At 43.5% G+C, this 144,179-nt stretch overlaps 1 protein-coding gene across 2 annotated transcripts; it reads right to left on the reverse strand.

The window, feature by feature from the left end:
• Positions 1-5,967: 5,967 nt before the first annotated feature.
• Positions 5,968-88,064, reverse strand: MAMLD1 (mastermind like domain containing 1). 2 transcript variants are annotated; one of them, XM_018914300.3, is made up of 5 exons: positions 86,730-88,064; positions 38,470-40,176; positions 9,853-9,999; positions 8,481-8,562; positions 5,968-8,190 (listed from the first exon to the last, which is right to left on the reverse strand). In XM_018914300.3, the coding sequence occupies exons 1-5, from the start codon at positions 86,781-86,783 to the stop codon at positions 7,172-7,174; spliced, it is 3,009 nt and encodes a 1,002-aa protein (XP_018769845.1). In that variant the 5' UTR covers positions 86,784-88,064; the 3' UTR covers positions 5,968-7,171. The 2 variants fall into 2 exon arrangements, with proteins under 2 accessions (XP_018769845.1, XP_050830330.1); XM_050974373.1 differs by lacking the exon at positions 86,730-88,064 and adding an exon at positions 74,544-74,877.
• Between the last annotated feature and the right edge of the window lie 56,115 nt (positions 88,065-144,179).

Here is a 144,179-nt window from a genome sequence, read left to right on the forward strand (position 1 = left end):
TCTTTTCATTTATTTTTTAATGCAATTTATTATACAACAGTGACCCTCATTCAGGGTTCAGAAGATCAGAGCACTTAGAGTAATCTTCACAGCACTTTTTATCTCCAGCTACAGCTTACATTCACAGCATGAAAAGAATAAGAAGTTAATGTACCAAATCAGGAGGTCTCTGTGTAGCAGTGTTAATCTCGGTGTTGAGCTATTATTTATTAGTACTTATGGTGGCATATGGAGACTAGGGCCTCATTGTTTGGGCACTGCATAAAATACACAAAAATACATAAAAGAATATATTTGCTCTCTAGGATAGCTCAGACTTTAAGTTTGAGGATAATTTCAGGAGGTGGACAAGAGGTACTACAACTATAAATACTGCCACAGCCAGAGGCAAAACTTCTCATGCTTATTTTGGATGCTGACAAGAGGAATAAAATTATCAATTGACAGACAGTTAAAATGGAAACATTATTCTGGAATCAGACTTCAGGTGCAAGAAGATGAAAAGAGTCTCCCTGCCTGATTTGATGCCAGGACAAGCATGGATGCAGGTGGTGTCTCACTACATCTTGGGTACACTAACGATCCATTAGAAGCTCGGGAGGTGTCAGGTTTGAGTTGCAGGTTTGAAGCAGGAGTAGGACTCCACCTGCCTTCAAGATGCAAAGGTGGCACTTTTGAAAGGTTTGTTGGCAGGAATATTGGCCAAGAAGAGTGAGCTGCTCATGTTTTCTGTGTGAGCCCAAGCCCTATGGCAGGGCCAGGTGTGCCACATCACAGAGGTGAGAACAAGGTATTGAGTAAAGCAAAGAAGTTGCAGAGAAGAGAGGTGGAATCCATGGCTCATCCTCCACTGCCTACCTGCCAGGCTGCATGCTATCCCTGCCAGAATTAGCCAACTGACTCTTATGGTTGGAAAATTAAGACACCAAGGGGCCTGACTCACAGCCCCTTTTTACCCACAACAAGCCTTACAGAAACAACCAGCTCATCCTGGATCTGCAGGTAACACACTACTGCTGGTAACACACAACGCTCTGCCCATGAGATGTGGCTGCTAGTCCTGCTTAACTACACTTGAAAAATCCTACTGGTGTCTGCCTGCCTCATTAGGCACCTAAATATCTTTGGGAATTGACTCTTGAGCCTTTTGTGCCTCATGGTCCCCCACTGCTAATGGACATCATCAACTATCCTGAAAGAGCACAGGAAAACATATATATTTATTAAGGATTGTAAGGCTCAAACAGGGGGTTAGTGAGAACTGCTTAGGCAAATAGTGCAGTCAGCCAATAGGTGAAAGAATAGTAATTTATGGGCTGAGAAGAGGAAAGGAACAAGGGGCTGGCAGGTAACTCTCTTTCCCTGGCTGCCTTACAAAGCCAGCAGTGTTGACAAAGGGCAGTCTGTAAACTTGAAACAAAGCACATTTCTGCAGTTTGATAGCCAAGCACAGCTCTATATCAGCAAAACAAAAAAGAGATTTCACAACTTTATAGCTTTGGGCTGGCTTCCCCTCAGCCAGTCTCACCACCCCTGCTACTGCCCCAGGTCTTGTCTGTCCCAGTCATCCATCAAACACAGCACAGCCTCAGGACAGGGAACCCAGCAGGGTCAGCACATGTGTCTTTTCACTCCTTGAAAAGGGATTAGGGCAACACCAGAACAATTAAAATGTCCTTTTTAAATACAAATCCAACTTTAAGCTTAAAAGGGCATTTCTTTTTTCTTCTCCAGACAAGTTGATTAAAGACATTAAACTGCAGCATCAGAAACCTTGATAAAGACAAAAACAATGTGATGCACAAACCTCAGAAGCTTCTCAGTGGTCTTTGGCTTTGGCACACGTTGAGACTGGCAGCAGGGTTCAGCCACGGGCCCTTTGGCCTGTGAGGACAAATCACTGCTGTGGCAGGGTGTTGTTTTCATCAGCATGTAGCTGTTGTGAGAAATGATACTCACTTTCAAAAAATTTAGAAGGCTTATTATACCCTTATCAAAAAATGCAACAAAAGACTGAATAGAAAAGATAGGCACAGGAGCAAAGGATTCTACCATCATGTGCTCATCCACACAATGGATATTCTGCCCCTTAAACCTTTAGCCCCTCCCAAAGTCTTGTCAATCGACTCCTTCTTCACTGTGCAGTGGAGGAGATCACTTTCTTACATCTTACACCTGGTTGGAGGCCAGGTGCTGCCACAGTAACAAGCTGACCCTCCCAAATGCCTGACTAGCCAGGCCATCTGTGATGACAATGCAAGGGGGGGGAGGAACATAACTAGACATCTACAAAACTTCTCTTAACATTACATAATATTTTCCCTTTAATTGTGAGAGTCAACTATTGCATTACTCACCTATAACACAGCCATAGCTGTGATTAACTACAGCTCCAGTGGTTTTAGCATGACTGCTTTAATAACCTGCCTGTCCCTGGTTTCATGCAGGACTGTACACAGGAGGCCTCTTGCCCAGGCAGAGTCTTAAGTTCTCAGGAACTCCTGCATCTGCCAGCCAGTACTTCTGTTTTACCTTGCCCAGGAGAGACTCTAATTGGTATTTAAAACATCTAAACATCTCACTTTTTTCTAGTTTTGTTTGTTTGTTTGTTTATTTTTATTTTCTTTTTATATCTATCTATCTATCTATCTATCTATCTATCTATCTATCTATCTATCTATCTATCTATCTATCTATCTATCTAATCTATCTATCTCTACACCTGTATCTATATATCTATCTATATCAGGGAGTAGAAGGAAACAGGCATTAATTTGGAGTTTAGCACCAAAACCTGAGCTCAGCCTGAATAACTGTCTGGGCAGATGTGCCAGGGCCAGTGTCCCCCCAGGAGCATGTGCCACCTGCCTGTCAGTGCAGATGGCATCAGCAGAGAGGCAGAGCTGGTGCAGTGTTCCTTTGCCTCATTCCTCCCTGTGTCCTTGCTGCCCTGCAGCACCAGCACCAAGTTCTCCCTTGGGGCCACCCTGCACATCTGTGGCACCTCTCCCACCATAAGGGCCATCCAGGCAGGACCATGAGACAAGTGCCAGCTTCTTGCCAGGTGCTTGCTCTGCTCCCAGAGCGGTGTAAATCAGGGGTCACCCTGCAGCAGGCAGTGGAATAGCTCCTGATTTACAACATCCTACACAAGAGGAGAGCTTGACCTTACACTTCAACATCAGTGCAGCTTCCTTTGTTGAAAGCTTCTTAAGACAGACATGTAATCAATCCTGGAGAGCCGCTGAGCAGCAGGGCTCAAGTTCTGCATAAGTCAGGGCTATGCTTCCCAGGGAAATTGTCTGATCCAGGCTCCCATGACATCTATTCCTACTGTCTAATAGGAAAGAGTGTGTTTTTCTGTTTTTCCTTTGTTATAAATGGGCTGCTTTAGATTAATACAATCCACAAAGAGAATTTTTCCATAGTAAGTCTGCCTTACCTATGCTACTAACCTTCAGTGAGAAAGGCTTTCAGTGAGCTCAGGTCTTTGGAAATTCTGGACTTTATAGGCATTTGATGTTATTTTAGAATCCAAGAGGAAAAGCTTACTGCCTTGCCTCTGTTTTTTCCTGGCCATAATTATGAGGGCAGTCTGGTGACGTAACTTGTATGGAAAATAAATGATGGCATTCAACAGTGAGTGCTGTCAGACACTTCGTTCCTTGTAACTGTTTTAGAAATCCAAATTCAGTTTGCACTTCCAGAGCACCACATGCTGCTCTTACTTATGTTTGTATAAATCCCATACTGTACCACTGCCTTCAGGAGATCTATTGTGTGTTTACTCTGCATGGTGGCAGAATTTGGCTCACAGTGTAAGTCCATGAACATCTTGTGGGGTGATCTCCTGGTCCAGTAAATACAGCAGGAGAACTGTGCAGATATGTTTAGTCCTACAATTCACTAGCCCTTACTAGCTGTAACTATTTGCCTTAATGACACAGACTGTCAGAGTGAAGGCAGGATTACACTTCGAGCATTTTCACACTTTAAACAGAGAGAAGAAAAGGCAAAGTACAGACAAAGGTAGGGGTTTTTTTAAGAAAAACCAGGCAATTAATTGTCATGAACTGTTACAGCCTGACACCAACAAGGACTGCAGTGCTGGTACTCCAGCTGCTGGAATATTTGCCTGTGGTCATCATGCCTTTGCCCTGCACTTCCCTATGCCTGTGCTCTAGCCCAAGTTGACCCAGGGAGAGGCAGCAGCCTTGTGCTTGGGCTGCAACCCAAGCAGGGCATTGGTCATTGTGGTTATGTGCCACCTCCCCAAAAGACATGTTTAGTAAAGAGTACTTACAAATACAACCAGCAAAATAATAATAATTATACTTAGTCTGGTTCTTCTTCTAACAACACCTCTGTGGCAAGGAAGGATCATCATTCCCTCCTGAGGCGTGAGGAATGGGATACAGAGGGGTGAAAAGCTCTAGCAGCTGAAAAGGTAGACAAAAAAACCAGAGTTAAAAACAAGTGTGTATATAACAGAGGTGCAAGATAAACTGTTTTACAAAAATTCTGTTGGAAACAGTTGGCTTTTGAAGACATCCTCCCCACAGTGTTTGTAACCCAAATCATGCAGAACTGCAAAGATGAAATATGTACTGACACAAACAAAATGAAGAATGAAAAGGGGACATTTTTGCTGTTTTTATTAATATCCCAAAGAGGACCATGCAGGCAGTAGTCTCTGCCGTCAGTGGCTGCTGTGATGCCGGCCTGGAGGGCTTGAGTGCCTCTGGATCTCAGACCTGGGTCAGACCTGCCTCTCCCTGAAGCTCCCTGTGCCCTGGCAGAAAGAAAAGCTGCTGAAATTGTGCCAGTTTTCACAGCCAAACAAACTCACCTTTGTCCTCACCATGGACTCACTCATGGGCATTTCTCCCCCTCTCTGCTGTCCAGAGGCAAGTCAGCATTTCTGCCTTACTCAGACACTTGCTGAGTTCCACAACATATTTTTGGCAATTGTTTGGTTTCCTTTGCTGGAAAAAAGTGTCTTTTTTTGTCCTCACCCTGGTTTCATACAAGTACATGTCAAACTCGAGATGAAGCTGGTTAGGGATCATTCCCCTCAAAACCTCTGGCTCTGTGGGATCTGCCTTTGCCATCAGGAAGCCACAAGGATCCCTGACAAGTCTGGAGTGGCTGTACCCAGGGAGGTCTGCTGTACACCAGCAGCAGAGCATGTGCCTGGCTGCTTTAAACCCTGACTGTCCCCTCTCATTTTTGACTTCAGGAGCTCTTTTCTGCTGTTCAGCTCTGGAGAACAGGCTCCTGGAAGGACCCACTCCAGGACAGGAACGTCCTTGCCAAGCCCCTCCCTCCAGCAAGGAATCCCCCCAGGAGATTTCCTCAGGCTTTTAGTGCCCACCATGTGCCTCAGACAAAGGGCAGCAACAACACATCTGCACTAAGAAGCTGGGGCTGTGTCTGGCTCAGTTAGATGGAGGCATTTTAGCTCCAGATTCTATTTGTGCATTTATTTAACACTGCTAAAGTTTTCCTGTTCTTTCCTACCCCTCCTCTCAGCCTGTCCTCTCCCAGGACAGGCACCAGCTCTCCCATAAGACAATTTCTGTGTCAGAGTAACATTCTGTACCTACCACTGCCCTTGCAGGTCTCACAGAATGAGCAAGGTCCCCTTCTCACTGCCTCACACTTGGCATTTACACACAAGAACTGTCACTTAAATAAACATGGTGCTATGGAAAAAAAACCCAACAGAGAATAATTTCACATTCACCTGTAATTATACTTGAAAAGGACAGTGGGCCTCAGCAATCCCACCTTAAAATAAAATTAAAGCCTGCTTAAACTCTCTGTCTGTCCCACTGCTCCTACCAACAGCACACATGCATTTGTACATGTTATTAGATTGACGTTGTAGCATCCTGGACAAATCAAATTAATTCAAATATCTGCGGGTACAAAACACTGTAGCTGAAAAATGAGCACATAAAGATATGCAATTTTCCCCTGGCAGTTTATTATGGTATGAAGAAAAAAACATTCTGTGCTTGAAGCTGACATTATATTACAAATGTATTGCGAAGTATGACGTGACTATTAAAATATGATTACACAAAGTATGAACATTTTAAGAAGTTTACAGTACAGCGAATCTTTTATAAACAGACTCTTAAATATAGAGGACAATAGTAGCAGACAGAAAAACATCAAAAATTAACTATTAATGTTTGTAGACTTTTCCCCTGAAAAAAGTCTTACATTAAAACAGAAATTATGAAAAGCCTTAAAACCAGGAACAAATCACCTGTACACTACAAATATACATGGTAGAGGTGCACAAACCAGAGCTACCTTTTTGCTGAAGGGTTCAGTGGCTGGAAGCTGGGCAGTGCCTGCCCAGCACCTCCTGTCCAGTGTGGCCACCATGGGCCACACCACGCCGAGCCTGAGACCCCAGGCACACACTGTCAGCACTGAAGGACACCAGCACACACTCCCTGCAGGACAGCACTGCCACAGCCACCTACTGGAGTGTGTCCAGCTGAGAACATGCCCAGGATCTGGCAAATGGATCTCTGCAAGCAGATCCCTGAATGCACTGGGTGCCTGGATGAGACCTGTGTACCAGGTTTGGTCTGCAAGACTAAGTGATGAGGGAATCAGCAGCTCCTTTTAGTTTTTTTTTGTTTGTTTGTTTGTTTTGTTTTTTTGGTTTTTTTTTTTAATGCAACTTTTCAATCTTTCCTCTTGATATGGGAGAATAAATGCCACATTTGATTTCTGCTCAGTCTGGTTGCAATGACACCCCTAGATCATGTGTTAAGTTATGTCAAAAACATAAGTATTTTATGCTGTAATACACAGTATTACTGAAACTAACAATATTATTTGCATTATTTATAACAAGGTATAATGAAATCCCTATAATAAAACCAAAAGTTATGCTATAGATTTATTTACAAAGAGTCCAGCAAAGAAGTATAAATACTTCTACATTTAAGGTTTAGGAAAACATAATTTACAAAATATTCAAATATATACAGTCATCTGAAAAACTGCCAATATTAAACTTTGATGCAGGCAAAGAATTGGCTGAGTCTGTTCCCTCTGTATTGAACGAGGCAGTGGCTTTCACGGGTTGTCTGTTCTGTTCAAAGCCATACGTGTGTTATTTACAACGAGGCTGCTTCTCTCCGAGCTAAACGTGTCCAGAGCTTTGAGCATGCTGTCCCAAAATGTCATCTATCATTGTCAGATTGTTCAACCACTCTTCATCGTTGCTGCTGCTGCTGTTCTTCATGAGGGAGTCGAGGAAGTCGGTGTCGCTGCAGTTGGCAGGCATGATGGAATTGCTGTGCTGGGACACAAAGTCGTACTGGGGCAGCTCGGCAGCGCTGCTCATCCTGCTGAAGGCGTCGGGCTGGCCAGTGGAAGGGTAGCTGGGCGGGCCCAGCCCCGGGGCAGGATTGAGGTGGTTAAAACTGGACACTCCTTGGGGCAACGATTTCATAACATTCATAGCTGGCAACGGTCCCCTGGTTAAATTGTGTCTCAAGTTCTGATTACTCATTGAGCTCAAGCCCTGGCCAGACTGTCCCATGCTCAGTTTCTGCATCTGCCTGACCTGGATGCCAGGAGCGATCTGGTTTGGTGGCACCACAGCCTGCTGGGAGAACGCCTGGCCCGGTGTGCTCGGCCTCACGCCCTGTTTGGAGAACACCGTGTTCCCAGAAAACTGCTGCATGCTGGTATCCATTTGGCTTTGATTCGGCATTCTTGGCACAGTAGTGGGTGTCCACATCTGGGCAGATGAGTTGGGATAGACGTTGGGGATTCTTGGCATGCTCGGCTGCCTCAAGTGTTGCTGTGTTGCAGAGTGATTTGCTAAGGAGCCAGAACTGAAGCCTCCCATTGGCATTCCCGGCCTCACAGTGGAGTGGCTGTGAACAGTTTGGCACCCCGAGTTCATGCCTAGTGAGTTCTGGCTTGGCTGCAGTGGGATGTTAAAGTCAGAATTAGGTGGAAAAATCCCCTGCTGCTTGCCAGTGTTGTGTGGAATCATCACCATGGTCCCGCTGCTCTGGCTGGCGGTGGCTGAGGCCATGCCAGAGCCCAAGGTGCTCTGGAGCATGGCTGGGTTTGATGGCAGCATGCGGTGGTTGGGCGGAGGAGCGGGAAGCACCTGGTTGCAGTCAGCAGGAATGGGCTGCTGCACGGCTGTGGACAAAGAGACACGTTAGCTGGTGAGCACAGATTCACCCTGGAAACATGGCTAAACCTTTAAAAACTGCTGTTATTTCTTTCATGCCGTGGGGGCTTCTCCTTTGTGTTCTTTGTAACAGAGTTATACTGGAGCCATAAGGAAATGGGAATCTCACAATATGTGATAAAATGCAAAATACTTTGAATTCAGGGCAGAGAATCATTAAGTGTCTTTAATTAACCAGACACCAGGCCTTGGCACCTCAAGGATTTTCAGACCATTTTCTAGCCATTTCCTTCCTTACCTTGAAACTGGTTTATCTGCTGAGCTGCAAACAAGCTCCTCTGTTCAGATGTTACTCCCAGCATGTTTTGTCTCTGCTTTTCCTGGAAAACAAGAGCAGTAATAGTAAAGTTGTAGTCTCTTGACAACCAAAAGAGCAGCAGACACTTGAGGTGTAGCCACTGTCATTAACAACCTCTCCCATACACCCTTTACCCCCCTCCTCCAATGAGACTCAGCCCAGACAGTTCATTCCAGACTGAATTTTAATTTCTCACATTCCCCTTCTTGCAGAGGTGTCCTGATGCCAGCCCAGCACTGGGAACTGCAACCTTCAGCAGATGCTGTGCAGGCATCCAAAGGGGAGCTGGACAAAAATGGAGAATCCTGTGTTCACCAGCTTATGAGTCAAGTGTGCTGCTGCTGGAAGCTCTGCCCATGTGCACCATCCCCTTGAGTGCTGGCTGCCACTTCTAACCAGAACACAGGAGCCAGGGATCCACAGCAGGTGCTCCTTGAGCAAGGCATTGCTGGGCTAGTGCAGGTGACCTGATTTGAGTCTCTCACCATTTATCCCCAGAACCCAGCACTGCACTCACATCCCTGCTGTGGGCAGCAGCTGTGACCTGGGGAGCTCTCTGGGGATGGTGGAGCTCCCCCTGTGCTAGAGAGGCCCAGAAAAAGTTGATAGCAGGAAGCCAAGTGAAGCCAAGTGATAGCAGGGAAGCAGAGTTGGATTTACAAGGGAATCAGATCAAGGGGCAGCTCAGGACTTCATTGAGGGTTTTTGAGCTACTTCTCATCTCATTTCCCATCCACAGAAATGAGCCTCCTTGACCCAAATCCAGTAGCACATTCAGAAAGTCAGAGGCACATGGTCAGAGCTGCTTTACCCAATTCATTTGTGGGATTTCCCCAGCTTCCTCACACAGCCCGTGGCAAACCTCCTACAGGGGCTTCTGTTGCTAGAGAGACCAGTCAAGTCCTGGACAAACTGGAGCCTAACATCTGCTCTGCTAAATCCCCAGGGAACCAGAGAGAAAGGCAAGCATGGAGAACATCTCTCTGGGGCTGATTCACTTTCCAAGCCTCCCTTCTCTGCATCTTCCTTCCCAACTCTGTGGCTGCCCAAAAATGACATCAGGGATATGGAGGTGACCAAATCCTTCCCTTGCATATGAGGGGGCAGATCTGCACTCAACTCTGGCAGAACAGCACTTGGCCTTGGCTTCTCTTGGCTTCATGCTAGACTCACCACAGCCTAGTCTGACTCAGCCTAGCAATTCCAGAGTCACTCTTAGTGTTTGCTGACTGATGGTTTCCTCATTCCAGTTAGTCCTGTCCCTCCCAGTGAGGTGAGAGCAGAGCAGCCCACAGGGGCACTCAGACTGTACCTGCATCAGCTGCCGTTTCATGATCTGCTGCTTCAGGAGATGGTTCCTCATCGTGTACCCATTGACCGTGGCCGGTGCCGGCACGGAGCCGCTGCTCGGGATGGAGCCTGGCTCCTGCAACCTGGCAACGATGCCAGGGCTTTGATCCTGCCAAGAAAGAGAAAAAAAGGAAATTAATCTCATCAGGGAGGTAACAGCAGAAGCCCTTATCCTCTGTGCTGATGCCCTCTCTTCAGTCTTCAGCTGTCCCAAGGCCAAAGCACCTCATGGACTCACATGGCCCTGTGCGTTCCAGTGAGGACAGTGAGAAGTGTGCTCTGATTTCTAAGGATCAGCATAAGGAGAAGGGAGAGAAACTAAAGGTTAAACCAAAATTCCTCGTGTGTTGCCCAAGGCCATGGGGACCCATTCACTACCACTGCTGCAGTCACAGGCCTGCCTGGCTGGCAGAAGGGGTGGGAGTAAAGCATTACATTTCTCACAACTTCTCCAACTGTTATACTGAAAGACAGAAGGAAAGGAAAGTTGCATCAGGGCAGGATTTGGCATGTAACTGTAGAGGAAAAACCTACAGGAAAAGAGCAAACTAAAGGCAAAGGAACGGAAGGGTGCCATCAGAACCAGGAGCCAGAGAGATAAGGAAGATATGGGCCTGGGATTAAAGTGGTTCTTGTGGCTTTCAAGATCAGATGAAGAAGAAGAGGTCACTGTGAAAGGAGAGAAGAACATACAAAAATGCAGGGCCAGGTCATGCCTAGGCACAAATCAGTAATAAATGCAGTAAATCCTGCTCTGCCTGGCACAAACCAGCCTCTTTCTAAGTCCTCAGTGAAAGATCCAAATTGACTTTGACAGCTGAGCTCTTGCCTCCAAAGAAAGAGTACGATAGGGAGGAGAGAAAAAATAATTCACCAGAACATGGTGAAGACACAACCCAAAATGGAAAAAGAATTTAAAAACCACTGAATTCTAAACATCTTGGGAGCTGGCAGGTATTCAGGGAAATACAAGAGAAAAATAAGGGAAGAAGTCAAGGCCTCGCTAAGGACAAGATCCTGTGAGTGCTGTACCCAGGAACAGCAGCACCAGCGTATTCCCCATTCTCTGTTTTCACATCCAACTTCTACATTATTTATGATGTATTGTTATTATTGGAAGGGAGAAGTATGTATATTATATCCAGCATCCTTAGCTGGGCCGTGCTTCCTTTGTTTTCAGAGTGGAAGCCCACATCCTTTGTTTGAGAATCAATGTTATCAGGAGATAAGCAAGAAGAAAATGGTTGTTGCCTTCTGACATCTGACAATTAGAAGCATGCTCAGATGGAGAAAACAGGATACGAGCCATGTTTCAGAGGGGCCAGAAGGAAGCCTTGAAAGGCATTTGTCACCAAGAAAGCTCCTTGAGCCTGGGGCACCTTTCCACAGAGGCTTCACCATGAGGAATCATCCAACTCCTTCCAAGACATTCTTTCTAAGAGGGATTACCAAGAAGGTCACTGAAATTACTCATTTTTATGGTGCCTCCTTTTGTTGTAGCACTTTGGTCTATTATGCAAAAGCACAATTGATGAAATGTAAATGCCTGCTAGATAATTTACTAAAAGACACAAACCTGCAGCTCATCACTGCTCTCATTATCATTCCTATTCATGGGCAGTCTCGTAAGACTAGATTTTATTACTGGTGCTTTGCTTACAATTCTGCTGGACATCTCTCCTCCTCCCCCTTCCCTCCTACCCATTTTACTCCCTCTCTCCCACGGAAAAAGAGGAGGGGAGGAAAAAGTAAATATGATTTACTACAGATGTAAATATGAAAGTTCATTTTAAGCTGGCAGTCTGCTTTCATGTCAGACAGGATTCTGCAACCACAGTTAAGCTTTGAATAATGCAGATTGCCTCTGGGGGAATATTTGAAAGTGGAGAGATTCAGTTTGTGTACTCTGCACATGAAAGACGCTGAAATGTTCATACCACCAAAATCCCTGCCATCTATCCAATTTCCTCCAAACTTGTCTTGTGGTGCACAGAGGGTCTGTGCTTACTGAAGCAAAGGAGTTTTAGTGCAAGGACAATCATTCTGATGTCTTGCTCTGGGCTATTGCATTAACAAGTCATAACATAAAAGTCTCTTTTCCTAATCGTGTCCACCTCATTCTAATTTCTCCTAAACATCATCAAGAAAATAATGTTGATGTTTCCATATTATTAATAGTAAAGAAGTGTAAATCACATTACTAATTGCAGCTCTTGTGCTGCGGCAGTACAACTGCTTAATTATATGGGATTTTCTGCAGGCACCCTATAGCAATAATGACAATCAGCAAAGTTCATTTGCAAATACACCGAATGGGTTGCTGAGTTTTTCAGAGCAAAGTTGTATAACACTTAATTAGCCAGTAAAGAAACAATCTAGAGATATGCAGTTTGCTTTTGGGGAGATTAGGACAAAATGGCATAGCTGAGAAGCCCAAGAGTGAGTTTGAAATCCTGACTTCGACAAGTTCACATTTAGGTTAAGACAAAAAAGAAAAACAGAAAGGAAAAGGAGAAAGTTCTCTCTTTTCACCACTAGTGGGAACTACTGTATTCCTGTACAATAAAAAATAACCACTCGCACGTCATGACTAAGAATAGCTATGGTGTAGTCTAAAGGACACTGCAATCTGTACCAAAGGTTAATGAACTTTAAACATTTTTCCTTTTCATCACTTCCCAAGAATAATCACTTGCCTTCCCCTAGTAAAACCAAGCCAAAGCAGCCATAATCTTAACTCGTCTGTAGTTTGGTTTTATCCCATTATAAATCCACAATGACAGCAAAGAGAGGAGGCTTCTGCTGCCAAAGCTGGGAATGTTGGAAGTGGATGTTCCCACCCAAGGGTCTGTGTGGCTGAGCTGTACAATTACACTGGAGGGTGCAGAGAGCTATGGGAGGTTCTGATTTTTTGACTTAATTAAAAAAAAAAAAAAAAGAGAAAAAGCATTTGTATGTAGGTGTCATGTTTTTTTCTCCGTTTTCCCCTCCCAAAACTCATATTAAAATGGGCAGAATCCCTAACTAAATGGCACACCACACAGACCTGGAACTGGAGAGTGAGTTTGAGAACATGTGTTCCTGTTGCCAGGCAAAGAGTCACAGCAAGTCCAGAGCTCCTGCAGCACTCCCCAGGCTCCCCAATAGGGCAATTTCTGCTCAGAAAGGCCTTGGGGAAAACCACACAGTTCTGACTTAGTATCTCATGCACTAGTTCCAAGAACAGGCAGGAGAGAGTCGGTCCCCAGGCTTGCAGGAACGTGTCATGCTCCTGTCAGTGTTTAGGCACGGAGTGCCCCTGTGAACGCCATGGCCCACCCAGTGACACCGGTGACACCAGTGACACCAGTGACACCAGTGCCCTTGGCCACCCCGCTGGGCTGCGATGGCAAATCTGCTGTCACTGCACCCAGCTGGGGCCAGCCTGGGCCTGCTCCACCAACCACTCAGGCACTGCTGGATGGAAAGTGTGCACACAGTGCCACTGAGCTCTGCCATGGACATTTATGAATCGACATCCTCCCAAAAATCCACCAACGAGCTTGAGCCCCATCATCTGACTAGGCAGAAAATGCACAGCTGCAGCAAACAGGCGTGGAGATGAATCGTTCTCTGTGAACGTGGCTGATAAACTTCAGTTCTCAATACTTAGTGATATATCCAGTAATCACTTTGTGGCTTCACTTAAGCAAGAATGAGTACATTTATGGCCCCTAATTCCTCTGAATCCTCATTAACAAACAGTCCAAAAAGAATTTAAAAGCAAGACTTTCTGAGGAGCTGAACCAGAGCTGTAATCACTCTTTGGTAAGTATGTAAAAAACCCTCTAATCTTTAATAAAGAGCATTCATTGTTTTTAGGACTATGTGAAAATACTAAACTCATTTATCATTATTAAACTTTCCCATCTGCTCTTACGGTGTAACTCCAAAGAATATAACAAAGAAATTGTACATGTTAAACTGTATTGGCTTAAGCCCAGAGCTATTGGAGATGAACAATTTTTTTCAGTGAGGGCAGGAAGGGGACTGCAGGCTGCTAGACAGTCTCATTTGTCCAATGCTGAAAAGACAGTAATCTGCACCAAAATGGCTCTCAGAAAGGCACATTTGCTTTATAAGAAATAAGCTGCCAGGTGAGACCATTCAGCATTATGTTAAAGGCTTAGACAATAAAACTAAGTCATGAATTTGAATAGTTAACAGATGGACTAATTAGAGACTGAATTCTTTGTGGTTCTAATAGATAACCAGGTCACAGCAAGGTTACTGAGAGAGAGGCAAGCAGCACTGCAAATTTCAGTAGATATTTGCAGAGTTGGGGAAGAGCTGCACTTCCTAACTGAAAGCATTAGCAGTAGTGGAGGAACAGAAAAAGGGCTAACTTAAAATACCTCTAGTACCTGAATTTTAAAAGTTTATTCCATTTCAGAAGACAGTGCTGATATGAGAAATATTCCCTCTACTTCCAATGGGGTATCCAGCTGAATCCAGTGATTTCAGAGCTTAAACCAGAAGGGCTGTTGAGATGAGCCACAGCATAAAAACAAAAGACCGAAGGAATGGGGCACGCAGGGTGGATGTTTGCTCCAAGGACATGAGCGGGACAAACTGCTTTTTCCACCAGGTTTGGGGATTTTTTGGCAACCAAAGGTAACTTAGTTTGAAGTATATATCATGATATCACATAATAAATAGGAAACACAAGAACCAAACAGAAAACCACAGCTACAGGACTTGAGCAGAGCCACTCCTGGCCTGCTCTAAGGCCCTGGCTCCTGGCTGGGGACTCGTGGGCGATCCGTGCTCGTGGCAGGGACAGCTATTCCCTGGGGGTGGGGTGAAGTTTCACAAACCAAGTTTTGTTCTGTATTTTTAGAACATCTGTTACAAACAGGGAGCTCTGTATTCTGCTGAGAAAATGCAAATACTAGTTTCAAACTATTGCCCCTGCATTTCTCTGCACTCCCACCTGCCCCCTGATGCATCCTCTTTCATTCAGGAGCTGTGCTGCATCTCTTTGGTGGGGACTTCAAGCTTGGGCAGCACTTCATTCTGAAGCCCAGGACTGAGACCCCAGGCACAACCACGCTGCAAATACTACAGATTAAGCAATTAAATACCAACAGTATTAAAGCTGTCTCACCCAACTTCATGGTTTTAAGTTTCCTGACTTAGAATGACAGAGAAGCCACATGTAGACTCCTGGTGTGTAGGGACTTAGTGCATACCCACAGGAAACCCTGATGCCACCTTTACAAAAAAGGCTGATGGCCTCAACAGCTGTTAATGCACTTAGATACTAAGACAGTGACCTGTTCATACAAATAAAACAAACAAAATCCAGGGTCAGTTTGTCAAAAGGATCATGTCAGCCCCCTCGAGAGTGTGATGTCTGTGAGATGCCTGTCATTCGCTCCATGCAGAAAGAAGTCTGGGGTTACCTGTACTTCTTGCCTCTGCTCCTTGCCATTAACAAAACTCTCCATCTGCTCTTGGAAAGTTTTCTGTCTTTTTTTTCCTCTATTTTCCTCACAATTCAGAGATGCTCTTCAAGATAAAACAGCCTTTCAGTTCAGAAATGCTCCAAAGCTTTCTGTTTGTTTGCGTGTTTGCTTTAGCACAATGTATGAACATTGATAAAACAAACTGTGCAGTTCGGTGGATCTGGGCTTTTTTTACCCATCTTTCAACCATTTACTTGATACACAAGCATGTGAAATACTGCCAGACTCAAGTTTCTAAGCTTATCTTGGGGGCTGTCAGTCAGGAAGAGGCTTTGTCTGAAGACTGTAAGTGATCCGTGGGTATATGGTTTGGTTAAAAAAAAAAACATCCAAGATTTTTGTTCTTTTCATGCAGCATGAGCATGTACAGTTTCCTTGAAAGGTAGTCCTCCTGCCTTGCTAGGAGCAGTGACAAGATCACCACACCTAGGTAGCAATTTTATCAGGATCTTCCTCCTGCCTTGAAGCAAAGCAGTTGAAACACTGATTTCCCTATAGTTGTTCTTATACTTCATGTTGTGCAAAACAAAACAAAATTCCATCAAAGTATCCAAAGTGCTTTTAAAATGCATCCATGATTCTAATACAACGGAAACTGACTCCACTTCCCCTCTTAAAAAAAACCTAATTGAATTAGATAAAGCTCTTGTGCAAAGACTTTACCAATATGGTCAGAGCTGGTATCATCCATCAAAACATATCCTTAAAGAGCAACACAACCAGAGCAACAGAAAGACAGAAAATCCAGAATGAATTATTGCAATGGGGATTTTTCTCTTAGACAAAAATGCATCCTTTTAGCAGGCATGGGGAAATCATTGGTGTTACCAATCTACTTATAAGGAATATGGGAAACAGCTTTGGGAGCAGCCAAGAGCTTGAGAATGGAGGAGTTGGTGTGTAACAGACAGACACAACCATCTAGGGACTGCAGTGCTTGTAGAGAGGTGTGATCAAGATTCCAGCAAGAGCAGCTCCCTTGAAAGTAGTTCCTTTGGCCCAGATAAACTGCCAGGCCATGGGTGAGTGTAGCCTGGAGAACTGCTTTGATCCACCATCCCAAATGCAAGGCAAACCTTTCAGCTGACTCTGCCAGGCCCCTGAGGGCAGTGGGACTGAGGTGCCTGCAGTGTTCACACTCTTTTCTTCCACCTGAGAGCAGCACTCTGGGGTCAGAGTCATCCAGCACCACCATTCTTTACCAGAAACTGTGCCTGTTACTGTTTCTCTGTGCACACACCCCAAGATGCAGGGATGGGTGGTTTGTACCTCTCTGTATGACATATTGAACTCTCTGCACAGAACATATATTTATATTGGGTTGCACAGCTGCCATGATTGTCCAACCCTTGACACCACGCTCTTGTTCCCATGGAGGGCAGCTTGCCTATAAATTGAATGAGATAATCTAAAACTGTATTTATCTCACCTAATTTGAGCTGGTAGTCCTGCCTGTCTCTACAAGGTTGTGCTAGCTGTGATGACAAACTATAATATCTTGTATCTTATGAAGTGGTTTGACTCGAGCAATCCTTGTGTTATGTCAAGTCATGCTCTCAGAGGTGTCGATGAGATTCCAAAGGAGTCAAGTTAGCTCAACACCCAGCAGAAGCTGCTACTGGGAAGGGCAATGACTGGCTAGTAAATTTATGTATTAGGGAGAGCAGAGAGATCTGATAAAAGAAATACAGAAGATTTCACACTAGCAAAGTGAAAGTCAGAAAATCTTGAGCTAATGGGATAAATCAGTTCTCTAGCTGCCCATTTCTGTAAAGCTCTGTGAACTGCAGAGAGGTGGTCTGGATCACTGAGATTTTAAAAATCCCCTGCTTTCTCCAGGTAAACATTTCCATTAATTTCTTTTTCCTTGTCATGCAAAGGATCAATTTGCAGAGGCAGATGCCCAAGTCTTCTTCACTTTCAATAGTAGTTGGCTGCCTAACAACTTCTGACAAGCTCTTTGCATGAAAACCTCCCCACATGCAAAACCCAGCATAATTACTCCTGATTTCTCATGTAAGTGCATAAACAAAGCATGCTCTGCACAAAGTATCACATCACTTTTTCAATATTTAACTTCTCACACCCTTACTCTTTCCTAACAGATGAAACTAGTCCAACACCTAAAAAGGGTTTCATCAGATCCTCTGCCAGGTGTCAAAAATCACCGTAACTTACAAAACAAAATGCAGTGATCAATAATATGCTAAAATAATGGATACAAGGAAGGCTGTGACTAGGTAGTCCTCATGATCAAATTTTTAAAACCAAAATATTGACGTGTTAAAAATGAAAAATGTGTTAAGGTGACCTTGAGTATGGGGAACAAGGAGCAATTCCATTATATTTTTAAATGGAAATTATTATTAAAACACCTGAAGCTGAACTGTTGTAACCAAGTCAACTCAGACTCCCCTTAAAAAATCCCTTTTCTCCCTTTCCATTCAGACTGTATTTACAAACTGTTAGATGTCTCATTTTTTCTTGTGTCATTTCATTATTACAGAGTTGAGACTAGCCATCTGCAGCTTCATTTCATAAAGCTCTGATTTGTCCTTGGAGCAAGGTCATCCAGAACAAGAACATAAAATTCTGCTTTCCTCAACTGACAGTTCTTTATATCTTCCTGTAAATACTCCCTACTAATTTTAAATAATTTTACCACTTCATACTCCCCCTCAACCACAGTGAAAGCTGATATACACACATATTAATAAGAATCTTGTCATTTAACCACTGCATGTCATATTAGAAGCAATTAATGGTGTTTATTTGCTGATAGCACAGGCATTTCGAGCTCCAGCTCAAGAATCCCCGGTAGCTCCATGTGACTTGCAGGATATTAGCTATGGGTCAGAAGCTGGGATCCCCCCATTCAGCATTATCATATGCTTGGAGCAACTCTGTTTTCTATCAAGCAGAAAAAAAATGCAGTCAATGCACAAAAATTACCAGCTGCTATAATACCATATGATAGGTGAGTGATAATAAAACATCACTAGGTGTATGTGGGTTCATTAATCGAAATCAACAGACCGGTAAAGAAAGATTTTCAGGCGCATTGCACAATGTTCCAAGCTAAAAACAAAGAAAACTGAACATGGAATTTCTACACAGATCAGATATGACTTGCCATAAATTCTGGAGCATCTTCTCTGAAGCAGACTGCTGTTCTGGATTACAGCAAAAACCAAGCCAAGAAAACAGAACAAAACAAAACAAAAAGGCGGGGTAAATTAAATTGAGAATCATCAAAAGAACCACCAAAAAGAAACAGGGAATAACTGAGTGACTGAGGATAATGAGCATTAGCTCTGGGGGTCAGCCTCGTCCCCGATCTCTGCCTGCAGATGCTGGCAACAGCAGACTGAAGGTCCTGGCTCTAATCTCCAACACAAGGTGCCTATCTTTTGGCACTGGAAAATTCATTACTGAGCGGATGTGGTGGATTCTGAGATATGCTCTGCTGTATGCAGCCATCTGCCTCACAAAGAACCATGTGAGAGCTTTTACCTGGGTGCCTCTAACAGCCCCAGCAGTCCTAGCCACAGAGACATGAAGAAACTCGAGATCTGTATGCAAACACCCCTGGCTCTGTGCTGTGCATGCAAGACTCTGAGGAGTTCAGCCACACCAGCAAGTGTCCCTTTGGACACACAGTTGAGGGTGAACTCCTGAGAGTGTAAGCATGCAATTTGTCAGAAGGAGAGGTGGAAGCTGGGATCATTACAGGTGAATTCCCAAGCCTCTAAAGCCTTTGTTTTGTTACTGAGTCAGAGGACAAGAGCCATTCCGATGGACTTGGGCTTAGTTAACCAGGTCCAGTTTCCAGTTCTGTCATACAGAGATTCTTCACTGACTATGGGCAAACAACTTCACTGCTCCCTGTCTCAGTTTCCCTCCAAAAGGAATTAAAGTTCCGCCCAGAAAGAATGAGGGAAATTTCCTGAGGCAATGTAAGAGTTTACATCTGAAACGCGCCTCTCCCTTGCCCTGGGGTCATGACCCCACAGACCTGGCAGAGCTGCTTTCCTTGTTGCTCAGCAGTGAGAGGTGGAAGGGCTTTTCCTGTTTCACTCCACATACAAGTTATTGTCATGTTCTCTTCTCTGCACCTCTTCTCCAGGTCTGGCCACAGCTGGTTGCATCTCAGAACAACACAACTACACAGAGTTGCAATGGTCCCCCAGGGCCTCTAACAGCCCAGTGGAGTGCAGCATGTCCCAGCCACATGACCCATGATACCATGACTTGCTCCTTAAATCCTCAAAAAACTCTGCATGCAGCAGCTTCAGACATGGCAGCAGGTGGAGAATCCCTCCGTGCCCAGCTGGAAGCTGTGTGAAGAGAGCTCTGTGCTGGGACAAGTCAGCCCTATGTTTTGTCTTTACAAAACTAAGAGACTGGCTGAGGTAGTTTCCTGTGAAAATCTTGGGATCTTCCTGCAAGTCCTGCTTGATACTTTATTATGACAACTTTTACTGCAGGGAGAATGGTCCAGTTTAACTCCACATCCTCTCACACATCCCTGTCTTCACCCTGTTCCATCCGCATTATGTGTCCTTCTCTGTCATTTACATCGCAGATGTTTTTCATTCAAAATTTACCTATGATGAGAAAACCTTCCAAGTGCCTCCAAATACCATCTTCTCAAGTCAGCCAACATTTCCCTGAAATTCTGTGGGATTCTGGTGTCCTCTGTCACTTAAGATAAAAGGAGTTTAGGAAACACGTGCCTTTGAACACTTGGCCAGCCACACTTTTGCTGTAAGGAAAGGGACGGGTACAAGAGGCTCAGAGCTGGAGCTCGGCCACGCTCCCTGCCAGGCTGGGATGGCACAGAGCACTGCACGTGTCTCTTCTGCAGAGACACTGCATGTCAACAGTTAACTTCCCTTTGTTCCCATCCAAATGATTAAGCTTAGAAGCTCGCCTGGTGACATCACCAGAGTTTAAACATGCTGGATATGGTCCAGGGAGCCAAAGTTATTGCTGACCCCATGGTTACTGATCCGCTCTGCAAGGAGCTGATGTCTGCTCTCACTTTATGAATTATTTAATGGGTTAAAGATTGGTCAGATCTTCTTTATGCAATATACAGCTATACATTGGGCAGGGGGACGTAAACATGCATTAACAAGGTTAAAGTCATATACTGTAACTACACTGTTTTCAGCTTGCAGCTTTATTGACTTAATCATGCCAGCACCGCAGCCAACAAATCATTAAATCCATTCCATTCTTCTGCTGGTTACCAACCACAAAAACAGAGGCAGGCAAACACGGAGCAAATCTGGGAGGGGGTGGGGAGAGCAGTGGGGTGCGGGGCCGAGGAGAACAGTGGGATCACTATGGAGCGACGCTGGCCTGTCACCGCCAGCACAAAGACGCCAAATCTGTCTTTATGGACTAAGTGGTTTCATGGTTTAAAGTGACACACTCATTTGTCCCTGTTTTGCAATGATTATAGAAAAGAAGAAGGGGGGAGTGGGGAGAGGCAATAAAAAGCAAGCTGAGCTTCTTCATACCGTAACGGGGGGGTGTGTGTGTGTCTGTGTCTGTCTGTATCCATGTGTGTTGTACATCCTCACAGAGCCACAGACCTCAGCTGCAAACATCCCCCAGGCCAGGGCAGAGGAGATCTGGGTGCTTGTGGCACCCGAGGGGTCTCAGGCTCTGTGCTGCACTCACTGCTAAGCTGCCGCCAAACGCAGGCATGATTTAGAGTTCAGCATAAAAGCAAGGAGACAAGGAGCATTAAATCAGTCCTTCCACTGCCCTCCAGGAGCAGCTCTGACCACACAGAGCCATGGGAGAAGTCTCTGCTCTCAGACTGAGCTAACAACTTCACTTTCAGAAAAAGGCTTTCATCTTTGGCCTGGCACTTAACCCTAGCTTTTCAGATCCCTGTTGAGGACCCCCAGAAGCTCCCTGCCTGTCAGTAGTGTGGGGAATGCAGGTGGTCCACCACATTCAGCAGATTACTAAAATAGTGTTTCTAGGTGGTTAGTTGAAAACATCCAGCTCTGGAAATGGAGCTGTCAGCTTATCAGGTTTGAACCTGTAAAATCTTTATTTGTCACTGCTGTTGTTCCTGTTCATTTTTTGATGGAAATCATCTTTTCTATCACCAATGGCTTGGTGCTTGTGCTAGCGGAGCATCCTGTCAGGACACAGGCATATGTGTTACAAGCAGGCTACAGAGTAAGAATTCAGCATGAGCTCCTGGAAACCTTCAGACATCAGGGTGTTTTGCTTCTTTTACTGATGCCTATTTGCCAGCTTTCCTCCAGTGCAAGAACATGAAATAAGCTCCCCCTGTTTGGGGAAGACTCAGCTACACCAGGAGAGATTCCTGGCCCATTTCTATTTGTTATGAAAAGAAGAAATGGCCCACAAGAGCTCCCTTTGCTTTGCCTTCTGGGTACAAGCTGCTCAGAGCTCCCTGTGAGAATAACCCAGATTTTAGCATCCTACCAGTGCAGGGCTTGGCAGATACATTTGCACCTCATCCTGACTCACACCACTCCAGACCTTCTTGAACATCATCATTATTTGGTTTATAGTTGCTTTCGTTAAACCCAAACAACTCTTCTTACAGTTGGAGTTCCAACCTTGCCTTTTTTTGTTTACTAGTCTCCAGATCCCTATCGCCCAGAGACGGCTCCTGGCTCCATATATTGCAAATAAACGTATCATTACTTGGTGCAAGTGTCAGCCAGAATTCCTCTTGGAAACAGCCTCCAAGGAAGAGCCTGTCCCCCTGCCTCTCACCGCAGTGTGGAGGCAATGGAACACAGCATCAAAGGTGCTTCTTTCCAGCCACCACACTGGAATAACAGACAGAAACTAAAACCATTTTTGAAAGTCAGAAAGTAAAAAGTCAGCTATTTAAGGTACCTGTGTGACTTTCAACTTAATTTACTTTATGTATTGGATCACCACAGCTGCTGTTGCCTCCACAGATTGGGAATACAGGCAGGCAAGGGCAAGCCTTGGTGTGTTTTCCAGGCTTCCCTCACTGCAGCCTGCCCACCTCACCTTGGAGGTGCCCACTGAGGTGAGCTGAAATTCCTCTTGAAACAGCTTTCCCTCCACTGGCTACAGGAGGAGTCTAAATGATGGGAGCAGAAAGATGTATCCAAACCAGCCATAGAGGAAGACTGACAATGGAGAGCTGTTGCCCACGAGGCCCAAACCAGCCCTTAACCACACACCGGTTTTGCCTTTTTTCTGGGGTTCAGCAGCCCCAGCTTGTTCTCAGCAGAACCCCCTCTGCTGCCCTCGGCCCGCACTGCCTCGCTCCACAGCTCCGCAGCTGCCTGCCAGCCTGACCCACTCGGGTTCGGGTGTGCTGGCCGGCCCCAGCCGGGCCGTTTGGGGGCTGCAGTGATGGACCCGGCCTGGAGAGCCTTATCAGTGCCCTGTGCTTATCGGGGACCAGGGGAACGAGGAGCAGGCTCCCAGCTGCGGTCATTAGCGACAAGCAGCTTCAAAGGGAACTGACAGCTGTGCTGATGTTTCAGGGCCGACACACCCAGCCAGGAGTAACACACCAGTTGGGCTATTTATAATCCCTGATTCTCGAGTCTTAAAATAGCACTGCTTTTATTTTTACATTTTTAGGCACACTGGTATGTCTAAGCAACTCCATTCGCAGGCTCCACATCAAACACATCACAGGCGGTCTCGGAAATGACACTCGGGACTCTGCCTCCCCTCGGAAAGCAGAGGTGAATTTCCCTCTCCCCATCACCCCGATCTCCTTGGCAGTTGTGACCGGGCCTATTTCCATGTATTTACATACAGACTGCCTCTTCCAAAGGCACAAAGGAGGGGCCCTGCAGGCTGTCTCTGCAGACACCCAAGGAAAGCGAACAGCAGAGGTGTTCCAGGCTGCAGTACATGGCCACGCGGCTGCTGCTCTCATCAACAGGCACCACAAAGCCTCTGAAGGAGTTAACGGGTCCTATGAGAAAGCAATACTATTTGTTTGTGTTTTTCTTAAAAAACAAAGGTCAATATACAGAACTAGTCAAACAAACCAGGGCTGCAGGTCTGAAAGGAGTGCTCCCTCCAGCTGCAGCACAGCCCTAGCTATTTGTTCTCTGCTCCCTGGTGCCACAATGTACCTTGGTTGGCATTTCTTAATGACTGGAGCATCCATGTGCTCTTTGTAGAACAATTATAAAATATTCAGGGCAGGAGAAAAAATTTCCTTGCACTGCCAAGGCTCTTCCAGCAGACAGCATAGGTGTCAAATGGTAAATTGTTAGGTGTTTTAATTGCAGAGTTATTTATACCCTGGAACTTGTTATTAACATAGGAAAAAACAGAACCTATTGTTACTCACAATTAAAGGGATTATAATGGGACTGCAAAAGCATGGATAGCCCCAGCCAGACCCCTGCCTTTTGGCAGTGGTGACTGTCATGGGGAGGAACCTTAAACAGAGGCCCAGTCTTCAGCCAAGAAGTTCAGAGGGGTGGTCCCAACATGGGAACCCCAATTTCTTCACTTAGTCTCACCCCACCACCCCTCTGCTGCCTCTGGCCACAGGCCTGGCATTAAGCAGGGGAGCTCTGAGGAGAGGGTACTGCAGGGGTCCAAACCCATCCTTCCCTTTTCTGACCAAGGGGTGCACAGATAAGACACATCCTGGATTTGGCCTAGAGTTGCATAGCTATCTGTTAAAATTCAGGATTAACAGGTTATATTTTCATTTGTGAGATCATTATCTGCCCCAAGAAAGGTTTCCGATTTCACCAGCACTAATCAGGAGCCACAATGGATTTCCGGTCTCAGCAATGAGGCTCGAGAGCCTTTGTACCTTGTGGAGCCAGTTTCAATTCAAATCTAACTGGCAGAGCTATCACAGCTGCATGTTGAACAGATTAGGGGAAAAAGAAAAGTCACTGCTACTTACTACTGTAACTTATTTCTAAATCCATTTCTTACAGACACAAGTCTCTCTGAGCACCGAGGCGTCTCGTAGCTGCACTCCCTTTCCAGCAATGACACTCTCAGTCTCCCCAGTGGCACTGACCAGTGATCCCCATTTCCCCATTACAGTTCTGTGCCTTAAAAGAAATGTGTCAAAAGTCTGCACTGGTGCCCACCTCAAGTTCTGGTTTAGGCTGTGAAGGATATCATAAAAAATAAGCAGCAAACAGGTCCAGAATAAAGAGATTAGTGTGCCATGACAGCCTGTGCCCCCAACAACAAAGAGCTGCATGCCCTGCACCGGGCTGCGGGCTCAGCAGCATTTCCCATTGGAATGCTATCACCCACACAGGGCATCCCAGCACAGGAGCTGCCTTGGCCTAGGACAGTCAAGTACTGATGCCATATTTACACCTGGGAGGCCAAACAGGAGGCACTATCTTAGTGGACAGAGAGGTGAAAGGTTTACTGACAACTGGCTTTACCAGATAAGTAAATTAGGCCTGGGTTACAGTCTTCATGTTCTCTCACTGCCTCCACTCCCTGGACTGCATGAGTCAGTAGAACTGGAGGGAAAATATTCACAAAATTCTACAAGTTCAGGAATTAAAGAGACATCTCTGAAACTTGCCTGTGGCACTCAATACCAGCTGAAAAATTGGGTTAGCTTGACATTGCTGCTGGAGGTGAACAGAGCTGGGAAGGCTGGCTGAGTAGTGAGAGCAGAGCCCCTCTCTGCAGAGCAGGTGAGCACAGTGCTGCCCTCAGCCTCATTGCTCCAGCATGAGAGTGCTGCCCTCAGCCTCATGCCCTCAGCCTCATTGCTCCAGCATTGCTCCTTTTACATTTTTAAATCTGGGAGTGAGAGCAATTAAGGAAACAAACTTTGTTTCCTTAACAAGCATGAGGTTCAGACAGTTTGGGATTATGAGATACATGCAAATCTGCAAGTCTGGCCTGAGCAGTTTTTAAGGCTGGAGAAGTCTGCATGTTCTCCTAGGTTCAAGAGCTTCACCTTGAATAGTCATGGCAGGACCATTTCAGTGCTGAGGTTCCTTTACCATCCCCAAACCAGCCCCAGGTGACAGTCACACTGCCTGGCAGGAGGCTGGGAGAGCTCTGTGAAGGGAGCAGCAGCTCTGGAGAGCAAACCCCAAATGTCTTGTAAATCCTGCAGCAGGGAGTGCCACATCACTGGGGGCTCCTTGGAAGGCTCTCCTGGTTTGTCTGCTCAGACAGGATGCCAGGCCCTGCTGGTGATGACACCCTGCTGCCTCTCCTGATACCATGCCACCCAAGCCTCCTGCCTGCTGCTGCCCTGCCCCTGTCCCAGCAGCTTTCAGAAACCAGGGCACCAACAGGAAAAAACAACAAACCACCAGGTTACACAAATTTTTTTCTTAGTACTTTACTTTCTGCTCCCATTTGCTGCTGGGCTTGAGGAAAGAGTATAAAGACTGATAAAAATGAGTCCACAAACCTCTGATACTCTACCCCCAAGGTGGGGAGGTTTCTAGGGGCTGAAGCAGGGGCTGCCTCCGGAGTCAGCTGGGAGGAGGGAGAGGAGGAAGGGGAGGGAGAAGGGAAAAAATGAACAGCTGCAAAGCAATTAAGCCTGCCTCCCTGCCGTACTGTCCAAAGCAGGAGGCAATCTAATTCAGCCTGGTGCCTCTCTTCCTTCAGCCGTCTGGTGCCTGCCTGGGATTCAGGAAAGGGGCTGTCTGACTGCCCACTTTGTCTGACGAGCCAAAGGGGCCCTTCCCAGCCACAATTTCCAAAGGAAAGAGATCTTGGCTGGTGGTGTCTCTTCTCTTCTGAGAAAAACATGAATTGAATGTAGTGGCAGCAGCTTTATAACCCTCTCCTGCCCTTCCTCAGCAAACAACCAAAGAGGAGCTGGAGCAAGAAAATGACCCCGCTGGCTCTCTGGCTCAGCACTTGTCTCCCAGCACAATGAATCAATTGGCGTCCCATCATTATTGTGGTAACTGTATCTTTCACAAGCAAGATTTTATATAGAGATAGAATAGGATGTTTTCTGCTCATTTCCTTCCTGTCATTCCAATCACGAACTACTGTTAAAAATACAATGCATTTAAAGGCTGTAACATTTGCAAGCATGTGTTCCAGTTTCCAGGCTGAACGGCTGGGCTTTTGTTTTCTGCCTAGTGAAGGTGTGGAGAAACAGTGATGGAGGGGAGCCTGTGGTGCAGCTGGGTTAGAAACTCACATGTACAGAAGGTCATCTCATTTTCATGTTCCTAATATCAGGGATTACTTTAATTCTTTATTCTGGCCAACTGTTTTGGTTTATAATCCACAGCACAGGACTCCTTCCAGCCTGTCTAAGGTGGTACTTGTTCTGCTATTTCTTCAGAAACTGGCAAAAAATGTTTTATTTGGAAAATGTTAGTGAGGCAGGGCAATAAAAGCCTTTTAGTACCCAGTCAGAGGAGCAAATAGGGTCTGTTAGGAGAACAGAATACAATTCAACTCTACTTTCAGTTATGTTTGACAGTAATCTAGGCACCAGGTACATACCTTCCCCCTGGCTTGATCAAGACAGAAATATGCAAATTGTGTATTTTAAATGCAGCTAGAGAGCATTTCATCTTATGAAATTTCTCAATACTATTATCATAATAGGAAAACCAAGAAATCATAAAGATTTTAGCCCACCATTCTGATAAATGCTTTATAAAGGATGAAATTTGAGGATTATTATTTAGCTCTTCATAAGCTAAAGCAGGGTAACTTTATATATTGTGTCAACCTAGAACGGAGCAATTTTCCCAGTGAAAACAGGAGTTCCTTACTAACCTTATAACACATAAGGTCCCTCATGAAGGCCACATTTCTTTTTAAAAATATAATTCATAGACATATAGATACACGCCAACTATCAAGGAAAAAGCTCAGACTATGGACTGGGCACAAAACAGATCTAAGTAGTAATTTTTAATTTCTTTAAAAAAAAAAAGTAAAATGCAGCATAAATAAATGTTGGAGATTTTAGTCCAAGTCCTAAACTATGAGAAAACACTGTTACGTCTACCTTTTTCAGTTAAAGATTTACTCACATTTCAGGACCATCACACAGTCTGTGGTGATGTTAACAGCACTCCTCTGTTCTTGTTGACCTTAGGTGCTCTTAAACCATTATATACATAATATTCTCTGATAATAGAATGCCATTCACATTTCAGTAACAATAATTCACCTTAATGAGATAAGAACTTACATGTCAAATGACTCTACCTCTACCTGAGAGATATTAGCACACTTTGGGTAACTGTAGAATCACAAATAATGACATCAAGAGTGCAACACTATTCCTGGAGAGCTTGTACTCCCAGTTACATCAGCAGGAATTTGAGATGTGTAAGAATTGCAAAAGCAGATGTTAATCTGCAGCAAACACCACAGGTACGGGCAGTCTGCATTTTTGCCTTAAGCAAACAAGAAAAACAAGACTAAGGGAGAAAACAGCACCAGTTTCTAACTGCATGTATAAATAGGCATTAACACCAACTATATTCCTGAAGTGACTCATTACCGTGTAAAGAAAACTTTTACAAGAAGCTTCACGTTGTTTACAAATTTCCCGTTTACATTTTGTTTAAATTCTCGCTTTCCCACTCGTATCATGCACCACAACCTTAGCAAAGATCTTCAAGAGACCGAAACTTGATGCTTAAACTAAAACCAGAACCATCAAGATTTACTCCTTCAGGGAACTGGTTCTGCACTTTTCCTGCAGTCAGGTACCTAAAGCAATGCGAGCACCGACCTTTCATCGGGGCAAGCCGAGGCTGCTGGGGCTGCGCTGGCCCAGGGAGGGATGGACGCTGCCCGGGCAGGGCTGGCTCCGGGCTGGGCGAGGCACCGCGCTAGCGCCGAGCCAAGGACGAAAGATACAGCAGGAACAGCCTAATTCCAGCTCTAAATGAGCTCAGCAGGGAATCTAAACAGTCAAGTCAATTGCTAGAATCTGCACTTTTCAACCTCGTTCTGCTCCTTTGATCAGACTGAATTTTGAGCTACGGCGATTAATGGACTAATAGAGGAAGTCACAGGGCATCTCTGGGGAGGGGAGGGAAAGGAGAAAAAAGCGTCTCACACTCCTCAGGCAGCTATGCTGAGAAACAATCCCGTGTAGAAAACGAAAATGCCACTGCAGAAAGTGTGCTGACCGAGCGGCAAAGGAGGGGGAAAAGGGGGTTGTACGTAACAAAAAATAATGGTGATATGATCGCTCCTTCATTGCTTAAACACAGGCTGCGGAGCAAGGAGAGAGAAAACAGACTGCCCGAGCACGAGTGTCCTGTAAACCACCCTTCAACCCAGCGCTGTGACTGTTTATTCTTAATGCCACAGAGCAAAGGAAATATTAAACATATTTACTATGCAAAGAGAAGCTTTCAAAAGCCCTGAGTAATTAAGCACTAAAAGAAATTGATTTGTTTATGACAGGGATACATACTACTGATATTCCAGGGTAGTATGTCCTCATTTTGCTGGAAATGTAAGAAACACATTAACATTAGAAGTCTGCTAATCACAAAAGAGAGGGGAAACGTGCTTTGTTAAGATTTTTTTTCCCCATTCGCTTTTTTTATTGCTGTGCCTGAGAGGGTGGGACAGCTTCTTTTTCTACAAGGGGCAAATTTTCCTTCTGCAGTTGATGACTTTAAAAAACAAACACAAGAGGACTTCAAATAACCCCTGGACTGATTAAAACATTAATTCATTTGAAGCTTGGCAAGTTTGTAAAATGCTGGTACTAACCCCTAGAGGGGAAAAAACCCCAGTACCAACACCACCACTACCACCACCAGAAAAGCCAGAAATAATTCAGAGGTAAACTTGAGCTGAGGCAGGAACAAGTGCATCAAAGCTTCCCTCTCTTTTTTTTTGCTGCAGCACTAATATAGCATTGCCAACGACTGCTGGGCCCCTTGCTGCATCCTTCTGCTCCACCTTTGGTCTTTCTTGAGCATACAAAGCCTAGATACATACATGATTCACTCTGCTCTCAGAAATAATCCTGCAGTCATCCTGGAATGACCTCCCACTGCGTAAATTTAGGTGTGTGTGTTTGAATCTTTACAAGATCAAGCTGTTAATGTAATGTCTTAGGCCAGGATATCACACTATTTTGGCTACATTAAAAGGCTTACCCTCCTTGTGGGTCTCTCATCAATTCTGTAGTGGGGAAAAATAGCTCAGCACAGCTTGTGCATAACCTGCATTCACATCTGTATCTGCCTGACACTGATCCAAGGAATTGCATTTTCATTAATTCAGTGACAAATGTTAAATAATTTTGCTGGTAATGCAGAGAATATTATTCATACTGAAGTACTGCATTTACTACCTTCATCCTTTAACATTCCTATATTCTGAGGGTTAAATTATAATATACAGGATTACTTCTTGTTAATGGTAGTGCTTTTCAGAATTATGTACTGATAATGATGATATTTGCCTTTATATGTGCTATAAAAAATTTAACTTTAAAACATGTAATAGAGTGATTAGCCTTCAAAGCCCTAAGAAGAGCTGCTGCATTCTGATTGTGAATTTCTATCAATTATTAGTGCTGGCTCCTTGAAATATCCAAAGTGCTCGAGACAGAAATATTACACAGCCAACAGGGCAGACTGATAGGCTTCCTAAATGTACAGTTTTTGAAAACAGCTCATAATAGTGTTTGGCTTTCAAACCTTAATGTTAACAGCTTTGATGGGACTGCTTCTAATTCGTATTTAAGACCCATTACCTCTTCCTCTAAGCAATCTTCATGAAACATCATTTGTTCTGGGGGGATATTCGCCATCCAGTGCAGCTCTGTAATGGCCGTTAATTCACACCATTTTGCTTGCTCCTGTGTTAATCAGCAAACTGTGAATCATCCCAGTGTTTCCAGACTCACAGATGTATGAGAGAATCACCGAGGCCAGTTCAGTTTCTCTCCCCATTCAGTCCCACAGACAATATCAGTTCCTGTTTACAGACACGGCTTTGTTTTCCCCCACCCACACATTGAAATTTCTCCAAAATGCCCAAAGAAAAAAAAGAAAATTAAAAAAACCCCTCCAAGTTCATTTTACCAGGAAAGTTATTTCTAGGTATAGCATCTGAATCAAAACATGTTTGTACTTTGAGCTGGTGTGCAGGGCTCACTGCAGCCGGGCAGGAAGACAGAGGAGCAGAATGGGAAGGCAAAGGGGCTGCTCTGTCAGCCCGCCCTGCTGGAGCCAGGCACGGCATTAACTGCATCCAGGGACTCTCCTACACTTGTTTGCCTTCATTCTGTTGGTTAAATTGGACTTTGCTTCTGCATGTAGTTTTGCCTTGTGAAGTGCTGATATAATTTTAAACTATGACAAGACAATACTAGGTAGAAAGCACCCCAGAAATCAAGGGTGGATATCATGCTCTAACAGTACCGCTGCGGAAAGTATTAAAATTATTTATTCATTTAGGCATCAAATTTGAGGAAATAAGTAGGGCATGGTTTTAGGGAAGTGAGCACATTTTCCAAAAGCCAGGCTGCTTTTAGTTCAACACAAGCTCCCCAAACTGTCATTTACTAAGAAAGAGACAGAAAATACAGACAACGTACAACCCTACCTTCCAAAAACATGGGGAAAATGGAATGAAGATGTTCTGATATAAATGGGGATTTACAGCACAGTTGAAATGAGCTGGGTGTACAACAGGGTCATGGAAACCATTTCCTCATTGCTATTCCTCAGCACGCTGGGCCATGAACACACCTCTGCAATGTGAGAATTATGGGTGTGCTGACTTGTGAGTGAGGATGTACCTTACCCATCACTAACCACTCTACAGGTTGTTATTTTTAAGAATGATACACAGAAGGAAGTTATGGCATTCATCCTGAAGCCAAGCAGTGAGAAGTTTGTCAAGTCCTCCCCTAGATTCCCAGGATGTTTAAAACTTCATTGTATCTAAGAGCACAGCTGAGAAAATATGTATGTTCAAAACTTTTTGCTCAACCGCTTTTAATTAAAGATTTCTGCATATGGGGTTTTTTTCCTAATCTGTGATAATAAAGTAAAATGGGTTATGTGGGAGGAGAAGAAAAGGCAAGAAAATCTGCAGATGGGGCCTGATGTAGCTGGTGTTTAACCCAGAACACTTGTGAACTGCTGTCTGGAAAACCTGAGAGGAACTGTCCACCCTGTCTGGAAGGGTCAGAGGGATTTGGGTACAACTGGTGAACCAGACATTTTTCATGATAGAACCACTTTCCCTACACCTCTGGGAGGTGAGGTTGTCTCCCATCCTGCACTGTGTAGCAGGAAGAAGCAATTATCTGCTGCTTAGAGCTGAAAACCACAGAAATGAGGGGGTTTCAGGGCTCACACAGAATCCCTGTGCCATGGCTCTCCCTCCTCTGCTCACCCATGGCTCTGTGGCTGTGCCTGGCCTGGAGCAGGGACACAGCTCAGGGACACAGTCCTGTGACACAGCCCTGTCACACAGCACGGACAACAGCTCTGTCACACATACAGCCTGGACACACAGCTCTGTCACACAGCTCTGCCACACAGCCTGGACACCCAGCCCTATCCTGAGCACCTGGACATTGCAATCAGCCTGTCAGGCTGAAATGCAGCACCTTGCCCTAAATTTCTCTGGGGTAAGTCACATTTCCCTATATGTGCTCACAGCACATGAGCACTGCTTCCTCCTTCTCCACCCTGGACAACCCTCCCTCAGCTCTGCAGGCATCGCTTCATTGTCCTGCACATAAGCAAGAGAAGACTTCCTCAAACCCTCCAGCACCCCTCACTGGTGTTTACAGTACCTCCTGAGCCTCTTTTTTCTTTCCAATTGGATTTTAATTTGTCCACTGTGAGATTCCCAAAGAGTTGTCTGTGTCCTACATGCTCAATTGCTGGCTGAACATCTTCCATTTTATTAAACAGGTCACAACCAAGGGAAAGACCAGTCTGGATGGAGCAAAGTGCTGCAGCTTTGGTGTAGTGTCCACATTAATTTCAGATCCAAAAGGTGGGTGATGGTGAGAGTGGGGGAGGATGCTCCCCACATGGCGTTTAGAAGGATTTGGTCTATTTACAAGCTTCTCTGCAGATTGCTTGCCCTAATGATGTGCTGTGTGGTGTCCAAGAGTGCTATCAGCACAACAGAGAGCTAAACTGGAAGGAATTATGAGTGCATTAGGCAGAGCTGTTGGAAACATCACTGCCTGCAAGCATCTGAAAATACAAGCCAAAGAAGAGGGAAGGTTAAGACATGGTTGTAAGGGCTCCACTACAACAGGGGAATGCTTTGAAATACCCAAAATGGAACACAAGAAAACAACACATGCAATTTAAAAAAACACTGAGAAAGTGCAATGGGCCCAGAAGATCAGATGTGAATTAAGGTTTTTTTAGTCTTTATTACTGCACTTCTGAAAATGTTGTATTACTTTTGACATGTTGAGGCCAAAGACCCCTTTTTGTTCCACAAGTTTACTTCTTAATTTCCAAAACTTATCTGATATTATTTATTCCCAGGGGAGGAAAGGGAGAAGAAGGCAGCTGAGAGTTTCAGTTAAGCTCCTCTTAGACTCTCTTGAGAAGAGAACAGAGAATCTCCAAGTTTGAAAAAAAAATCAGCTCACTGGCAAATGCACAGATAAATATAAATTCGGAAATGACCATTCAAGAAGATGTTTTAACATCTGTGGAGATGTCAAACTCCAGGCTCAGCCTTATTGCTCTCTGTAATCCAGATTCATCACCAGCTTCCTTTACTCCCCTATTCAAAGGCACTTAATTAGCTGAAGGGCTTGTTGCTTTGCCTTCAAAAGCCCTCCATCCCTCAAAGGCTTTGCTTTGGTATTGTGCTGCCACTGTCCTTTGAAATCAAATCTGGTTTTCTCTTCACAGCATTGGTAAAAGGAAAAAAAGGTAGGTTTTAAAAACTGGGGAAGAGAAGAGAAGAGAAGAGAAGAGAAAGAAACGAGAAGAGAAGCAAGAGACAGAGAAGAGAACGAGAAGAGAAAGACGAGAACATAACGCATCTCCCGACGGGACGACCGCTCCTCGCCTCCCGCGCCTCGCTCCTCTCCGTCCCTCTCCCTCCGCCCGCTCCTCTCCGCGCCTCTCCAGTCTCCCTCCCTCTCCCTCCTCGCCTCTCCTCTCCTCGCCCTCCTCTCCTCTCCCCCTCCCCCGACGCCCTCTCCTCGCCTCTCCGCTCCCTCCTCTCCGCTCTCCGCATCCGCTCCTCCCTCCGTCCTCTCCGACTCTCCCAACGCTCCACAGTTCCTTCCCAGTTGCTTTAAAAATAAGTCTGATCCGAAGGGTAGGGGATTGAAGCTGTAGATGAAATCTGTCCAGTACTTTTGGTTTTATTAATAAAGCATGATGCTGTAATTGTTTTATGCATTAGGAAGATGCCTTGTGACATCTTGGAAATCCCAAATAAACCATTATTTTCCCCTGTACTTGCAGGAGGACTGTATGTACCGAGATGATGCAGGTTGTGTTCTCTGCTTTCCCAAACTCTTCATCAACCTGCATCAGAGCTTATGAAGTGCTGCTGAGTCACAAGAGTCTCACCTAACAGTCACAGTGCACTGACTTTTCACAGGCAGAAACAACTTCCCATAATATATGGCACCCAGAAATCAGGCCATGGTATTACCATTTCTTCAATTATAAAAGCTGTATTTTGTATTCCATTATAGTTATTTAATCTTTGACATCTAACCTCTGGGTAAGTTTGCTCTTCATAACAGCAAATTTCTTCTTCAGTTTTGTTTCTATATTTAGAAAACTTACGCTCTGAAAGAAGATTTTTTAACTTTAAAAAAAAAAGTATATTTAATCTAGCTCAGAAGTTTTGGAGTTTCTCTGCAACCTATAGTTTATTCTTCCAACTCAGATAATGTATTGCTGCTTTTACCACAGTTAAAGAAATACTTTGCTTTTCAAAGGATATTTTAGTCCTCAGCATGTCCTTCACTATCCCATATGCAGTCCATATGTAGTAAAAGTACAGCCACTTTTACTGCAAAAAATATTAGTTTTCTCTCTGTCTCTTCCCTTGTCATTTTTTCTCTATCAGTATTTTTGGCAATAGAGATGAAACAAATATACCCTTCACTGACAATCCAGTGTGCAACTCTCTGGATGTCAGCAGGAATGCAGAGAGCTCTAAGAATAGCACATTTGGTTCCTACGGTGCAAGTGGAGCCCAGAAACACAGCGTGTCCCTCCCAGACAATGGCTGCTTATCACCTCCATCACCCATCAAAACAACCTTTTCAGCTGTGTTTTGGTTCTCAGCATTTCACACACGGAGCAGTCAGTGGGCAGTCCTGCTCTCCTCCCTGAGACTCCCAAGTTTGAACTCAGATCAGCTCAGGCTTGGACAAGAGATAGCCACCCCAAGGGTTTATTGTGTTCCAGCCTGACTCCAAGTGTGAATACCACCCGCTGGTTTTCCTGCCTTCAGGGAGGAGGGGACCCCTCCTTTCCCTGCCCAGAGCCTTCTGCTCCTGGAGGGAACAGAACAGCTTTTCTGAACTGAGGTGTTCTATCAGCATTGCTGAAGGCAGAATTGGGACATTCTGTGTATTGGACATTCCAGAGCGGGAAATCTGCAAGTACAAACTCTATTTAGACATGAAAATCAGGGAGATGCCCAACTAGTCAACCTGCCTGGGCAAATGCAGCTTTTTGTGCTCCCAGGAAGAGCCAAAAAAGCCAAGTGATGAAGCTTTACCCCTGAAAATAGCGTGTGATAGCTCTGGAGACTACCTTTGACTCTGGCATTTACTACCATCTTTCTGTTTGGATTTACGAGTCCAGACCTTTGAGTATAATGTCACTCACCAGTATCAGCCCTACAGGAATAAAAGGAAAACCTGCCCATGGCCAGAGAGCAGCGTTAGCCCCACCAGGCTTTGCAGTAGCACACAATGCAAACTGTCAGCGCCTCAATCAATACCCGTCCATGGCCAACAATAAAGACACAGTGCTTCAGATGGGGGAGATTAGCCCTATCAGATTGAGCAGTGTCCAGGCAAGACAAGATCTGGGACACACACTGATTACTCTTAAAAGATACATCACTGACTACGAAAATAGTAGAGCTGTGAGGCACCAGCAGTAACCCTGCTTTTGGAATGTGGAGTGTTTGCTTTAATACACAAACAACAGCAAAACTCTCACTCTGGGTCTGCGGCTGCTGCTCTGTTCCCCATGTTGCTGAGCCTGCTACAAGGATCAAATTTCATGGTTTATTGTTCTCTCTCCAACTGGCCACCATCCACATTCTTCTTCTGTACAAAGCTGCACCTCTTGCTCCAAAGAAGAGAGAACTATGCCTTCTTTTTATAAATTTTAGTCACATTTGCAAACACACACACAGAGTAAGGGGATGACTTTTAAGCACTAAATAACATTTCAGGGAATGATGTTATTTTTCTCTGAACAAATTTCTGTGAATGAGGCTAAAAAAGGGCAAATTTCCACAAGAAATTTACTAATTTTTGAGATGTAGAAGTTGCCTCCCCCGTCTTCTGAATCTTTAACATTGTGCCTTCTACTGAAACAACTGCTCATTGCTTAAAAAGTCCTATTCATCACCTGCCTCAGGAGGGAACTGCACTGAAATTCTGCAAAGCTCGAATTCAGCTCTGGATACACTGCTGGAAATCAAAACCACAGTCACTGGGGGTACTTCACTCTGAGGGAGTAAAACTGGTACCGAGCAGGTGGGGTTCACAATTCAGTACCATCCCTCAATGTAAATAAGAAACCTCCTGCAGACAAATAACAGATCTCCATGCCAGATTCCATTAAATGTAGTGTCTCAGACTCAAGGATTCCTACACAGAATAATTTTCCTATGTAATCTTTCTTTTTATTCGGCACTCAGGATCCATTTTCTTCAATGAGATTTGCAATAAAGTTATCAAAACCTTACAAAATGCTCCACTCCTGAATATCCACCATCTTTCTTCAGCAGCTCAGCAGACTGTAAAACTGGAGCACTGTCATCTGGTGTGTAATTATTGGTCTAAGTCTTTCCTGTAAAATGAGGGAGGCACCATAAGCTTACCTAACTAGTCTGAAAAAGTAAAATGCTCATCACCTGTAATCATTGTCTTAACTGTCCTTGATCTTTACTGATAGCAGCAAGATTATAATAACTCTCTCTCTGACAGTGAAAATCAGCTGAAAATGCAGCACAGGCAGAGCACCAGGAAAGTTGCTCAAAGAAGGAATATTTCAGCCAATTAGACAGACTGACTTCAGGAATTTTTTTTTTTTAATGTCTCATCAGTGATGCAAGGGGTTCAGAGGTAAGACTAAAATGCAAAGCAGGGAAAACTGGGGCATAGAAACCTCAGGAATCCAACAAGGACATTCCTCCTTCACAGACTAAGTGGTGAAGCCAAAAAAAAACCCTCAAAGGTTATGGACGCATGATCAAAAGTGATCATGTCACTGTGGTTAGCAACTTACTAGTCCTCCTGCAAGATGCAAGAATACACCATGAATGTATTCTTCACCCACACCTGCCTCCAGAGTAAAACATCTGCTGGGCAGTAATTTGTGGGACTGCTGCACTTTGCTCCCTTTCAGTTGTATGTCTGTCCACAGCCAGGATCCCCAGCCAGCAAGACTGTACTCTCTGCTTAACCTGGGCCCACCCAACACAAGCAGGGTCCTCATGTGCCTGGAGCTACAAACTGCTCTTTGTTGAATAAGGGGCCTTTCACTGGTAACCCTCCAAAGAGCACTAGATGTGCCCCCTGTTACTGTTCTAGACAAATTCATTGAGGCACCAGTCCTTCCCTGCTGCCTGGAAGGAGGGAGCACAACTGGAAAAGAGCGAGGGGATCCTGAAGAGGCACAGTGCCAGTGCACCTCACTGACTGACCCCTCAGAAGCTGACAGTAACTATGCCCTATTTCTCATTGCTGCCACAGGACATTATGATATTTAGTTACAGCAGCAGTACACCAAGATTGATGAAATCCCCCTCCTTAAGAACCAGTCACTTTGCAGGGAAAAAGGGCAAAGAAAACCTGGCTCTGGAGTGCATTTCACACTTCAGCTCTCAAGCAGATCCCAGTAGAATTTCAGTGATCAGTCTCTGCTTTACTGGGAGAGAAGTGTCTCAGTCCTCCCCAAGCTGCTGATGGAGTGACTGTGTGCTCAGTAAGCACCTTGGAGGAGTCTGGTCACAAAGTGCTGGTTCAGCCTAACAAAGCCCTTGGTTTGATGGTGAGGTTCAGTGTTTCCAACTATTCTTCCAAACAAAAAGATGTTTATTCCTCAGAGCCAGGCTGTTCTCAGACCCAGTCCCCGAGCCCTTCCCTGCTCCCAGGACCCTGTTCACAGCACATCTCTCTGATCTGGGGTGGCAGCAGATTCACACCTCTCACTGAGTCTCAGGGGGGAGGTCGCTGGACAGAAACCAGGGCCGTGCCTCACTTTTGCCAGCTGCATTTTTGCATTTACCAGCTCGATTGGTATCACAGATCACCATGGGTGGGGAATGGCCCTCATCCAAAGCAGGGAATGGCTTCTGGCAAATGCTAGTAACAGGTATTTCAAGTCTGCCTCTTTGCTATTCAGGAGCTGTACTGTTTGACCTGCTGTCCATGAAGGACACATTTTAACTTCACTTCTCACCCCACCTGATCTTTTCTAGCCTCAGAAGCATAACACAGAGACGAATTTGTTGAAGGGCACTAAGATAAAAAGAAGATATTCCCTCTGAAAGGATAACATGAAACATGCAAGGAGAATATCTCTGGAGATTATAATATAAACTAAAAGAGACTATCACCTATACAAGTAAAAAAATTACTTTAAAACAGCACAATGTTCTCCACCAGGCTAAAACAGGGAATGCATGGTGGAATTACGGTACATTTTTAGTTGAAGAAATAAATAAATTTCTTATGATAACACCAGAGATTGTTATTGCCTTGTCCATGTATGGACTGTGCACACCTCGGAAATTTAGTGACGTCGCATTTGAAACACAAATGAAAAAGCAAATTAAGAAAATAAGCGATTTGGTATTTTCACATAAGCCATGTAAGACAGAAGAGAGGTTCTCACCTGTCTGCTTTGAGATGGCAGTGTGGCAGCCTGCATCTGTCTCTGCATCCGATGTGGCTGCATCAGCTGTCGGAACTGCTGCTGGAGGAACTGGCTGTTGTTGCTCTGCTGGGACTGCTGTGTGGCTGGGGACTGCTGCTGCTGCTGCTGCTGCTGGAGATAGTGAATGAGGGACTGCTGTCCTTGTCCTGCTGTCAGAGGGGACATTTTTTGAGTAGCTGACTCTGAGGCAAAGTGAGACAGTGGTTTGGTGTTGTTGAAAGAAAACTGGTCTTGGCTAACAGGGCTCTCATTCACCAGACCTGGCTGTAAGCTACTGGATGGCTGTTGCATAATTATGTTCATATTTTTGGTCTGGTTTGTAGTCATTGATTTAAAAAGCGAGTTCTGCATATTTGTGGGATTGCTGGTGGGAGTGATGTTAGAGATTAATGTACCTTGAGGACTGAAGGGCTGCTGATGCAGAGCAGGGCTTGACAGCTTTTCTGGCCTGTACGGTGGAGAAGGTCCAGTATTTGTGGAGGCCATGCTGGCAACCAGGTTGTTCTGTGGGCTTTTAATGCTGCTGGCTGGCAAGCTGGGTGCAGTCAGAGCAGGCAGCATGGAGCTCTGAGGGCTGAAGGGCTGCTGGCTCAGAGCTGGACTGGAGAGCTTCTCAGAGCCATAGGGGGGAGAGGGGCCATTGGATGGGGTGCTGCTGGAAGTCATGCTTGAAAGCAGAGTGTTTTGAGGACTCTGAATATTGTTTCCTGGTAAATTATTAGCAGCCATGCCAGACACCATAACATTTTGAGGACTAAAAGGTTGATGGTGTGGGGATGATCCTGCCCTGTAAGGCGGAGAGAGACCAGGAGGAGACATAGTTGGCCAGCTGGGAGCCTGTACTTGTTGCTTGGTACCAGACACCTGCTTGCTGGCAGCCAGCTGCTTTAGCTGCTGAGCATGCCAGTTGGAGCCAGGCATGTTGGGCAAGGGTACCGGGAGCATCGGTGGTGGCTGGTTTTTGTTCTGAGCTGCTGCAGAGATGGGTGATGCAGCAGGTTTGTTTGAGGGAGGAACCTGGAAGTTAGCTCCAGCAGATGATGGTCTCATCTGAGGGGATCCTCCACTGGTTGGATTGCAGCCTGGAGAAAAGTCTTTGTTAGCAACATGGTTCTCCAAGTGGGAAGTCTGCGGGGAGGACTTTGGAGTGGTACTTATGTTTGGTTGGGAATGACTCAGACTGAGTGGATCTTCAGCCTTGCTGCACAAAATCTTCTCCAGATCCAGGTCATTGGGAGAAGGATCAGGCATTTTGGTCAGCTCTTCCAATAGATCTTGCAGCTCTTGGTCCACAGACTGTAAGCTGTTTCCTTTCTCATCGTAATGGACAATGTTGTTGGTCTGCCCTCCTATTGACCCCTTCTGATTTATTTCTGTGTTGGTTGGCACTGAGAATGGGGAGCCAATGCCACCCCCATTCATGTGATTGTTTTCCAGGAGCACTGGGTGCCCTGTGACCCTCAGGGAAGAAGTGCTGTGACCGGTGGGGAATGGAGAACTTTGCATTTCTGGACACGCCATGCTGGGATTGGCACCTTGGCCCATGGCAAGGTTTACATCATCAAGACAAAGTCTTTTACTGTCATTTGGGAAAGTGACATCAGGCACGCCACTGGAGGCAGGAGAGCTATCATCTTCCAGTTTTCTTTTAATGGATCCCTGTAACTGTGAAAATATAAAAGGAAGAAGAAAGGATCCATTATTGACCATATTCTGACATGTGCTGAAGCTCCCCACTACAACACTGGGTTGGAGATAAAGAAAATTAAATAATAAAATTAAAAAGCCAATCATGTGAGACAAATTCAATCAGGATTTAAATGTGTGCAGCTTCACCAAAATCAAGAGTTATAGTCAGACAAAGGCTAAATCTCAAGAGTTGGCTTTAAAACAGATGTTAAAGCTACAAAATACTGTCTGTCATGTGAACTGTAATAGAAGTTTTTAAAATAGTTTCTGGTTGCATTTCAATTAAGACATTATACTCCCTGCATAACAAACATGCCAACATTTTTATGGTAACATTTTTTAGGTCTAAATGGCAAATCTGAATGAAACCCTGGACTGAATTTAGTGACCTTCTGCCAGTGATTCGAATTAAATTCAGACCTGAGACAATTAAATTGTTTTACATTCTTTATAGGCCAAACATCTGAAATAACTAGCATACTTCCTAAACAAACCAAAACAAACCAAATTCTCAGCTATCTATCTAAACAGAGTTTCAAAGTTCCTATCACAGATGTTTTAAATTCCAGAAAGAGTAAGTAACAGCTAAACTTCTTAATTTTTGTTTATTCTTCTATGTCTAAGGCATTGTGAGCTTTATTCTTTTGAAGGATTGCCACTCATTCATAAAAATGGACATGTTTTCAAAATACAATTATATAAATATCTTGACCTACAAGAAATGATGGACCGTAAATTCACAAATCTTAGGGAAAAGAAACCTGCCTTCTACATATAAAGAAAGCGAAACTAGAAACAATGCTTCTCATACTATTTCAGCATATGGCAATCTCTTCCACATAAAATCATCTATGGCTTTCAGTTTTAACAAGCATGACCTGTATGTCACAGGATTAATCAGACCTTAACATTGCTGCTTCAAGTTAAGGGAAATAAGCATTATGACCTTGTTTATCAATACAGGGAAGCAGTATATAGAAAAGTATCTGATCAGCAATGGAAAGTGAAAGAACACTGATTCCTCTAAGCCAGCTCCCAGTAAAGCATCTCCGAGCTCTGGGCTACGAGTCCAAGTGCTTCCCATCATGTAGTGCTGTTAAAAATCCCATCTAATAAAAGCTCATAACAACAGAAAAGTCCCCCTGCCAATCCCAGCACAACCAGATCCACTCCAGGGCTATGCTGCATATGGCCAACTTCTAAATTTTACACTAACTTTTAAACACATTGCAGTTATGCCTCAGTCACTGCACAACTGCAGCACTTTGGTGCTCTCAGACAACAGTGTCACAGCACTGTCACCACAGGGGGGGCACAGCTCCTCTGCACTGTGCAGACAGCTGATTCCACCCCTACATTCAGCCTATCTTCAGGCAACCCCACAAACGTGTATGGCTCTGACCTGGAACATGGCAGGGCTGCCTGGTGGCTCACTCAGCTGGTCTCACACCTCTCATCACTTATTTCTAAATTGGTGGCCAGAGGGACAATGGCAGATTTGTGCCCACAGTTGCTGAGGGTGCAGATGCAGTTTGGGATTACTATCAGACATTGCCATGCTGGTATCCAGTTTACAGAGACATTTGGAAGAGAGTGAGAGGATACAAGCTGGTTGTGCATGACCATCATGGCAGGTCTGCAGACTACAATGAGCTGCTGAACAGCTTTTAGGAGGGGCTCATCTACCCTCCATCACCAGACACAGCAGCATTAGCACAGTGGCAAAGAGACCTTTGGGTGTTTTCCCTTTACTCCCCAAGAGTTGTCCCTTACAGAGTTTTTAGTGCTTGTCTCGGTGCTCTCCAGCCACATTGCTTTAACATGGGCTGTGCTCAAAGACCACAGGTGGGACAACTGAGGAGAGCTGCTTGCAGTGCACATTGTCTGGTTACCTGAGAGCCCCTCTGGGCAGCAGTGTCTGTGCTGGGCCAGGATTGCTGCTCTGTGAGAGACGGTCCCAGTGTCACAGCCAGACACTGCTGCACCAGCAGGCATTTGCTGATGAGGCCAAAATTTGCTTAGCTTTAGGAAATGGAACCAGGCCTAAATCTTCTCCCTAATGTTAGTCTAATGATGGATGAAATAGTTTTCCTTCATTTTCTCTGCTAAAATTAAGCCAGAGCTGCATGTTTCAACAGATGTTGCCCTGTGTAGGCTGAAACATGTTGGTAGAGACTAACTACATATATTTAAAACTCAGACATGTATAGAGAGTATTTACAGGGGCTTCACACGTCCAAAACAAACAAAGTGTGCTCCCAAGTTGCACCCTGGGAACCTTCAGGCAGGAAGTGGTGGGGGATCTCCCACCCTTGGCCAGCTGACATGCTGGCATGCATGTCCTTGCCAGCTCTTCCTTTGCCATAGAACATTCCTATGCTCTGAGTTACTGGGGGAAAATGTGGGCTTTCTAAACACTCTGAAAAACAGTTCTGTAACTGTTGCACTAGGGAATAAGTGTGATGGGAAAACAAAACTTCATTTCCCCATGACTGTTACTAGATATAAACAGATAAAATAAGGCCATAGCTTTCTGATGGCACAGGTATTCCAAAACTGGGACAGGATTTTTAAATAGGATGCTGTTGCTTAGCCCTCCCGAGAAGACTCGCTGTAAGAGAGGCAGTGAAATTAGCTGGGTGTCATGTTCTCTTGAAAAGCAAGATTCCTGTCTCCCAGGTGAGTATTGCACAAGTACCATAAAATCCAGAAGACCAATTTCTCCCAGTGCAGGCAGGTATAACTCCACAGAATTTAGTAACACTGCTTTTGCTTAAGATATATTTGACTACAGCCCCAAACTTGAGAGAGAAAGATACGCTCCTTAAAGCAACTAAACAAATCAGAATAATTTTGGTTAAAAGGGGCACTTGGGTGCCATCATCTTTCTGCTTCATGCACATCACCAATGTAAAAAATCGACCATAGTCACCAGGCACTTGAGTATGAAGTTTCCATTATAAACAGAAATCCCTCCTTGCTCTGGCTGAGAGGTTGTTTTCAGTGTTCCCCACTGACAACTCAGTGGTTGTTTCTCCCACACAGCACGCTCTGGGCTGGTGCTGGCTGTGAGAAGCCCTAGCTCCCAGTGGCTGCTCTCCATGCACATGCTGCTGTGGCAGCCCTGACCACTGCAGGGGACAGGAACACAATTTCATGCCACTGGGCCCTGCCTGGCTCAGACATGCCAACCACAGTGGTGGCAGGAGAGCATCAACAAGGCACTTCAACTTTTAGGATCAGGAGGTCCTGACCTCACTAATTCAAGAAGCTGTTTGTTGCAGAACATTCTTTCATCTGGTTCCAGATTTCCCAGGAAGGACTTGGTTTATTCCAACTCTTTCTCCTCTTCTTTTTTTTTACACAATTTGACAAATTCAACAGAAAAAAGAAGAACACCGAAGCATGTTCATCCTCTTTCTCTGCTGATTAGTATATTGGGCAGCTCTGTTTCAAATTGAATACCTGAGAAGTGAATGGAAATATTTTAGAAATGCATCACACACACACACACACACACACACACACACAGGCTCTCCTAAGCTGGCTGGAGGCTGCCTGTGGCTCAGTATGGGAAAGCTTCATTCACATGTGCAAGCAAGGACGAAGCAGACAAGCAACAAAGGGGCTCTTGTGACATTGTCAAAATGCATTAAAATGCACTAGCATGCACAGGCTAACTTCTGTTTGGGAATACCTGGGAAACCAAGGCAGCTCTCTGATTCAGGGCATATCCGATTGTGAGTTCTCCATTATCTCAGGTTTGCTTTTAGCAGTGATCCCAGCCCTCCTGTCCTCTCCAAACCAGCAGGCTGTCTTTCTGGGAAGGACCAAGTCACGCAGGAGCAACGCTGCTGGCTCGACATGGCAGCACAACCAGAATAAATAATAACTGTTTATGCTGCTCTGTCCACAGAAGCTGCACAGCTGTGGTTACAAACAGCTAATTTGTCACATGCTCCCTCCCTGCACCAAACTGATTCCCTCCATGTGGGCAGAGCACTCCACAGGCTTCTCTTGTGCAAGGAGGGAAAGGCAGCCTCAGCAGGAGAAGCCAGTCCTTGGCTGTGCCCTCCTGGAGCTGGGCTCGCTGGGGCTGCTCTGAGGGTGACCTTGGGCATCAGGCACCAAACTTAGGAGGTGGTGCTGGCCTTGAGGAACTCCCTGTCACTCAATGAAGGGACAAAGGAAGGCAGGAAGTGGCAAAAAACTGAAGCTGAGTGATCAAGTTGTTAATAAATACATACTGTGATGGTTCCATTGGGTTTTAATAACCAACCACACGTGGGCATCTCTGGACTGGCTCCCTGCTTTCTCAGCACTCACTGCCTTTCTTCTCTTGTAACATGTCAGCTGTCCTCAGCTGCTGCTCCAGCTCTCCCTGTGAGCCAGGCTGCCCCATGGCCCTCCTGACAGCTCCTGTTAACTCTCCTCCTGGAACTCATGCCTTCCTTCACCTGCACGTGGGACCCTGGGAAGGAGCACCTGCATCCTGTACTGGAGAGCCTTGTTTCTCCAGCCTCACAACTGATCCCTCCACCAGAAACAGCCCACCTCTAACCAGAGATTCCTATTTAGACCAACATATTGCAGAAATGAGAGAGGAAAGACATTAGGCAAGGTATTTCAGTGTCTCTTCCTGTGCCTGCAGCCTGTCAGAGAGTTAAACCTTGATTTACAACAACCACAGGGTGCTGATTATTGATCTGCACCATCCCACCCCACGCCCTGCCACAGACAGATCCAACCTAGAGCAGTGATTCCCACACCTACAGCCTCTTTGAGTGAGCACTGAGACCAGTGGGCTGCTGCCATCAAACCCTCCCTCAGCAGCTGCCTCTATGTCCAGCAGCATTGGCAGAGACTCTCCTGATTTAATTAACTGATGTTCATGGATCCATGCCTGGGATATCCAGAATGGCAGTCAGATAACCTTCTTTTACTAAGAGTCTCAAGACCCTTGGAACCTTGGGAAATTCCATGTGTTGGTTTTTCTGCTTGTTTCATTGAGGAAAAGAAATTATTGTAAAAGGAGATGGGGCAGGTGGGGAAGACATCAGTCTCATTACAGAACCTGAGATATGCTAATGTGGTGGCAGATTTGCACAAAGCCTCTCAGAGCAAAACACCTCGGGAATCCAGGTCACTGACAGGCTGCTAAGATCTGGCATATATGAATTATTTTGACAGCTAGAGCACGTTTAATTTTTGGTGGAAGGACTGAGCAAGGCAGAAGCCTGAGATAAACAGAAGTATTTTTCCCCCCAGTATCTTCTCAAGGCATAATGCAAACTGTTCCCTCTGCAAAGTATAAAACCTGAGTCTAAGGTTTGCTTAACTGAACTGACCAGAGAATCTATCAGTCTCTGTCTCTTTCAAACACTAGACACTGCCAAAACTGGAAGTATGTATTTGCCAGAGGCAAACTGTTTGCAGCATTCAGTGATCAAGACTTCAGCCTCTGTGGCTTCAACAAGCTTCAGCGAGACCTATCTGCCCATCAGCCCAAAATGTTTCTATCTGTTCTGACAAAAACAGTCAAGCAATGAGAAAATGGAACTGGCAATTTTCCATATAAAACAAGAAAACATCACATTTTTTTTTCTCCTGTGCCTCAAATTCACAGTTTGGAAAGTTTTGTGCTCTCCATTGCTCATTTATCCACACTCTAGACAGATTTTACTGTCCTGCTAATGTTTAGGGACAGTTGGTGAAAAAGAAGTGAGAATGTGCCTGTGTGTTTAAAGGCTGGAAAGTGGATCTGATATAAAATATTACCTTTGAAATAGCAGCAGTTACTTGCAGACCCTCTGTGCTGGGTATTAGGCTGGCTTGTACATGAACAGCAAACACCAAAAGCTCCTGGGCAACAATCCCACTCCAGTGCAGCAGGACCTGGCACTGCAGTAAGTGCATTTAGCACATCTGTAGGTTTCTGTTTGTACATGCTGGCTGCAGTTTGGTAAAAGACACTCACATTATATACCTGAATCCAAGAAAAACTGCCTCCTGCTGACCAGGGAGCAGCCAAAGCAGTACCTGACCATGAGAAACATAAACTACCTTTTATCAAAGTCATATCTTAGGCTACAAGGAGAACTCAAGGAGGCTCAAGCAATTAAAACTACCACTCACTTTCTCCAGACTAAGATTAAAAATAAGCTGAAATCACATTCTTCCTACTTTGTTGGGCTGTTTGTCCCTTGTGATTTCAAGCAATTTGAGCATGGATGTACCTTAGGTTGTCATTTTCCATGGTAAGGAAAGAGATCACAGTGCAGTTCCAAGCTACCAGAGAAATGCACCAGTGTGCTTAAAAATTGCAATTCCCCAATTTTTCAGGTAAGGAGTACCAGAGTAAAGTCCACTTTGCTCTGTTGGGTACTTGTAGGCTGCAAAGATGGCAGATCTGTTTGTAATGATGGTGTGGTGGTAGAGAAAGGATTATGAATGGGGAAAATTCACAGGGTGGATTTCCTTCTATTCATCATGCTCACAGAAATAGGCAACTGGAAGGGAGGATGTAGGAAGAGGAATGGGGGATGTAAGCAGTCATTTATATATAGCCACCTTGTATGCATGATGTGGATTTTTACCTGACACTACAACTTAAAGATGGGAGTCTCCCAACTCCCATCTTTAAAACAAATGTAGTAACAACAGGTACTAGAAGTTGCTACTTAGGTGTGCACATGTAAATCACCTCCCAAACACTGCTGCTTCATGTGGAGAGTTTGATCTCCCTCAGTACACAGCATCAGTTGACTGGATGGGAGTGTGCACTGATCTTCTGCCCCATTACTTGTACCACTCATTGAGATCTTCCCCAGTTATTCCCTCAGTAAATCAGGGACCTCATGCTGTGTTAAAAGAGAAAGAAAAGAACAAGGTGTGTGCTTTCCCTTTAATAAATCTCACACTCCTGTGGTGAGTGCAAAGCTGCAGGAGCCAGGGGCTGTGCTCACTCACCCCCTGAGTGTGCACTGTCTGAGACCACAAAACACAGAACTGTGCCCTTTAGCTGGTAAGCACAGAAATCCCAAACACCAAACATCATGACTACACAAAAACAGAATGAAGTGGTCGTACAATAAGCTTAAGCCACAGAAACTAACAGGAAATTCAACCTGGGCTACCATGAGCCCAAGGTATTAACTTTCTTTTTTTCTAAATTTTAACAAAGAATTAAGGGGAAGAAGATACTACAAATATGATTTTCTCATTCACCGATTTGTGTGAATGCAATTACACTTCTAATGATAGAAATATGTGTGATCTATGTCTGGCTTTCAAAGGGAACAACTTACACCCTACAGAGCAGCAAGTATGTGAACAAGATTTTTCTAATTACCCCTGTGCAAAATCACAGGAAACATCACTAATGTCTGAATAAAGGTATCAATGTAGGATGAGAGAAGAAAAAAGGAGAAAGGAGAAAAAAGACATAGCCAAGAATATACCTGTTTTGCCATCCTACACAAGCAAGATGCATGTAAGAGGCCAAGCACCATTCACTAAAGAGAAATGAAAAAAAATAAAAAAACCCAGCAGCTTTTATACTTTTCAGGTCAGACAGAATTACCAGACTCATTTGGTAGGCACCAACAGAGATCTGCCCTATCAAAACAAATGTTCAGAGCCTTCCCATCTTGTCTTTCCTTAGCAATTCATCTGCTTTCGGTATTAATGTCACTGTTAAAATGGAAATTTTTCCAGGAGAAAAATTGCCATTGACAAATGGATCTGGAAGAACAGGACTAGTGCCTGCTCCTGTGTTGTGCTGCTAGCAGGAGATCTCTGTGCAGATGCCTTGTAATTAGTCATCTGCAGACTTACAGCAATCACGTCACGCATATTGTTTGGCTGTAACTTCCACGTTCCATTTAATGACAAGTGTTATTAACTAGACATCTGAAGACAGAACAAGTTCTTTGCCTCTTGGTTTTAAGCTGTAGTACAAGAGCAATTCTTTCGTATCTGGCTGTAAATCAAGATCAATCTTAGACTCAATGCCTTTCCATCAGTATTACCTCATCTTAGCTCAGTTTTAATACCAGCAGTATTATTTTATATCTTTTTTATAGTCCATTAATTTCAAAGTCCTATGGAACACTTTGCAGTAATTTTGTAGACTACATTAATTTCTCACAGCAATGTCTAGGCTGGAGAACTGCAGATCCTCTCCACTGAGTAAAAAGTGAGCTTTTTACTACTTGGGTTTCCCAGGATTTGTAAGATACTTTTCTCTCTTCCTTTTCAGCCCCTAACACTGGCACAGTTATGCAATGACCACAAGCAGAAGAAACAGGATGTACGTGCTCCTAAATTATGAGGTAGGTTTTCCATTTACTAGACAAGCAGATAAAACCCAGTCTGACACTTCTTTTCTGCTGCATATTGTATTATATTTTTAATATCTCAGAAGACTTAGTCCTGTGGTTTTACCAAACTACAGGTGCCATTCTGTCAAAAGGTATGTTTGGGGAATTAATAGCCTGGAGGCAGAGCCTCCAATTAGGTCAAACCTAGAGACAAAATGCTTTCAAATTCACAGAACAGTAAAAAACAATGGGATTTCAGTCTGAAAAAAGGGCATTTTTATTCCAACAGCTGAAGTACTCACACTTACTCCTCCAAAGAATAACAGCTCCAGCCTCCTGTGTGTGGCTGCCCTGAATGCTGAGACCAGCACCCTTACATCTGCCAGCCCAGTGCCCTTCTGCTGACTGCCTGCACTGGAAAATGATCTATTACTGAATCTAGAGCTCTCCTCTGGGCTTGAGCAGGACAAAACATTTAAAAGAGCAGTTTGAGATTTCTCCTAAGTGGTACCAAAAACTGGAGCACAACTCTTAAGAAGGATGGAACAAGTGGGCCAGGAAAGAAACATCCTGAACAGTTCCTCTCCTGCTCCTTTGATAGTCTCTGTCTTTCAGAAAATGAAACAATAAACAGGATATTGATTAATACAGATACAAAAAACCAAGCCTCACTTAGAGAAAAAGGATAATCAATCTAGTCCCACAGAAAGTGGGTATAGAGAGAAGTCTGTGTAATGGCCAGAAGCAGAAATCTTTTGTAAGGCATGAGGAATGAATATTTCATTTGTTTCTGACTACTTCATGTTACGCCACCACTTTCATCTTTACCAACCCAGCACCTCTGCTATTCTCAGAGTGCATCAGCTGGAATATGAAAACGATTCATTGGAAAAAGGCTGTTTGTACACACCTTTCCTCCTGCTGCAGGGAGATGACCAGCTCAGCATAGAGCTCTTGCTCCTGTAGTACCTGCTCTTTGAACATGGCTCTCGAACCTACCCAGGGACCTTTAAAGGGATTCTGCATGTCAGTGGTACTATAAACCCTAAACTAAACACAGATTCCAGTCCTGAAGCCCGTGTTCTGTATAAAGCTGCTGAAATCTTGGCCTCAATTAAGTGAATTGGTTGGACTTGATGATCTTAGGTCTTTCTCAACCTAAATGGTTCTATGAATATTTTGGGACGCTGACTTCATCAGGGATGACATTTCACTCTTTGCTCCTTCCTCCTAACTAAAGGAGTGAATTAAAAATACACAGGAATTGGAGAATTTCTCTCTGCCAGAATATGCAATGCCAAAGTTACTTGGGTTTTAACCAGAGAACCTCTTGACTTGCTATAGATACCAGTTCCCCTCTGTCCTAGAAGCAATGTTAATCACACATTCATCACTGCAAATTGACAACATAAATGCTGACTTATGCAAACAATATTAGAGAAAATGGTGTTCTTGCTGCAGAAGTGAATTACACAGCCTTTTAAGCTTTCTACACTTCTCAGTTTTATGTAAACTCTAATTTCTAAGCTTTTGTTCTGCCTTGAAAGGTCACATAGTTGAAAGCCATGAAGCATAGCATGTGTTCCTACTGATATTAAAATACTGTTTACTAAATCATGCATATAAATGTAAAGAAGAAACTGTTTGCAGCCTACTGCGTTAATAAGAGACGATTTATAAGACAACACAATTCCAAGTATCAACATGTGGAATGCAAAGATCTGATCTCAATCACACAACAGGATTTTTTTGGCTGTTTTTTGAAGCAAAGTCTCTGCACTGCAATCACACTATCTTCTGATGACACTGTATTTGACTGATTAAACTCTTAATCGTGCCAATGCTTAACTTCAGGAATACAAGTGGTCTTTTCAGATTTGAGCATATGATTGCACATTTGCAAGATCAGGACTTCATTTGCATATTCAAATTGCAAAACTGCATCTTCCCTTTGTCTGCGTAAGGCCAACTATAGCGCTCCAAATGCTAAACAACCACCGTAGAGCTGGACAGTATTTTTAGCATCTCTGTGGTGCACTCCTATCTTTAGCTGCTGTGTTCACAAACAATCCCACAGGACACTGCATAGCTAACATAGCTCAGGCTCTTCACCACATTCCAACTTTTCTCCCAAAACATGGTGAAAGCAGAGTATAAAACAGTTCAGGACCTGCTACAGTTTCTTAAGATGCATTGTCTCGAGCAGAGCAGAAATATTTTCAAGCACAAGAACAATAAAACCTCAGCACATTCTCCTCTGGAGTGGTGATGGAGCTTGCTGTGACTTCCTCGGGGGAAAATACAGCTCTGCACTCCGAGTTTGCACTGTGCAGATAAATCAAGTAGGACAGCAAAGGATTTCTGCATGTTGTTTCCTAGCAGGATGTGCCCATGGGTTCATGGCAAATTTCTGGTCAAAGCTTAACCCTGCAAGAGAAGTTAATAATTGAACTTGCCAAATCATCACAATTTCTAAATCCAACTGTGCCTTGTTTTTACAAAGGGGCATATTAAACCAGTGAGCCATTTTATTAGACTCATGCTCATGTAACAAAAACATGTGTTAGCTCTTGAGTGCCAAGTACCATCCTGGAGGGTTACCAATCCCTGATACAGACTTTGTAGCCAGACTGCAGTTATCTGTCATAACAGAGGAGGTAGTTTGGAATACACAGGCTGAAGCATGCTGCTCCACTTGGGAATACTTTATGTGGTCCTGGTCTCTTTGTAAAACTCTAGGGAGATGAACTGCAGCAGGGAAAAAGAGCTTGAAACTTACTGCTGGCTGTAGTGGGACTATCTCACAGAAGCCTCCTGGATGGCTGGAGCACCCTTCATTCCCTATAGGAACTTTTGCAATGGGTGCAGCATCAACATGCAGCTGCAGCAGCTGGGTCAACTCTGAGTGCACAGGAAATGCTTTCAGTCATCTTCATAAGGCATTTCAAAACTACAGGGATACCACAAAGAGAGAAAAGACTCATCAGGGGAATGGGAGTATCAATCAGATGATTGACCTTTGAAGCTTTGAATATGAAATGCTTTGCACACTGAGCTGGAGCTGCCCATGGAGACAATAGCCTCCAATATCTTGATTTACAGAGGAAGTACTGATGGAATTCCATATATCCTGTTAATGGTGAAAGGAAGGGAATTATGTAAAGGAACTATTTTTTTCATTAAGTGTCTTAGCTAAGCCTTGCAGATGAGCCTAGACACTTGGTTGCAATTTAATTTCAAGGGGACAAGATAACCTGAAAACATTCAGAAAACTCTAGACCTTGTGCAGTGCTTTACAAACAGACTCCTCATTTCCCCATTTCACTTATCTTCTCTCCCAATGCATGTGATCAAACATTCTCTTATTAGAACTCTTTAAACACGAATGGACTTTCAAACAAACTGTGTTCATTTGCTTCCCCTGCCCCACCACAGGCATGGCTCTGTGTCTGGGAGGTGAGAACTGAGGAAACAGTACCAGGGCTAGGAGGGTGTCCCTTGGCTCTGTACCAGGGCAGAAAGGCACAGGAGGCGGTGGCCAGGCAGTAACATGTACCATGCACTGTGGCTGCAATACACCATGTCTACAATACACATGTGCTTTTTGATTTGTTCTGGTCAGAGTTATTTTTTCCTTTTAAGCATAAAACAAATTCAATTCAGACTATCAGGTTTTTGGGGGTGTTTTTGTTTGTTTTTTTTGTCCCAAGTGTTCACATTATGCAACATGAGCATCGGGTTAAGGAGAAACCAAAAAACCCTGCAGGTACTTTGATTTTTTTCTGAGCCCCTTCTAAAAGGACAAATATTCCAATGAGTTGAGGGTTTCCCTCCACCCAGAGAGCAAGGCTGACACCCTGGGTTATAGTCCTTATCCTGGTAAGGGCTCCTTAATCCTAGAAATGTGGGTTGCAAGACTTGGCCTTTACTAAGAAACAATGATATTACAGGAAAACTCACTGTATGCTTTTGAACATCAACACTTAATTACCCTTCTATTTTCTAATACAGACATGATGTCTAGAGTTGAACAAACTCATTCTTGAAAGGTCAGAACACTTCAACTGTGTACCTAGTTTAGGATGACAAACCTGTTGCTGCTTTTTAGCTATGACATTTCAGTTTACCCACAAGAATTACACTACTTCCCCTAAAAGTTTTCAAGCTCGAGAACAGTGTCTGAAAGTGAAGGCAAAACTCTTTTTTTGACATAAATTTATCACAGCTGCCACTGAATTCTGTGACTTACTGAGAATTCTGCCTCTCCTCCAAAAAGGGTTTGAGCCACCAGCAGACCCAGGCACAGGGATGCCCTGTCCACTTTGAGGAGAGGGGCTGGCTTGGCTGGCTGGCAGCCAGCAGAGAGCTGCTGCCCAGGCCAGCACACACAACCATTCACCAAACTGTGCAAACCTGAACCTACAGCTATGAATTCTCCCAAACCACACAGCTGGAGGACAAGTAGCTCTTCATTGTTATTTCTGAAAGAAAGGGAGGAACTTCCTCTTTCAGCTGGCTTTACGTGGGTTAGGGAGGATTTAACTGCTGCAACCATCAGGAAACAACTGTCCAGATGGCACCATGGAGTGCTCCTGGGCAGCTGCAAGGACCTTGCAAACTGGGAATTAAAGTTTGGATTTCAGTAAGATGACTGTCCTCTTTAAGAAATGACAGCTTCTCAGGTGGAAGTGGGTGAACCCCAGCTGAGAAGCACTGACTGACTGCAAACTCCATGGAGATAGGATAGGTGAGCCACTACAAAGTGGCTGAGGGTAACCATTTTATCTCACATTGGCACAGAGGCTGTCAGATACTGCTCTGTAGAAGGAAATGAAACTTCTACAAATGCACTAACCTGGGTCCTTCCAAGTGCATACCACAGCTGCAACCCCTCACCTCCATCTGTACCTATTCAAAGCTCTGCCAGGCCCTTGACAGCATTTCCTGCACACATCATGACCATCAATATGCATTTCACCAGCCTCCCATTCCCAAGTTCCTCCAAGAGGGCCTTCTTATCTTCTGAAACAAATTTTCAGCAGTGTCCCTGCTAGTGCCCACCAGCACCCCTGGTTCCTCACCATGGTGCATACCCAGCCCTGTGCACCTCATTCCACCCCTGGGGGCAAGAGATCTCCAGTTCTTCAGAAGGAACTTCCTACTGAACTGAAGAGACTGCAAAGAAATGGTACCTGGTTTCCTGTGCTTCAGTCACCACATTTACCAGACATGATGTAGGAAATGGGCAGGAAACACCAACCTTAAGTATGGCAGCAATTCCTCCCCCTCCCTCCATGACACGTTTGAGCACTCCAAAACCTGACCTTGCACTTTTTAGTGCAGCCTTTCTTACACAAACATTTGAGTCAGATCTGGAGCCAAAACCAAATAAAAAGCCAAACGCATTAATTTTTTTTAAATGAAAAAGGCTGACACCCTGTTTTATATCTATTTGTACTCGAATCTAAAATGTACTGTGTGTTTTCAACTGCATGAATTTGGTAATATCAACAAAAATTTTAAATTTAAAAAAACTCAACCTATTTTATAATCCTGATACTGATGTAAAAACTGTTAAAGAACTGATATTCTTTGGGCTCCATACAGACAGGAGAGGTGCTGATGAACAAGAAAGGTGTACTATAATTAAGCACATTTGTTAGGAGGTTTCAGCTGTTATATTTCTCCCTTTTACAGTCATCTTCACTTTGCTTCTATTTCAAAATCTAATCAGAAAACCAACACAGAATTAGTCCATCACCTTGTTTCTTCGCACAATTGTTTGGACAATGTATCTAAAATAGCACTGTTCTAACCTGGCAGCATTTTATATTTACCTTATCCAGGGATAAATGACAGCCTAAAGAATAAGGAATTGTAATCAGATACAGCATGTCTTCCCCTAGTAAAACTACCTCTTTTTTCCTCTTGAGCACCTAAAGTTGAAATACAATTTCCCTCTTTTGTTTCCCCATTCATTATATACGATCAGGGACAGATAAATGTCAAGTGTGTCTTTAAAGGAAAAATGCACCACAATTTATCAGTCCTCCAACACAAAAAACCCCTCCTTCTGCTTAAATGTGAAGTACTTTTTCTTAGTATACAACAAGACACCAAAAATAACAGATGGGAGAAATGGGGTGACATTGGGGCAGACTGTTGATTTACGGAAGTTCCTGCTCCAGCTGCGTGTTGCCATACACAGCATTTCCTGGTTTCTGTGAGACAAATCTGCTCTGTAACAAGACAGACAGTAAGTCAGAAGTGTCAATATGAGCAACTCCCTGAAAACAAACTTTGCTCATTTGCAATACAGAGTTTCTAGTGTGGGACATGGAACTGCACTGTAGGGAAGGAGCTCGCCTGGCTCCTGGGAGCCAGCTGTGCCCACGGCAAAGCACGAGGCCCAACTCCTCAACTCTGCCAAGAAAAGGGCATTCCTGGGAAAAACAAGCTGGCCATAAGCTGGGCCACCAGGTTTCCTCACCAAGCACTTGTGCAAGATGAGATTCTGCTTGTCACTAAGTGCCCCCACTCCCAGGGCTCAGGGTATTGGGGTGGTTCTCAGGATGGGGCTGAGATAGGAGGGCACCTTGGGCAGCTCTTGTACAGCAACTCTGTAAACCACGGGCTCTTCAGGACTGCCTATTTCATGATGCCCAAATAAAGCTGTTATGGGGTTCCTAAATAGCTCTCACATTGCCATGGTCTGGATCTCTCATTGACCCACATTAGTTTTGGGTTTTCTGAGAGAGGCCAAACTTCTTTTTCCCTTAAAATGTACAGAAGCTCATGGATTGAATGGGAAGGGAGGAGAATTAACCCCAAGTACATTTCCAATATTTTCTAATGATTTGTGACTAACTCTAAGAGCAATACAAGAACCAGGAGGAATTTCTGTTACCTCTTAAAAACATGTATATCTCCATATAAGAAAACAGTGGCAGCCTTCACCAGCACATAGTAAGCTCCTGGCTTTTGTAAAACAACTAAACACTTTTAATAGAAACCTGGTCCATTAACAAGCTGAACCATCAAGCAGTCACACAAGAAAAGTGAACAACCCCAGCAAGAGCTGCTGTCTTTCCATGCTGAACAAAAAACTATCTACAGTACGTGAAATAATGCAGATTCTAATGCTTTTCCTCCCTCTCCAATGCATCTGCACACAAATATTTCTTTATTCCTGATGCAAATTTAAAGAAGCAAACCTTGCCCTTGTCTGTGCTCACCTGTTTCTTGGGGGTTCCTTTGTGCTGATGTGCTCCCAGCACCCATTTTGCCACATTTCAGTGCCAACTGCAGATTTCATTGGGTCCAGGCTCTCCTCTGCCACATGCATCAAACACATTTCTGTGTGGGTATCTGTTTGGGTATTGGTCATCAGTAATATTTTTTAAAATAAAAGCAGAACTTGGGCTTTTCCTCTCTGAAATCTGTCTTTAGGATATTCCATACTCAGAACAATTTGTATTCAGTTTTTTAACTGGACCTGAGCTGGTGAAACAACTGGAACCTTTGCTGCAGATTTCAGGGGGCATTTCTCTCATTCACAGTTTGCTCTTTTGAGGATGAAATGATCTCCACATCTTTTACAGCACCACCAGGCACTCACCCTCGCTTTCCACATACCTGTGCATCTAGACATGAATAGAGATTTTATTGTTTCTGCACTCTCCATATTTGACTTCTTTCAAACCCCACGTGCAGTACAAATAACTGCACTACAAGGAAGAGAAAGTACATGTTTAACACAAACTTTTATAATTCCAAAGCCTTAGACAACAATTGAGATAAACCCAGCATCAGTGGCAGTACAAGCTGTGCTGTGTGATTCAAGGGGGGTCCTCAAGGTGCAATTTGCATTTAATGCTTCTGCCACTAGCTCAGGCTTTAGGTGAAACAAACCCCCCCCACCTCATTAGGCAGGTGGAATAAAATGAAGGTGAGGTTTACAACACTCCTCCTTGGTGTGGGAAGAACCACACTTACTTGAAAGGAAAGGTGATGCTATGTCCTCTGATGAAGATTTAATTTCTGGAATTTTTCTTTCTGAAAAAGGATTGACCCCCTTCCCCCCACCATTTTAAGTATGTTCCCAAAGGCATTCCTAACAACAGCAAATCTGTGTGCAATGCTCTCCTCAAATCTTCTGCCTTTCACATACAGGCCAGCTGCTCTCCAGACACAGCACTGGGCTACAGAATTGGGCTGCTCTGATTTATAACTGAGGTGCTTAAAATAAGGCAATCTAATTATTGACTTGATAGCCCACAATGTCTGCAGTCAGCAAAGTTTAAAAAATGCAAAATATTGACAGGATCAGACAAATACATAATGAGGGAGTTATTAAAATGCAAATTGCCTGCCTTCTGGTACTCCTGTGGTACATGCACAGGACCCCAGAGCCTGCATCTCTCTAGCTCTGCACTGGTTAGGAAGAAGAAAAGAAACAGAGCTGGGGAAAATGAATGGGCAGAGCTATCACAGGCCAGTTGGATGGGACCCCACACCACAGGGGTGCCCCAAAGAAAGACAATGACTACATGGGAAAGAGAGGCATTGCAAGAACAGGCAGCCCTACACACACTGGACCCCAGACTTCTCCAGGGTTTCAGAAAGGTCCTGGAGCAGAGGGAAGCCCAACAACAACATCAGTGCCACATCTATACATCTATTTTGGGGAAACACCCAGAAGTGAAACTTTTTGCACGTTGGTGAAACTTGATATCAAAATGCATGAAAGGCACTGCACTAAGATTTATTAAAAAAAAAAAAAGTCCAAAGAAAAGATGTAACAAAAATCCTCTGTCCAGACATATCTGGGATGGTAACACCTGCCTTTACAGGTTGATATATTCAGGAGAAATCACTGCCCTGATCCAGTTTGAGAAGTCATAACTGGAAGGTGAGATAGGCATAGAATTCCTTCCCTTCTCATCTCTGCCCCCCACTTTTTCTTCTCATTTAAATAGCCTTCTAATCCTGTGGACTGTCTGGTATACACTTATTATTTTACCTTGCAGACACATTCCTTTAAGTCTGAGGGCTGTGTATGTGTCTAGATGTCTATAATAGAACAAGTAAAATAATACCATTCCCAGCTGGGCTGGATGATCTAAGCCCCCACCAGGAGAAAACTTTGATGCATAATATAATTTCATGCAATGCATTTCAGTCATGTTAATATTACTGTAACAACTTCTAAAAATGACTCCAATATAGACAGTGATACCTAATTAACAGGCAAATTCTAAGGGGGAAGTTAAATGCTAATTTTACACTGGCATTTAGCCTAAGAACTTCATTATGCCATCTTCTATTTTAAACTGTAGCCATCCCACCTTGTGCTGTGCTGCCGCCTGTTCTCAGGCAGTGTTGCGTGGAGCACAATAATTCCTTGCAAGACAGACAAGGTCACAATGGTTGGGGCTGGGAACCTGCTTGAAACCAGGAGAAAAGCTGGTCCCTGCCCCCAGGAGCCTGCAGGGACCCTGACACTAAACTTTAGCATGCTTCCATGCTTCCCCTTGGAAGGGGAATTTTGTGCAGGGCACTAAAGTGGTGGCTGGGACAGATGGATGTAGCTGCTCAGGGCTCCTGAAAAGGCATCAAAAGGAAAAGGACACTGCAGCAATACAATCCCCACTGAACACAGGCCCTTTCCAGTACCTGGTTAGAGCAGCCATGGGCAATGTGGGGTCAGGCAGCCAAAGGTTGCTGAGCCTTCTATACCACGGGTGAGCAGCACTGATACCAGCCAATTCTCCATCTCATCTTTTGGATAAATAAAATCCAAAATAGATGGTGCTTAAAACACACTGGCAATGGCAAAAGAGCAGAAAAAAATTGAAAAACACTACAGAATATAAATACTACAGAATGTAAATACTTACAGCCAGGACTGTGGTAAAGCTGTATCAGATTTGCATAGAAATTAGATGCCTCGTTAGCTGCAGATAGATGCACAACTGCCCAAATTTAAACTTCCTCCTTCCCCCAGCTCACCACAGTCATTACAAATCATGTGGTTGAATGAAAGCTGAAAAAGCACCAAGAACTTGGCAGTTTTGCTGCAGTGAGTCCCATAATAAATGAGGGACAAGGGGTGGCAGCACTGATAATAACAAAAACACATTTTGTGCAAAGCAACCTTCTATTGTTCATATGTAAAATACATCATGTTGCTAGGAGGGAACAAACTGTCCTGCACTTTACAGATAGCCATTTTATTACAGATTCCCCCTGACTGTGACTCTAAACTCACACAATCCACACCCCCTTTCTTTTTAATAAATGCACAAGACACACAACATGGCTGAATGATGTTATGCTGCTCTAGACAGCAGAGTTAGAGGTATATTTCTAATGTTCAGTATCACATATAAATTATTAACAAAAGTGAAGGAATGAAAGCAGAGCAAAGCATCATCTGCCCAACTAAAGTCAGTTCCTGAAACATGCTGAGCAGCATCCCCCTGTACTCAAATCAAATGGGCTGGAGGCAGCTTGGTACCCAGGAGCCCTGGTCCCCCGGCATCTCTTCCTGGTCTCCCCATCATTCTCCCTGGAGCAATTCAAAAATCCTGAAGGCTTCTTGGGAAGCCAATTTTTCTCTCACCCTCCCTCTGAAGTGAGAGTGGCTAGGTAAGGTTTAGTTTTGTTAGCACTAGGCCTTTTTCCTAAAGCTAAAAATGTTTGTATAGATGCGAACAGCCTTGACCACGTGCAGGAAAATCTAGTGCACTGCTTATCAGTCGATTTGGCTTCACACCAAGAGTAACACACTGCTATAAAGGGCCAACACAGTGTGAAAAAGGAGCTGTTCTACTAGAACACACTCAGTTAATTCTGGTTGAACTGACATTCTCCTAGGACAAGAGCTCAAAACACATTTAGACTGTTGTACTAAGTGTGGCAGGGAATGGAGCAGCAGGCTGGTTTCTCTGATGTCACTAAACAACAGGCAGACACCCCCCTGCTTCCTCCCCCCCCCCCAAAAAAAAACCATCAGTCTCTTGAGAAAGCAAATGTGGGACAAACTCTCACAGCATCATCTTCCACCAAAATAATATACCAGGTTTTGACCAAAAATCCCCGCCACCCTAGCAGGGAAAAAAAGCCCTGAAAAGTCAAAAATTCCAGCCTTGCTAGACTTACTGTAATTGTCCTTTATAAGAAGAGCCCTCTAGTTATGTGAAATGACATTGCCTCAGCGACCCAGGCTCCCCACGCTCCGCACAGGAAGGAAGCAGACACACATCTCTTTAAGAGCCGCTTCCTCTCTGCTCTATTAATTTCAGAGATTAAGCAAGCCACTCCTTTGTGGCATAACAGAGCAAGATAGAGTCATTGTGTTTGAGGAGAGTCCTGCTCACTGGCTTCCTACCTTTCAGTGGGGGGATGCATTAGCACTTTATTCTCAGATGAAACACCAGAAAACTTCCAGCAGCCCTAAAACCCCTTCATTCTTAAATTACAGTTTCAGCACAGAAGAGGCCAGCAGCACCACTCCTCTCCCCCCCACTGATGAGGGTTTCAGTGTCTCACTGACACAGTTCAGGACATGAAAAAACCAAACCAGTTGCATTCAAGGAGGAATTTTCTTTTCAAGGGCCCTGAATCAACAGGATTTATTTAATCAGGATTATTTTGCCTGGACACACACACATCCCACCTCCTGTCCCTCCCTGCTGTGTTGAATCTGAAGCACTAAATTCACCATAATTTTTTTCATGTTCTTTTCTTCCTTTAAAATTTCTATTTATAGAATTTATAAAATCTTCTGCTTGCACAAAGTCCCTTAAGCAGATGACCTTTAATAATACAGAGGCCACAGCCTCTCCATTTCAAAGACTATCACCACATCTCGTGTTGGAGCCTGGGATTGCACAGGCAGCCAAAGCAACCACCAGCTGACCAGAGCCTCAGCTGTTCCTAAAGTTTTCTGATGGAAGAAGAGAGAAGCAGAAGATTCAGCCAATGAAGGGTAATTTGGGATCCCCACTCCAAGCCTGGGCTTCCACATTTCCTCCTAAACCACGCTGAGATGTTTTATCCTCAGCTTTCCAGGTTTCTTTCCAGGCTGGGAACACAGGACCCTTTTGGAGTCAGCAGCCATAGGAAATTCCACTTTGTGGGGGCGCACAAAGCTGCAGAATCCTTGAGACACGGTCACATTTCTTACAGTGTCAACAGGGCCCTGGCTAAACAGAAATGCCATCAGCAGCAAACAGATACCTTCAGGGGGAGGGGGAGACAGATAACACACGCTCAGGGCTTTTGAGCAGCAGCAGGAGTGATCCCCTGGCTGCAGCAGGAGAGTGTGAGCCAGAACACTGTTTGTACTGTACCTTCCCTTGCAACACAGAGTCAGGAACACAAAACTCATCCAGATAAAACAATCTGCCTATTCAGCAGCTTTCTTTTCATGAGCTGCTTCATCTTTGCACGCTGCCTCCCCCTTTCCCCTCCCGCTTCCCAGTCACCAACTGAAAACTTCAGAAAGAAAAGCAAAGGAGAAAGGAGTTGTTCAGACAAAGGGCTGATTCTCTGCGAGGGGAGGGCACACACAGAAAACACGGTCACGGTGTTCTGGGCACAGAGCTGGCACCAAGCTCTGCCAGTAGTTGTAGGAGTCTGCTCCCCAGGCTCTGCTTTGGGTTTTGGGACCATGCATTTAGAAAAAGGAGGCAGCTGTAGCTCCTGCACCTCCAGCAGCAGCCTCCTGGATGAGTGGCCAACACTGCAGCTGGGAAATATTTGCACCTCTGCAGTTTCTCCCAGCAGCTACATGGGGCAGGGGCCTTGCAAGCTTTTGCCTGTCTGTTGTCAATTGAAATCTTAACCCCATTCAGAGATTTTTCCTCTGGACATTCTCTTGCAAAAACCAGTTTGGGTGTTCGGGGTTTTATTTTTTTTTCCACTATTAAACAGAGACACTCTTCTGGTGTATGAATGTAAATCACCAGTTCATATTGCAGAGGTGACTCAACAGCCATTTAGATGCCAACATGTAGTTACTTCTGGATGGAGCAGGATGTGATTCAGCAACTACAGGCAAGTAGCAGTGTATTCATTTCATCTTCAAGGCTTCTTTTTTTCTTAATAAATTCAATAAAAATCAGTTTATTTGGTTTTACTTTGTTGGTTTTTTAAAATTTATTACAGTCCTTACTGGCCTAACATAACTCTTCTCTAGTAATCAGAAAACCTATGAGGAATTGTAGTATTGCCACACATCAATAAGGCTAAAAATCCTCTGCTTGGCACCACATTTGGCTTAGCCTCTGAAAAGCTTTCTTCTACATTTTATCATTTCTTCACCCAAAATGCAGCCCCCACTACAGGCATTTTACACCAACAGCTGGAAGCAGCTCCTCTGTTGCTCTGTCCTCTTAAGACAGTGCTGGAGTAGGGAACATCAGGTGGTGGCCCCTGCTCCATTGGAGGATCACAGTCACCTTCCACCCACGTCCCAGCTGCTGGAACAGCAGAGATGAGGTGATTGCAAAACAGGTGAGATGTTTATTTTTTACTGTGTTCTTTGTGAGGTACAGAAATGGCTGCACTGAACATATCAACCTACAAAGCTGAGCAGGAGAAGCCCTGGTTAGCAGGGATGATGCAGAAGGTGCACAAGGATGCAGGGACAGGCCCAGTGCTTAAAGGTGCTCCTTGGCATCTTCTCCTAAGCAAGTCTGAGTGCCTTCATCAAAAGCAGAAGTGTTGAACTTTACACAGTGCTTTGCATCAAGGTTGGTAGGGGGGAAGCAAACTATCTGAGCAGTCCTGGAAGATCTAAAAGGCAGGATTTATTAGTTTTAATACTGAAAAAATAAAAAATCTACCCTCATCATAAACTCAGGAGCTTTGAGTCACTGAAGAAAGAGACAGGGATTTTTTTTTTTTTAACTGTAAATTTGGAGTTTAGAAGCCCAAACTGAGTGACAATATTAAAATCATCAGTCACAGCAACCTTGTTTCCAGCATACAAACCTTTGTTCACATCTTCTATACAGGCGAATCCCATTCACTTATTGCCTTTATGCCCAACCTGACTAAGGAAACAAACATGCTCTTTGCCACCCACTTTGTGTGGCTGTACTTCCCTGTACCACTTCCAGGGATTAAGGGGAGTTTGGTGACGGGGTAGGTCTGGACCAGGCCTTTGCATTAGAGGGACTACCATGCTTATTGACAGGTGTTTTGGTCCCCAAATCTGGAAAACAGCTCCCCATCTACTTACAGCTCACTGCAAAACAAATCTGCACTGGGTTAGTTAAAACCATGAACTTAAGTGTTTATGTAAGAACCCTTTTTCTGAAGTGCAATAATGGTCTATTAGCTTTCATTTAAATTGGCTCCTAATGGAGGTAAATAAAATGAAAAGCTTTGTTTTCACCCTGCCTGCCTAAATCCCAGCACACACCAGCTGATGAGCAGTGTCACTACCTTGCTCAAACAAGACCCGAGTCCTCCTGATTTAAATTCTGCCCTGAACAGTTCACCTTTCAGATGTGTTAAATCTCAGCCCTGCCATGCAATAGTTACCTTCATACAGGGTTAAAGCAAAACACAGTAGAAATGAACACAAGCAGGGCTCAGCACTCTACAGGCACTTTGAGAAAAAAAAAGGGGGGGGGAATTTAAATTAACCATAGGGCATAATTGCTTCAAAATTTGGTTGTTCAGAAAAAATTACCAGTGTTTCTTTGCACAAGGAAATATGCCTGTAATCTCTGCCAGACACAAAACCAGGAGCAAGGAATTAAGCAATGAGCTAAAAATGGTTCAACACTAAAAGCAGATTGTAAAGCAAGGGGAAAACTCCCAGGGAAAGCCGAGAATAAGGTTTCTTAATCTTCCACTGAAGGGTCATAAATGTGCAAGCTCGATACCTCACAACCCTTTCTGAGTAAATAAAGGTTTAAAATGTTCTTTCTTTAGTGTGACTGAATTCCTTTCCAATGTGACCTCAGCATGCCATTCCTCTGTCTTTATCTGCCGACACAGCAGAGCTGTTGACCTTTCACCAATGACCTGAGCAATCAATAAACAGCCCACAAACTATCTCCACAGAAATTCTCCACCAACGAGTTCCTCCCTGGCTCTCTGCCGCTCCTGAACTTTTCCTCAGGCCCTGGGCCGTGCGTCAGTGTGACTTAACAAACAACACAGGCTCAGAAATACATTTTCTTGGGCATTTCCTATCCAAACATATTAAACCTGTAAGTGGTTTTGCTGTTGTTTGCAGTGCCACAAGCTGCTTTCATGTTACTGTAGGATCTACAAGATCTCTGCCTCATGCTAAGCACTTCGTGTTGATTTCCAAGGACAGAATCCAAACTCAAAATATCTCAAATATGCTCAAACTGTTGGAGAGTAAGATAGCAAATCAAGAAAATAAAAAATCTTATTAAAGACTTGCCCAAACACCAACTGGCAAAATTTTATCTTAAAGAACATTATTACACAGAAAATGAACACAGTCAGATACAGATGCCTGGAATAAGAAGAGAAATTAAGGCAGGTCAGAAAATACTAGTGTTACAATGGATGTCTCTCAGATGAGTTCCAGTGCTATAAATTCTGTTGTACTGTCATATTACATGAAAAAGGATCGAATGCAACTTTTCTGTCAATATGATTTATGAAATCCTGACTCAAACAGAGCCATACTTTAAAGGTGTTACAAAATGGGGAATCAGTCAAATGCTGCAATATGTGTTACTGGGGTACAGCTGAGAGAAAAACCATTCCCTGCAGTGCTTACAGCAAACACAGCAGAGCATTGACCAAGATCTGAGAAGCCAAAAGAATGAAAACCATCAGATATCAGCCATAAGCAGAAATGAAACTAATTAGCCCATAGAGTCTTCATCAAACTGAATGAACACAAAGGTAAAGCAGACCGGCAAGTACTGAAAAGGGACTTAGATTATTAAAACTGAAAGAATAACAGTTTGAAGAGCTTATTCCCGTGACAACTAAAATGCTTAACAGAGATGGAATTTCTCTACATCTCTACATATACACACAGTCATATATATTAACTTCTTACTTTATATATATTTATATACATATAAAATCTAAGGAAGACCTTGCAATGGCTCTTAATAACATTTCCTGATCCAAGATGCCTAAAGTTTCAAAACCCAATAAACCTGCTAAAATTTGCTTGAACTGCTACTTGCTCATATGCTCCACATACTCCAGAAGACTGATTGTTTCTCTCCACACAATTAAAAAAAAATTGGTAGCATGATTACAACTGTTTTCTGAATTGTTCTCTTACGTGAATAATGTAAATCAGTACTAAGTGAAGCATAACATGGTATTCTTTTATACAGATTTTTTTCAGTCTCTCTAACGTGAAAGTATGCTCACTGGGCATTGTTACAATCCACTAATGACAAAGATTAGGTCTTTAAAAGGAAGTGGCACCAAAATTTTAATAAAAGAGATAAAGTGGTTAACCTCCTTGTTGCAGAAGTGTTTGCATTATTGCCTGCACTGCAGAGAGCTGCAATGTGTGCAGCAGCTCTGGGTTATTTATTTATCCTTAATATAAACAAGCCAGAGTGGCTAAAATAGCAGTATTCAACAGATTGCATTGATGGATCAATACTATATTCCACTGAAATTAAACTTCAGGCAGACAAGAGCTATCAAAGCCTTTAAACAAAAAAATCACTTGGCCTTGTAATTTCTAAGTCCAGCTCTGACAGCCTGATCCCCCCAGCAGGATTTCATAGGTAGGAGCCCCTGCATTTCATCTGGACTGTTTCATGCCTGGCCAGGGTACCTGTGAGAGCTGCTGAGGCTCTGTGTGAGCACAGGAGCCACCTGCACCAAGCCCCAGGCATTTCTGAGGCATCTGCAAATAACTTGGTGAAAGGGAAGAATGACACTCTGCAGATTTCCACACATGACAGCTACTCCTCAGTGTAAGAGTGGGAGTCAAACGTCCTGTTTGGGATTGCTGAAATAAACTGGCACAGATTTCCAGCTGGGCACCTCTCCTGCATGGTCTGTGAGTGCAGGATGCTGGGTCAGGAAGGAAGTGCTGTGACTGCTGGACAAGGTAAACAGAGAAGCAGGAGCCCTTGGCTACCAGCCCTGGTCCTCACCTGACTCACTGTGACTGCATCACCCCACAGAGCTGCACAGCCACAGTGCTCTGACAAGAGGGACCAACTGGAAATAATATAGTGGGAGAAAATGCAAGCCCACCTTCCTTTTTTTGTTTTTGCCTCCCAGGTTGTACAGAAAAGCCCTTGAGATCCCAGCACTCTCCAGGTCAAAGCTGTGTGGGAATACTTGAGCTGTGCTGGGTTTTTGGCTTTAGTTTTTTGTTCTTTTAGTTTTCTTCCTTTTTTTTTTTTTTGTTCTTTTTTTCTTTTAATCTAGATGGAATTAATTGAAAGTGCTGCTTAAGAAGAAAATAAGAATGTAAAACTGCAGAAGCATGATAAGTAGGTGTATTAATAAACAGGTTTCTAATTTCTTATCTTTGATGGTATTCAGTACTATTTTAAATATTCTCAGAAGAATCACAAACATACAGAAGGTCATATATAAAATCCCTGATGAAGCAATTTAATGCCAAATTAAAGCTGAAAATAGGTAAGCCCAACTCTTGGGATCTTGGGCATTTTCAAAGACTAAAATGGAATCAACACTACCCCAAAATACCCTGTGTTTTTCAGATTTTTAAATATTTATTTCCTAAATTAAATCGAGCAGGATTAGCTGATTCTTACAGCTTAGCAGGAAACAATTTAATTTCCAAACCAATTGTATATTGACAGTTGGCAACAATGGGTTTGCTTTATAAAAAGAGAATGGGAAAATAGCTGTGCATTTCTGAAACACTTCCGGAGAATTTCCTTTGAGAACACACTGGGTGAAAAGTATACAAACAGGCATTAAACATGAATGTAATTTAATAAATATCCATTCGGCTATATGGTGTGATAAATAGGTAATAAGAACATAATACAGGCATTTACCTTTCAGCTTCCAAAGGAGCTGGAAGCTAAAACAATAATACTTTCATTAGACTCTCCTGCCTGGCATCAAGAGCCAATTTCCACCTATTAATATGGATTTCTATTACCTGCCTTGTGAATACTGTTAACCCATTTATCAAGCAAGAAGCCATATTTTTGTCACTTATTACAAGCAGAAGGGGAGCAGAAGGATTGCTAAACCATGTCACATTAGAGCATCAGATTAAATCATTTGACCTAGAAGATTTTCCACTTACATTTAAAAAGGAAAAAAACCCACTGCAGCCCTGCTCATCTTACATGCAGTAAGATCTCTTGCAGGACCAATTTTTTCCTTGGGGTGTCAGGAGGAAAAAGAAATGGAAAAAAAATTCAGTCTGCAGACTAATTGTAAACTGGGTGTATGGGTAATTAAACATGCCTCATTGGTTCTCTTGATCTGTCAATAGTGGGTAGGAGGAGGTTGATTTAAGTTAAACGACTCAAGCCTCATGAACATTTGTCCCTTTTTGTGTCCTCTAAGCAAAGCATCACTGAACAGAACCACAGCCAAATGTGTGGAGCTTAGAATGAAATGTTTATTATTCAGATTACAGTGATGCCCAGAACATGCCAGGCAGTTTTCTAAGTGCAGAGGGAGGTGCTGGGACAGGTCCCTTCCTCAGCTCCTGATTGGCACCAAGAGCACAGATCCCCCACCCTGAGCAGAGTCTCTCTCCTGCTCCCCTCCTCCACAGAAGGGAGATGAATGGAGGGACGGCGGTGCTATGGCAGAGATGACAGGCACACAGCTATTAATCACATGTTTGTGGCTAAACACACTAAATTCCCACTTTCCCACAGCGCTGAGGTCTCCTTGTCCTCACAGCCAGTTCTCAGCTGCAGTGAGCAGCACTCAGCAGCTCATGGGTCCAAATGAGCATTTAGCTTTAGCCCCCTTGTACCTCCCTGCTCCACCACTCACCTCTGGCTAGGCTATCACAACTATGAATCTGTCTTGCTGTTCACACTGGATCAGATTTTAAAACATGTCTGCTTCCATGCCTGGTGCACAATGTGCACCTCAGCCACTTTCTCTGGAGCAATGACCCAGGAGCAGTACTTGTATTCCTCCCACTCTACACAGCTCAGCTACAGATGCCAAAAATACTTAAGACCTCAATCCACAAGGGATATATACAGGATCTGGTGAAGCCGCAGAATGTGAGCAAAGTTTCTGAAGTTATAATACCTCAAATTTTCTGCTCTGTGTTCACTGGAGTCATTGAAGATATTGAAACTGAACTGGGATATCTCAACTTTCCTTGCCTCGTTCCCTACTGCTGAAAGACCACAAACTTGGTCACTTGACTTCAACCACTCGGTGCTCGGTTATCCTCCTCACCTGGCTGTTCTTGTTTCAATTCAATTTTGACAAGTCACTGAAGTCTCCCTCTGTGTATCTTTCTGTAAGACTTCCATACAACTTCCACTCCTGGCACAGCAGAGAGCTTCCAGCACATGCATTCCAGTGGGGCCAAGGGACCTCCAAAACTCACACTGAGAAAAGAACATTTCTCTTTTCCTTCCCTGAAACCTTGAGTGATCCTTAAGTTAGTGAGTTACTCAGAAGTCATTGAGCAATTAGGCTGCTCATTACACTCCTCAATGAAATTATTACCACGAGTAATTCTCAGTGCAGTACTACAGGTTAGCCAATCTTACATCCTCTTCAAAAGACTCAAAGAAGTTCTGCACTTTTGTGAAACAGATTTTTAATTCCTCTCATACTCTTGGGTAGTAGTTTTATCCCATATTTTACTGTTTCTCACACTGCAAGTTAATGCATAGCCCTTTATTTCTCAATGGTCCTTTAATCCTTTTCTGTTCGTGCTGCAGCTCAGCACAAGGATGAGGGTATCTCTATAAGCCATGTGCTCAGGAGGCTCTATCAATATGCATGCATGGTGCAAGGCAGAAACATATTTCTCCTGAAGAAGAATCAGAAGTTGGGGTCAGACATTTTATACTTTAGCCAGATTTTGATAAGACATATTAGGAATTCATAGGGCTTTTATCATTTTCAACAGCAAGAGGATTAGACCCTACGCTGACAAGAGCAAGAACATCAGTTGTTAGAAGAATTATGTGCCACACTGAAATACAGTAAAGCACCTGAAAGACAAAATGTATTGTCTGATAAAAACACTCTAAGCACTTTCAAATTCAGCCCAGTGATGACTTGCCGAGTCAGTGCTTCATTTGTCTGGCAGAGTCAAAATTACAATGACTTCTGTTCCAACACTCAGAAATGCAACAGACGTGCACAGGGAAGCCAGGGTTTAAACCATGGCCTCACACAACGGCAAGGATTCAAACTATGCATAATATACTGATGCTTAGGCCATAGGGAAGAAAGGAACAGTAAGAATCTTTATTTGGATTCTAAAATTTTATGCTGCAAGCTTGCAATGTTGACAAAAAGACAAAAGCAATTTTTTTTTAACCCACATTCAGGAAAACCTAAAGATAATGATTCAAAAAAACCCATTCTCCTTCCAGTCTGAAGAAAGATCCCAAAACCAAAAAAAGAATCTCAGTTTCATCCTTCTTCTCCCTAAAATATTCAGAGCGCTGCAAACGTGTTACAAACTAAATGACTTTTTGTACAGAACTTTTAAAACCCTTCACTTTTAATAAGGTCGTGCATCATTTGATTTTAATTACAGATTTTTTTATCCCTTAAATTTGACTAAAAATGATGTGATTTACAAAGCAAACAAGCCAGTTAAACAAAGCTAATTAAATTCACTAGAGACAGCCTTGCTTTTCCCCTCAGTGAGTGTTTATTTCAGCTCCCAGTGCTCTGATAGCTCCTGACAGCTTGCTGGGACACAAGAAAGAAGTAGGTCAGGGTAAGCTGGAATCAGCAACAGAGGATCCCATTAGACAGGCTTGTAGGGTAATACGGAGATCGAGGAAGTGTGTGATGTAGTGACAGTGTTAGAGACACATAACAAACAGCCTGAGGACAGCCTCCAGCAGAACCGGTACATTTATCTTCTCTGTGTTATAATGACCCCTCACACGGCTTATCCAGGCTGTGATTTCTCGTACAAGAGGTGCTGTATAAACCTAATGACAAAAGGCTCTCCCGCTGGCCAGGCGGGGCCGAGGGAGCGGCTCCGCTCCCCGGGCAGGGCTGTGCGGGGTCTGTGCCGGGTCTGTGCCGGGTCTGTGCTGGATCTGTGCCCCGCTCCCCGGGCAGGGCTGTGCGGGGTCTGTGCTGGATCTGTGCCCCGCTCCCCGGGCAGGGCTGTGCGGGATCTGTGCTGGATCTGTGCCCCGCTCCCCGGGCACGGCTTTGCGGGGGCTGTGCCCCGCTCTCCGGGCAGGGCTGTGCGGGGGCTGTGCGGGGTCTGTGCGGGTCCGGGCCCCACTCGGGCTGGGAACACGAGAGGGAACTCTCTGCGCACAGAGTTCAAAGCAGAACAACACTGGCTTCTCCTAACCAGCTTCCAAAACATTATACTGATGATGGTGGTTCCAGTGCCTACACTGATCTACAGGCACCCCAAAGGGGCAAGAAAAGCCACAGTGGCAGCTAGGATTGCAGCAATCCCATGTGATGGGGCACAGGGGATGCCTGCTCCAACTGAGCTGTTCTCTGGGGGCTCCTGGGGAACCAGCACCCTGGTCCTTTTATGCCATTGGATGGGGCAGGAGGGCTTGGGTCTGTCTCCCCACACCACAGCACCTCTGCCTTTGGGAGCAGCGACTGGCAGGGAGGAGAGGCTGAGAAAGCTGTGGCTTCTGCTGGTTTTCCCAGATGGGTTTGATGTGAGATGAAGAAACATCAGTGGAACCAAGTAGGAGAACATAATCAAAAAGACCAAAGTGATCCATGTAAAATATAAAATGCTCTATGTACCACTGTTTTAGATGATTTAATGAAAGGTGTATTTTTACCACATATATATATATACCCAAATACTTAATAATGCAACTCCTTCTTCCTGAGGAAAAGTACAAAAGTATTTTGTTTAAGTGCCTGGGCATAAAAGCAGAAAACACACCACCATAAACTCTCCAGTTTCAATATTAAGTCAGAGGCAAGTGGAAAAGCAGAGTGCTAACTCCCCTTGTTCTTGTGACTGCTGCTCACACCATTAAAAGTCCAAAGTGTCCCCACTATCTCTGGCAGTGCTGTACATACACCAAACATTTAAATTACGAGAGTCCATTTGTCAGGCTCACACACAGCCAGAGAGATTCTCCCCAAACCCAAACTGTGTGTCTCACATTAAAAGGAGAGCACAAGTGTGTGCTGTCTTAGAAAATAGGTACTTTTGACAGGAACAATTTGAATTGCCATGGGCATAAACAAACACAAATGGAGAATGTTGTTTTATTTTGTTCAGAGCTCAATACATTCACTCTGCTCAGAGATGTCTCCAGCATCCACTTCACTTGAAGTGCCTAAGTGACTTGGTTTGCAGCAGCAATGGGGGTCATCCTGATAAAACAGGAGTTTCATTTTTCTCACCCCGACTTCATTCCCCCCTTCACTCAGTTGGAGTGCATCGTGCTCAGCATTTATCCCCTCTGTTTCTCATTACAGAAGCTTTCTGCAGCACAATCCCCATCCGGTGGCAGCCGTGCTTCCTGTTCTTCAGGGGGTCACGCTGTGTGGTCACTTGCACCCACCCATTTTACGACACCACACATCCCTTTCCTGCAATTTTTCCTTAAGCAGACAGTTCCACTGACTTCACAGAGGTTTGCACTGACTGACGCCTATTTGCTCCACCCCTGAGCATGGAGGTAAAATCCCAGCCTAGTTCAATGTCCTAAAGAAAAACATGCATGTCCTAACGAAAATATGCATTAGGATAAAAGCATTAAAATAAAGGAAGACAAAGAGAATGATCAGAGCAGCACTGCCTGCAAGGAAGGAAGGAAGCTTTTAATAGCATAAAATATAAAATTGATTTGTACACATATTTGATAAAAATCAATACAATTAGCAAGTAACTGAATACTAGAAAGGGAAATTGATTGCTTGAGGGCCCAAAGGACTCAGGGCAATCAGTCCATTCTTCTAGCTCCTCCACTCTTAATAAAAATTTACTTTTTCATAATCCTGCCTGAACTCTTTGCCCATTAATAATGCCGCTAAATAGCTCTTCTTTTAGCACTATTATTGCAGACCTGCTTGAATTACATTTGGAGGCAGTTTCGAGTGGCATGTCCTGGCCATTTTGCTATCTGCAGCACAAACCTCCGAGCAAGAGCATAAAAGAATAAGGGCTAATGAACGGCAGCACAGGCACACTTGAGAAGAGCTTATAAATTTAAGTACCAAAGTTTAAATAAACGGATTACCACAGAATTGATTTGCTACATCAATTTGGTCAGCTTCTGCTGATACATCATTCCTGCCTCAAAAGAGAAGAGCCACCGGTTTGAAACAACTAATTAAGCATTTTGAACCGTGGCCTTACAAGGGGAGTGGGGCTGCACTGCTTTGCTCTTCTGCCTCCCTTCTCTCAGGCAGTGACTCCTCACTGCAGCATTAAAATCATTACTCCATGTGAAATAGGAGGCTCAATTTACAGTCAAATCTAGATAAAATGAAGTGGCTTATATGGCTGCCATCTCAGAGTGGATTTCAGTTTCAGCCAAGGGCATCTTCTCTTTTTTCTTCAGGGTAGGATTGGAGGAACTAAAAGGCAATTGCTTTTCCCCACACAGGAGGAGGGAGGCTCCCAGGGGAGCCTCCCAGGTGAGGGTTTCCATTACAGTCAACCAGCTGCACAGCCAGATTGAGGATGCACAGAACTCATATGCATCTACCAAGGAGGCTTCTCTTTCAAAAGATCAGATGCCTTCTCAGACAAGAACTTTCTCAGATGTTTTGTCCACTGACTCATCTTTATAGAGAGCTCTTTAAGGCAAAAACTACCTTTGGGCCCTCAGTGTGTTCCCTGCCAGTGTGCAGTTCAGGGTGACATGGCCTTTGCTGCAAACCAGGGCCCTGATGTGGCAATAAACTTCAGTATATACTCAAATAGAGCTCTATGAGTAGCCATATCCAAACCAAAGGTAAACAAATAATTTTTCTAGATTAATGAGATCCCTTGCATGCTTAAAATTCAACAATGTAATTTAAGCACTTTCTAATGCAGTAAGCCATTGAATTGATTAAAATCATATAGGCATCTCACCATATTCACTTCAGCAGAGACTCTTTCATTCCAGAAATCTCACTTATTTCTCAGTGGTCCAACCAGACCAATGACTAAACTGGGCCATTATATAAACCTAAGGAAAGATCCACAGGTGCTTTGCAACTCAAGTGGCAACCTGTGGGAATGCCTCTGTAAGGGAGGAGGAAGGAGAACAGGCTGGCAGGGCACAAGCCTAAGTGATCCCTCACTGAGTAGTTATGGTGTTCTTACTCCAAAGTCTATCCTGCTGCTTCTTCTTACCAAGAAGAGACATTAGTCTGGACTCAGAAACCTGAAATTACACAGTTTCAGCGCTGGCCTTCTTTGTAACCATGACCAAACCACTTTAATCTCCTCACTTCCGTTTCCCTGGCTTTATTAATAAAGCCGAGAGAGTAAAACTTACTTCACCTAACTCATACATCTTTTGTGAAGATGAAATGCTTGCTCTGTGTAAAGTACTTGGAAGATGAAAGACATCAAGTAAATATTAATCATAGTCACCACACCTACCAACAGGATCTTCAGCACACTGATTTGGATCCGTGCTTGAAGAGGCTTTCTTTGTGCAATTCAGGAACTATGCTTTCTTGGAGTAGTAGAGCTGAATTAAAGCTAATCAGGAATTCCCATGTTAATCGGCCTTCTAGCATTCACAAGATCATAAGAAGGATGATGCTTCCATTTCAAAAGACAGCACAGTGCCACAAAATGAATTACATCAAACTGGCTGAAGCCCATTTACAGCATGGTCATGGAGGAAACTATTGGGAGTTCATCCACTGACATTCATCTCAGGGCATACACACTTGTAAATCAGCTCCTATTCAGTAATGAAATGTCGAGTGACTCATTCTTTCTACATTTGAAAAAGCTCTCAGAAAGAACCAAAGAGTCTTTTACTTTCATGTCTGCTTTTATAAACACTGAATTACATCTCCCTACTTCAGGGAAGCTACAATGCTTCAGAACCAGCTGTAAAAGAGAACATTAGTGTCCTTGGTTCGCAGAATCCAAGGCCACCTTAAGATCCCAAATTGCTGTTGAAGATTTGGAAAGATGTTTAATTAGCAGCTCAGATGATCTTCTGACCTAGCTTCCTAGTGCACAGCAAGGTGCACTGGTCTCATGCAGACATGCCTCTGAGGCTGTCCCAGAGAAGGCTGTCCCACGGAAAGCCAGCCTGGGGCAGGCTGGCAAGGCTGCTCTGGGCGCTTCTGCTGTTCCATGTGTGTCAAGGGCCAGATTATTTACTTAACATCTTAAGCAACTTCGGCAGCTCAAACTCAGCTCATGCAGCCATTGCTGTCCTGCTGGCAGTGAACTGCAGTTTGGCCAGGTGAAAGCTGCCCTCACTCTTTCTGCCTGAACCAGTGAATTCACAGAATAAGGACAGCAGGGCAGTCATACCTTGACTTTTGCCCGTGTTAGCACCAGCTCACATCCAAGGGGCACATCCTGCAGCTGCACAGGGAACAGCAGGTGTGTTTCAGCCAGCTGGGCTGCCCCAACACTGTGCTCACCCAAAGAAAAATCCTTCTGACAAAACAAACCCAACCAAGCCATGCCTGTGATCACAGGGAGTGCTGCTCCCTGCCACAGCTCTGCTGCCTCTGGAGAGGCGACACCAGGTGAGATCCGAGGAGCAGAGTAACCACAACAAAGGCATGAAGGGAAGAGTACAAGGAAAAACAAGGGTTGCAAACTTAAAAGAGACAACAGAAATAAAGTAAAGCAGTGCCTGGAAGTCAGTGTCCAAGGAACACAGAACAAATTTGCACACAGGAAGCACTTACTGCTTGAATGGAAGTCGTAGGAGAAGCTGGACCTTGTGGACCAGGCATGTGAGAGATTCCAGCCTTACTGAGGCAGTTCTGGACCTGCTGCGCCTCCATCATCTCCCAGATACCTGCCCAGTTTCCTCAGCTCTCCTGTCTCCTTGGGTTTGCCCTCCCTTTGGTCCCAGCCCATCCCAGCTCTCTCTCCCCTACCACTGCCTCCTTGTACTTTGGACCTCTTCCCCTCAAGCTCTCAGGCTATCCATGTGTGGCTGCAGCAGCCCCAGCCTGCGCGGCTGGTGCCGCAGAGCGGCTCCGCTGGTGCTGGCAGTGCTGGGATCCAGCAGGATGAATGCACAAACAAACAAGCTACACTACCAGCACAGCTATGCTCCAAAAGGAAATGACCACTGGATGTTATTGCATAACCCTTCTGAATAATGAACGTGTATTTCTTGAAAATACATGCCACCTAATCCCCTTGGCATTGCAGACATTTACCACAGGATGGTAATTTAAGTTAATCAAGCCCTAAGCTCCATGCAAAGTTTAACAGTTTGCTTTGCTACAGTTTGAGAAGCAGATGGCAAAGCACTCAGTGGCACATTTTCTGCCATTCTTGTACAAAGGGCTGTACCTGTTTCTGTTCCAGGCACGGACAGAAACAAATGGATGTTTGCTGGACTAGCTGGCCACTGAATACCCTGAAATAACATACACGTAGATGCTCCACAGGGAGGTCTTGTGGGCAGCCAGAATTGGTCACTTCCTGGCTAGTTTGCCATTACTGCCATTCTTAGAAATGATAAAATTAAAGCTACAGGCTAGCATAAGGCTCTTTGCAAGTAATCCAGGTCTTATCTGCAGAAGTACCCACATCCACAGGCAGTTCCATGCAGACAAGTAGTACGGGTTTGCTTACTCAACAGCACTTGACACTGCTGCAGTAGCTCACAGTATTTCTATGTAAACTGTCTTCCAAATAACTCTGCCTGGCATGTGGGCACCAGAAACCAGTCTGAGGGTGGCATTTGGATTTCAAACCACCTCTGTGGACAGTCACTGAAATGCTCTATTTCTGGCTAGTTTGTGGGATGCTGGGCTGGGGTAGACAAGAACTGACAAGGGGAAAATAGAAATTCATAGATAACATGTAAGGCCAAAATGCTTTTAAAGAAAGGGCAATTCAGATGGCCTAAGTCAAGCTTTTTCTAGGTATGTAGAGAGACTGGGAAGTGCGGTGGTGAGCAATGAACAGTTTATCTTGAGACATTCAACATTTTCATAATTTATAAACAGCAGAAAAAAACACATTTCTCCTTCAAAACAGGGAGCTGAGCCCCCAGCATGCAGCTAATGGTGCTGTGCACAGGGGATGTACGTACACTAATTGACTGGGCCATGGCCACAGCTGCCCCAAGCATTTCTGGAACCAGCATTTCCACAGCAGCACTGGAGCAGAAATGCTTCACATTTATTAACTTGTTTGGTTTTGATTGTTGGATTGGCTCCCCATTCCCAAGGCTCTCAGATTTATTCTTTTAGCTTAACACTACAAAGTAATCAAATCACTCTGTTACAGCTGACAGACTGTGGGAGCCCTGAAGGGGAGGGGAGAGCGCCGTCAGAAGAAACAGCTACATTTTCTTTTACATCCTTCACACTTGCCCTAAACTTCAGATTCGACTCATCTACATTTCTGGAATTCAAGAATATTGAACTTTTACTGACATGAGAAGTTATTTGAAGATACAGGACTTTCACTTGAAATTAAGTCTGATCTACCTCCTGGGATCAGGGACCAAGATTCACTACTCATAAGTACTGAAAAGCCCAAATGCACTCTCATTCTGCTTCAAGTCAAACACAAGTGTTGCTACAACCAAGAAAACATCTTTCCAATGCTATGTGAATTCAAACCAACATACTCATACCTAAGAAGAGGAGATGAGATGGAAGATTCAAACATGCCTTTGTGCCCTTCCATCAAATGTGTAGAATAGGTAGGAACAGGAAGACAAAAGAGATGGCTCAGAGAGTCAAGATTAATATGGAAATGGAGAAAAAGGGCATGCCTTGGGCTGGATTTTGTGTCTCTCTTCAGTACAATTTATTTTCAGCTTTACGCTATGCAGTATTAGAAAATGCTTAGCACACAACCCTTGATGTGGAAGACAAAGAATTTTTTTTTTTATTTAGATGAATCCCAATGTCCTTGTCTAATGTTACCCAATGCAAAATTAGAAAGAAATTACTGCTTGCTTGGTCATGTGTTTTTGAAAATAATTTGAATGACCCACTGCTTAAAGTATGGACAGGGTCCTCTGTTATTAAAATCTAAACTAAGTCTGTACTCAAACTGACAGGGTAAAGCATGAAGAAAGTCCCCCAATGGGTTTCTTTAATCAAGAAAAACAAGCAAAAAAACCCATGAAGCCTGTGAACAAACAGTCTTACAAGCTTTGGACTTAATATACCAACAATGTCAGGCATTTCAATGCAGCAGCATCAAAACTAGATATTTACTGCTTGGTAGTGAGTAACCCTTTGAAAAGGGAGGAACAAAAATTCCTTTTAAATGAGTCACCATTTGACAGTCAGAGATCAAAACCTTTTGCCTGTATTTCTGACTACAGATTGTATAAACTTGAGTTTTTTCTCTGTGTGAATTTATTTAAATCAACACAATTAATCAAGAAAATAAGTAAGTTAACAGAAAAAGTGAGTTTCTTAAAAGTACCTGACCATCAGCAAGATCTACTGGGTTACTGAAGTATCAAATACATTCAGAAATTATTTCCTTATATAAACTTGGACTTGTGAAAATCCTAGTAAGATTTTAAATATCTAGTCCAAGCAAAGTGAAATTATATTCAGTATCCATCCTGACAACCACATGAAATGAATGATACATAATTATTCTTTAACTTATGTGAATGTTTACATACTAATGCTTGGGGACAAAGCTACTAGTGTGTTTGGAACTTTTACAAATATCTTTGTAAAATATTGAATTTTTTACTATTGCTGAAAACTTAAACCCATGAAGACCCATGACAGAGAATGAAACGTTAAAATACATGCCTGAGGGTAGATGCCATTTTTGTCTTTAAATATTTTCTTTAACCCCTACATGAAATACTGAAGTTTCAGCAAAAAGAAAGATACTATAATGTCATATCAGGGGAAAAATAAAAAAAAAAAGTCCACCTAAGTTGTCATTACAGCCAAAGTAAGGAAATAAAACTGTTGTTCACAGTGAGGGAAGCTTCCAGTAGGCTACACCTGCCTTTATTTTGAATATAATTTCCAACTATTTGACAGGACCCTAAAGACCTCAGCTGGTAACAAGCACTGATGATTTATGAACTATTTAACTAGTTAAGGATACTTAGTGTGAAGGTAAAGGTAAAGCACCATCATTCCCATTTTACAATGCACAAGTAAGAACCTAGGAACTATTTACTCCTAAAATTGCCTCCAGCAATACGTACATACAGATATTCAGGCCCTTTGAAAAAAACAGTGGATAACTTTGAAATTAGAATAAGCATTACTCAGCCTTGGCTTGTTATATGAAAACTGATATCCACAAAAAATCCCACTTGCACCACAGAGCTTTCAAACCATCCTGAACTTCTGACCAGTGAGAGCATCTCCAAACCTGACTCAGCTCAGGGAACCACCCCGTCCTTCTCATAAGTCGATCTTAATTCATGTTCGATTTACTTGTAGATTGGAAGTAATTAGAGAAAATAACTACACTAACTGGTTACAGTTTGGGAATTGAGGCAACTGAAGAAAGAATTCAGAGAAATAATCTGATCTACTACTGTAAAGAGAATCAATCATCACTTTCCTTCCATTAGTCTTTTTGGCAATCCTGTGTCACTGTTGTCACAAGCCTGGATAACGATGCCACATTAATTCTGCTTTTGAGAAAGGAAATACAAAATGCGACTGTGTAATTGTGTCCTGCCTGACCTTGGGGAATATTTAGGGGAAGTTTCCCATCAAATGCACCTACAGTTTTTACTGAAGGAGAATTACTGAGTTGGGCCCATGCTTTGTAACTCAAATACACAACACAAAAATATACAACCAATCTTCTGTTTCCGTTTGAAATAAACTATTAGTATATAACCAATGATTTTTAAAATCCAACCTTACATGAGAAACTACATTTTCAAAGTTAAAATTATATTTTTAACAAGCCTGGCTCAGAGTTGATGAACACGGTGCTGGATGACAAGACCCCTACTGCACATTTCTGATGTAACACCAACAACCTTTAGCTACATTTCCCTGAACTGGAGATAGCCTGCATTTCCCAAGCCTGAACTTTCCAAAAGAAAAAACAGCAACTGACACCTTTGTTGCAAATATTGCAGAATTGGAAAAGAAGAAAGTCATTCCATGTTTTGTAACAGGAGCAGATTCACTCTCTTCCCTCAAGACAGCAGGCTGCTCTCAGTGTGAACTGTGGCACTGCTGATGTCACTGTGAGCAGGGACAAGAGGACATAAGGCCTTTTGTACTGTTCCCATGATGCCGCATGTTAAAAAAAAATCAAAAATCAAAAATCATTATCCAGGCTGGAAGAAGCCCAAGCCATCATAAATGTTTGTTTACTGCAATTTGGCAGACCTTTTGAGAAAAAACAACAAACTACACTTCGATATGTAATCCTAACCCAAAATGTCAGATGGGAATCAAGCAGAAACCATGCCATTATTTTGAGGAAACCATGAATTATTTGGGGGAAGCTTTTGCTGAGATGCTTATTTGAGTGTTTCTCTGTAAGCAGATATCACTTCTATTACTGTGGCTATAACTAACAAGTTAACAACACTATTTACACTAGTACAGTTGTATCATTAGAAACAACAAGATTATGTACTTTAATTCTAATGCCAGCACAATTATTTTAACACCAAGTGTGTCAGATCTGACTCTGTACCCCCTAAATTAATTTCAGAGTAGTGGCTAAATAAAATGACATACTTCTTTGTGCTTTTGTTACAACACGCTCATGTGCAGCAAACTGTGAAGAAAATGTAGTAATTAGAGGTTAAATTAATCCCTGACAGACAGGCAGCTTAGTAAAGCTGGGCCCTCTTCAGAAAACAGAACATAAAGCCTGCCAGTCTTTCAGAATTAGGCACAAAGAACAGGGAAGATTGGCAAGTCCCTCACTGCTGTGATCCAACCGAAGGGATGGAATGCTGAAAAGTCGGCGTAAGGCTTGGAGCAGCCAATACTACCAGGCAGATCTTGTGACAAATGTGATTTAGAGCTCCAAGGGATTGTTGCTGCAGCCGCTCCAACTGCCTGATCAGGATCAACCACTTGAAATTACAGACAGTCTTTTGCCCAGCAGAACAGGCTTCTAACCACCGTGTAATCTACCTCGAGACATTAATAAAAGCCAACAATGGCATTATATTTCACAACATAACTAGAAAGTTACCTTGCTGCTCCGGATTTTAATGCAGGTAATGGGTTTCACTGCCCTCAACAGAGTAAATGTGCTGGGTTACTCTGAAAGAAATAAATAGGTAGGTCTGGGGTAGGTGTAACTACCTAATGTGCTCAGAGTTTTGAGGTACTTAATTCTAGAGAAAAATAAACTTAGACAGAAAAGAAAAACCATGCAAGAAGAAAGAGGCAGCCAGATCATGATGATGATACCCAGTAAGTATTTCTTTTGTATGTGTGTCAGCAGAGGTAAATGTTTTTCCCAATCTCTCTAGCTGTGGCACATGAAAGTAGCCAGGTTTTAAATCCATGCAAACACAGCCTGTTATCAACAGGGGGGTAACTGAAGGGCACCTGTTCTGTGCTGTGTGAGAAACATCTTGGCTCCTGTGCTGGCAAATCCTGCTGCAGGAATTGCAAAGGCATCACTGCCTCCATTCCCACCAGATACCTTCCCTCAAAGGTGGAAGGTGCAAGGAACAGGCTTCTCCCTGGGCTGATGCTGCTGCCACTCAAGAGATTGCCTGACATGGGGTGACACCTGGCCCTGCAGAGGGAACCTCAATCCTACCTGCACCAGGCTGAGTACCCAGCTGGCCCTGACCAAATGGGAAGGCATGACAGGCACCTGCAGCGGGATCACCAAGAAAATAAAAATAACCCCAAAACCAAATGGGAAAAAAGCAAAGTGCCTGTATTACAATTAAAGTAAAAGTCAAGCAGGGAGCCTGCAGAGATTGCAGATCTATGTGGAAGTGCTTTAACAGCACCAGCATTTCTGTACTACCCAGATCATCAATTATTAACAAATTAGGACATGCCTGATGGGGTACTTATGTAACACTCCTTTATCAATAAAGCTGCCAAGTCCCTTCAGGGAAAAGCACCATGGCTCACAACAAGTCACAATATGACACCTTCCTCTGGACAGGACACTCCAGTGAATTCCGGTCTGCCCCTCCTCAGTCTGGCCACCCATTCCCAAAGAGGAATCCTGGGCAGCCCCTGCCAGAGGCCCAGGGTGCTCCCCAGCCTCCCGTGAGCAGCAGCCCTTTAATCAGGTCAGTGCTTATCAATGGCTCATTGTAGCCATGAGGCAGCTCCGAGCCAAGGCCATATGAAATCCTGCATCCCGCTGCATCTCCCACGCCTGGGCCCCACGGATACAGCTTCCAGCAACACACTCCCTGGGCACAGCAAGTGTCCTCCAGCCAGTCCAGCTAGCTAGTGGGTAGGGAGGGGAGGAAGGAAACCCACAGCTCTTTCCTCTGCTCTTCCCTTTGGGCACAACAGAGCCAGGTAAAACTCACCCATCAGAGATAGTACACTGAGCCGTGCTTTGCTTCCACTTAGCTTCCCCCATCAGGTGAGAATGAGCAGGGCAGAGGCACACAACAATTACCTGTCTATACTGAAGGGCCTGATCCTTGAGCCCATAATTCTTGCATCAAATCTGAGCCTCATCCACTACAAAATGGAAAAGGACTGCTAGGCTGGGCCCTGGAAGGAGAAAGCTGGGTGTACTCCCCTATCACCCAACCTAATGAACAGCTTGCAGTTAACCCAGGGCACACACCAAGTGTAACAGCTCTGAAAGACCTACTGCAACTTGGCTAGTAAATGCTGCACAAAATAAGTATTTTCTTCTTAAAGGAAAAGAATGACTTAGTAATACTTTTTCCTCTATTTAATAAAATGAAAAATATTACCAGTGAGCAGGGCTCCCAAGAGGAATAACTACTCTTTCCAATTCATTTCCAAGTTATCCCACTCTGACTGCACTGGTCTCTGGTAGTGTTAAGTGGTGACTTCTGAAACCATGGAGTCGTATCCTAAGAGCCACAAGCCCTGCTTATGCTGTCACCCTGAGATATACTTCAATTGTGAACTGAGCTAACAGGCCAGTCCACAGCAACTGCAATGAGAAATATCTACCAGAAGACAAGGACATGAAGTGAAACCTCTAAATGACAAAGACTTCAATTTTCTGCACAAAGCACTAGCAGTGATAGTACAGAACAGGGGAAGGAGACTGTGATACAAGCACAGACTGTTTTGCAAAGCTTCCCTTCAGCTGCTGCCAGTCCTGAAACGGGTTACAGAAAGGTAAAATTGTTGTACTGATCACTGCCTGTTCTACAGGGCTGTTTTTAAACATTAAACAGCATTTTTTTATTTTCACTTTAAACAATATTTCAGTATCTTCCAAAAGCCAGTCCAATTCTGAAACAACCCTAATGAAGGCAGTACTATACACCCAACCAGCTTTATCACATATTTTTTCAGCGAGTGCCTTTTCAAGGGTACCCCTTTTAGGGGTGCACAACACAAAACTTACTACAAGCACACAGTGGTATCATGCACATTTGGCATTTTACAGCTGTGCTCTAAAGTTCCCCTTCAAAATTACTGGCAAGGAAGGAAGTTCTGTGTAATTTTAGCACTCAACATCTGAAAAAATTAGAAATGTCCCAACTGTTCTTTGATATGTAGAAAAGAACAGTTGAAAAACTTACAGTTGACTGGTGCTACCTAGGTTACCCATCAATGGCATTGAGACTGGTATATTATTAAGAGAGGTGTATGATGGGAATTGGTTTATTGTGCTGATCCATAGTAACCAACTCCTGTTCGTCCATCATTTATCTCTCTCACCAGCGACATATGGGTTTGTCTATTCACACTCTCAGCATTCTCTCTGCTCCAACAAACAGTCAGCCTTTTCTGCTGGGATAAGGAGATTTTTTAGTTACATCCATTATGTGCGTATCAACATTTATGGCAGGAAGATAATTGCCAAAGAGCTCAGGGGGATAAAAGCTCCCTCTTTATAACACAAACCCCCTTAAAAAATCAATATTGATATAAAACAGTTCAACAAAAAGCCTTGGTGTGTCTTCTGCTTCCTTCAGTTCAAAATGCTGGTTTTGGGGTTTTTTTCAAACATTGCAAGTCAAACTGGAACATCAGGTAGAAAGCCTTCATAGTGAGTTACATCACTGCTCTTCCCACAGAGGATGATATAGCAGTGCACAGTATTAATTGTTCCTCAAAAAAGTTTGCAGCAAATGTGTCAGATATAAAGAAGACTCCTTGGAGAGGTGCCAGCACCATTTAAACTGATTTAGCTATCTTTATTTGGAGACCATACCAATTACTAATGAATCGTAACTTATAGTCACCTTCGCCTAAATGCTGAAAAACGCTGACACAGCCAGCACTAGGGAACAATGAAAACCTGGGGATTCTGCCCCTCTCCCTATTTCAGGAGCTCAACCCACTACTACTCCATCCCCCAGTTTGGATAAATCCACTTGTCACAGCTTCTACATTATTTACTTCACTTTCCCATGGCTATGTACTCATAAAAGTTATTTTAAGGCGACTTTTATCAGAGTAGATAGAATGGAGTAGAATAGAACATTTATTGATTAAATTACAGGGAACCAGTGAGTTGCACTGTACTTAACCTACAGGACGACTTAGGGATTTTTCTTACTGTTATTCTTGCCCTTGTGTTTCCTTCTGCCTTCCTAACTTTTGTCTTTCTCATGAAGCCCATTAATGGGTCAATTCTTGTCCTACAGTCACACCCAGGCAGGTAAGTGACCTCTTAAGTCAGGGCAAGAGTATCACCCTGACACCTGGGATCATGAACTCTTCCAGTAAATCTTCCCGCATATTCAGAAACCATCTATCACAATAGCTTCTTAATCCCGTTTTAAATCTCCAAATGCTGACATACTGTATCATTTACAACGGGGGTCAGTAAAAAACATTGTATTATATAAACACTCCTGCCTGTGTTGAGGAAGTAATACAATTTTTTTTTTAAAAAATATAACTGCCTCCTTTAATTACTAATCCCTCCACAAACCCTCTAACAACTGCCTTTAGCTTTAAAAAAACCCAAAGACACTTTGCAGTTCAAAATATTTAGTTACAAGGGACCAAAAGCAAAGCCCTGTTAATATGTGCTTTTCTGATTTTGAAGTATTACTTAAAAGGAATAGAGTTGAAAAACTACATGTAAAAAAGAGAAAAAAACCCTCAGAAAATAAAAAGCTGGATTGAATTTGAGCTGCTCAGTTGTGAACATTGAACAGCTTTTCACTCACTCGAGGGCTGTTAACTGCATGTTACCTGCCTTACAGTACAGACTATTTGTTTTTTATCCCTGAGCAACAGACTATTTCCTGGTTGAGTTTAAAAACTCTGTGACGTTCCAATATCAACCCACACATGTGTGTCACTGTCAACGTCAGTCGCAGGAAAACATTAGAAGTCACCCCTTGCTAATGCTTTCCTAACATGGAATTTCCTTGTACCTCGCCCCCCAGCCCACCTCCTCCTTCAGCTGAGAGCATCCTTCCCAAAGTGCATTTTTTTCTCCCTTCTAAACATACGGCAGGGAGAGTGGACTGAAAATGGGCAGTGCCAGCACTAGATCGCTGCTTTTTTAGGTGATCGCGTGTAACTTATCTAACTGCTCTCGCTGCCTTGCACGGGGCGAGCCGTGGGGAAAAGCCCCCCACCCGTGCGTGGGGGCTTCCCCCCTTCTCCCCGAGGCGAGGGTTCCCCCCGGGCACTGTCGGTGCCTCCCGCCGCCGCCGCTCTCCCGGCACGCAGCTCCGCCCCGGGAGCGGGAGGGCGCGACCCGGGCAGCCCGTTCTGGGGGGATGCCGGTGCGCCAGGGGAGGCAGCACCCAGCTGCCGGGACCGGCGGGTTCAAGGCCGTTCCGGCTCCCTGTCTCCCGGAGGCACCATATGGTCCATCTTGCACATCAGCAGCTTTATTTCCCCATCAGCTCGACCCAGAGGGGGAGCTCCGGGAGCAGCAGCCACCCCCTGCCCCGCAGCCCCCCGGGGCACCGGCATTAGGCATTACCCGGGGATTACGGGGCTAAGTAGGGGAAGACTCGCGTTATATAACCGGGGGAGCGTTCCGCCCTCACGGCGCTCCCACAGCCCGCCCTCCGCCCCAACCGGGGCGGCCGCACGGCGGCGGGGGGGGGGAGCCCGGCGCCTCCGCCCCCGGCCCGCGGAAGGGGCCAGACGCAGTTAATCCCCCCGCTGGCGGGGCGGGGGAGGCACCGCAGGGTGCCCCCGCTGCCCGAGGAGGAGGCGGCCGAGGAAGGCTCTTCCAGGAGGCTTCTCGCAAGCGGCCGGTCCTCGCGGCTTTCAGCGGCTTCCGACGGGACGAGGCGAGGCGAGAGGAGCCGGCCGCGCGTCCCCCGCACGCCGCACCGGGGACCTGCCCGCCCGATCGCGCCAGGCCGCGGCTCCGCGGCGCCTCCCGCCCCGCTCCCCGGCCCCGGGCTCCGCCGCCCCCCCGCCGGGAGCACCGTGGAAAACAAAAGCGGCCTTTTAATTTATTGTTCCGGGGGGGAGGCCGGAGGGGGGGCGGTGTGAAAGGAAATCAAAGCTCGTTTTCTTCCCAGAAACGGCCGTTCTCCCCGGGATCCCTCCGAGTCACCCTGGTGACAACCCCCCTCCAGCCAAAGACGAACAAAAGCCGCGGTGCCCCCGGCACCGGCGCTCCTCCGGGCCGAGCAACAGGCCGGGAGAGGCGGCGGAGGAGGGACCGGGAGGAGGGACCGGCTATTGACGGGGGAGAGGGGCAGCCCCTGCTTGGGGGGGGGGAACGTGGGACCGAGCCAGCGAGCACTGTGTTTACCCTGCCATTGCTCTGAGCCCCGATCTTAACCACAGCATCAGAAACCAAAACAGTTTAAAGCGTGAGTCAGCACGCTTTTTGTTCACGCGTTCTGTTCCGAGCACACGGACGGTCCGGCAGCGAGCGGCGGAGGCGCCGCGCCGGCAGCAGCGCCCGCACTCGGGGTTGCTCCCGCACAAGCGCTCCCGCAGCTCGGGCTCAGCGCCGCGCTCCACGCTCCCGTCAGGAACAACCCAGGGCTCCTTCGGGGCTCGGACGAGCCTTTTGTTCACAATCCTGCCTATAGAACGTGAGCTTCGGGTTCCCAAAATAACCAAGCACGCGGCTGCCAACGCAAATACCAGGAATTGTTAAAAAAATGACACTAGAGGGACCACCGCTGGCCCCTCCACGCGTGACACTCTCCCGGCGGAGTCCCCGGGCGATGACGGGTTTATCCTCCCCTGCCTGTCTGATCCAAGTTTAGCTGGAAATCCCCGGACAATGGCTGAGCCGGCCCAGCCGCACTGACACGAGAACCCGCGGGCTGGCGGTGCCGGGCGCACCGGCGAGTCCCCGCTCCCGCTCGCCCCCGACAGCATCCACCGCCTCTTCCCGCAGCATCCAGCGCCTCTGCCCGCAGCCCAGCGCGTCACCACCCGAGCAATGACACGGAAACCCACGGAGCGTCCCCCGCTGCCGCGCACTGGCTGCCCCGCCGCCGTGCCCGGGACCGCACCGCACCGTAAATCACCTTCTTCACCACCATTTTAAAGCCCACGGACCCCCTCCCTCCTGCCCTCCTCTCCGTGGTCCGACTTCAGCTCTGACCAGAATGGAGGGCGAAATTGCCCCCTCAAGTTTCTGTCCCCTTCCCTCCGGCGGCCCCGGCACACGGGACCCGCGGGCAGAGCGAGCCCAAGGTGGGCACTTTCTTGAACCGCCCCTGCAAACTTTCCAGCCTGGCTGCGACCGTGCCGAGCCCGGTGAGCAACTGTTCCGAGGGTGTTTAAGTCTTTTAAAACCAGCTCCGACTTTCCCAGCCCATATCGATTTCAAATGCTACTTACTGGAATATGTGGCTCCATCCGTGGTGCTTCTACCCGCTGGGAAACCAGCAGCATCTTGGACTGGGAATCAACTGGCTTTTAGATCCACTTTGGCTGTATTGAGCAAACCCAGCGCCGCAGAGGACTCGCAGCCTGTTTTCTCCTTTTAGGTTCCAGACAAGTTCATCCTGGCGTTGCAGTTTGCTAATGATTCACTGTCTGTCTCGATCTGCTCACTACATTTCCATCAACCCACAGCTTCCTCACTTAGAAGGTGGAGTTTGTGGGGTTTAAGTTACTGATAGGCATATCTAAGTGCTGTGTCACTCAAAGAGGAGGAGACACACACACACTCACACACACAGCCCGCACACTCACACACAAGAACGGCGCCAGGCTTAAAGGGGAAGTAACACTTTCTTCTCTCCAGAAATTGGACACCTCACAGATCCACGGGTTTAATTTTTTTTTCTCCGTGCATGAAGGCGAAAATTAACCAGCCTATGGTCAAAATTTTAACACACAAAAAACTGCTTAGAATGTTTAGAACCCTCCTTGTAGAGCTTCAAATTCATTTAGTACAAAGTCAGATAGGTCAGAAAGCTACTGGCAATTAACAGATTATTTTTTTTTCCTTCCAAATCAAAGTGCTCAAATCACTGAAGAGAGAGCCCAAAGCATGAAGTGTAAAGGTTTGAGTTATTCTCACAGAGTATAGTTTCCTGTCCCTTTGTGACATAGGATGTTCAGCACTCTTAACACAAAAGGGTTAAACTCATTTCGCCCAGGTGAACCCAGGTTAGAAGAAGGAAACAGCAGAGTTCTTTCATTTTCATCTTTTGTGCTATGTACATGTCTTTTTGAAAACAGACACAATTCCAAACTGAGAGCTCCCATAAAGCCACGCACTTCTCATATGACTATAAATGTGCTTGCTACAAGCTGCAACCTCTGAATACTAATTTTGATAGACCATCAACTGAAAGCTGAGAACCTATTCAGACCTCCTCTTGGACTGTGCAGAAAGAACTGGGAAGAGCAAGCTGCAGGCAGCTAAGAGAGCACACTGGGTCCACAAATAATGGCTGATATAATTTCATTTTATTACCTTGCTAAATCACTACAACTGTCACTCCTATCCTGATAAACTGGAGATGCTAGAAATTCTGTCCCAGTACATTGACTCAATGGATGAGGAGTGGAAGACTTACTAGCATTTGTAATAAAATGTCTAGTTTCTAAGATCATTCTTGAAATAGTGATATGAGTAAATTATGCTCTTTAAAATTAGGAAGTTATTTGAATACAACCCCTTTACTGTAACCAAATACATAAAAGTGGAGCCAGAATCTGACCTCGCTTTCCTGAAAGTTTTCCAGACAGCAATCACCTTCAACTTGCAGCAAACTTATAGACCTCCAAACCCATCTTTGTACCTGAGCTAATAAATATTGACAATAACAGTTCATCAACAGAGAAGCATTGCTTTTTAGCTCTGCTGAAGCCTCTGGCTTGCCTGTGACAGCTGCAACAATGGGTCAACAATGGGCCCATTTCCCTGAGCAGTATTTGTGGTATTTCAACTTGCATTGTTTGGAAACTTACTGGTTTGCTTTTCTAGTGCTCTTGCCTTTTATATTATTGAAAATTCCTTTGATCTATTTTGTCAATTGAAAAAAAAAAGAAACACAAAAATAACAAACTTTTGTGGGTGTAAACACCCTGAATTCTACAGCCTCTGAGAGCCAAATCTCAAAAGTTTCAGTGACTAAGGGGAGTTGTATCAACATCTGATGTTTGGGTTTGCTGGACTGCCCAGGCCAAATCTCCTACCCTGCCCAAACACAGCATTAGGGCATCAGCATGGGATCTAAAAGAGCCAACATGCTGAGCAGGAGTCACCTAAAATGAGCAGGCTCAGGGAAGATACACATTCATCACACCTGAATGAAGCTCCGCATGGAAGGAGGTGCCACTTTCTGCCCAGTGTGCAATGTCAGAAACCCTTCCCTGAAGATACATGTGTGTGTAAGGGCTCCCATCTTTCTCCCTGGAGATTTTTGAACTAAAATACATATGTATGGAACATGTGGGGCACCCAGGGATTCACACGTGCTGTAGCTGGTCCTACTGACAACACCATGATCAGATGATGAACAGTGGGTCCCTGTCAGTTTTTCTATATCAGTTATTGTCAAGAAGTTTTGTCATTTATGACTCTTGCCAAACATTTGAAGTTCCTGACAGATGACAATACTTCTTAAGAACTGCTTTGTTCACTTCATAAAACTAGACCAAAGGCCTCCCCCAAAAGGAAGATGACGTGGGTAGGGTAGAGGAGTCCTGTGTGTGCCTGCTCTGCAGCAGGAATGATGCTGCTGCCTTTAGTTGCCAAGGGTATCTGCTTGCCAGGTAGTGGTTTGTGTTCCTCTGTAAGGTAGGGTGTGCTCTCAGAGGGAAATCAAATCAAGACACTTCTAGCAGTTAGTCCATGACAGAACTTGGTAACATTTTCCTTCTGAAACTGCTGGCTTAAGCTGTGTAGGCTCTGGATGTCACTCCAGAAGCTCATTGTCAAGGGTGCCCATGCAGCCAGACCTGGTGCACTGGGCTGATCGGTCTGGATGGTATGTGCTGGGATGCTCAACAGTGGCAGGACAGCTTTGTGTGTGCTCAAACCCCCAATTTCAGGCAGTGTAAGCATTTAACAAACCCCTTGCAGAGATCACTCATTTTCAGTGATAGGTAATAGCTAAGCAGGGGATTTCAGGGCTGCAATTTTGGTCTTTGGTGATTAAATTATGAGCCCTTTCTTTAGGCATATTTACTCTAGTTGACCTGGGGGAATCCTTGGCTGCTCTGGAATACATAACAAAACTTTCACTGGCCTCTTCAGGGCCGTATTTCATCTTCTCAGGTTAGGCTTACCCTAAGCATGTTGCAGGCTACCTTATTGCTATGCTTCTGTCCTATTTTGAAAAAGAGACTTGTAGGATTCTGCAGAAAAGATGTGATTCTAATGACACCAAGGCTGTTATGGCCATGAGGCTTGACAAAACATATTCTAGTATCTCAAATGCTTCTCCCAATGATGGGCATAAAACCTGGGCCTGACTGGCTGATTAATCACATTATTTATCAATTTTACAGTAGTTTGCCACATTTCATTTAGCCTGTTTAATATCCATAGAAAGTATAGTTTGCTTTGTTCCTATATAAAACAAGTATAATTTCTTTCCACATGGAGATGTCTTATTCAAAAGCTAGAGTCGAAGAGCTGAGAAATTATAACTTTATCTGAAAAATAACAAAGGGATGAGAAGAGTGCCGTGAACCAAAACAAAACCCAAAACACATAACAATCCAAAAATATCCCAAACAAGACCAGTGTTTTTCCTTTACTCACTGTTCTGAAAAAAGCAGTATCTTTCTGCCTAAGGAGAACAGTTAGCTGGAAAGCTGCAATATGCTAAAAAACTGCCCTAAGTTGTGTTCACCAAACAAAAGGATTGTGTACACAGACACAGCCTTGAGGGGTTGTATCAGCAATGGGCACTGCCAATGAAAGATGGCCAAGGGCTAGAGAAAAGGTTTGCATCTTCCAGGCTGGTGTGAACTAAGATGCTAAAACTGAGCTTCCAGGTAACCATGATGCTGGGACTCTTCTCTCAGGAGAACTGTTCCAGACTTCCAGCTGGCCTCTGGGGCTCCTGACACCAGAAAGGATAACAGAAGTCTGAGCAGAAAGGACTGCCCCACAGCATGTGTTGTACACTGAAGGGAAGCAGCAAATGAGCAGCACAAGGATTCACCACAGATTCACTGAAGGATTCACAAGTTTGTCAGTGCCCCAGAACCAGATGGATGGCAAGCATATGATGCTTTCTACTTGCACATTTGCAACCTGAAATCAGGTGGAAACAATGGCTTGGGCTAGATGAACCTTCAGTTGGACTAGTCAGTACTGCATTTCTTATGCTAGATCAGATCAGCAATCCAGCTAATTTGGTATCTTATCTCTGACCACAGGCTATAGCTGATGTTACAGAAGATAGAAAAGAAACTTTTACTGAGCAGTTGCAGGACAAATTGCAGGTAGTGGTGCAAGCCTCTTAGCAAGTTTTTTTTTAAGCAAAGCCAGTCTGTAATTGGCTGATGCTCAGAACCAGGAAGGCTCATGTCCTTTGGGTACTTCCCCACAGTACAGTGTAATAAACTAGGGATGAAATTACTAATGCATGCAAAATTTCAATTCATTTCTGAAAGTCACAATACTATCAGCATCAGTAACATTGTGTTGAGTAAAACAGCATTTCAGGTCATTTCTGCAAGTGTTTAATTGCATGCCCTTTTTCACAGAATCAAACCATTCTTTGTTGCTATGGTTTGGGTTGGAAGACACCATAAAGACCATGTACCTCCAATCCCCTGCCATGGGCAGGGACACCTTCCACCAGACCAGGTGGCCCAGGACCCCATCCAACCCCGCTGTGAACATTTCCAGGGATGGGGCATCTACAACTTCTCTGGACAACCTATGCCAGGGCCTCAACGCTCACAGTAAAAAAATCCTTCCTAATATCTAATCTACACCTACCATCTTTCCGTCTCTCTCTTTTCAGTCCTATCAATATTTGATTTTTTCCTACTAGAAGTATATGGAAAATACTTAAAAATAGATAAAATGCATCAATAAATTTTCATTTCCTCAGTAATGCTCACTACATTGAGTAATTATGTCTTATAGAAAAATATATACATATATGTGCATAATTGGTAACGTAGCAATTCAATTCTTTTAAAGAAACATTACTTTTAGGAAAATAAGCTTCAAGAAAAAAAGCTTTTGATTGTATGCAGTTACTAAAGGTTTTCAGCATGGTCTTCACTGGACATGAAAGAAGAACATGTATGATCAACTTTTTGTAAGTCCTTCAACTTCCATAAGTCATTGTTTACATGAGTTCCCATGGAAGTCTACAGGTAAAATCATCAAAGGACAGATGGCCATACTAACATTTCAGTGAGTACATGAACTACTTTAGAAAATTATATGAAGTGAATTACAATTTTGTCTTTTATATGGAAAAATAGACATCTCTCTGTTAGGAGTTAAGAGATGACAACTCTGTGAGTAACTTCTTCACACTTTCAGAGAAGTACATTGTCTGTCTTCTCCTAAAGTATAACTTTAAATCAAGTTGTTAATATCTGCTTAGTGACCAAATGCTTGTTTCAAATTGCTATCTTTTGAACTTAATTTTTAAACTCAGAAATCAATTATTTGCATAGCTCAGAGATCCACCTAGGCACATGCTAACATTATGTCTGAGTGTCTCAGAATGGAAGGGATTACCAAGTGCTGAGGGAAGCACACAGATGATCAGGGTGGTGAAATGCTGACAGGTTGCTCAGAGGGTTGGGGGATGTCCCATCTCTGGAGACTTTCAAGGTCAAGTTGGACAGGGCTCTGAGCAACCTGATATAGTTGGAAGATGTCCCTGCTCAGTGCAGGGGGTCTGGACCAGATTACCTTTAAAGGTCCCTTCCAAGCCAAGCCATTCTGTGTTTCCATGAGCTGCTTTTGTAGAAGACTTACAGACATTTCAATTCTGACCATCTTGCAGCTAATAAGATTTTTCATTAAAAGCACAGAAGCTGATACAAATTAACATAATATCATATTCAATAGCTCTATTGTCAGCAACAATACACTGAAATGTTTGATAATGAATGACATTTCTCCAATTCTGACTTGTGCATAAAACTGTGATGTGTACACTCAGCGTGGCTGCTGCTGGCTCTGCCCAGAGAGCACAAACCCTGTGCTGGGCTGCAGGTGTGTTGGATGGCAGGGCTGAGGCTGCTGCACATCCCACCTGCAGCCTCAGTCACTTCTAAGAATAAAAGCTGTCATGTGCTGAAGTGAGAGGTACCTGCAAACACTCAGGCATTGTTTAAAGGAGCCCCTGTCTCTCCCCAGGAGATGCCTTTTCTCCAAGCATTATGTTCAGCAGCGTTGTCTCATTTATCAATTGCTCCAGCAGCCAAATGGGCAAAGAGCCAGGTCCCAGCACATGGGGGGTATTGGATCAGGAGCAAACAGTGACAGGTATCACTTGCCAAATTTCCAGGTGAAGAATATGTCTAGGCAATAGGACACACTTATTTGACTCCTGTACCCAACTGCAAGTAAGACACCTCTCAGAATATGTAATAACACAAACAAGGCTTAGCAATAATTCTAGTCCTGCTGTTTTTCACTGCTGGATCACACAGTGCACATACAAGGGCAGTGATCAGGGATATACAGATCTGCCTCAGTTCCTCTGGAAGTCAACAGAAAGGCAGAATCTGACCCATAGCTGATACAAGATATCCCAAATTACTTTAAGTATCTAAGCATAAAAAAATGCTTCTACATTCACATAATTTTGCTGTCCTCAGGAAACACACCTTTTTTTCCTTAATTTTCCCTTTCGTTTCTAAAGCTGTTCTCTCTTTGCTAAAGCTATTTTTTAAAACATTCTCTATTTCATGACTGTCAAAGTATTCTTTCCATGCCAGAAACATGGCAAAGTTACATATTCTTCAACTCAAAACAATTTACATGAATATTCATAAACTACCTGATGGCAGAATTGGCCCTGAGATTTAAACCCATAAAGCTCACAGAAACAAATGTTACCCTCTTTCCTTTGTCAGAGATCCCTTGGATCATGCTTAGAAATTATTCTTTTATGCAATTGCCAAGAAAATGCAAAACCAACACATGAAACATTGTATGTTCTGTTTATTAAAGAAGAGTGTCTGTGATGATACAGATATTCAGCCAGACTACGATGCTGCCAGTGTCAGTTTGTGATTTACTAGAAATTATTGATTTCAATTCTTGGTTTCCCAGGGCTACTGAGCATATCCTGTCATATAAATATGCATCCGTTTGCTAGAGGCTGCAGCCTTCTGTAGAAATGTGTGGTGTCTCAACTAGTGTCAGATTTCTTGAACCAAAAAAATAAAGCTTTACTTCCCTTCAGAAAAGGAACGAATAAAAGCTATTAAGATACATTTCTATGTCCAGTACAAAACTATGGCATCCACCCAGAATTGTACATTTCGTCATTCAAATAAATACAGTGGCACGGTCCAGAGAAATTGTGCTACCACCCTCCCTGTCCCCCAAAGGAAAGTACAAGACCAGTAACCTCAGACTTGTGTAAATCCAGAAACAGCCTGAACTGAACTACTTTTAGGTACATATAACTTACAAGTCAGTTACACAACATGCAAGTGCAAAAGGATGATGAGTATAGTTACATTTTTTACCTTAGGGCCAAGAGTCATAGTTCATTGCCAGGACTTGTAAAAGGCAGAAAGGAGAATACCACTGGGAGCCCTTGGGAGCTCCAGCATGTGTGTCCTCTCAACCTGTCCCCCTCCCAGGACCCTCTGCTCTCCTGCCCATCTTCTGCTCCTGGTCCCCCAATGCATTCCTGCACAGTGTTTCTTTCATTTAGCTCTACTACTCCTTAACACTTTTCTCTTGGTCCTTGTGCTGTGTTCACACCTCTAATTCCACCTACCCACTCTGCTGACTTCCCTTTCCCAAGGGAAGTACTCTAGGCTGGAGACAGGTCTCTTACCTACTGCTAGAGCTGCCAGCATGTGCCACAGGGTACAAAGGCATTTTTGGAATTTGGTGAAAGATGCTGACAATTCTGCTGCATGGAGAATGTGGTCCATACCCATCTTAGTGATCAGAGAAGGGGTATGATTCTATATTTTTCTCCAAAAATCCTCCCTATTTACCCTCCCTTTTCTCAAGTCAGTTGCATGCCCTAATGAATTCCATGTTTGCAAAAATACAAAATGTTCGAGGCTGACAGTGGTGGCAGAAATGACAGAATAAACAGGATAGCATTTTCTTTTGTCTTCTCACTTGTTTATGTACAGTGCAAAATAGATTAGGTTTGGGAACAAGAGAAGAGGGCACAGCCTCACAGGACCAGACAGTATAACCTTTGCAGGTAAAGACTGTGAGATGGACTCAGCTTTGCTCCCTCCCTGCTGCTGTGGCTGGTGCAGCTGGGACAGGGAAGGCACTTCCCTCTCAGAGAGATGATGGTGACCATTCCTACTCTGCCTTCCAACTATACCCACTGCTGTTTGGAGCAGCATCACCTGCAGTTTACACACTACATTGAAGGAAGCTGGGTTTTGCCATGGCAGGATGGAAAGGGTGGGAAGCAGTTTCCAGCCACGGGGGATGTTGCCTGGCTGATGCCTGTTTCCAACACAACAGCCCCACAGAACAGTGATCACCACATTGTGAAGGAAGGAGCCCTCTCATTTGGGGACAATTTTCAACTTGGAAATGAGCCCCTGAATTCCTTTTGAGCACTCTGGCTCTTCCTAAAGTATTTGAAAACAACTTATTGTCAGATTACGGTGAGATCATCTTGCTCTTCCAGGAAAAAGAAAGAAGAGAGATAAGGAAGGACTGCAACTTCCCAAGCCACTTCAGCACTAACAGCAATATGATCCCTAATCAATGCAGAGGGGCTGACAGCAACAATAAGTGTTAACTGCTGAGCTGAAGGGGCTGTTTAACGTGGCTAGGAAAAGTTATTTCTGCCACAACTATTTGAAAAAAACATTGGTAATTAAATTAATTCAAGCATATCCTCTCTTTTCATGGGAAAAATGTGGAAAAAATCCAGGCAGAGAATGAATGGCACCCAGATTAATGAGAAACTGCTCAAGAAGAGAAAAATAATGGTTTTCTAAAGTATATTCACATTACATTCTGTGGTAGCACCATATGCTAGTTTCCTAGATGCTGGTAATCCTGATGTATTTTTATCTTGGCTAGTACCAAGGAGGGAGCTGTACAAGGCCAAGTTCTTCCCACATATCCATGTTGAAAGCAGTTTACCTTCGCTCTGCGTTGTGAATGTGAACCAAGACAGCCATGCAACTGCTTCAGAGCATGCCTTTATTTCCTGGCTGTATCTGACTGGCTTTTAAAAATCATCCTACTGCGTCTCTTGAGTCTTTTATGAAGCCCTTTTTTCAATGATAGAGCCTAGAAATGTTGGACTTAGGAATCACAAACCTCTACTGCTTCCATTTAAGGGTCAGATCCACTGATTAGATGCAGCAGGAGACTGTAAATTGTTCACGTTCCAGACAGAGGAGAACAACAAAAAGCCATTCTGTGTTAGTGGGGATGTATTAACATATATGTAGGACTTCATTCTTCTCTAAGTTGAACAAATATTCTTTAATCAGTCCCTAGAAATCACTTCTGAAGGTGGTGGCATTCTTCCATTACTAGACAGGGACAAACAGCTCTGACTGTACTAGAAAAAAGAACTACCACTAATTAACATTGTTTAATCAGACAAATTTGAAATATCTATAGCACAGGTGACCCTAACTCTAGGCTGCTGCTGAATTATTGTACTAGCAGCCATGCTGCTCTGCTCCAGCTGCATCTCTAGACACCTAACCACAGATTTTGATGCAATTTCTGATGCAGTGATTCTCAGGCTTTTGGGGAGTCAGCAGTCCAAGGATGAAAGTGATCACAGAATCAAAATTCACATTATTTTGAGGGTTTTTGAAAGATGCTGGTATGAGCATGTTTCACAGCTTCCACAAGGACCATGGGAAAGGGTTTTTGAAACTGCAGGATTGAAGTCCATGGCAATGAAATGGTGCACAGAGCTCAGAGCAGTTTTCTCAGGTGGGGCTCACCTGATAGCAGCCTAAAGAGGTGAGGCAAGAGAGGCAAGTGCAACTTTGGGTGTAATGCCTAGGAGGAAAGCAAGCCATGGTATGTCCAGCAAAGCATGGAGAGCCAAACAGCAATTCCTCCACAAAAAAAAAAAAAAAAAAAAAAAAAAAAAAAAAAAAAAAAAGGAAAGGAAAAAAAAAAGAAAAAAAAATGCAGATTTGTCTCTGTCAGGGATTTCAGGAGGAAAATCCAAGTGTCTCTGACCATCTAGTTAGCAATTCATGCTATGCTCATCAGCACGGTATGTGACTCCCTGTGACCACACTGCCTTTTGGTAACTTTTAGCCACTCTGAAGATAGGTGTGGCAGCACTTTGGAGTCACTCTGGAAACCAGGAATACACGTTTGGGAGGCATCTTTTATAATTGGCATGGCTGAGCTGCAGCTCTGCCTCAGGCAGAAGGTAGACTCTGTCTCGCTGGGGGTGGTGAAATGAAATCTCTTAGCACAGAAAGAACACAGAGCAGCTCAGAAGCCTGGAGGAAGGGGCTGGCACCTGGGGTTGCACAGAATCTCCTTGCAAAGCAACTGGAGGGAATTTTTTTCCCCAAGTGAGGGAACAGTGTGGAGGATGTTGTTGCCGAAGTCACCAGTGAAGTAGGGAAATTGAAATAATGAGCTACAGGAATCTTTCTGCATTTTGGCAAGATTTGAATCCACAGCTGTTTATAAGAAAGTAATTAGTGGCCTGTCAAGCACTTTGAAGATGTTCTGAGTGCTAGAAAATTGTGATAAACTTATCTTTCTGTGCCTCTGTGTCTTGTGAGCGATTATTCAATCAGTGGGGTTGTTGACTGGAAGACTCAGCCAAACAGTGATTGGGTTTCTAAACTATTCAATTACCTCTAATGAAGAAGGATCAGAGAAACAACCCTTAAACACCTTAAACAGAGCAGCAGTATTAACACACAAAATAACTCTCAGGAGAAACCTCCAGACACTTGCCAAGGTTGGCTTTGGAGCCAACTGTGATACAAATGCATAAAATATTAGTTCCTTAATGGTTGTGAAGTGTTGCTCTTTAAAGGTTACTGTCTTCCTGTCCAGACAAGGCTGCAGTGGAGTGATGAATGAAGCGATCCATAAATCTGAGGTTTTCAAGCACCTGCAACTCCCATTGGGGTCAACAGGAATTTTGGATTACTGGGATTTAGCCAGTAAAACCTGATTCTGCATGAGATTAAGAATCCCCAGGGCTGTTGGCCTCATCAGCCACAGTGTTTACCTGATGAAGTACTTGGAATGACAGCTCCAGAAATGTTGGTTATTTGGATGCATGTTTGTGATGGGAGACTTGATCTCTAAAGCACAGGGACCAGGTCTGTGCCAGAAAGGCTGTCTGGAAGTGAAATTTGAAAGAAATCTCTCTGTGGCTGGCAGAGAAGCATAGTGATCCCTGCAAAAAGTGCAAGACAGGATTCTGCTTCTGAGGCAGTTTCTCTCTCTTCTCCATTACAAGTCTCACCATATACAAAGAGCTGACTTGTTATTGGAGCTCAAAGGAATGAATGAGCTCAAAAGAATGTGACGAGGAGAGAATGCTACAATTCCACTGGGAAGAGCTGCTTCTTTTTTTTTTTTAACTTTTGCATTCAGTTAATATTTGACAGTGGCCTTGGAGCACAGGATCATCGGAATGCCTCGGCGCAGCACTGGACTGTCGGCTGCAGCACAAACACTGCACCTGCCTGGAGCTGTCTAGAAGCTCTGTGTGTGTCTGCATTTTTGAAAGTATCTCACGGTTTTGTTTCCTGTGAATGTGCATTCAGCCCTGCACACTCGTGAAATGCTTAGCTGGGCTTGGGAGCGTGTACATAGCGGGCCACAGTGGGGGGATGGGGCAGGGGAAGAAAGAGGGGCTGTAAGGCAGCTTGAGAACTGATACCATGCTAGTGTGAAACTTCTTTGTGAAGGGAACAACACTGCCAGGTTTTGGCTTAAAGATTCTCAAACACTCCAGCAGCTTTAGAAACTTGAACGTGTCCTAGGCTCAGCTGTGTGCAGACACAATGCTGGAGAGGAGCCCCCATTTAAAATGGTGCCAAGGGCTCCAACAGCTTCTGAAATTCCAGGATCAGGCCCTAAAAATAACAACACGTTTGACCCAACATAGCCAGCAGAGCCAGAGGAGATGACAGGCTGCACAGCACAGTTCTAAGCCAGCTTTCTTAAACTGCAAACCCATTAAATATTTAGGTGGCCATATGCAAATCATTTAAATTCTGTTTCTCAGAAGCACACCATGGTGTACAGATGTGCTTTGTGCTGAGATCCTCATCCTAGGCTTTTAGCAACTATTTATTTTAAACCAGTAAAGGACTTAATTAATGGCTAATTGTGAGCTACCTTTTTTTAAAAGGGTGTTTATTTAAGAGGGAGGAGGGGGAGGAAGCAGAAAGGCAAAGACCTGAGTTTCTGTCAGAGCAAACTCACATAGAAGAAAACAGACTTTTGTGACTGTACCAAAACCCCAGGATTGCTCAGGTATTTTCAACCCCCTCCACGGGTACCAATTTGCTAATTCAACAAATAAACAGCCCTTTATGTAGGAGCTGTCTCGTGGACACTGTGAACACTTTAGAGACTAGGGCCCCAGATCTTCTTTTCTTAATGTCACTGTGAATTTGCTTGTGGAAGTGTATGACACCATGCACAGAGCCCAACAGCTGAGCTCATGCTTCAGGCATTCTCCCAGGACCGAGGGGGAGGGGGCTCTCTGCCAGCTCCCGGCCGCCTCTCCCCTCGCATTTACACACACACAAATCATGTTATCATAGTGAAAATATGTAAGAATTCCAGGAAGCAGAGGAAGTTTGTATGTTGACCTTAATTTTTTTTCCAAAGGAAGATCACACCGAATGTAAAAAGGACGGTGGACGCTACCTAAATTCATTTACAGATATTTTAATTTTCATTGCAACTCTTTCTGCTGTATTTTGTCTTTTAGGATTAATGCTGTTTGAATTTTATCCCATGTGGCTGCTTTGACTGAGAGAACTGAAATCACTTGGTGAGAGATCTATGGGATCTATTTAGACTGAAAAAAAAAATTCTAAAGGAGGTCCCAGTGCATTCTGGTTCCTATTTTCCATTACAGTACAGTAAAATTGGGTGAGACTGTTTCTGGAGGGAAGGGAAGGAAGGGGTGGATGAAAGAGTGGGCTAACACAGGCTTTGGCACATGGAGGCCTGGGTTTATTTTGCTTTACAGTTCTGGGCTGGAACTCTTAAAATGCTGATCAGTTTGGCCCCAAACTCAACTGCACTTCTCAAAACACACTTAACTTCAAACCTGCAAATGCCTTTGGAAGACTGTGGGACCTTAGAAGCTGCTATTCTGGGAAGTGCAGTCACCTGCAGTGGCTGGTGCACAGCACCTTGCAACATCCAACCATTCCCAGCAGCTCATCCCTGATTCCCTGCCTCTCTCCTTGCCACCAGCTCATCCCAGCCTCCCTGCTCCTCTCATTAGTACTGACACCTGTGAGGCTTTGCACACATTCCAACACAGCCATTCCACCACCCCTAGGACACTGATGCAGAGCCAGGGAAATAGTAGCTGAGTCCTTAAACACTCATCTCTCTCCATATACCAGGGACAATGTGGTCACATATAGACTTGTAAAATGGCAATAAAGATACCCATTCCCCTTGATTGGCCAACAAGGAACCCAAGCATGGAAAATATTTCTGTTTAAGTGCAGGGGTCAGCCTGGCAGTCTCCATGAGGAGCACCCAGCACACCTGAGCCTGGTGGCTATTCCTGAGGAACCTCACACTCTGTTGTGTGCTAGGGCTCTTCAGGTTTTGCAAAATATGCTTTGACCAGCATGTTTAACTTGTAATATGCCTGGGCATTAATACAGGACACATCTTGAAGAGTTTGGTTTGAGAATTTCTCAGATTGCTTAGAATTTCTTTGCAAACTATTTCATTCCTTATGTTTCTCTGTTGCAAACTTAAGCTTGAAGCCTGATTCAATTTCAAATGAGCAAGCCTGTTCTTCTAGCTAGCAGGCAGCCTGTGATGTATATTTGGGGCAAGCATCCCCACCCAACAGCTCTGCTCAAAAAAGTAGGGCCATCCCAGCAAAATCTGAACAGCTCAATGTCAGCAGCCTCCCTGAAATCAAGGGAAATGTCACTGAAGGTGTCAGGGTAGGACTTGTCCCACAGAATTTATTGCTCTATTCAAGTTTTCCTTTATTCTTTTCTACAGGTTTTCTGAATGCACTTCTTTCTCTCTCCCTCTGCTTGCCCCCCATTTTATCCTCTTGTCACATATTTCAAACACACACCTGCCTTCCCTGCCTCAACTCTGGAGGGCTCAGGCAGAAGGTGGCAGGAAAAGTAGTATTTGAATTATATTTTGGTTTTCAGACTATTCAGACATAGAAGTAGGCAATGCAAGCCTGCTACTTTGCATGTTGTGGCACTGAGGCTTTTTTCTTTTAAGGCATACAACCCCCTACCAGCTGCAGTCTAGATTTACACCACGGGGAAGAACACAGTAGAACCAGATTGGAGATTAATCAAAGCAAATTCTGACCTGCTGCTACATGTGTCTCAATGACAAAAGATTTAAAAAGTAAAAATAAAAAACGAGAAGGCCTTGCTTTGGTAATAAACATTACAACAAAAAGGCACAACTTTCCCAAATATGCTGTGAAGAGAAGACAGATGCCTTCTAAGGCTTCTTGGTGTCTCTGGCCATTGTTGTGGATCTGTGGCTGCACGCTGCCAGCACGGGGAACTGCCCCAGCATGGTCCAGCATTCCTGGCTCCAGCACATGCTGGAAACATCCAGCTCCTTCTGGGGTGTCCAAGGCAGACTGCAGAGCCCAGCTCACCTGCCTCCTGCTCACTGGGAAAATTAATGATCCAGAGGTTTTGGTGTAAGTCAACCACACTGCCCAGGAGAGAGACAAAAAACCCCTGGGATCTTTTCTATACAGAAATCCCTTCTAGTCACTTGTTTGTGACTCTAAATCATATAGCTTGTGAATAATAAAAACAGAAAGTCACATACAATGAGGAATTATCAGTTATCCCGAAATGTGACATATTTTTATAGGGGTATTTTTATTCTATAGGGATTACAATCAGGTGAAAGTTTGTAGTTACCAGCACTAGAGTAGCACTGCTAGTCTTCATTAAGAACATCTACTTAAACTTTGGGGCTACCATCCTCAAATGGCATAAACTAACATAGCTCCATTTAAGTTACTGTAGCTCTACTTAGCTGCATCTTCTGGGGAGCCAGCTTTTGCTTTCTTGGGAAGAGAAAAAAGAACAAAACCCCAAATAATTAGTAGGGTGAATATTTTCTATTTTTTAAAATATATTCACAGGTGGCACAGGTAAATGACTAAGTTTAGATATAAGAACTGAGAAAATACCAGGACTTGTGAAAACCATCTGTATCTAGAAGAAGGAAATACTCCCATCCTTACTGGCCTGCATGAGATATTTTAAAGACATTCACAAATGGGTTTAAGTATCTTTCTCAGCAAAGACCTGGCTGAATTGGCCCATGTGTGTAATCAGGGCAGGGTTATACAGTAAGGCCCCGATTCAGCAAAGTGCTGGAGCACACCTTCAGCTTTTAGTGCATGAGTGGCTTCATTGAAGTCCTTAGTAATTACATGTTTTGCTGAATCAGGACCTGAATTTATTTGGGGCAGGAGTACCTTAATATCTTCCAAGGAATTATACTTATTACAGGGGACAGTCTATAAATTAGTGTTTAAGTTAAAATCAATTTCTAGATAATACATCTCCCTAAAAGACAGATTGTTAGTTTGTATGAGCTTTGTAACAAAACTTTAATTAAACCCTTTTTAAATAAAACCTGTCGTACATTATACTGCTAATTGACTTGACCTGGTACAAAGAGGACTCTGCCAGCTAGAGGAGACTAAAGGAGATTATTCTGTCTGGTGCTGCAGTGATTGTGTGTTAATAAAATTTATTTCTGCAGTCTTGCCCAACTCCCTATTGTGTATTCAAGAAATGTGTGGGCTTGAAGCCAGTCATCACAAAGCAAAAAGTAATAAAACCTCAAAAGCTGACTTTTTTTACCTCATTCTGCTGCTGTGCTGTAGCACAAAGTACATGGTACAGTCTGCTTGCATGCACATCTCAGAGTTCTCTGTTTAAAATTATTTTAATTTATTTTTTCAATTATGTTAAACTCTGCACCTTATTAATGTGAGCACAGTAACAAATGAAGGACAATTAAAGGATTCAAAAAAGCTCAGTGATGAAATAGTCTGGGTGTGGCAATCATATTTTATTGCCACTACACTGATTACATACAATATAACACATCTAGCAATTAGAGAAACATGTTAATCCTCCTGGCCCAGACCTATTTCACACAGAATTCATTTCAGGGGGCCAAATTCTTCCTTTACCCTCATGCAAGTAAATCTGAAATAGCTTCTTGCCAATCAGTAGAATAATTTGGATTGACATTCATGTAAATGAAAGCAAAATACGACCCATTGACTTCACAGAGTTATTCCTGATAGATGCTGGGTGCAATCACAAAAAAGTAATCACAAGAACTTATGCAAGAAATACATGGAATAAACAGGAGGACTTGGAAGTTTTAATACGTGCTCAAAATTATGAATTAATTGGCACAAGAAAACTTGTTGGGATAATTCACACGACTAGAATATTAATTTATCTGGTGGAGGCTCGTTCAGGGAGAAGGACAAAATGCTGTCCACAGACACATTCATCCCACAGTGTGAAACATGGGAAGAGATAACCAGCTGAAAATCCCAAGCTAATAATAACAGAGGGAGTGAACACAGGTGCTGTCACAGCAGAGGGGGGTTGGTGGGGGGGGGTTACAGAGTAAAGCCACAAAGAACAGATGGACAGAACTCCTTCTTTTGGAGGGCAGGAAGATGAATCATACACACATCCAGGCCACTGGGCTTGGAGATGATGGAGGTACAGGCAGGAGGCTGATGGAGATGCCTGCTGGGACACATGGATCACAGGACAAACTCTGTGCTGCCAATGTCTTCTGGGAGACAAGGCTGGAGAAGCAACTGAAGGGAACATTCTTTACTCTTCATTTTAAGAGTCAGGGGAAATAGGTTTAAAAATAAGCAAACAGAATGCAATTTGGTGACAGTTATCATGGAATGAGAAAACCCACTGCTCCTGGAAGGGAAAATGAATAGCAAATAGAAGCAATAAACTTGAAAAAAGCCAGATTAAATAAACTCAGAGAATTTTAAGTATTATCTCATGGGGAATGCACTCAGAGTAGCTGACAGTTCCTTAAAATAGTTCTATTAACAGCATGAGTGCAAATTATCCCAAAGCAGCAAAACCATTTGAAGTGTTGTAAGAAACCATCTTAGCTAAATCATGGACTCCTCCTCTCTGACCTCAAACACGAGGAAGGCATAGAAAATTGAACCTAGGTCAGATTATTGAAAACCAGGAGGCAAGAAAAGAGAGAGTGTAGGGCCCAAATCACAAAGGTCAAATGAAAATACATTGGTGCAGAAAGGACAAGAAGAAAACAGGATATAATCATACTTCATAAAGAGAGGAAGATGAGGAAAATGTGTTGGCCTTCTATTGAACAAGGCAGAGAAAGTTATTGACAGGTGATGCTGAAGAGGCTGAGGGCTTGAAGGTTTTTTCCTGCAATCTTTACCAAAAAGGACAAATGAGGTTAGGTGGGAAACAGCAATAGTGACAGAGGTAGAAATACAAGTGAAATCAGGGAAAGAACAGATTAAATAGTGCTTAGATAAATCAGATCTTTCAAATTGGCTGGGTCAGTTGCAAATCTATTGAACTACCTGAAGCATTCCCAGGGCCATGTATGGTTTTCTTGGAGATCTTAGGGGATATGGGTGAATATCCACAAGAAAGAAAAATAGCAGATAATATGTTTCCTTTCACAGAGGGAAAAGATTGTAATGGGGAATTAAAGAGCAGTGAGTGAAGGTCAGTTTTTGGAAAAATATGGAAACAATCATATTATTTGTAACCACTCAGGAAATAACAAGGAGATGAGTAACAGTTAGCATGGCTTTGTCAAGAACACAGATTTGTTAAACCAATTTAATTTCCTTCAGTGGGAATGGAGGAGAAGCAACAGATAAATCTCAACTTCATTAAAGCTTCCCAGGATCAGCCTCCTCATGGTCCTAAGTGAGCTAGGAAAAATACAGTCTCCCTCTACCTACAAAATTCTCTCTTAAACTGGAAGTATGTTAAATACATTTCTGTAGGCATCTGCCCTGGATTTGCTCCTATGAAATACTTCTACTCCAGTCTTTTATGTTCGATCAGAACGACTTAGTTTCTGCATACAGTAAAAGTGAGAAGGGCTGCACAGCTGATACCAGGCCATTCTGAGGATGCTTGCTTAGAATACAATGTGATTTTTCACAGCTGGAGCAGTGTAGGCAGTTTCCAGCAAGTCCTTTCAGTTTTAAAGAAGATACAAAACAGAAAAGATCTAGCAGAGAGCACTGAGAGTAGCCAGAGGCCCAGCAAACACAAGCTACAAGGAAACCTGGAAGGAATGCTGTCATATAGTCTGCAGAAAAGGCTGAGGAGGACTACATATGTAACATGCGCTTAAAAGAGAAAAGGAGTAAGTAGTCTGCCTTATCCAGTATGGATAGGATAAGAAATATTGGGTTAAACAGCAGCACAGGAAATTTAGGTTAAACATTAGGAAACCCTGGGTAATAACATGGCTGGTTAAGCACTGGGAAGGATCGCCTGGGGAGGTCATAGAGCCGCCCTCCTTGGAAGGTTTCAAGAGTACGCGAGATGTACACTTAACAGAAGTTGTGCTTTTAAAGTTGTGGCAGACTTAGATGACCTCTAAAAACCCACCTCCCTTTATGAGGGCTACTGTTCCCCCAGTTTGAAAGAATAATTCCCTCTAGAAAAATGGATCCATGCCTGGATGCTGGAATGGCACATCACAGCAACCCTGGGCCGCTCTCGGCGTCAGCGGCTCCGCAGGTGCGTCAGCCGGTGCCTCAGCTCCAGCAGAGAGGTGATCCCTCCTGCAGGCATCTCTGTACCTGAACTAACTTCTAGCACTTCACTGAACCAGGAGCTCAGCTGGCAGCCTTTCCCCTGCCAAGGTGCAAACACAACTGCCCAAGCTTTTACCATCCACTGCTCACACCTGTGGCAGCGCTCAGCTGGGAATTGCTGCTGAAGGACACACAGGGACTTTACTCAATGCTCCATGTTTCCAGAGAAAACTGAACTGCTGGGCAAAAACACAGCCTGCACTCCATGCTCAAGCTAAGAATTCATTCCAGAGAGAAACAAAGTCCAGAACACTGAAGTCCAAGTCTCATGTAGCAGATCAGGTCCTTCCTACCCACTGCACCTCCTGCACAACAACCTGTGGGTAACAGACATACAGACAGAAAACACAAATCATTCACTGGCCACTAGCCAAGAATTTATCCTACAACAAACGTGTTTCAACCAAGACCTAGCCATGTGCACAATGCTCTGAATGACACTGTTGCTGAAGCTTTCCATTAAAATGGCAACTAGAATATCTATCACTAAGCTCACAGTCACAAAGTTATTAATGTTCCTAGCACCCCCAGCAGTCCCAGACATGTCACTCTATCTCTGCCCACTGAAGCCACAGTGATGTAAGAAAGTCACAGCTCCCAGAAAATGAGGAAGTTAGTTTATCTGAACTTACACAGCATGAGATGACATCGCTAAAATGATAATAAAATTGGGGAAATCAGAAGACAGAGCTTGTCTGCTGGTTGAAAAAGCAAAGTGTACTAGAATTCTTGCATTCCCTTCCTGTACAAACACTGATCCCTATCTTAGGGTGCCAGTTGTAAAGGAGGTGTGATCTGTTACACAACATATTTCATTCAGTTAACAACACTTAGTTACATGCTAATAAAGCATGTATTAAGAATACATCAAACTAATAATTTAATCACAATTTCTTCTCCCATTCTCCTTAGCCTGGACTGGATTTGAGGCATAAAGAGGATCCATTAATTATTTTGCTGTTTTTCTGGCATATTGGGCCAAGTTTCTCAAGCTTGTAGGAGGAAGGAGATAAAGCCACACAACGCATGTGCAAACTCATACTCACATAAACACAGAACAGGGAATGAGGAGATGATGTAGCCACTGGCAGGATGTGTCTGCTCTTGATTTCACAGTGCCACCGAGCCCTTCCCTGGGTTAGACAGTGGTTTTTTTCCATGTTATTTTGTGTCTCAATGCCAGCACTGATTGTGGTGATTGATTGACTGAGCTGGTGCTGCAGGATTCAAAACAACAACCTTGGTGGCAGCAACTCAGGGAAATGCAAAGAATAACGCTGGTGATCTGCCAGTTCTGAGCATTCTACAATAAATTAGGAATAGCTATATTCATTGTTTTAAAATGAAAGATGCAAGCAGAGCCTGGCAGAAGCTTTTTAAGCACCCTTTTTCCTTCCCTTTGAGCTTTTCCTCACACATCTCATCCCACCAGCCTCAGCACGTGGGCTCACAAAAGCCATTCCCTCCCTCCCTTTGGGGTGCAGAGGCTTTCTCCCTGCCTGTCCCTGATGTGACCATTTGTTATTCACCTACACTGAAATGGAAGGGGTGCTCCTCACACAGCATCTCCTCTCTGGCAGCAGTGTCCCTTTCCCCAGGGTCTCCCCCCTCCTTGCTGAGGATCAATGAAACCCTCTCAGACTTCACACCTGCACCTCCCACCAGGGTAAAGGAGGTGGAGATTCTTTTCCAGAAGCAATGGAAAAACCCCTAGAGAATTCAAAGACAATCCTTGGGTTTTTTGCTGTTGTTACTTTTCCCCACCATCCCTTTATCTCCTGCGATCTCCTGTTCCTTCTCACTCCACTGCTGCTGCCTCTTAATTCAACATTTTGACACTGACCCTATTTTCACTTTATCTAACTCCCCTCTCATTCCCTTCAGCAGAGTCCCACTGACGTGGTCCCCATTATGTTTCTCCTCCCACTCGGCTTATAGTAGTAGCTACTTGTCTGTTTTCCTGATAGGAATTCAGCCTTCCCCTGGCTGCACTATGAAGATAAGCTGCTCCTAGTGACAAAGGAATCACTAATGGACGTGCCTGCTTTCCCATCCAGGGGACAGAGGCTGCTGCTGTCAGGAACTTTTTCCCTAGCACAAGTAGTTTTCCAGCATGCCCTGTAAATTAGAACACATTTATGATTGCTGGCATACTCACAGGGTTACCAGGCAGCTTTTCTCAGCACAGACTTTACAACTTGCATATAGATGGACCCAGACATGGCTCTGGTTAGAGACAATGGGAGATTTACTATTGCATGTATTTGCACCATGATTTGGTGGCTTTGTATAAACAAAATAGAAACAGAAAATAATTATTTGTTTGCCAACCCACTGAATGTAGGGAAGAAGCACAAAGTTTTATTCATCTGCAAGCTCAGCAGATGTCAGTGTATGAATGGCCTGATTTCAGTCTCATTTTTGGACTAATGAAGATTTAATATAGCCAACAGAACCATGAGGTAATTCTGGGTTTGAACAAAAAGTGATTCCATATCATCCCATAACTTGTCACGATAAAACATTAACTAACCCCATGAATTTTGTTGGTGGTGTTTTGTTAGAACAGCTTCTGAGGGGAGTGATAGTTCAGTCATTATTTGAATGTCTGCTATAGTGGAGTCTATCACCACTGAAAGCCCAGAATAATGGCCTGTGTTATTCTTTTGCATCTTTTTCTATACAGCTTTTGAGGGAGCTGTAATTGAAGAGAAATGAAAGGGCAGCCAACCAAGAGACAATACTGCAAGGATCAGTACTGGAATGTGAGACAACATAGTTTAAAAGCTGAAACTTTAAAACTCCTGCTACGTGTGTACTTTTGAAAACGGTAACATCAATAGCAGAAAAAAAAAAAAGCAACCCTGGCTATTTTCTTCTGTTTAAGAAATAAGCAAACTACTTTTTAAAAATTTTTTTGTTTATAATCTGGTGGCCTCCTATGAGGGCATGAAAAAAAGGATTAATGCCTTCACTGAGTACCTACTTTTTACTGCTGTTCTCTTTAGAAAATGTGATTAACTAAAAAGGTGAAAAAGAGACCCATGGAATAAAGATATGAGAATACCAAGGCAGGGTGTTATGAAGCAGGGACCCTACAGCAATTTACAAAAAGCTTGCAAAATATGAACTGCTACTTAGCATCAATTCCTGTGTCAGCTGGGTCTCCAGTGATGTCAGTGTTGTACCCCCTGCTGAAAGCATTCCTGGTGCTTGCAGAGAGCTCAAACACCACAGACAGCATTCTCCATACTTAAGGTTCAAACTCCAGTACTTAGAGGATTTCAAGAGGATCACCATTGGGCACTGACTGACACACCAAGCTTAAATTTTCCTCCTGTTTCTACAAATATGAGAAGTAGAAGCTCTTTAGCAACCTGGGGTAAAGCTACTGAAGCCATTTTAAAGCCACTAAAGTCAGTGAGAATCTTTACATCTATCTCTTGCACTCTTGGATTCTCCAAACATTTATGTGTGTACTTAATGTTCACATGAACAATCCCACGGGAGAAATTGTCTTAAGGTCAGAATAGGGCCAAGTTTAAGATGGCTTTAGCTAAATGTGGCCAGGGTAAGCCCAGACATAAGCCTTTCCCTACCCAAGCCAATTCAGCAATACTCTCAGTTGCTGAAATTATCTGTGCATCTGGAGATATTTGGGATACACTTGTGCTCAAGACTTAAAATTATACAGTAAAGGACTGAACTTGTTCAAAATAAGCTGGATCCCAAACACAGGAGTCACTGGATCATAAACATAAGAATACTGAGGCTATTTCAGGCTGCAATAAGAAATGTTTCCTCCAGTGTACACCCCAAAAAGATTAAGTTTATGTTGCTTTTAATGATGAAGAGTTTAACAAAGCGTAATTTGGAACCAGTTTTCAGTACTCCTGCCAAACTCTGAGTAAAACATCATTTACCTCCTAAGTGAACATTTTTTCTGGCAGTTTTGTATGAATTAAACATTTTGGTCATTTAAAGGAAAAATGTTAAAAATCTGGAGTGTTCTTAAAATAGCAGATCAGTATACTTGAAATATCTTTTCTGATTTTAGGGAACTCCCCCATGCATGTAACGTGCTATGAAAACCAGAGCTATTTTGCACAAATTTCAGAGCAAGCTTATGAAAATAGTATAATGAGGCAAAGTGCTCAGCAATGCCAGAGCATGGGGACCACAATGCTGTAATAGATGATATCAGGATGATGGCAAAATAATGTCACTGCAATCACTGGAGACTACATTACTATGTCAAGATGATGGCAAAATGATTTTGACGCAAGTCTATTGAAACTCTGCTAAAATATCCAGATGATTGCAACATATCAGGCAAATGCCCCAGAGGCAGTGACTGATAAATTTGTGTTAAAGTATTTCAAATGCACCACTCCAATCTATGTTATGCAGGCAAGATCCTGGTCTGTTAATGCTTTAGCCTGACACCACCAACACTGGCCAAGGGTCTCAAAAGGAAGCTTTGCCTTTTGGTGAGAAGTTCTGATGATCCCAGGCCATTCCAGGATACAGAGTTCATTTGGCCTTCTGTGCATGCACAGCTATAGTTTGAGATTGCCATAGCTGAAAAAACAAGTCTACTTCAAATGTGGCCTCATCTGAGGTGAGCAGTTCTAGGAGTTTATGGTGTGGAGAGGCAAACTGTGCCCTGGTGCTCTAGATGTGGATATATCAGGTGATAACTAAGAATCACAGCCAAAACAAGTAGAAAGCTTTCCCATTGTGGAGAATGGTAAACATGTCACAGGTAACAGAGAGCTAAGGCAGCTTTAGCATCTCCTCCCCATATAGAGTAATGAGTTAATCAGCAAGGGATGCTGTCTCAGATGAACTCATCATTTACCCAAAGGGGCTAATTTTTTTGCAGCAGTAAGGAACTGTGCCTGAGAGCCACAGCAGAGTTCAGGGACATTGAAAGAAGTTAGCTGTGGAGAGCCTGATGGAAGCAGAGCAGATTACACTGGACTTTAGCTGAGCAAATTACACTGAAGACCTGTATCAATAACAAGTAATGATGTCTTCTCCTTTTATGCAAGAAAATCTTGCAGAACATCAGCCAGCACTGCTCCCTGCTCTGCCAGTCCCTGGGTTTGAAGAGCAGCATGCTCAGCAGGAATGGTACGTACTGACTGCAGGACTGAGCCCTCGGAAGATTGTTACAGCAATTAGTGCAGAAGCAGCAACATTCCTGCTATCAGAACTAACAAGAAGCTGCAAGAGCTATTTCAACAGAAATAGTCAAAGCTGCTCTAATTATATGTTCTTTGCATAGGCTGGCAAGTACGATGATTTTAGAAACTGGGTTATTCAAGCTTCTGAGGTTACAAATGCTGCTGTGCCAGCTCCACCCACTAAGTAAAAGGTTGCATGCTGCAGTCAGCTCTGGGTCCTTCAGTGCAGCCACAGCCATGGGCAGCTTAGAAGGGGAAATAAGGCTGTTCAAAGGACAGCCAGGTGTGCCTAGGAGGTGTTCTTGCTGGACTTTTGCTTCTACCACAGGTATATTTCAACAGTGGTGAAAAGTGTTTTCTGCCATTTTCTAGGGAGAGAGGCCTTTACTGTTTGTTTTCTATTCTTGCTGCTCTGACCCACTTGTTCCTCACCTCCAGCTGACAGTGCTGGGCTGGCCACCGCATTCAGCTGTGCCCTGAATCTTGGGCTCATCATGCCTTTTGTGAACAGATGGAGCTTGGGGTTCCTGCAAATCCCATCTGCTCCTGCAGCAGCCAATGTTAGTAGTCCTTTAAGAAGAAGCCTAGGTCCCTCCAGAAATCCCAGCCATCTTTCTTGCTTTGTACTGTCACTTACTGGAGCAGATGGACCAGTGAAAGATGGCAGGAAGTGTCACAGCACCCCCAGAACTGGGGGCACCTCATCTTTCCAAAGGAGTATGAGCAGGGTCCTTCAGGCCTTACTCTGCAAATGTGGACTTGTAGCCACCTCTGCCAGAAAGCTGCCTCACCACAGTGCAAATCCAGCTGCAGGAGGACCTGTACCTTATGGGTTAAACGTGCAAAGGAGGCTGATGAAAATACAGGGTTTTGCACAACACAGTTCACAGCCTTAGTTGACCCCGTATACTTTTCTGGTTCAGATTTGAACACCCAGTCCTCTAATTTACAGAATTTTTATTGTTCCAGGGCTGAGTTATGTGAAGACCTACATGCAGGCACATCTCTCCATGCAGCTACACTGACAAAAGAAACCACATCCAGGAATTCTGTCACTCCTGAAACTCCAAGAATGGGGAGAACAAGTAGCCTGTGGGAGTTGAGACTCAACTGGAACCCAGCCTGGAAGATACAGGAGCACATTCCCATTTCAGATCCCTGCCTCAGCTGTCTTGCTAGCTCCTGTCAAGGGTGACGCAGCCACCCACCACCATCCCTCCCCATTCCCCAGGAAGGAGTCTGGCTGTCTGGGCACCAGGGAACTTGATTTGCATGCCCAGGGATCTTGGACTCCAGAGAACTCTCCCAGACCATTTGGTCTCGATGCAGCCCCATACAGGTGAATTATAACACTAGGCTGGAATGCCTGGTCCTGCAGAAGTGGCACAAAGGAAGAGGTTTTGCTTTATGTGACCAGAAGAAAACCCTCCCTCACTACAGGGATAAAGCCAAGTGGAAGTGATTTCTGTGCCTTTCCACTCTCATTAGGGATTTTATCTGGGAACAAAGGGGTATTTGGGATGCTTTGCTCCAGTGATCTTCCACTTCATGTAAACTCCCTTCCAGTAGTGGAGAATGGAGTGATCTCGTGATCATTTTTTAAGTCATCCAGAGTCTGTCAGTATAGACTGATCAGCATATAAGAGGCTATAGTTGCATCTTTGACATCTTCCCCATTCTCTAGTGCTGAGCACAATTATGCTTTTGCATCTTTTACATTAGAATCTGGTAGAAATACAGATAGTTTTGTTTCCTATCAAGACAAAATTCTGCTTTCAATAGCACTAGCTGAATACAGAATAATGCCATTAAATTCAGTGTTGATGGCTATTAAATTATTTGGCCCTCAAACATGCTAGTCAGTGGTTGAAATACAGGCATTTCTCCTGGAGTCACTGTGACAGTAGCAGCAAGCAACTGGAATGGGAACACTGTTCTTTCAGCATGAAACTAGCTGTTGTAGCTCAATTATTTCCTTTATTTTTCTACTGTCACTAATATAAATCAATACTTTTCCATCTGCTGCCTTTTCTAGACTTGAACCATGTATCGCCTTCCTAACCATTATGCAACCTCTTGACAGAAACCCATTATAAACCTTTCAATTTATTCTGCAGCACAGCTCTGCTAGCGATATTTACATCTATAACATGCACATCTCATACTCTTTTCTTTCTTGAAGCCTCTTTTATTGCACCACATTTTCACACTGTACTCACTTCAGCCCCTAGCCAAGGCAAACACAGACAAAAGTATACTTCTTAAACATATTTCTGTTTTAACTGCAGACTTCAGTATTTCCAGTGAGAGGATCATAAAGAGCTGTCAACAGAAAAGGGAGTTGATTTTTTAGTGCCTTCCCAGTACAGGAGGCTTGTTAAAGATCACAGCACTGTAGTGGATGTTGAGCTGTTCCACTCAGTGTATAAAGCTGTCCCTTAGATGTACAAGACACAGGCACCCACCCCAACTGCTGATCCCCTACTTGTGCCCATCAGACACTCTTTCTTTTCCAACCAACACATCCATACATTAGTTTCACAGCACAGAAGCAGCAGCCTGACAGGACCTCTGTCTTTGGTGGCAGGACATGACAGGTTTCACTGCTGATCTACCAGGACCATACTTGTTCAAAGTCACACCTGCCTTCCTGACTGACCTACTCACAGTGTCTGCTGGTCTTGACGTAAGGCAGGTGGTAACTACAGAAGCAAGAGTCTGCCCAAAGTAGAGCATGAAGTAATTTCCCTATTCATATACATACATACATACATATATATATATATATTTCCTCCCCCCAGGCTAACTTGTATCTTGTCTTGAAATAACACTCTGCTTAGCCCACAGCCCAGTCTTCAACAGCAGCACACAAGAATGAGAACACTCCTTGCTGGACCAGGCACTGGCTAGTTGGGTGTAACATCAGATCAAGCGTCAATCCACAGCAATTTTGGAAATTTTTTTAACACGGTTATTTGGGAAGAAGGTTAAAATGATGAAAAACAAGTAAGTGGAACCCCCATATTGCCTTGGTGAAACCCCCCAAACGGGTGCACACTGGCAGTAGGCATGGCTCCAAGAGAACAGGGACTGTCAGCCACAGCTGTGACCTGGCAGGAAGATGGGAGCTGCCACTGTGGATCACACCTGCTGTCCCTGTACTCTGGAACCACGGACCAGAGGAAGTGTGCCTGTAGTGGCTGATTATAGAACAGCTTGCCCTAGAGGGAAATATTTCCTTAAGTCTCATCAGTCACTACTTACATATGCTGTGAATCACAAACATTTAAATCTCTTAAGATTTTTATCCTAGTTAACATCAGTGTAGATAAGCTCAGGACCTCTTTCTGAACATTTAATTGTTCTTTTTTCAATACTAGTAAGGTCTCTATATTTTATTTCTCACACAGGCAGAAAAACAATGCTTTGTTTGTGAGTAGGAAGTCTGAGTAACTTTACTCACTGGTCATGTCTTGTGCAAGCAAGACCCAGCATTGCAGGCAGATGGAGGAGAGGCTCCCAGCCACCAAATAGGAATGGCATGCCAGAAAATGAGGAAAAAAAAATAATCCATACCTTGAAAGAAGATTATCTTTCCATATCTTGCATGGCTTTTGGCTTTTTTATTATGAAAGATGTCTTGAGAATTCCCCGATGCACCTTTTGTATTAGATTCATTGTTTTACATATCACTATTCTGTCAGACCTAATTTGCCCATTTCCTGAAATATTCTAAAAATCAGTTTTCCTCAGATATTTCCACGTGTTCTTAATGAGAGGAAACTTCATTTTCAAACAAAGTACAGCCCCACTCACTGTATTCACTGCTGCTCAGTGGTTCAGCCACAGCTAAACCCTTAGCTAACTTGTCAGTGTTAGTCAGGACCTAGCCAAGAACAGCCTCCCCTCCTGTGTCCTCTGCAGCATTGTTCCAGTTGTGATCACTGAAGGGCTTAAGAACTTGCTCTGGCACATTTGATCAGTTTTTAAGAGGGAAGCTGGACTCACCATTTATTACTGTGTTACTTAGGGGTTTGGGGTTTTTTGCCTCTTCGATCTCCCTCAACATTTTAGTCACAACATTTTCTTAGGCCAAAGAAATAAATATGACTTTATTTATGTGACAGTATTCTCATTGACTTGGGATTTTTCTGTCTCATGTTTATAGCACAGTTCAGTTCACACAAAAATGTAGCCTGTACACAAACCCCTGGCTATGGCACTGGTTGCTCTGCTGATGAGCTAGTCTGCTCTTCACATGCACTTTATACCTTGGCACCATGGCTTGGCACTGGGTCATATGTCACTACTGTGTTCACAAGGGTAATAGGACTGTACATAACATGATAGCAGAGCTACCCAAAGAATATTAGGGTGAGGTATCTGGTTGCAAGCAGGAGCATGACTAAGAAATGAAATAATTTTGGTGTATATGCAACTGTGCTGATAACCACACAGAAGTACTGAGAGCATCCTGTGTCTAACAAAAAGGTGAAATCCTGGTTCTAATGAAGTAAAACTTCAGAAGTTCCCAAGCACCAGAGTAAAATCAGCCACAGCTGCCTGCTCATGCACTTAGTAGGTAGTGTGCCTTCTCTCCTGAAAAACCTGCCTCTCAAGTATTTATAAAGCATTACATGGTGTCAGAAGTTATCTTAAGCCAAAGATGGAGCAATTACTTCCCCCAAGTCTGCTGGCTTTATGAGGGAAGCGTGTAGAAAAATGGTGTCAGCTTAGAAACATTTTGAAAGACTCTTCTCTGCCATGGGGGCTGCTGGGGAATTAGCTGAAGGGCCAAGTGGTGACACTGCTTGGGGCACAGGGTGCTCAGCAGCCCCCAAAGTACATGGTGGGAAGGGAGAAAAAGAATTTAACACAGCATTAGGTGCTAAATAAAAACCTTACAGTGATTGGGAAGATCAGTCACATTAACTTGCACTGACATCCCAAAGCAGAAGGATCAGGTTCAGAATCAGTGGCATATGCTAGGGTGTGCCATCCATGCATAGGCATCACGGAAGTACACACAAAGAAGGCAATCACATACACATTAATTTCAAATATTTCAATCCTCCTACTGCCAACATAGAGTGCCAGAGTGGCAAACATATAGGATGAGGTTTTCAGTCACAATCTGGTTTCTTTGTGCTTTTACTATAGGAAACAGGGGCTACAGCAGCTGGTGTAACCCAACAGGCAGCAGGTTTACCTAGCTCTGCTTTGGGTAGGGCTGACACGTTTGGCTTTCCCTCCTTCCTTAAGTTTTACTCGTCACATTTCCCCAGCCAAACGCGCCCCACTCGCTCGTGTTGACAGTGACCCCGCAGAGACTCCCAGCTTGGCTGGAGCCGCTATGAACTTTCTGCTTCTCCTCACTGGGTGTGCCCTGTCCTGCTGGGGATAAAACGACGCATTCAGCTGGTGCTCACCACAAGGAATAAATAAAGCCAGGAAGGAACTGGAGGCTGGCGGGAGAGCCGTCGGTAGCGGTGACGTCCGCGCTGTTTGGCCCCGCTCGGGGCTGGCCCCGCGCCCGCCGCTCCCCGCGCGTTCCTGGCGCATCAGCCCCGGTCGGGCCCGGGGGGGCCGCGCTCCAGCCCTGCCCGGGGACACGGCGGCGGCCCCTCGCCACCCCTGCCCGGGGACACGGCGGCGGCCCCTCGCCACCCCTGCCCGGGGACACGGCGGCGGCCCCTCGCCACCCCTGCCCGGGCACACGGCGGCGGCCCCTCGCCACCCCTGCCCGGGGACACCGCGGCGGCCCCTCGCCACCCCTGCCCGGGCACACGGCGGCGGCCCCTCGCCACCCCTGCCGGGGACACGGCGGCGGCCCCTCGCCACCCCTGCCCGGGGACACCGCGGCGGCCCCTCGCCACCCCTGCCCGGGGACACGGCGGCGGCCCCTCGCCACCCCTGCCCGGGGACACGGCGGCGGCCCCTCGCCACCCCTGCCCGGGCACACGGCGGCGGCCCCTCGCCACCCCTGCCCGGGGACACCGCGGCGGCCCCTCGCCACCCCTGCCCGGGCACACGGCGGTGGCCCCTCCCCGCCGGCCGGCCGCGGTGACCGCAGGTGGAGCCTCGTGGGGAGAGGGCCCCCAGCTCCCCCCTGCCTGGGGAGCAGCTGTGCCACTGTGGTGCCACATCGCTGCTGTGCCACCAGCTAATCCCGATCTGCAGAACCCACAGCAGGAGAGCCTTTTCTTTTTTTTTCTTTTTTTTTTTTTTTCTCTTTAAGAGGAAAAAACCCAGGAGAGAGTTTCCCAGAGCCAGGCTAGCAAGCCAGCACCATCCTCCTGAATTAGCACCACTGGAGCAGAGCAATTCCCAGTATCAGCTGGGAAAGGGCAGGAGCGAGTGAGCGAAGCAGGCATAGGGGAACGTTTAATGGAGAGCCTATCTAAATAAGTACCATGTGCTGCTGCCAGGAGCCCCAGCTGTCAGCAGCACCTTTCACCTGAGCCCGCCGCCTCCCGAGCCAGCTGGAGGAGGATGTGTGTAGGCAGCTCCTGGTGACATTCAGGGAGCCGAGCACCGTGAGCTGCTGCCTCCCACGAAGTGCTCAGTGGCCGGGTGGCAACAAAGGATGGGGCTGAGGGGGAAGGGGGCTGGTGACAGAGATCTGCGGTGGCTTTCACGTACACTGCTTCACCTCTGAGCCACCTGAGGTATCACCTGAGGTAAGGGAGAGTGAACACTGAGCTCAGCTTACTGGCCACAGGTGCTTCTGCTAGCTCAAGGCTGCCCATGCTCTGCCCAGCTTGCCCTTTACGGGCGCATCCAGAGGTTCCTCTCATTGCTGGGGCACACACAGCCCAACAGCGAAGGCACAGAGCAGACAGCCACGAAACCACCCTGGTGAGGCACGTCTGTCTCATTTCTTTGAAGCTGGACCGATTTCAGAATGACTCAATAAAAGTTACAATTAACAGTATTGAAAATGATACTTTAAGGAAGACAATTTGAGATAATTCAGCCAGAGACCATACTAGCCTTCCCTGGGAAAAAAAAATTAAATCACTAAGGAGGAAAATGAACATATTTAAAACACTGCAAAAGTGTTTCACAAATTGAGGAAGGAATTGATCACTAATACCTGGATCCAGGACCTGATTTTCTATTTGAAAATTTCTAGATTTCATTATGTCCTTAAAAAAGTGCCTGATTCAGTATTCTAGTTTGCATTCCAAAAAAACCCACAAAACAAGATACTGTGTGAAGCAACTTATGTTTATATGTTCTTCCATGCCTTAAAAAAATCTGGCACACAGTTTTCTATGACATTGTTCAAAGCAGTGTTTTATATAATCGCTGTATTTCAAAGGCATATGAAACTGAAAACTTGATAAGAAAATGAGAAGTGGAATGTTTAACTTCAAAGAGAAATAAAACCTCACTTCCTACTTCTGCCCCACTGTTCTAGGTTGCAATTAAATGTGAAGTTTCATACACAACGCTGTGATTTATCACTAGTCAGAATGTGGAAGCTAGCTTTTATTTACTAAAGACTGCCCAGCCTGTGGAATTTTGTGATGCCCAACTGTGAATATATTTTACTAATAAATTACATCCACTCAAGAAAAAGACAGGAATGAAACTTCAAGATGAAGGTAAGGACCAGGCATTAAGAAATAGCAGGTTAAAACAGCCCAAGGCTTACATCAAACTTCCATTTTTTGGTTAATTTCTTAAAATGCTAAGCCAAAGAATGAAAGTACAACTCCAAGGCTAGAGTAAGGAAAACCACATCAGTAATCAACAATATAGAAACTATTCTATGGGGTTAAATTACTATTTTCAGGAATCAACATCCTATACACTCCTCTGTTTCAAGTTACCAAAAATTAAACCACAAACAACCAAAAAAAACCTTTTATCAGAAGGTCTTTTTTGTCCCTGCTGCCCAAGCCCCACCAAGGACTAGAGGGAAGCAGGATGGTGCTCAGAGAGCTCAGCTGAACCTCTGGGCTCACCAGGGTCTGTTATCCACGCAGTGGAATCCCAGGGAGGAGTGAGTGGGAGCAGGAGCCCAGCTGGGATCTGGATTTCCTGACTGCTGCAGCACCTTTTATCCAAGGCTTGTGGCAACTCCACAATTAACAGCTTAATGCACCTAAGACATACTTTGCAAGCAAAACATTATTCATTAACAAATCTGATTAAACTGCTAATGCAGTGAGAGCTAGCACAAGTTCAGAAAGACAAATAGTCTCAGTGGTGCAGTGTTTGTGAGGAACATTACCTGTAAATGGATTTTAACTATTTAAATTGGCTTCTGTTCAGGAACTATGAAAAGACACAATGCAGCACAGAACACTTCATTTAGCTTACTGGGCTTAATGTGAGGAGGGAAAAAACCTAAAGATTAGGGTTTCTGACTTCAGAACACTAATATGTGTAATTCTGCAAAGATATCTGTGTCATAATCCTGAACCAAAAAAAAATTCCCCCAGCAGCACTTCACTGATTATGGAAGATTTGTTGGTAAATGGTTTCTTACTGTGTGTAGAACATTTAAAACCCATTCCATATAGACTAACTCATGTTCAAATCCTGGATTCCACAAATGTACAGTGTGCTTTGCTGCTATACTAGTAAAACTCTTCAGCTTTCATCCCTTTATAAGCCTTCTGATATTTCAGATCATGGAGGCAAGTTGTTACAGGAGAATTTTAGCTTTTATCTTTTTAGTAAAGGTATATTTTCATCATTTTGGCAGAACTAAAAAACGTTCCCACTGGCCACGACAGACATCTGATGGCTTTCCTTCCTTTCACACACCTATTTTCCCCCAGTTTTTTCAGAAGCTTGATATCAAATCCTGTAAGCAAATACCTCAGGCTGATACATGCAAATAAGCTGTAATAGTTACTCCTGCTTGATTGTACCCCTGCTAAAGACAGGTCCATTGTGAGGCCTTCAGAAGAACCTGCTCCATTGCAGGCAGACACCGAGCCCTTATCTGCAGCTGCTGGGAGCGGCTGGGGCGGGTGTGGCAGCCCGAGGTGTGGGATGGCTCGGAAGGATTCCCGGCGCAGCGCTTCACTGCCTTCCTTTGATCCCGCTCTGGGAGGTGGTGGGTGCACAGCTTTGACCTACTGAACTGAGCTATGCTAATGTGGCCAGAACACTGCAGTAATTATTTAATCGTAAGACCCAGAGCTCCAATTGCTTCTGCACAATACCAGCCTACCAAAATGCATATTCCTGTGTAACCTGAAAAATGAATAGTTTAAAAACCTTTTTTTTGCTCTTCCCATTGATCTTTTATTTCATTCTCTAAAACTCAAGATAAGCCTCAACTCAAAAGAACTGAGATCAATAGGGGTTTTGACTAAATCAGAGCTCTAAGATTTGGCCCATGGTTTCTAGAGCTACTCCTGCAGCCTGAGAAGCATTGCTAGTCAAATCTCCCTGTGATAACAAGCTGTGTACACACACTGTTTACAGTGGCCTGATATAAACTTTACATTATAAACTCTGCACCTTTTCCTCTTATAGCAGCCTGCTTCGTATGTTCAAGTCTTGTTTGATGGCAGTCACAAAACCAAGCAGTTTGCAATTTCTGAAACATCCAGGGAGATAGAAATCAAATGGTGCTCAAGCTAGTTAATTAAAACATTTCAGAATCTTTCACCTGCGGAGTCAAGCTGTTTTGTTAAGAGAAGAATTGAGAGACTAACAGAGCAGGTGCTGCTGCAAGCACAGATTGCCAGAGAAAATCACTTTATAGAAGCCCATCAGAAGTAGTCTGACTACAGGATCTAATAGAGAGGGCAGTGTATGCTCATTGCTTCTCATTACCTGATTGTGAAATCTTTAGTTTAAGAGAGCTCTTATTGAAGTCAATGGGGATTTTCCCAGAGTCAGACTGCAGGATTGGGACCACACTGTGCCATTATGGTAGATATCACAAAGACCAGGCTGCCTATATTAGAGTTTTCAATGGCAGCATCTGATCTGAAGCCAAATGAATTTAATAGAACACTTTCCATTGATTTCATTGCAAATCAGACCAGGGGAAGAGTCACCTAATGGCTGAAATAGTAGAATGAAGCATCCTTGAAGTTGTTTAACAGGTTGTGAATATATATATTCCCTCCCTCAAGGAAAAAAAAAAAGAACAGTTATTAAGGACTATGAAATGATAGCACAGAAAGGAAAAACACCTAAGCTGCAATCAGCTGGAATGATGTGCATCCTGCTTGGTATTTCAGGGCATCATTTATTGATTTTTAATGGAAAAGAATGTTAAAAGGTCAGAAGCAAACATCTGCACACCACTGCACATCTGAGCAGTACCAGTGAAGTCAATGATGCTTGATCCATTTGTGCAGAAAGACTAAGGCCAGTGCTTACAACACCAACTGTCCAAGACCTGTCCTGCTGGGAGGTCTCTTGAGCCCTGGCTCTGGAGATGTATGCAAGCAAGAGTATTTGCTTGCATACATTTACAGGACACAAACCTTACTCTGTGTGATCCTTGGGGCAGAGGGGGAAATGTATCTGCATTTATATGGATGCCCCAGTCCTTACCTAGGATTGTAGGTAACAGCATAAAAGCACACAGCTTCTTTCCAGAAAAACTAAGAGAAGGAAAACTAAAGGATATTTTAAAGGACTTTTCTGAAAACATTTATTTTGGAAAGAAACCTTCCCAAACCCTTGTATTCCCACTAGGCTTTTAAAATGCAATCCCACCTTCCTACTCACCCCAATAAAAGTTGTAACCAAGATAAGACATTTTTACTGGGTTGAACCTTGTTTTTCCCAGTGAACTAATCTCCTTCTGGAAGTTCATCTTTGCTAGGACAGATGTGTTACCTCTTTTCCATTGGTGCAGCTTTGTGTTAGCAGTTACCTTTGTGTTGCCCACAAGAACAAGAAGGCAAGAACATGGACTTTACAGGGGCTAGAAAAGAGAGCTATTCAGAAAGAACAAGTGGCAGAAAGATGGATGTGCAGTAATGAAGCTTCTTTTTCCAGCTTATCTCTGTTTCCTCCCGTGAGTGAGCCCAAACCAGTAAAGTGTTCTCCTAGACTCAACTGTACTGCTTGATATACGTGAGTGAATCAGAGCAGATGAAACTCTAATTTACAAGAGCTGCCTTCTAACATATAGGATTTCTTTTCTTAAAAATATCAAGAAAAGATTATTCTATTGTAGTACATATTCTGTGTTTGGAAATGCACTGTTGTTTGATATGTTTTAACTTCCCAGGGTTCCTAGCATGCATTACTGCCAGTAACCAGCCCTCTCAAATGAGCATACCAGTCAAGATGAGATTGTAAAGATGAACTTATTTTTCTGAGGTAATCTGTCCTTATGGTGCTCCCCCCCCTTAGATGTTCTTTCAGAGAAGTAAAGAGCCTTTTAAGCAGTTGCTTTCTTTCCATCCCTGTTCTTTTCTAATAGGTGATGGATCACTTGAAGAAGACTTGAGGAAGGGTATGAACTGGAGTCCAACTTGAGATTCCCCATGCATCTATTTCTTCACTTGCCAACTGCTGTAATACTGAATCATCTTCCAGGCTAAATTCATTAAGTCCTTAAATTCATTAAGTCCTTTTATGAAAAGTGGCATATATTGTTATGGTATCAATGTCTGATACCATTTTTAAACAAGGGCTATAAGTGCCCTTCTAGGTGCACCTTCCTCAGGAAGGAAACCTAGACTTTCTACACCAAAATCCCTAAGCATCACTATCTCATATGAGAGGACCAAAAAATCACTATGAGGTGGATGAGAAGCCATAGCAGACTGAAGCCTCTGTGCACATGTAACTGGGACAAAGAGCCATACCAGTCAGGATTACACATGCGTGCATAATTATCTGTTACCCAGCAATTATGTGGAGAAAGCACTGCCCATCTAGATCTGCAACAGCTACTGTGCACACACACAAAGCATCTACATGCTGCCTTATTGAGGAACAGGAATGAAACAACTTTTTTTTTTAACAAAAAAAAAATCACCAAAGAGGACAAAAAAAGCATATGTTAAGGTATGATTGACAGCCGCCATAATGGACTGTCATGTCAAAAGAACTGCCTTGCTAATTCTCTTACATAATGAGCTAGATGCTAGGCTCTCCTTGCAAGTTTGATTGTGCACCCTTCCATCAATCTTACCGACATCTTGGCATCTAAAATACAGCAAAACCACTTAACAAGGGCTCTTTAAACAGGAAAGAGGAGGGATGTCTCTGTGTATTAAATGTGATGTGGAGGTTGCTATGGTAAATTTGAACATGAGAACATTGCAGTGCAAAATTCCATACTGGTGGCTAGAGCTGAAGCTAGCCATGCCTCCAGGTTCTTTAGGAATACTTGGATTGCATTATTCAATCAGTGGAAAAAATAGGGTTCTGGTGTTACTTTCATGGTAAGGATTAAAAAAAAGTGCCTTTGTCTAATCCTTTTCTTTGTGTGTGTCTGCAGATCCCCAGAGTATTGATGAGGAGTATCCAAAATGGGTTGTAGTATGTTCTCTCTGCAGCTTTCAAATATGGGGCTCCATCCCCCAGACTCCTTCAGTAACTAGGACTGGAAATATACATGCATTTCTCTCTCTCTTTTTTTTTTCACTTTGTCTGGTTGTCACAGTTACATAATGCTGCCAGTTGTAATCTCAGCTCAGTGGTGTTGTTAGGCAACTCCGTTAGCTTTAGTTATTGAATTGAAAATTGCCATATAGGTGTCGACTATCTGCCCTGCAGTTCTGGTGATTATAGCTTTAACTACTGGCACTTCCCTCATTACCAGTTCTCTGAGTTCCCATTTTGCTTGCCAGATTTATAATCCACAGAGCCCCTTGAGCTGTGAACTGCTCCCACCCAAGCAATTGGAGATTAATTGCCAGCTCTGCTCCAGGGCCCTGTGGCAGAGGGGGACTGAGCTGCTCATCAGAGTGAAGTTTAGTGTATAAACATTTACTGGGATTTACTGTTCTCAGGGTTATTTCATGTTTCCCCTTCAGAAGAAATTCCATGAGAAACCTACTAATTTCCCAGCTCCACAGTGACTTTTCTTCAAACATTTTTGTTGTTTCAACTCACTTTTTATTGCAAAAGTACCAAAATAAGTGACACACTACAAGCTCACTGATATCTGCACCGTGGCCCACAGCACACAGGAGCTGCCACCACCATCATGCCTAGTTTGTTCAGTGCCTTTGGAGTTATTTATTATTGCTTATGTTTGTTCCATTTATCTTTTTTTTTTTTCCTAGCTCACATTTTTAAGTTTTAAACATCAGTTTAGCCTGTGTTCCCTTTTTCCTTTTGGTCAAGAAACATTCCCCTCCACAAAGTATCATTTTTTGCATGCACGATTCCATTGTTCTCCCTTTGCAAAAATCAAACTGTCTGGCAGACGAGTCCTGGGCTGACTGAGCACAAATGCTGATCTGACTATTCTGTATGATCCTCACAACTGGAGTTATTTTCAACCCCCTCAAACTTCCCTCTTTCCAGCACTTGGCTGGTGTCAACTTTCAGGGGTTTTGTGCAATTGCTAACAACATTAGAGCCTTCTCTGTGCTTTTGTTTAAACACATTTAAACAGGATTCTTGACTTTCTTCAACTCAAAAATATTCTCCTAAGGCACCTCCCTCCCATGGCTCCAGAAATCAACCCCATTCTTTGTACAGCATCACTGACAACAACAGCACCAATTCTGATCACCCAGCCAACCTCTACAATTTTCACAGTCAAAAATACCAGCCACAAAGAAACAAATTTCATACCTGAAATATCACTCCTCAAGCTCTATCAGTACAACACTTGTTTAGCTGGGATTTCTTACTCATCTCATGCTCCTATGTCTCCTCATTGTAGTTCCAGGCTGCCCCAGTGCTCCTTCTTATTCAGCCCTTTCCTCTCACCTCTTTCCCAGCAGCACCCAGGAAGCCTCAAAAGCTTCATCTCCCTGCAAGACCCTCCCTTATTTGCCACAGCTGTTGCCAAATTACTGCTTTAACTGATCAATTATTAGAATTGCACCAAGGTATTTAAAAGCTTGTAGCTGTAGCTTTTAAATTCATGGGCCTAGAGGTGACTTTCTGAAAGCAGGAATAGATATGGGGAAGTTACCAAGTCTGTTTTATTAACTTTAAATTTCATTGCTGTCCCTTATTTCTTTAACACTTCTGATAAACTTTCCCCCAGTATTTCTGTGTCTGTTTTTCAAAGCTGTATGTCTGTTTTGGACACATGTTTGTTCAGTTTGCTTATGAACACCTTGGCAACAAATTCATCCCCTGGATGCCTGAATCCTGCTCCTATGTACAAAAAAGTCTTGCCCATTCTGCACATACCAGTTTAATATGAGTGAGATATTTGCACAGGCACTGGGAGTGAAATTTGGGGCGGGAAGAATATTTATGTGATGAAAGCATGTGTTACAGACTGTATTCAGCTCCTGATTTCTACCTCTCACAGGCCTTCTTGGTGATCTTGGATCCTGCTTTACTCCTTTATGACTCAACTTCCTACCTGTAAAATAGTGAGGATAATGTTTGGAATGACTGGTGCTTGTGAGGTTGTAGGGAAAAAGCCACTAGACAGGAAAGTAAATAGAAAGATAAAAAGATCTTTTGCTCTCATCTGTTGAAGTAAGGTTTTTTTTTCCACCTAGCCCTCTTCAGAGTACTTGAAAGTGAAAAAAGAATTGTGTTTCTCAGTGGGCTAGATAGTCTCAGCAAGAGCATTTCTCCATTTTTAAAAGGTATCTCTCATTTCAGTTGTCATTCAGGGAATCTGTTTTGTTTGGGGGTTTTTTCCCCCCACTTGTGTATCTGTTCTTCTAGCTTCGTTATCTTGGGCTCAAAAACATTTCCACTCTTACTATTCAGATGGTTTTGTGTTCAAAACTCTAGACATCAGCAGTATATGACTTGTAACATGACATTTAATATTTTTTCAAGTGTACATTTTTCTATTGGGCTTTTGAAATTGCTTTTAGTAAGGGCAATCTTTTAAGAGAAGAAAAAAAAATCATGGCTGTCTTGCTTTGCATTACCATGTAAAATCACCTTTCTACTTTTTGCAGTTTTGTGGTTTCTTCTATGACAGTATGGATTAATGGATGCATTTTTTGTTTCTCAGAAAGATCTAATCATAGCATGGAAAGAAAGAGAAGCCAGTGAGAAGCCTCTGATCAGCCAACTCTCCCTAGATCAAATGCTCTCTCTTTGGGAACATCTGCCTTAAAAAATAGCACCTGTTCATAAAAAAATACCAATAATAAAGTGCTCATATGTCAGATATTGCAAGGAATGTTTAAAAGCTTATAATAATAATTCCTTGTAAAGTAACTAGGTTATAAACTTAAGCTGGAAATATTGAAGATCCAAAGCAAGTACATCTGCCTCTGTGGTTGGTATGACAGGATGGTACATGTAGAGCCACCAGCACATTATAACATTTGATATTTTTAATCAAATCCCATTTTAAGATGTGATGTGTGTTACTCCACTAAAGGTCATTTTAGTTACAGTAGCATTAAGGGTTTTCAATAAAACATTTTAAATGCCAGTTATATAACTGCTTTTAAAACATTTAACAGCCACATTGGTTACATGACCTGAGACAAAGGATATTTTCTCAGCACTTTGATATATTGTGGCTAGATTATCCTTATGGGAACGTTCAGTTCCATAATGGCCTCAGGTCATCCCATAATACGTGGTATAGGATTTTTTTCACCAAAACAATAATTGCTAATGAAGCCAATGGTGATGGAAGTTCAATGACATGGCAGAGGATGGAGACTGCAGTCAATAATAGCAGCAGACACTGGCCAGTACAAGAAGTTCATCAGCACTATTCAAGGACAAAGAGATGTAGCAGTAAAGAATGAACACACACAGATCTGGGTCTTAGCACTGTATGGACATTACAGAACAGTAACTCAAGGAAACAGCAGTTCTTTCCTCCTCTACATTCCCAAGAGGTTTTGCACCATTAAAATATGCTAGAATAAAGATATATATAATAAAATATCTATAATAAAAGATATATATATATATATATATATATATAATATAATACAGGTTATGTAGGATATGGTTTCAGGACTTCACAGCCAGGTGTCCCTGGGCACAGACAGAGATCCACCTCTCCATACAACAAGCTCCATGTGATGTACAGGAGACTCCTGTCAGATCCCATTATCAGGGTAGACAGCTGTTTCCTGTTAGGTTCTCTGCAGAAGGGTATCAGTGGAGCATCATTTTCAGCTGCGGCATCTCATCCCTGCCAACTCTCAGGTGCTGGATCTCGCCCCCAGACCCAGCAACCTTTTTGACTCACAATCCATGTGGCAGATCATCAGCCAACAACAAGACACATTCCTCTCTGTTTCTTTAATTTTTTTTTCTTACTTATCTCTTTGGGTTTTGGGTTCTTGTGGTTACAGCCGCCTATGCAATCCTGGGGTGTGGAGCATGGATGGGGTTGGCAGAGGGTTCTAGCCATGCCTATAGACTTCTGCTCCCTCCAAGCAAAGCAAGTGGATTTTTTTTTTTAATAAAAAGAAAATATTTGTTGCAAAAAATGAATTAAAAATAATATATTGTTATTTTCTTCTGCTCTCCTGAGCAGGAGTTATTTGATGACCTTCTGAGGGCCTGTCCAGCATGAATTATTCTAAGAAAATGTGTATATTTGTTGAAAAGCAATATAAGAAAAACTAACAGTGGCAATCCTTTTTCACTGCTCTTAGGCATCCTGTCTTTCTCAGTGACTTCAGGTCATAATGAAATTAAGAAGTTTCTGTGTTTCAGAATAATATCTTTTGCAGCCAATTTTATCACGAGCCAATGAAATAAATGTTTCCAAAGTGAACAGCTGGCATCTCTTTTCATAAAAGATTCCCTTTTAGAACACTATTTCCAAGCAATATTACAGTGGCTCCATTCACATGGCTATAGTTAAGACTGTGTCAATACTTCTCTTATAAACCATGTTTTTCAAGGGTTTATAACTTTACAGCTGAGCCATAATTAGCTGGGATTTGAATTAAGGGACAAGAGTTTAGTCTGTCTGTGACGGCATTTTTGCTAATATTAATAAAATCAGTTTTAAATCATAGAAGAGTAAAGCACAGTAATTTATATGCATAAAAAGGATTCTTGAAAATTCAACAGCTTTGATTTTAAAAAATGAATTTTGACAAGTGATTAGAAGATACTGCGATCTCCTTATTTTTGTCTTTTTAAAATAAAAAGAGCAAAAAAAACCCACTAGAAACTCAGTTTGACAAACATGGAAATTCAGAATCTAAGTGGATGGTCTCTCCTTAATTCATGTTGTTATGAAGAATGGGTACAATGGTCTCATTAAAAGGCACAGAATCAAGCTTGTGTTCTGTGGCTTTACTCAGTTCTTGCTGGCATGTAAGCAGAGTTTTTAATACTTGATATCATTTTGTTTGAGTATTTTATGACAATCCCAATTTGCATCCTGCCTGTTGTTTTATGGGCACTTCAGTCTCAGCCAACAGCCCACCTTTCTGCACCCCCCGTTTCCAAAGCCATTTTGCATTACAGTGCAAAAGGAATCCCTCCTGTTTCTCATTCCAGTCATCCTCAGCTGGGCTCCTCTGCCAGCCCAGGTACCCCTTTCAGCACCAGCCCACCCTGGTTTCTGTGGCTGGGCTCTCCTGGCTGCAGCAGGACTGCATGGCAGGGAGGGCCAGAACTGGTTCACTCTGTATCCTAATGGCAGGGAACCAACAGTGAGGAGTACTTGTGGTGACACACAGGGTGGGTACAGCCCAGGATCTCACTCACAGACATTGAGTGACCTCTGCAATGAAACAGCCACATGACACCCCTTCCCCTTTCTTTCCTGTGTAGGCACTGTCAGTGTTTTCCTCCTTCTTCCTTTACCAGGCAGTTCTTCATGTACCCCAAGTTTGTTAACATAATCTTGGCTGAGCTGGGAGACTTTTTTCCTGAACAGAAGGATAATTGGGGTGATTTGGAAATACACCTATTTTAACCTAGTATGTTATCTCCAGTGATGCTGAACAGAGAAAAAAGGGACAGACTTTCACTTCAGCATTCCAACACTGTGGAAACAAACACAAACCTTTAACGTTCGAGTGCAAACAGCAGCCACAGAGCTCTCCTTGTTACCACTGCTGACTGATCTGTTTGGGAATTGCAGGCTAGGATGACTGTATCCCTCTCAGGCCAGAGTGAACTGTGTTACACAGTCAGAAGCCTTCCTGAACTCTGTGGCCATCACCCTCCACAAAAGCATGAAGTTAAAATTGTTTCTCTGAATTCAAATGGAATCAATACTTCCCAGGAGACAGATGGGCTTTTCTTTTCTACACTGAGAAAAGAATCAGTGTCTGGAGTTCTGGTTTAAAGTTTTCATTCAGCTACAGGACACCACTAGGAAAAGACAGCAGAGATTGGACACCTACTTTTTTTCCTTGATCAGCCCTGAATCATTGAATTTGGTATTTTATATAAAGGGAGCTTGCTGTTGCTCTTGCATGCAGCTTTTTAGACTATACAGTCTGGCTCAAGCAAGAAGGCCATGCTTATTCTTTTTTGGAGCTTTTTAATTTTTACTTGTAGCTGAATCCTCTAGGTCAATTGTATCTGCAGGGGTGGGAGAGGAATTTAATTGCTTTTACTTCCTACCTTCATCTCAGGGTGACCAGTCCATTAATAATGCACAGGAAGCAACTAGGAAATGCATGGTAGATTAGGGATTAATTGATATTTGGAAAGATTTCAATCCACATTTGAAGGAAAAGGTTATGCACTGTAGTCCAGCTCTAGTTACTATGTGCATTTGATTATTACGTCTTACAGCCCTGCTTTTTATGGTTTTAGATCTTCCCCTTCTTTGGCCAACAAGGCTTTTACAAAAATTTCCTTGTTTGTTTCTTGCTAGAGATATCTTCTATGTTTCTGATACCACCCAATATCAAATAAATACATATATTCCTCTGTATTTTCCAGTAGCTAGGAGCTTTTTCTACACTGACACCACCCACAAGTTCCGTTATGAACAATTTGACTTTCCAAAATGTTATTGATTTCTCTGCTTGGAAGGTACAAGATTAATAGCTTTAGAGGCAAAAGTCCTTCAATCCATTCACTGAATAGGTGCTGCAAGCTTGCTTCAATGCCTGCAGATGTGCTTCAGCACATCACTTTTAGTTAGAAACATGAGTGAGGCACTTCTCAAATCAACAAGGCACTAAAATACAGGAAACAGATGGGTAATTCCAGTGATGTCAGGGCAGGAAGGTATGATTTAGTTGGTTTGAAAAGGATGAGCCTGACAACTTGACTTGTTTTGCCATAGAAATGATAATGACTTCAGTAACTTCTTTAGCCATTTTAGAGGCTTCAGAACAGCTAATACTGACACCCATAAAACCAGCAACTACTGGTAGCAGAATTTGACTCTAGCTAGCAGGAGTAAGGGATGAGTGTAAAGAATAGAAGACCCAATAGTAAAGATATATTAGATTTTTTTAAGACCTTGAGAAAATCACCATCTTTTGTCAATGCTAGTTACATTAAAAATAGACTAAAATAAGGAATGTAACATAAATGTCCAGTTACAAGCACTTTGATAATGTTAGGTGAATTGGGCAAAGACCTTTTGAGGACCCCTGGTGTTACAGCAGCTTTTATGATGGTATTTGAATTTGAGAGTAATGGATTCTCCTAAGCAGCTAAAGCCAGACTATTTGGAAAAGGTTCAGGGCTGCTAAATGCACACTGCAGAGAATGTAAAATTTGAGTGGCCGTCTCAATTTAGTACTGAAATGTCAAAGGAGAGGTAGACCTGAGTCTCATATGTGGTACCATGGAGTATTTGGAATGCTAATCATGGAAACACTTAAGTACTTCTGTAATAAACTGCCCCTTTGGGAGCAGAGCTAGACTAGTTACTAATGTCTGTCAAGATCCAGTAAGTGAGTAAAGAAACAGTGATGGTGACTGTGCTTTGCAGTAATCGGTTGGGATTGGAGGAGTTCATCTCCTGAGCTAGTAAAGGTCACATCATAAGTGACTTTTATAGTCTACCAGTGAGTGTTTTGCACTGCCAATGCAGTTATGTTTTAATTCCCTCTCTGACAGACCAAGAGAAAGGGAAAGTTATTGAAATATGAGAAGTATCTCAAGAAGATGCCCAGGAGGAATCTTTGCTCATCTCAAGACATCACACAGTCATAACAGCTCTGATAATGCCACCTTTTTTCCATTGCATGGTATCTTATTCAAATACCCTCTGTCTAATGAGTATGAACAGTAAGTAGCATATCCTATATTACAGTATTAAATTTAAAAGTATGCTTTTTACAGCAATTGTTAAGTGCAGTTTTCAAATCCCTTCAGTATTTTTCATCTATAGAAGTATTTGGGGTATTTTGCTAATTCTGGTTTTATTAATATATTTGGTGAAGGTTATCTGAGTTTCATCTCTTAATCTAAGAGACTTTGCAAGCACTATTTGTAAGCACTGATTTATCTGTTTTGATTCATTAAATAAATGAGGAAAGAATTGTAAACTGTACTGGTGCCACAATGGGGTAGTTATGCTTCATTTTAATTAAAATCAGGATCTAAAAAATATTTTATTCAGCGGCTATCTACCTTGCTGTTCTTGGCCTAGTTTCTTCAAGTACCTAGAGATTCTGCTGAAGTCTTCATTTGCTCAATCTGCCAAATCCAGAGCTGCATTCTGTGTACAGCTCAGACTGCAGGCACATTTTCAGCCAAAAGAATCTGAATTCTCTGGTCACAAGCATTTGTGTAAAGCCTGCGTTGCTTTTAGACAAATCTGCTCTACTTTCCACAACTTCCAGGCTCTGCACCTTGCAACCTTGTGGTTGCAAACTTCCCCTGTAACATTTGAGGAAAGAAGACTCCACAACCTTCCATTTCTATTTTACTTTCCCCCCAATCTCTGCAGGAGCCCAGAGATTGTCACGGGCAAATCTCTGGCTCCAGTGAGTCTGCTGACCAAGAATCACAAAAAAATAATGAAACTTGTGCAATCATCACAGCAAAAAGCTATACAAGTTCTTTCAAACAAAGGTAGCAAAACCTAAAGAGAGTTTCCTTACCTTTGGTGAAACTCCCAGCTATGTGGTTTATGGCTGGCCCTCTGTTCTTAGTCATGCCCAACATATCCTGAGTTCTGAAGGAGAAAGTGATTGTAATTAGCAATCAAATAAATATGAGTTTCCATCACAGCTTATTTTTCATTTTAGTTGGCAATGATCTCATCCCTCTCAAAATCAGTTACATATTGCCTTGGAGACCACAGGTTACCTGAATGTTGCTAGGATGCACCATTTGCCTGATTCTCTCTCCTTTTCCTCAGCCACATTGCCTACTCTCTGTGCTGTTAATCCATTTGGATATTGCCATTCTGCTCCCCTGTGCTGGGAAGTTCCTAAGTGGCCATGTTGCTTACCTTCCTTCTCACTGCACTGTGCTTATCTTGGAACACTGAACAGAAAATATTTGCATATGCATTTATCCCCTAGATGGGCTGTGTGGGTCTTCTGTGGGAAATGTTGCAAACAGACCACAAATGAAGTTGATGTGAAACTGAGAAAAGCAGGTGGATAGTGTTATATACAGCTAAATTGAGAGGGGATGTGGAAGACAGAACAATCTACTATCTAAATTTCTATACAATCAGTGCAGTTTATCTGATTGACCTGTATTACCGCAGGCAGCAAAAAGCTCCAGTTGGGAAGCACTTGTTGGTACTGACAGCAAAGGGAAATGGAGTGAAGAAACCTGAAAGAACTGAGCTGAAAAAAGTAAGTAGCCCAAGTACCTTTTCCTTCCTAATCATCATGTTTGAATACAACAGAATAAAGTGGCATATAAAAGGGCAATGTGCATTTTCTTCAAGGACTTGTTGAAACCCATAATACAGCAGCTTTGTAATTTACTGGTAATATGTACACAATAGAAAGGATCAGGAGCAGAGTACTATCACTATATTTAGAGATAATGCTGCTTTTCTTTCATAGGCTTGATATAAACTTTGATTACATAGCATTTCTTTAATTTGCTGCTATTCAAGAAAACCCTTAGAGCACTGCAGCAAGCAATGCCTCTCTTTTACATTTGCATTTTTTAATTTGCATTTTTTAATTTCCCAGACTGCAGCTCCACACCTACACAGGCTTCCCCTGTGGGAAGAAAGAGAATATATTTCAGTATGAATGATACTGTTTTTCTTCTCAAATAGCTGTAATTATTAATTCCAGAGATTTACAAAAAAATCACTTTGTTACTGTTTCACTTAAGTGTGTAGGGTTTCTTTCCTAACCAACATCAGATGCCAATCTATTGCTCCACTGGTACCCATTTTAAATAGGGCAGCCAAGCAAAAAGTTCAGCCTGCTCAAATGACTGGCTGCTGCTCTCAGCAGCCTGCTCGTGCATTCCTTGCATACCCCAAAACGACACTGAGTGCAAGAGGAGTTTGGTGCTTTTAAAGGAAGAGCCATTATGTCCATAATAGGTTAAGCCCCCTGTGGCACATTAATGGCAAGAATCTAGACCAGGTTACTGAGCACCACAGGCTATTTACTAACCAGCAGGGACCAGTTTAGTCAATACCCTTAAACATGTACTAAACCCTGTGTTATAGGAGCTGGGGTACGTGCCTGTGGCCTGGGTGATGCACATTTTAAACCCCACTGTTCCTCTCTTGGATGGGGACCTCAACCTGAATCTCTTCCATGTCTAAAGAATGTCAGGCTCTTCCAAAACATTCAGAAAAGGCTGTGACAGGAATATCCTATAAAACAATGGTTATATCACTCACATGGCAAGTGACAAAGTTGGGACATCTCATCAAGTAATTCAACCACTGGTATTTCACTGCATAAAACACAAATTGTAGCAGTGACACTGGAAGAGGCTAAGAGAGCCCACAGGGCTCAAAAATGCTGGTGGGCAGAGCCCTTCTGAGACCTAAATTTAATTCTATATGCCAGATTTAGCAGAGGGACATTTAACTTTCCATTTCCTAGAAGTTGTCCGATTAGCAGAAAAAAAAAAGGTTTCCTCCTTACTCTGTTTGGCTGCTTGGTAGAAAAGTGTGTTAGCTTCCTTTGAGCATAAACCTTCAAGAGAAATTTCAGAATCCCATGTGACACCTATGCTCTCAGAGGTCAGAGAGCTGTCCTTCCCTGGGGCATCTGCTCCCGTCTCACCCACCAGCTCCCCCTTCAATATGGTGGCTCCTGGGACTGGCATTTTTAACTTCCCCTCCTGGTCCAGCTTTGCAGGCAGAATCAGTGCCTAAGGTGGATTTCTGTATCTCACACAGAGTCTTGCCCCTGAAGAGCCTGGGATGCTAAATTTGAGGCATGACATAAAGAGAGAAGGCAGCAAGCAAAATTAGACCTGGAAAAAAGATGGCAGCAAGAGGGCAATGGCTCTGCTCAGGAATTTAGCCAAGTCCTAATGCCTGTCTGTTGGAGAGTATCTGTCTTCAGAACAACTCCATCCACAGGCTGAGGCAACAAAATGAATTATTTGACTTTCTCTATCCAAGACCTTGCAAAAGAAAATTTACAAACACATTGTGTCTTCCCAAGACCGAACATTTGCTCACATAATAAGGTGGGGGAAAAAAAAAGCACAGAAGACTTTATATAACAATACCATCTTGCAGCACCTGCCATAACAATATTTTATTTGTCAGTCTTTTCTTATCCCATGTCTCTTGAAGTTGGCTAGGTTACTCCATCAAAGGGCAGGAGTAATAGCATCACTTCAGATAAAAGAAAAAGAGGGAAGTGTGCTGTACACAATCTGCCCATCACATCACCTCACAGTTACATTAACCAAACAGGCACCACATCTATGAAGAGTTTACAGACATAGCAATCCATGCCAGCTGCAGCTTCTTCTCAGGTATGGGAAAAAATGCTCCACTCTTATATGGTACCTATAATTTAAAATGCTGAACACAGATTAATTAATGGAATGATCTTTATGCACATCAATGCACTGAGTCAGAAAAAGATTAAACAAATGACAAAGCACAAAATTTAACAGACACAGGAAGCAGCAGAGCCATAAACAACACTGAACTCCCAGATTTCAGAAAAAAACCCTCTGTACTCTAATGCAACTATATCATTTACCTTTCTTAAAGTACATGTTTCAGACAGCAAATTCTGCTGTGCACAGCACTGAGCACATCATCAGCTCTTTGCAAGTACTCAGCTGAATAAATAATATTATCTATAATCCCAGAACTATGTCCTAAACCACTAAATCTATTGCAATTTGAAACCTTTGTATTTAACTGACTTTGGTAAAGATAATTCTGAAAGCTGCACTATCTTGGTACGACTAATTAATATGTAATAATAATGATAATCATGACCAATAATGCTGCCTTAATAAGGATTTAATCCTACTGATCATTTTATGAAAGCACTTTAATAATAATGATTATTTATTCTTACAGTGCGTTTTTCATGTTAGCAACTTCAAGAACCATGATGATTAATAAAGCTAAAGAAATACAGAGATACAAAAAATAACAAGCTTATGAGACTGCTAATATGCTGAGCTTATTTAATAAACCTTACCAAATATAAAACTGTAAGGGAGATTCTCTTGGGAGAGGAGGGAAAAAAACCCCAACATAAAGCCCTGAAGGCTATGTCAGCAGGATTGAATTGACCTGTGTATCACTGTCATTTCCACTGTCACTCTAGCAAACAAAATAAAATAATAAATAGCATTTAGTGCATTATGGGCTAGGCTGTCAGTTGGTGTAAAGAGGTGCACTGGCAATAATGTAAAGGACCTGTGCATCTGGCCCAGCATTTTCAGTGGCCTGCATAAGCATAAGAAAATACTAAATGTGTCTTGTCCATGATGACTTCAACAGCCAGCAGAGGAAGGACATGTACTGTCAATGCTCACATCCTCTGGTGACAGTGATGTACTTAGCTACTTACCTAAGTATTGGGACTGGGCATACTGAGATCTTTCAGGGGCTTTTTTGGCTACAATAGAAGTGTCTCTTGCTCTCGTGTTCCCACTCCTGCAGCTAAGCCAAAGGCTTTGGTATGAGCCAAGTTAGATTTTCATAGATATTCATATCAGACCAATAGAAAAATTCACCTGGTCCAAAAAAATCCTCCAGAAGGGATCCTTTTATCCTACAAAGCATTGCATAGGCAGCATTTCGCCAAAATAGCTTAGAAAGGAAATCACCTGAGCTGGCACAATTTACAGCAGCAAAAGAAATCTTCTGCAGGATGGTTTATATAATTAGAGAAGTCTGGTTAGCAATACAGGCAGTTTTTATACACAGTGCTCAATCCTTATCAAGAAGCTTTTACTGGTTTGACTTTCCTGGCAACATCTTGGTACTAGAGACCAATTTTAAGAGATCTATTCATCAGCAAAAGCCTCTCCTGGAAGGTGAAATTTCTTGGGTTAAGTAACTTTCTACTTTAAAGAGTCCCCTGAATTTACTCCTACCTGGTACAGATTGCTCCAGCAGCAATGTGAAACCAGGAAGAAATGGGTTATGGGATGCACAAGAGAGGAGAGAAGTCCCACCGAGGAGCTATACTGAGACAGGAGATATAAATGGAAATCATCCACAGTGATTTGTTCATGGGCTCCACAGCAATGTCCATATGCTGAAGCCAGGCAAGTGAAGGGAGTATCAACCTCAGGTGTGAGACAGGGAGACAGGAGCAAGTCTTTGGAAGAAAAGCTGAAGAAACCATTGCAGGGAAATTCTGCAGTTCTTCCTCTTCATAATCATATTTGCTCAGGCAGTGTAGGGAATGACTGCACAGAGAAAGATACAAAAGAACAAAAAGAGATGCCAGGTAAACAGAAGCCCTTTGACAAAAGAGAAGCCCAGCTCATGGTCAGAGAAACTACATGATGGTAAGAAATAGCTGGCGTGCTTTGAATGCACTCTATATAAACACTGTCTGAAGTTCATGGAAGTACTGAATGGAACCAACTATCTCTTTGTTAAGGGGATGAACAAAATTTCATTCCAAATAACTATCAAGAGTAGCCTCCAGCCACAGAAAGCAAATCTGAACAGGAAGAGATCTTAGCAGATCCAATACCAGCTTTCTACACTACCGGTCGATCCTTCTCCAAACTAATTTGTGAACAAAGAGAATAAAGGGCACATCTTATTTTCTAACTGAAGAGTAAAGTATGTTGAATGAGAGTACAAAGTCATAAAACATATTCAGGTTATTAGCTATGTAAGAATTGAGGAGAAGATAGAGTGCTCCACACTGCATTCCTAGTGTTACGTATGATAAGCAGAGACAATAGAAATCAGTGGAAAAAATTGGCGTGCAGTGATTTCCTTCCCTGGGCCTCCTGCAATTTGCAGAACTCTGCAGAATTTCTTGGGCTGCTTGGTCAGCTTTCTCTTTTGCTGAAATATACTTGGATTTCAATGCTAACTACCACTGCTACAAAAGGAGGGTAGTTATAAAAGGTTGATTTGCAAAAATATTTATAAATTCTGCAGCTTTCTATTTTTAGTCGTTCAATTTAAGGCTTCTGGTGGCTGCAGACATCTGTCTTGTCAGAGATTTCTCTGTGGTGCTAACAGAAGTGAAGACTTAGATTCATCATGAAATGGGAACTAGGACTTTGATTCTACAGAAAATAGAACCCAGAGGAGAATCATAAACACATACACACACACACACATTTTCTTTGCATATAAATGTTTCTATTATTCTGATGCCAAGATGATTTTTTGCCTTTTCTTTTATATAACTTTATGTATCCTCAGTGTTCTTAGGCTGCATACTTCTAACTCCTAAAGTGTGATAACTTAGCATAGCCCTGGTATTCTGTTAGGCCAGGAGAACAAACATCCTAACTCACAGCAGGAGGCCAGAAAAACCTACACTATCCTGGGAAACCAAGGTTGACTACAACATATCCTGCAAACTGGAGATTTGGCCCATCCAGGGAGGAATTCCACGGATGGGGGAATATCACAACATTCATCCAGGCCTCCCATTGGGGCATCCTTGTTAGATCTGCTAATTTGTAAGGTCTGTAAACTGTATAGGTGATCTATCATGTGTGTGCATTGCAGTGCACCCACCTTGGTGAAGTGGTGCACCAGAAGGATCCTTATTAAATACTGAGGTAAAAACCCTTAACCCTTAGCCATGCTGGCTCTGAATTTTCTAAGACCAGGATAAAGCATCAATTCCCAGGATTGTTCAGCAATGGAAATAAATAGGAATTTTCTTAGGGATTTCCAGTGGGATCAAGATGGAGCCAGGCTGTAGTTAGTAACAGCTTTCAGGACACCAGCAAGCCTAGAACTATAGAATCTTTTTGTATGGAAAAGACCTCTAAGATCACCAAGTCTAACAGTTAACCCAACACTGCCAAGGCTACTACTAAACCATGACCCTAATTGCCATCTACACATCTTCTAAATACCTTCAGGGACCATAACTCAATCACTTTTCTGGGCAGCCTGTTCCAGTGCCTGACAACCCTTTCAGTGAAAGAATTTTTCCCAATCTCAAATCTAAAGCTCCTCTGGCAAAACTTGAAGCAAATTCCTCTTGTCCTATTGCTTGTTACTTGGGAGAAGAGATCAACCCCCACCTGACTAAAACCTCTTTTCAGGCAGTTGTAAAGAGTGATAAGGTTCCCCCTGAGCCTGCTTTTCTCCAGGCTAAACACCCCCAGCTCTCACAGCTGCTCCTCATCCCACCTGTGCTCCAGACTCTTCCTTAGCTCTATTCTCTTCTCTGGACACACTCCAGCCCCTCAATGTCTTTCTTGTCATGAGGGACCCAAAACTGAACACAGGATGTGAGGTGTGGCTGACCCAAAACTGAACACAGGATGTGAGGTGTGGCCTGACCAGCACAAGGGGATGGTCACTGCCTTGGTTCTTCCTCCCACCCAGCTTCATCCCATCCACATCTGAGAATGCCTGCAGTCCCCTTGTTCAGATCATCAATCAAGATGTGATAAGAGAACTGGCCCCAGGACTGAGCCCTGGCGCACACCACTGGTGACAGCCCCAGCTGGATGTCACTCCATTCCTCACTACTCTCTGGGCCTGGCCATCCAGACAGTTTTTACCCAGGGAACAATGCACCCATCCAAGGCACGAGCAACCAGTTTCTCCATGGAAATGTTGTGGGAAATGGTGTCAAAGCATTGGCCCTTCTAATTTTCTCCCTGCATAATCTCATGACATCTCTGTAGTCATCCTGAGTTGTGTGCCCTTTCTTCCAAAAGTCATAAACTCTCCTTTTGTTCCTGAGTTACAGCCAAATCTCTCTGTGCAGCTGGAACAATCTTCCTCACTGCCTAGTCTTTTGGTACGTGGGGACAGCCTGCTCCTGTGCTTTTACACTTTCCTTCTAAAAGTGTGCCCAGCTCTCCAGAACTCCCCTTCAGGACTGCCTCCCAAGGGACTGAGTCAACCAGCCTCCTAAACAGGACAAAGTCTGCTGGAAATCCAAGCGTGTCTGTTTGTTGGACTCAGTTGTTGCTGTTCAGCCTGATGTGAACTCCTAAGGTTTGTGTTCCCTTTCACTCAGTCTATGTTTCAGCAACACACAGCTTAATATCTCTGCCTAACCATGTACTCTTGGTTAATGGTTCCCTATGCAGTCTGTCAATGCTCTCCTCAGTTATTCTGTATTTCTGTATAATTTGGAATGTCAGCCGAAGTAAAATTAAAGTTATCAGAAGCCCATTTGCTCAGTGTTTGTGCTAGGAGACCCAAGTCCAAGACTTGAAAGGGAAACTTTTTCCTTGAAGGATTATCCCAAATAACATTTTCAGAAAGGCTGGAGAGTGTTTCATGCACACAGAAGAGATCATGCAAGACTTCTCCTGGATCTCATCAACACCGTATTTGAACAACAGAAATGCAAAAGAGGGAGGAAAAACCTACATGCATGTCTGTGGGATGATCAGCATGGACCATGTAGGTGTGTGGTGTGTTAGTTGTGAAAATTCTACTAGCTAGGAGAAGGCTTTAGAACAGCAGAGTCTAAAAATGTGATTATTCAGGTTATAAAGAATAAGAGTTGCTGGAATGTTCTGGAGTACATGGAAAGAATATTAAAGCACAGCAACTAGGAAAACTTTTTGGAAAAATCACCCTGCTTAAGAGACTAAACTCAGGTGTGGTTCACGAGGCAAGCAGCGTGCTTCTGCCATCAGCAAGGTACAGGGCATGGAAGACAAAATTAAGCTCAAGAATGAGTTTGTAAAAACTGGGGGAATATCTTCTTGTCTCAGATCCAATCATGGTTTATGATACGGTTGGTTTTGATCAATTTGATTTGCATGCTCCAGCTTCTATTACAAAATCCAGCACAGGATATAAAATACTTTGTTTGTTCTTAAGATTTCCACTTTCCCTTTCCTATAAGGTTCAAAAGAATCTTTTGCTTGTGCTATTTTGCTCACACCATACTTGAAAGCAGAAAAATGTGAACTGTTTGTTTATCCTCAGGGCAGGTGCTCTGTAGATTATCACAGTCAAGCTTTGTTGTTCTGCACTACAAAGTCTTCAACCTTGACCTGTGAGGTTGTTTTTTCCTATTTCCCCACCCTCTGAGAAAAGGAAAAATAAAGTGAAGATGGAGAAATCATTCTGTATTCTAAGCTAGTGCTCTGTCTTGCTTTAGCAAAGCCTTTGTTGTACATAAATATGTACAAATTTTCTAGTTACCTGTACCTGGTGTTAAGTCAACAATGAAGCTGGTCTGGGGCTGGAATCACTGTCTTAGTGTGGGTACAAAATCAGAAGTGCAGACTCTTGTGGGGAATTCAGCAGTGTTAATTGTATGACTTGGCAATACTCAGGGGAAACCTTCCAGGTGACATGTAAGGAAATAACACACATATATCTTACTTCAATATGAAGGAAAGCAGAGTGCTCATCTCCCTGCAGTCTGTTGACAACTTTACCCTTACATTGAATGATGACACACAGGTGGAATTATCTTGTTCCATTAAGGATCTTTTAGAAAAACATATATAACAACAAAAGTCTGCAAAGGCTTTTTCCTCCCAGATAAATATTGGATAAATCCTAAATTCTGGAGTTATTTCAAAAGAGTAAATCTGTAAAAAATACAAAATGTTTTCTATTTATTGGTGTGTAGGGAAAAGTAACACAGTAAATTACTGCTCCAATCCCATGCCCCAGTATGATGTGTGATACAAGATAAAAAAGCAGACTGCAGCTCAAAACAGGAGGTGCAAAGGTGACTTTTGAAATCCCCTGATCCCAACCTAATTGCTAGACAGTCCCAAAGCATAAGTTAGAGCAGCTTCCAGCATCAGCATCTAAACATGCTTTTTGTTCTAGTACAAAGCCCATCAGGCACCAGGCACCAATACCACAGGAATATTCTCTGGGAAAAGAATTAATAGGTTCCAGAGCCATTTGCTTCATCAGCCTGGAGAAAGCCCTGTTTAAGTCTCTGCATAACTTCAGTATTGATAGTTTTAACCATATCTTCTGAGAATATACCACAGTGGCTGCTATTCATAATTTAACAACATTTCTCCAGTATCTTGCTGAAATGTCCTCCTGATAATCCATGAGTGACTCTTTCATTATCTGAGTCTGTGAACGTTTCTGCTTTTTTGTTCTTCTGCAGAAATTTAAAGGCTCTAAACAGCCATTAATCTCAAGTCTATAGACCTCAAACTATATCTAATAATATTGGAAAAATTTTCTCAGGCCCAGATAGACACAGATTTGAAACTTCTGACCAGACTGGTTAAATGGCTAAAGCATAAATATATCCCAGATGTTACCATGGATGTTTGTCTTGACTCGTCATTAAACTTTGATATGCATAGATACTTGGCATCAAAACACATTTTCTTAAAATTCATACCAGTGGAAATTTGCTAGTTATGAAACCCTTTTTTTCCTATGAATGCTGAAATGTGACAATTATCAGTACATAGAGCCACTGGGTTTACACAGGACATTCACATATGAACAAGGGAAATAATTATTTATCCTGAGAGACAGAAATATTTCCCTTATTTCCTGCAGTGACAGAAGTGCAGATGGGACAAATGGATTGGATTTTGATCACATGAGGTCACAGCTTGCAGGAATGAATAAATGGGTGTAAAAATTACACAGGGCTAAAAGCAGTTTGCAATGGATCTTTTTCTAAAATAAGACTTCTGTTGACCCTTGCATTTTAAAATGAGTCAAAGATAGTTGGAAATTCTATTAGTACAAAATGAAGAAGTGAAATTGTTTCATGCTTGTAGGTTCCTTGGATAAAAGGAACTTTCCTAGTTGTGATAAACACCTCTAAACCATCCCAGTCTCTATTTATACTTTGGCTATTCCATCTCCTTCTCCAGCAGGACCAATACTCCAGCACCACATAGTTGGGTGACTGGCAGCTGGGCACCTCTGTGCTGAACAGTCAAACCCATTAGATGTGGGAAAACAAAGAAACTGTGTCAAGGAAACCTCCATCAGCTATGCCCTGTATCTTAAAACTAGAAGCCCCAAAGTGGGCTACTTTTGAATTCTTGCAGGGCTACAGGCCTCCAAAACAAATCAACTCTGCCAATTGTGAAACACCCTAGAGCATGTATTGGAAATAATCACTGTCTTTTAAAGTGACAGATTAAAATCTCTAGTAACAAAGTTCTTCTTTCCTTAAGCAATCTGTAAGCAATTCCACTCACTCTTGCAGTGAAGTATTTGGGAGTTCTGAATGGGAAGCCCCACCAGCCTGCTTCAGACAGATTCTGATCCTGCACCAGCAAAAAATAAATGTCAGTGTACTATATCAGAGGTACTTTGGTGCATGTCCAAAATTAGGCTCCAGCTGCAGACCTGTGTATTTTTATGCTAAGAAGTCCTAAGTTGGGCATGCAGAAGAGCTGTGGTGGGGGGGGCAGGGAAGAGTCCTATTTGGGTACAGTAACTCAGCCACACAATCCAGTTCCTACTGGCTATTCTGACTGACTTATGCCTCTGATGTTTGCCTCAATGCTGTCAGCATGCCAAGGAAGCCCTGGGCACACAAAATCAGGAGTGCAAAGGAAAATATCATGTCTCATTAAGCCATTAATGAATGACTGTAGATACCTGTCTCCAAAAAATTTGAAAGCTCTTCAGACAGAACTGCCTCTTTGTGTGGTTTATGTGGAGTCCTCTGTGCTCAAGTGAGGGAAGGGTCCTTCTTGGCTGTAAACAGAGGATGAGACCATACCCAGACACTGCTCGAGAAAAGAGTTCCAATTGCATTTAGTACTCTGCAGAAAACACCTTGAAAAATCCTGAGTAGCTGCAGTGGCCAGAGGTCCAGCCATGTGTGCACTGTCCTCACCCCAAATAAAAAACATGGCTCATGCCTGTGGTACTGGCCCAGCAACAAACTGCTCAAAGAATGGAAAAACAAATCTGGGGGAAATTATTCTTCAGTATAATTTCAGTTGAAAGAAAATATTTCTCAAACTGGGCAAACAGTAACTCACAATCAGAACTTGAAGACACCATGATTAATTCTGTCTTTCTGAGTTTTCAAACAACTGCTCCAGGAAGTACAAATGACTTATTGGTAATGGACTAACTCTGAAACCTAATGATGGCAGTTAAAAAAGAAAAGTTTAGTATTTCATTGCCTGATAGCACTAACAAAATATTTAGCCCAATATATCTACTCATAAGCCCAATATAATCTCCCTCTACATGTGAAATTCATGTGTCACAGACCTCAACTCTGTTCTCCACTGATTTTGTAAATGACATTTTGTATTTCTCAATTAGGCAATTTCAACCCAAAAAACCAGTTAGATTTGCCATACAACGCTGCAGATGGAAAATGGAGACAATGGACAAGACATTATGAGATACACTGATTATCACAGTAGAAGAAAAACCATGGTGTGGCCCCTGTTCTGACTACATTATTCATTTTCATATTCAATTCATAAAAAACATTGTCTAATTTCCACAAGGTGTTTACAGCCTCTTGCAATAAAATACAGCCCTGGAATCTTGACATCCTCCAGCAAAATTCTGGTTGAGCTGGGTACTTAAGAGTAAAAATGTTAAAGAAAAAGCCCAAAGCCCTGATCACACAAGAGTTTTAATGCTTAAGCTATTGTAAACAATTCTGGACAACAGTTTTCGAGAAGAAAGTGCCTGTCTTGTCAACCAACATCTTTTGAAAAGCCCCAGGTTTCGACCAATATGTAAGACTAATGTAAATCAGAAGCAATCTCCTTGAAGTTAATAGAGATCAGATTCCAGGCTTATAAGCTATTGCACACTGAATTTAACTATCTGTCATGCCTGCGAGGTTACAGCA

The sequence above is a fragment of the Serinus canaria genome, chromosome 4A (assembly GCF_022539315.1).
Source record: "Serinus canaria isolate serCan28SL12 chromosome 4A, serCan2020, whole genome shotgun sequence".
NCBI classification, from domain to species: Eukaryota; Metazoa; Chordata; class Aves; order Passeriformes; family Fringillidae; genus Serinus; species Serinus canaria.

Coding starts and splice junctions, on each gene's coding strand:
- MAMLD1 (XM_050974373.1), bottom strand. CDS start 74,645: ATGATGGAGGCGCAGCAGGTCCAGAACTGCCTCAGTAAGGCTGGAATC. Junction 10,000..38,469: donor TGCCATCTCAAAGCAGACAG/GTGAGAACCTCT, acceptor CTTTCTTGGCAG/GATCAAAGCCCTGGCATCGT. Junction 8,563..9,852: donor TGAAACGGCAGCTGATGCAG/GTACAGTCTGAG, acceptor CTTGTTTTCCAG/GAAAAGCAGAGACAAAACAT.